Below are 140,351 nucleotides of genomic sequence, written 5' to 3'. Positions count from 1 at the left end.
AAAGTACTTGATAAGAAGAGGCTCAAGAGAGGACGACGTAAGCCGCCCATGACGAGTTTGTGTCGGTGGGCCGGGCATGTAGCAAGAATGTCGGACAGTAACCCGGTGAAAATTTATGATTTACATTCTTGAGGATGTTCGCTACACTGCCACGCGGGGTTGGTCATCATTGATCACGGTAAAAAAGGCACAGTTGAGTGTTTCAGTTTATGTAAAAGTTGCATTCTGTTTATTTCAATCATATTGTATTCGTGTCCATTGGCGTGGAATCAAACAAACTAATCTCAACTTGTGGATGATTTTTCTTCTGTCCCAAAAGAACATTGTACTCGTTATGATCTTTAATTCTGTCTACAGTGGGATGTGCCTCGAGGGAATCTTATATCATGTATAACATGTATAAGTAAAGTATGGTACAGGGTATGGTATAACACAAGTTTTGAAATATGATGAAATTTGTTCCATGTCGAATGAACGCTCGGCACTAATGCAAACCTTGTTTGCCATTTCTACGCAAAACTATTCAACTTTAACTCGGAATATTTTGTTTTAATTGATTCAATGCCGATCCTAAGATCAACTAGCACTACGGATCTTACAAGAGAGGAAAGGTGTTGCAATTGGAACTTAGTAGAGCATCATCACGGTTTATTTTTTTTAATCGGAAGTGAGTGTATTTCTAGCTAGTTGTTGCACTTGCAAATTTTCATCTAATTTGTATTCAGTTTTTCAGAATAGAATTCGAAGCGTTTGTTTGTTGTTATTTTCTATTTGTAACAATATATTTGTCTCGCTTTGGGTTTTACCGCAGGCCTTTCGTCGTAATTACGTGACTAAGAGACAATTTTGAGAAGACAAAAGCCGAAATTTCGCCTACGCTAATCACTAATAGTATAATAATGTTGTGGTTTTGGTAGTTTTATTTATTTGATGAAGGACTCAGCATCCGTCACAATAATTGGGTTTACTCATGTATATCACAAAGTTTTGGATTTAGTTGTTACTCTTCGTTCTAATTTAAATCTACGGATCTATCGTACGATTCACGTTGAGTCACCAACTGGCTCTTTCTGTATCCTACAATGGTACTACGCTCTATTCTATTCAATGCTAGGTTTCCAAACTAGGAAATAACTCGGCATGTTTTTACAGCGATGGATTTTACTATCCTCGATAGATAGGGTTCTAGATTGAAAAGTTAGGTTTTCGAGATTTGATTCGCGACAGGATTTCTAAATATGGGTGATATGTTCAGCCTGAGTATTATTTACTCTTCGACAGGCAACATTGAACTAGGAGTTGTTATTGCTTAATCATTTCCGTAGACAGACGTTGGCGGAAGTGCCCAGCAATCACACACAGCTGTTAACATGAAAATGGCCATTATTGTGAAAATGTAACGTACTACTCAATTGGTTTGAATATTTTTCTACAAGAAGAAGAAAATAATAATTCATTGATTATTGCGCTTTATGGAATTTGTGTGGAAACAAAGTTGATACACAAGATAAACTATTTTCACGGTGCTCGTAAAACTACTACGTTCATAAGAAGCCTACACAAGACTGCGCGGATTGGACTGGTTCATCAACAGAGAAATTAGGAGATGCATCGTGGCAGGCAATCGATTGTATTTTGAACTCCGCATCGAATAGAGTTCGACGCCGTACAAAATTGGATATCTACAAAATGCTAATTAGACCAGAAGTGCTCTACGGACAAGGTACTTGGACAATGTTCGTGGAGAACCAACAAGCACACGAAGTCTTCGGTAAAAAGTATTAAGGCGCAGATTTACAGGCCGGGCACGTAGCCAGAATGTTGGACAATAAAGAGCCACGCAGAATGGGTACGTTTGCGTACGTTTTGACACGTCAAACTGTCAAAACGCACGCAAACGTATCCATTGTGTTTGGCCCATAACCCGTTGGAAATGATTCTCGACCGTGATACAGTGGGCACAAGAAGACGAGGTGCGCAGCGATTAACGCGGGTCGATTGGGTAGCCGATTTGTGAACCCTCTGTCGGCTGCGTAGTAGGCGATGTGCACTGCACGGACTGCTTTATCTCTTTCTCACTGCAAAGAAATTAGAAAACAACAAGGCCAGTAAACGTCAAAATCTATGAGGAACGAAAGAGAAAGAGATGTTTCCGTGCAGTGCCCTATGGAATGAGTGGAATGCAGACGACTTTGACATATTGCAGAGTCCACTTCGGTCTTAGTCAGAATAAAATAATAATAATATCGTGGATGCTCGACATCAGCAGTGACCTACACTGGATTGTCTCCTTCAGACGCTTCCTGAGCTTCTCCGCTTGTGTCGTCTATAGCTCACGTTTGGGCGCACTTGTAGAGCTCTGGAGGCACTCCGGATGAATGGCCGAGCCGACACCAATGGGATCAAAGTAGATGTATTCCGATCAGATGACGGTGCCAGACTGAATGCCAGGCTGAATCACAATCCAATCAGCCAAGCTAGCGGCAATGAATACTGGCTAAAATTGGCTTGCCACGTGGATTACTTCAGCGTCTGTCAGCATCAAGAAAACTCCGGAGCTGATGGCAGCGCACCATTCGTCGTACATTACGTCTCTGATTTTCTAAACTACTTTATCGGCAACCCACTTCCAACCGTTACAGCCATGGGGCTTGGCGTAGAATCTGAGTTGCTTACGGTTGGCTGGCATTGGCACTCGAGCTCGTACCGGCGGAGGATGCAGAAGTTCGAGACCCATGCGGATTTTCGTCCGAACATGATCTCGGTTGCCGAGTTCTGGTCGGGTAGCGTCCGGTTAAGCGTGCTACGGTACGTCAGCAAGGAAATGTCCATTCTTGCTGTATGGATCCTCTTCCCTCTCGAATTTTCTTCACAGACCTTTTAAAATTGTCCATAAACCGATCCGCTGGACCATTTTTGATGCCGTTAGAGGCGTCGATATCGGCGAATCCGGTACTGGTTGTGGGATCCGCTCGGTGAATCCATTTTAATTTTAAAGGTGTCCAGCGTCCGGAAAAAACACGTCCGTTGTCCGCGAATTTAGTCTAAAGAATGAGCTAGCTGTGGATATGCAGCCTCTCCTTTCATATCATGAATACACCAATACTCGTGCTTCACGTATACACATTCAAATAGTGCTATCCAATATTTTCTTAAAGTAACGTTTCCGGTAAAGTTACACCCAAGGTTACACCGCTATAAATTCGGCCGGGAGGCCAGATAAACAGTTTTTTTTTTATCTTTATTAAGGTGTTAAATTGACAGTTTGAATAATTCAATAGAGCAAACGCTAAAAACAATAATGCTCCAATATGATTATTTTATAATCGTTTGTAAATATACATTAACCCTATACTGCCTACTACACTGGTGAACTGGGTACCGTTGTCACCGAATAATATTGTTGGCTTACCCAGTCGAGCAAACAATCCGCGGAGGATGTTGATGGCCACTGGCGATGCGATTCGGTTGGTTTGCACGATCTCTGGCCACTTCGAAAACGAGTCTACGACGCTGAGGTAGTACTCGCCTCCGATCAGACCTGTTGGCATTGGCCACGGCACTGATGGAGAGTGAGAAGTTGTTTTGGCCACATATGCACATTGTTGACATCCCTTCACGATATCAACATCCAAACTTGGCCAATAGACATAGCTCCAGGCAAGGGCCTTAATTCGCTGCATGTTGGGAGGACCACGATGAAGTTGCTCGAGACATCGTTTGCGGTTAGCGTGTCCTCTTGAGAGTCAAAACATTGACCGCATTAGACACTACTGACCTGACATCCTCTTCCAAATTGAGGCTCGCCATGACGTAATCCTCGTTGGGGTTGATATGCTGGTTGATCATCCGCGAGAGCAGGTCTGCATTGTCAAACTTGTGAGTCGGCACGTACTCGATGTTGAAATCGTATAGTAGCGAAGCGTTGGAGGCGATTGGCAGTATACCAGATTGGTGTACCAGAGGCGAGACCGGATGAAAGAATTCGCTTGAATTGATCAAACGCTGTCTGGCACTGTGGAGTCCATTGGAATTTCGCCTCAGGTGGCAGCTGCATAATTATCTCGATCTTGACGTAGCCCGTAACGACCGTAACGACCATCGATGACGTGACCTACGCACTTTACTTGCTGCTTACAAAATAAGCACTTTTCAGGACGGATTGTAAAGCCAAAATGTTGAATTCGTTTCAAACAAGCTCGTAGATTGCGATTATGTTCATCCTCCGTTCTTACGCCGATAATAACATAATCCAAATACCCGGGAGAGGACTCGTGCCGATGATTTGCTGAAACGCCCCAGGTACGATCTTGACACCAGGAGGCAGACGATCGTAGGAATAGAGGCTACGATGCGTGTTCATCAACTCACACTTGCTAGAAGGTATCGGACAAATAGGATGAAAACCTTACAATTAGTCAGCTTAGCGAAAATATCATCCGGAAGGGAAAGCGAACACTGGTTTGGCTGAAGTGCTGCATTCAACCCCGTGGAATAATCTCCGCAAATTCGAATGGAATCATTGGATTTACGGACGACAACGATTGGAGCAGCTCTGAATATATTACCGGGGTCGAATGATGTTCAGCTTCTCCAGGTCAACGAGCTCATGATCTACGGCGTCGGACGTTGCGGGACGAAAATTGTTTCCGGAAGCTGGTGATTGTTGCTGGTGATCAGTGTTGGTAAAATCACTCATAAATCTCAATCAACGAGCGCTCCCGTGGGAACGAAATCATCTGCGATTTTAAAGGAATGCATCACGCTTGAATTTTTCATGCTAAAACGCATCATTTCACTCATTTGCCAAAAAATCATGTTGGCTTAAAAACGCATTTGAAATCAATTTGGGGGAAATTTATTGCTTATACTTAGAAGAGTGTCTAATATTATATGCGACAAACGTCAATTCGCTGTTTTTAACAAACGAGAGCAAAAGAAAACCTACGATGATTCAAATGGATGATTCAACTCATCCATGAGTTTTTAGGAGCTGAGTTAGGTGCGTTTCAACTCACGCTTGATTTGAATCATCCATGAATTTTGAGATTTTGAGTTTTTACCAACACTGCTGGTGATGAGGCAAGATTTGAGGCAAGATTTCCTATTTTTTGCCAATTCCCGGCCAACCATTCGTCAAACTTCTTCGAAGTTATTTATCTAAAATTAAATAATTTTGCTGGTATTTCTTTACACTACATTATTCACAAAAATGATACAAATCTTAATGAATCGTTATCATAGTTCATATAAAGTATGATATCAACGCAATGATATATTTTGACAAAGTATTTGAAAGATGAACATCGCTACATCTTTACCATCAAATTAATCACAATAACGATATGAATATTCATGAAACGTTATCAGACTTCTGATAAAGTACGATCTCAACTTTATGATATATTTTGACAACGAATTTTACTGTCGAACATCGCTGCACCTTCATTACGTTTTAGCCCATCGATTCATATCGTTGGATACCAAAACACCGATGGATATTTTGCGGTTTGTTTACATCTCAAAAATTATGATTTAGAAATTTTCTAAAAATGAACGGATGTTGAATGAAACGACACTCGGATTTCAATTCTAAAAGCCGTAATATAGTTCCTATTTACTATCCAATTAACAGCAGCTGTCATTTTATGTACGCATTGAAGTAGGATGAATGTGAGAATGGTGTTAAGTGGGAAATAATCCCCCTATATGCAAGTAATATGCGAATGAAAATTTCAAGTCTTAGCATGTTGATGCAACTTAGCTGCTTACAATCATCATTTCATTGTGGGCTAGTGGTTAAGTTCTCTGGGCAAATTTATAACATCATCACTTCTTCAGGTTCGATTCCCGATTAAGCAAATAAATAATCAAAAAATGTAGAAGCAAACCTCTGAAGAATCTATTTTTGTTTTTGTTGGAAATTTTGACAGGTCGGTAAAGTAGAACTGTAAAAATAAATAACTTTTTGTTGGTATCAATTGATATCGATATTTTGGAAAAGATCGATAACAATTTTCCGTGTTTTAACTTTTGATTAATTTAAAATTCTCCATGAAATGGCATCGATCGCTATCGACGGTTGATATGAAAACCTTTAACGATCTATATGAAGAATTTTAAAGAAAATTGAAGAAATGGTTGGTCGGGTTCTCCCAGCTGATAATAGTGATGTCAGAAGCTGTGTCAAGCTGTAGCTGAATTTTCGATATGAAACCGGCCAACGAAGATGAATATGCGTCGCTGTTGCACACCACATATGTTAACCATCACCACTTTGGTTGATGGTTCCCGTTTCTTGTGTTTGCTTTCAGGTTTCCGGGACTTGGCACTATCGCAGTATCTTTCGCTTTGTTCAAATTGGCCGCAGTCGGAGGTTTGTGGTTTTATAACCAAATGCGGCACCGGAAAAACGCTTAGGTGACTGCTTCTCTTGATTGACGAACCGCTTGTCTTGACCATATGGCAGGGATTGAATCCTAGAGAGAAAGAACAAGTCTCTCACTTACCGTCTCTGTGTACATATACGATATGTAGCATACCGCGAGAGACTTTTTTCGCAAGCTGTCATGATAGAGAACTGATTCGGGATGCTGTACGCTGTGAATATCTCCCGAATGCGGTGGCCATAGTCGGTTCTATGGGCATACCGTGACATTTCAACGCAGAGTGCACGTGGCGTCAAAAAGACGCAGGTGTGCACCGGGAAAAGGCGGTAACGCAGCGTCACCACGCCGAAGCACACCAGTGTTATTTTAACGCTGCGTGCACGTGGCGTTGAAAAACCGCTACGTGGGCACCGGCCCTTAGACATGTATCGCGTCGACTGATCACCGATTTATTCGCTCCGCACAAGCTTTTCAGCTTGTCCCTTGTCTGCATGAAGGTGAACTCCTTTGCACATTTATGAAGAATGTAGCACACGTACCTCCGCTAAGTCGAGTTCGCGCATGAGCAGACGAACTTTTGCCTCGTCATCGAGCTTTGCAGCCTCATCCTTTTCGAAAAGGTCGCCGTATTGTGAGTATCAAGCTATTAATTGCTCGTTGGACAATTCCTTTACTGCTGATGTCGTTGGAAATCTTTTAGGATACGCTCCCAGGAACGTTGAGCAAGTGGATACGACTTCAGCTTTTATCGTCAATGAACCCTGAAGCTGAAGTCTGCGATGACGGATCAGTGTGGCCTTACTTTATTTGATCAGTGGCCACGGTGGCCACTGATCTGGTAGACCTGGTAGCAGATTGCAGATAGTGGTTTGTCCCACAGTTCAAAAATCTCGATCCAGGCCAAACTGTCGATGCAATTCGTGGTCACGTAGAAAGTTACCCCAACAAATAATTTAAGCCGAATAGGCTAGTTTTTTGTTTAGCTTAAGAAGACCATCTTTGGCTGTACAATCTTTTTTTTTGTCTCCAATGTTTGTTGGACCATTGTTGGTGACACTTCCGAGTTTGACTGGGCAGCGGCATTCACCGAGTACGTGAAAAACGATTCCCGATCTGGCAGTTAGTGTTGACAACCCCAGCTTCTTCTTGCATTGTTGCTTCGGTACGGTGGAAATGTCGGACACGCTGTCCAAATGGTCAAACCAAATGATGCGTTTTTTAGCGCATCTTTTGACGAATCCAGCGCAGTAATTCCGAAGTAGGATAAATGAATTATTGGCAGTGGCTGAATTTTCTACTCGCCGCCGTCACATCCAGGCGCTATAGTATATGCGCAAAACAGCCAGCAAGAGTTAACCGCCAGAAATTTGTATAGCGAAAGTCATCTAACGCGGGTTTTCTCAAAATAAGAAACTTTTCATGAAAAACTATTTGGTACCGATTATGCAGGAAGGTGTCCGCTACCATGCCTACCAAATATTTTTTTGATGAAAGTGCTTATTTTTGAGAAATCGAGCCTTAGATTCTATTCGCCATACTGATTTCAGAAAGTTAACTCCTAGTGTGCCGCTGTAAGCACGCTCAAAGCAGGCGATTCATTACCTTCATCTCGAGAAAAATCCATCTACGGTTTAAAAAGTTTACTAACTTTGTAATGGGTAGACAATAATACACCCACAGGTCATCATTACTGAACGTGGTAAAATAGAACAAAATTTAATTTAATCAATTCAATACTACAATTACCACAGTTTTCCATGTCTTGGTTGCTTGGCGGTGTGACTGCTCCAAACATCTGTCTACGTATAGATAAATGATTCGCATCTAGTTTTACCTGAAACCACTTGTTCTGTTTCGCAAAGAATGCTCTCATCATGTGTATGAGTAGTTTTGTTTAGTTTTTAAGAGAAGCCTAATTTGGGAGTAATATTTTCAATCGTTTTCAAGTAATTGGGGTTATGTTCGTAATACTACAAGTTATTGCTTAAAGGTTTTGCCGTTCTCCATCAGTGTTCTCACGTGTGAATCTCCACGCAAAATCAATCGTGTTCAACATGCTATGTATATGATTATCGATCATTAAAATTATGTTGGTCAATGCGTTTTTCTTCCCTAACATGATTTTTCTTCTGACAGTTGTAAAAGGAAACAGTTTGAATTTAATTTTGATTTCTAATCCATAATACTCACATGTCACATGTCCAAATTATGTATGAGGTATAGTATTTCTAAACGGAAGTTCATCGTACTTTGGAAATGTATAAGCAACGTGGAAAACTAGAAGGGTAGATATATTTAAACACATCAAAATAGGAATCAAAAACAAAACATTAAATACACCATTTTATAAACTTGTAAGATAGAAACATTTTGTGCGTTTTAATCCACTTTGGAAGTTTGAGAGTGTCGTTTTCAATAGGAATATTTATGACTGAGGCAAAAACAGAATTAAAGTTGAACGGTAGCGGATAAATGTCACTGGTAACATATACTTTGGGGAATGCAAAATAATTGAAAATATTTCTAAATTAGCAAGTAACCAGCCTTTTTCCGTGGCTTATCTTCGTAACGTCTGATGATTATTGCGGTACTTAAAAGATCGAGGCCTAATACTTTTCAATTATTTTCGAGATAACTCAGAGGTGTGTGTGAAACAACAGAATCTTCATCTTCATTCAACGCTTGCTCATTGGGCGCGCTGCGCGCTCTACAGTGTTTCGTCATTCCATTTGCTTAAATCTACTGTACATTAGTGAGTGGTGCTTTGCATAAAGCCTAGCTTGCATTTTTAGATAATTGTTCTAACTAATAGTTAAATCGTAATGTAATAGGAATCAACTAATTTTTTTTATCGGCGAGAATCAACTTTTTGAGTTTTAGTTTCTTAAAGAGAAATTCGCGGTTTACGTTCGATTCGCAACACATTTTTTTTTCTTGCTTTGCTAGTCTAGGTTTGGGAATGGTGCTTGTTTTCTTATTGTAAGTAGAACAGGACCAAGATTCGGAAAGAGCGATTCGACATTCATGCTTGGATCTGATGCCTTTGCCTGGAATGACTTTTATGGAACAGATGGGTGTTTTTACGAGAAGTATCGATTTATAGGTTTTTCAATCAATGGACTATGTGGCAAATGTAGATCTTTCCCCATCCACATCGATTTATAAGCCCATACTGTCTACAATTCACCGGCTATCAAGCCGATTTTCAAAGGCTCATAGCCAATAGGACCCTGACGCTGCAGAGCTTTTGAGTACCGCCGGACCTGCTAGGTGTACGGATTGAGACGGGTATGATAAAATATATATTCTCCAATAAACCAGCCCTTTTTTTCGCCGAGCTTTGCTTCGCTTTAGCTAAGAAACAACTAGATGTCTTCTAGTATGGATGGAATATGGTATCCGATGTCTGTAAAAATAGAATTCCTCGATTTGGTAAATCAAGCCTGGATCAGTAAAACTTTTCTCGACGTGTTGAGCCTTTACCACGTCACTCCGATCCCGCGTCTTCGCTGATCACTTGCCTATCTCGCGAACCTCCTGCGTATCAAAGGCAGTCGAGAGGTTGGCTAACGGTAGACTGCGTGAAAAGTTTTAAGCTGACGGAAGATTTGGTTTCCGCCAACAAACCTTTTGCCCGGGGTGTGGCGCCAGTTCATACTTCGCCGGGCTTGGAGACGTACTCCGAAGTGCCTTTGATTAAGAGAAACGCGCATTGATCTATCATACAAGGCACATCCTCACACAACCCTAATTCATCGAGCACAGTTGCTGATGAAGCAAGTGTGTAAGAGCCAGACAATACTAAATAATCATCATAATTAGTTGGCATTGTATAAACAATACATGAGAGGGAAAGAGAGTTAGTTCTGAAAATTAATTGTGAGAGTTCGACTATGTGCCCGGTGCTGAGAATTTGGCTTCATCAGTACCCACTAAGCTGCGACGTCTTTCGTAGCTTAGTAGGGAAAGCATCTGTCTAGCTTACTGGTTTCGTGGAATCAAACCCCACCGAAGGAAGTGGTTATCCTCCAACTAAATCTGTCACATGTAGTGCATATGCACGAATCGAATTTCAGACATAGTAACATTGGTCTAGTTTCTCTGGATACTCTGACTGCGAACATTCTAACTAGAGTCTGTCACCGAGGCCGGCGTTACATGACATCTGTTCTCCCGGCTGACGTTAAAGTCTGGATCAAAAAGATCGTCAGTCACGATTGGGAGAATCAATGGGCAGCTTTCAGGGCCATGCAGCCACAGAAAGACAAATGATTCACGGCCCTCTGAAATAACATGCCCAGTCTCATGTGATTTGCCAGTATCTAAAGTTTGACATTCCTCGGTCTAGCTACGAAATACCGATGAACATACGAGATGCCTTGGCTGACGATACTGCAAGTCTGTCAGTCCTCATTTGCTTCCTCAAAGATGAAGGGCTGTACCACCAGATCTAGATTCAGTTTGGGCCTCCCGGGCATCACAACCCGGGTGTAAGTTCCAGGTTTGACAAGGCTACCTGGACACTCCATCCCGGGTCGTCAGCCCGCTGCTCATCAACCATAATCTTAACAAGGTCAGCCGGGCCAACCGACCAACTCCTGTGTATCGGGAATACGAAAGCTGTCGCTCACAGATCGAGCCACGTGTCCTGCGATTTTTTTCTTTTATCTGACTGCTAACTGAATGTTGTGATCGCTTAACTTGACTATCTGATCATTTTATAGTGGAAATCCTCCGCTGGTCGGGTTTGTGAATCAATGTTACGCACTAAGTTTGGGTTTCCTGTAATTGCAGTGATTCAACTCCGGAGAATTAACTATTGAATTCCCGGGTATTCGTACAGCCATAGTTGGCCATCCGGTCAATGTTTGTCGGTAGGGAATTCCTACCGTGGGTGGGAGACAATCGTGATTGATGTCTTTTGTCACGTATTTCCGTCCAGCTTTTATTTTCCAACAAAATTTTAATGCTTTCAACGTGTGTAATTCTAGTTTTCTCGGTTAATTATTCTATTTTGCATTTTTTGGGTTACGGAAGGTCCCTAGGTTGGTCCTAATGGTCGCTGCTCTCAGCCGCTCCCCTGCCAGTTGTTCCTTAGCACTGGCGATATCATGAAGAACTGAATTCTCTTTTTTATTGTGTATTCAGTTGGAGCTACCTGGTAGCTTAGTTTGGTAAGGCAGAACCCGTCCTTACGTTCCCCCTACTAGGACACAGACCGAAAATGGACTAGCCTATGATGGCCACTTGAACATCGTGTCAGTAGTTATATTTTGTGCCGAAGTAGTTCTTAAAAGATGCAGTTTCACATTAACCTGTGTATCCACAACCCTAGACCAACATTTGAAAAGGGCGTAACAGCCAAAATTTATTCCTTCTGATTCTTTGTCCACATATATAGCTTTATATGTAGACGAAGAATCAGAAGGAATAAATTTTGGTTGTTACGCCCTTTTCAAATGTTGGTCTAGAACCTCTTTTGCACACCCAAATTTTGATGATGTTTTTGCTCTAACTCATTCATGTTTTGACCGATTTGTTTGAAATTTTCAGACACAAACCGGAAATTATTATAGCTCTAGAGGGTCGATCTATTGGACATGTTAGTTCAATGGTTCCGGATTTATACGGAATTCCAGAGGGGTCTATCGTGTGGTCATTTAGGACATTTTTGACTTTTTTCTTGGTTCTTCGTACAAACATTCTCTTTTCACACCCGTATTATGGAAAAAAAAACTTATTTGCGATGCCTCTGAACGAATTTAGAAGCATGATGGCCAGTTTTGGACACCCTGGCATTGAGATTAGTTTAATTTTATCTTCGGTATTGTTTTGTGAAAGATAAAATTAAACTAATCTCAGAGTTCTAGTATCAATTTTAACCCCTTTTGATTCATATGAAACATCCCGGGACACTCGGAACGGATTGCGGAGACCCTGTGGAAGTCTTGAATCCGGTTTTTGGAAGAAACATAGCATGCGGCATATTGAACTTCATGATTCTTAACGGAAAAAATGCAAGAGTATAATTGATAGATATTTAAACTTCCTCTGGGCATTTCCGAGAAAATCCGGAGTACAAAAGAAGTAGTTTTGAAGTTCGTTTTATGTCTTATGGTCAATATCACGAATGCTATCAGTTGTACGCAGATTTTGACTTTTCAAAATTAGATCGTGAAAAATACAATCATATGTTTGCCTCCAAATTTTTTTTTGCCTTGTTGGTCAGTTTTGGGCACCCGGAACTTGTTCAACTGAGCAGTCAGAGCCGTCAATGGACCATTTTATATTCATACTTCGCTTCCTGATTAAAAACTATGTAAAAAGAGCCGTTGAATTACTGGTTTTGGTGTTCAAACTAAAATGTCCCCTTCCACAGGTTCTCTGGGGCCAATCCGTAGGTCCAGGAAGCGGTCAGAGCCTTAAATGGACCATTTTATATTCATACTTCGCTTCCTGATCGAAAACCATGAAAAAAGAGCCGTCGAATGACTGGTTTTGGTACTGAAACTAAAATGTCCCCTTCCACAGTGTGTGGCAGTGAAACGGTACTAGCCGTTTACTTCATAAATCATATATTCAATTGCTTTGAAACCATCGAAGTAGGCCTAATATGAACCACAACTTAAAGTCACATCATCAGCAATCAAAGCAATCGGGGAATGTGTCGTCCATCACAATCAATTAGCAAACAGTGCGATTGAAGGTGTTCGAAGTGGCTCCCGCTTGCTAACAGTCAGGATGAACTCCACACACAGGTTCCCCGGTGCCAATCCGTAGGTCCAGGAAGCGGTCAGAGCCGTCAATGGATCATTTCATGTTCATACTTCGCTTCCTGATCAAAAACCATGAAAAAAGAGCCGTCGAATTACTGATTTCGGTGCTGAAACTTAAATGTCTCCATTCACAGGTTTCCCGGGGGCATCCCAGCGTCTCCAGGATCCATTTATTCAATTGGTTTTTTATTCTAGACACATTAGAAGCCTTCTGGAATAAAATTATAGTGGACGATCTATCAAAAAACAAGATTCAAATGATGTTGTGGCCTGACCCCTTTGATAAGTATCCATCGGAACCGATTATAAAGAAATAGTCATATCTCACTTGATTCTGGTCCGATTCCAAATCCCAATATGTATATGGTGCCTATATGAGCCCTACTTCATTTGTGGTTACTAATGTTATTCAATTTTTGAACCTACCTTCAAAAAACCCAGAATATCTCCCGAATGCGGTGGCCATAGTCGGTTCTATGGGCATACCGTGAAACTGCATTAATTTTTTAGTTCAGGCTTGCCTGAATTGTCAAAATCGGATGATAACTGACATAGTTACAACACATCTTCTTCATCTTCTTCTTTTTGGCATTACATCCCCACACTGGGACAGAGCCGCCTCGCAGCTTAGTGTTCATTAAGCACTTCCACAGTTATTAACTGCGAGGTTTCTAAGCCAGGTTACCATTTTTGCATCCGTATATCATGAGGCTAACACGATGATACCATTCATGCCCAGGGAAGTCGAGATAATTTCCAATCCGAAAATTGTCTAGACCGGCACCGGGAATCGAACCCAACCACCCTCAGCATGGTCTCGCTTTGTAGCCGCGCGTCTTACCGCACGGCTAAGGAGGGCCCCTACAACACATCTAATTTTACCCAAAATTTGCCTATCCTACTTATTTTGTCCATCCCCTGTATGAGAGGTTGTAGAGTTCTCTGCATCTTTCTAAAGTAGGTGTCCAACTAACCATCCTTCCCCTTCCTCAGCATTCGCATGCATTCGTGGCCAGGACAGATCTCGACCATTGGAGAGTGCATTGCTTTCACCTAAGAGATAATTATTAGTCGCAAATCAATATATGTGGTAACGGATGAAAGTGATTCTTCTCTCATACAATAATCCAGGCTTGTACCACCTACGAATTTGTACGAATTGCTCAATGCTAATGTTCAGTCAAGCGACGACCAAATGACCTATACGACAAAGTGCCATTTTTGACCGAATGACCTGTTCGGCGAAAGGACATTTCCGGCCATATGACTTGTTCGGCTAGAGGTCGTGTGCTGCCAAACGGCATTTTCGGTCGAATAGTTTGTTTCGACAAACCAGTTCCAGGGTCCCACAACTGAGAGGGTATCCACATTTCTCACATTTTACTCACTGCCAATATTGATTCCGTTTCTGAAACAGCCTCTTGCCCTCGAGAAACCATCGGCAGGTTCCAAAAAAGGAACCGCCCTAAACCAGACGACTTGTCTACAGCCGACGGCAGCCAATGTGGTTGGCACGGAAGGCCTCTCCCAGGTCCTCGATCCCAGTGTCGATGGTGGTAATGTAGAGGTTTTTGGAAGGAAATTTTGCTATAAACTATCCGCTGTCGCTACCGAAAACCAAGAGATCACGCATTCTTCGCTCCCCAATACCTCGTTTCGGTGATCGTCCACATTCCCATCCGTTCGACATGCCATATTTCTAGCATCCCAGCTACCACGAAATTGTTCCGCGGTATGGCCTGTACCGCTAAATGCCATATTTGGCTGAATGACTTTTTCAGCAAAACGAATCATTCTTTCAGCCGCATGACTTGTTTGGTTAAATGGCTTCATCGCCGAAACATCTTATTGGTCCATCGAAACATTCGGATAACTAGTTTTAAGCCTCATGACCGTTTCGGCAAAATGATTTGTGGCCCTTCATACAGTAATTCGAACCGTAGAACCGTATGCTGAGCAAGACTCAAGTCAGGATGGTGGATAACTACATACATACATACATACATAACCGTTTACGCTAAATGGAATTCGGCTACATGACTCTCGGTCTAACGTGTTATTCGGCCAAGTGGCATTCGGCCGAATGACATTCTGACAAACGATCCTCCTTATGTATTTCGTAAAAAAAATGAAGATTGATACGGCTAGGAGGTATCCAGATATATGGTTCCAGCTGGTGATCCGGAACCGATTTTTGGTGCCCAAAACTGACCATAGTTCAAAAGGGTCCATATACAACGTTCAATTTCAATCCTCCCATAGCGCGGACCATTGCTCATATAAAGTTTCAACAATTTGTTTGGGCCGTGGACATCGTTATGCTCCCCATCCCCCTAAGCTGTTAACGTGCCCAAAACTGACCAACAAGGTTAACAAAAAATCAGAGGCAATCATTTTTATGTTTTTCTCACGATCTGATTGTGAAAAATCGAAATATTACGAAATACTCTTACATAGGTAGTTCTGGGAAATGGATTGGAGATATTTACTGTCACAATATCGTGAATGTCCACTAAATCGATTGATAATCGGCCCAATTTATTTTACAATGTTCTGAAAACTAATATGCGAATATGTACATTATGTACATATATTTATTTATTTATTGTACATCGTCTTCAACATATAAATTGCACAGACTGATTGTTTGACTTTAACTAATTTGCTAACATTAAAGTCGAAAAACAACACACTTCGTTGAATAGTCTGCAGCATAAGTCTAATGGATTATTTTGACCGTAATGTGTGCGGTGGCCACGGATCCATAATAGTTGACGATTCCTGAGCTGACGAGACGGTGCATGAAATCGAACATTTTCCAGGATGTAACGGCAGTCGATGTTGCACGTTATGACGTCGAAAATAAACATCCTCTGAAGCATCACTCGACGGTCTGCCAATGGTTGCAAGTCAATCAAAGCACAACGATTTCGGTATGGAGGCAGGTTTGATGGATCGTTCCATGGAAAGCGGCGCAAGGCGTAGTTGATGAAGCATTTTTGTATTCTCTCGATGCGTTCAATGGCAATGATACGGAGCCCAGATTTGTACTCCATACTCTAGTATGCTCCGAATTAATGCACAATATAATGATTTGCGAGCATGGACATCACCGAATTGTGCTGTATTTCGCCGTAAGAATCCAAGCATAGCATTGGCCTTAGCGATGGTAACTGATAAATGTTCCGTAAAACGAAGCTTACTGTCGAGAACGATTCCAAGGTCTTTGATCGATGTAACCCTCTGAAGCGCTGTGTGATTCAGACAATAGTCATAGGTTATAGAAGAAGATCGGCAACGAGTGAATGTTATGGCTTTGCATTTAGTCGGGTTCATCTGCATACCATTGATCTTGCACCAGTTTGCAACATTTACAATATCAGTATGTAAAGCACAACAGTCTACGAGCGATTTTATGACACGGTATATTTTCAAATCGTCCGCATAAAGCTGTTTTCCGGAGCTCAGGTTGCTACACAGATCATTGACGAAAAGAATAAAGATGAGCGGACCTAGAATACTGCCCTGCGAGAGGATAAGTACGATTTTAACCACCGAATGATCCAAGTAGGTAAGCCAAGTCGGTCAAGTTTTTCTATCGCTAGTGCATGTGGCACCTTGTCAAACGCATTTGAAAAGTCAAAATAAATAGCGTCGAGCTGGCTACGGTTCTCCAATTCGTCTAGCACTGTATCAGTGAATGCCATTAGGTTGGATGTCGTCGAGCGCTTTTTCATAAACCCATGTTAATACTCGGAGATGATAGATTGTACTGCTGGGTATAACACTTCATGCAAAAGACTCCCAAAAACTTTGGTGAAACAGTTTATGATTGATATCGGACGGTAGTTCTCTACACTATGTATGTTACTGGATTTGTACACGGGAACGATCAAGGCAAGTTTCCAAGCTTCCGGGAAAACATTATCGCTTATAGATCGATTGAAAATTAAAGCAATGGGCATTGCCAGTGATGTGTCAAGCGAGCCGAGAGCTTCAAAAATATCTGCATTGCTAAAAGTGACCTGAGGAAGGCGGACGGAATACGACGGAAAACTTTCGATGTAGCTTTGATCCAATGCAGGAGGATTGTCGTCATGTACTGAGCGGAAGACGCTGGCAAACAAATTTGATGTTGCGTCAGGTGGTCGGGAGGACAGCGTACGATAAGTGACCTCAACAGGGATATTGTTCGACCCCTTCCGTTTTTTTTTAATGTAGGCCCAGAACGATGAAGGATCATTTTTCAAATTTGCTTGATGGCTTTCCATGTACTCACGGAACCGACAATGCTGCATACGAGTATATTCTTCTTCAGCTAACCGCAGATTAGCCGCGTTCACTTCAATCCTGTTCCAGAAGAACTTCTTCCTGCATTTCATCAGACAATTGCGAAGATTCCGGAGCTGTGGCGTCCACCAGGGTTGATTGTATGTACTTCTTAGATGGTCGGCAAATTTTGACCAGCTCGTTTTCTTGGATGATCTGTTCGATGGTGCGATAGAACACGGTAACAGAGTCGTCGATTGAGGCATAATTCATAACATGATTCCAGTCCAGGGCAGCAATTCGTGCATTGACGATTTGATAATCACACCTGTTGAAGTCGTAGTCAACGGCAGATATTGACACTGATCTTTCATCGCGAGAACGGATGTCAACGGTTAAAACTAATGGCTTGTGATGAGGATCAATTTTTAAACGAGCAGATGGCGACTCGAAGAGATCTATGATGCATGGATCGCTTACGAACACCAAGTCAAGAAGTTTGCCGTTCGCGTTCAGCAGATCATTGATCTGATGCAGACCGGATGATAACCACGACTCTGATAGGGCAAGCTCCTGCTCAGTTGACGCGTTGATAGGCAAGTATCCATTAATTTCATCATCGAAATGCCAGACTAGATTCGACAGATTGTAATCTCCGAGGCAAACAATGACGTCACAGGAATCGGCACGATTCAGGAGCTGGCTAATAGAATCCGCGTGTTTCGTGTAGATATCAGGGCAGCTGTTTGGGCGAATGTAGATGCAGCTAACGTAAAGCGAAAACTGAGGCAGAATAATGCGAACAGTGGTGGCTTGTTCTAGGCAATCACAATCGACGAGGTTCACCGAAATACACTGCAGTTCCGATTTGATAGCAATTAGTACGCTGCCACCTCTACGGAGATTACTAGCGTTACGATCGCAACGGTAAATAACATAGTTACTGGCAAATTCAGAGGAAGCGATATCACAGTGAAGCCATGTTTCTGTCAGAACAACAATGTCAATATCGCAATCGAGTAACGATAGAAGCAGAGTATTCGTTTTTGTTCTCAGACCACGAACGTTCTGATAGCACACTTTCAGTGGAAAAGAAGCGGGTTGATTCGGTTCCGATGAGGGAAATGACTGGAATCGAATTTGTGCTGGCTGTAATTGCTGGATCTGTGCTAATGTTGATGCTGGGTGTTGATGAACTTCTAAACCGTTCGATGTACCGGGGTCGGTTCTCTGGCCCGGCTTCCAACAATGTCGAACACTGGAGCTAGTTTCTACAAACACCCGAAATTCGAATTCAGAAGGCCAAACTGATGGGTCCAGCGCTTTTGATTTCCATTCTTGACTGACACCAACCTTGAAGGAGACGAACGATAACGTCGATAGTGGTCGCCCTTTTGGTATTAGCGATTTGACTACAACATCATCCACCTGCAAACATTGCTTGGCCAGATCGACAATGTCATCTTCGATTATGTGGAAGATATTGATTTGAAAAAATGTATTGGAGGTAACCACTTTCCCTTAGATGGGACTCGAACCCACGACCCTCAGACCCTAGGTTCATTAATAACAATAAGAGCGCTAATAAGAATAAGCAAATAGCTATGATTATGATGATTGCTGTCATAAATCCACAATAAGAATTAAATTAATTCAAGAAGCATGTAAATTGTTACTTGGGTAAGGACGAATTGCGCTTTATAAAGATAGTCGCGCCTGAATGTAGTAATGAAATACTGTAACTCAGGATCTCTATCTATCAATAACTATGTGTTGAGTTAAGACGGCACAAAGGTTATCTCAGTGACAAATTCGTTACTCAAATCACTAAAAGAAAAAGGGTATAATACAATACATAGTCCTAAAATCTGGACGCAGTGATCTTCACCTGATGAAAAAGAGAAAAAAAATCTCCTGACCCATTAAACTACTCCCTCCGTAAGCCAGCTCATCTTTTCATTAGGTAGATTTGTTCTGCCGTTAAATCTAGGTCTAATAAGATGTTGCATTAGCCCTGGTAAGTTCTAAGTAATCAGTATAATCAATCACACTAAGGTTAATTACCTCGAAAAACTTAAAAAAAAAAACATATAGCCTTTACGTTTACCTACTTTGTATACGAGAAAGGAAAAAACATGTCATGAGTTGCACCTCATTACCATCGCGATATTTATCCTTTAAGATTGTGAAAATTTTGATTGTGCACGAATCTGTCCACAAAACCCATTCCAAGAAAGAAGGCAATCATTCGCTCAAATCTCGCCCGCCGATTTCGTTCGGACGATGTCCCCAGAGTAAAATTGAGGGTGAAGCCGAGGCATACACGCCTAATGCTAACCGCCGTCGGCAAAAATCCGACTCATCCACCGAAACGCACCGTCATCGATGCTGCCGACGAGGTCGTCTCCATCGGCGTTGCCGTAGCGTGAAGCGGCAGTACGCAGCCGTACGAATCTGCCCAGCCAGCACCAGCCTACGTCGGGGCTGCTGCCGCTCGTTTCGTCGCTAGTTCTAGTAGTGCCATTGGTGACGCTGCCGGAAGCGACCGCACTGGAACCGGCAGCACACGTGCTAGTGGTGTTGATATTTTTGATAATGCTGCTGCTGCTGGTGCTGACGTTGACCAGGTAGCCAGGCGAGGAGTTGCAGCTGCAATCTGCTGAACCCTGTGGGACGGAGTATTCGGTACCAGCTGGTCATAGCTCCAGGTGGGAACCATTGATGGCGTCTATGTTCAGCGACGACGTCAGGTTGGATCGGGTGCATTCCGCGTTCTGCATCCACTCGATGTCCCGGATCGTGGCCTGCAAAATGAGAAAGAAATTTAACGATTTGCGATTTGCTTTTTTCCTAAAATTGACCAAGTCGACCCCCAACGAGCCAACTGATACCATTATTTATGCACCTGCTCAGTTAAATACGGTGGAGATTCCACACCTTTCGATGAGCTACGGCCGTGGCCCGGGTTACGGTGGAGACACATTTTTAATCATGACTAATGGACTAGAAAATAGGGTGTTCCGTCAACGTTAATGAGTTATTGCGATAATAAATAAGGTGGTGACATGTACCGGTGGGATAATCTTTTTCATGTCTACCGAAATCCGTCCACTTCAAGAGATACCAATAAATTATAGGGGATTTAAAGTAATTAATTTACAAGTAATTTATCTTATACTGTCCATATACTTGACAGTCAGCTTTAGGCCATTGATATGAAAAGTAGGCTTTGAAATAAAAACAACATAAATCAAAAAACAAATCGCCACCTACCAAACGCATAGTTTCTGGCGACATTTTTGGCGTGTAGAACATAATTGCATAAAATAAAGTGCGGTTTAATTGCAAATTGCGAAAAAGTAAGATACAGTCACTCTCAAAATTGAGCGTACACCATGGATTAGATGAATATATTCGAAAATTCCAAAGGAAAATTAATTGTTGGCTCGGATGTTTTTAATGCATTTCAATATTCATCCCTTCCTTCAATGTATGCGTACATAAAATGGTTGAATTTTTTTCTCTAAAGTTCATTTATTGGAAAATGATCTCAAATTACGCCTATTAGATGTTACAAAATTGAGCGAACAGCGATTTTTTTTCCATAAAATTTCTTATTATAAACACGATTAATGTATTTTAATATTGTTTTTTCATGATTATATTTATAATAATAAACATCCGCTACTTAAACATTCAATGTTTAGAAATAAAACCATGTTTTAATCAAAATGGCGAACAAGTAAGATGTATTAACAATGCTATTTAACAATTCAATGCTGCTGGGCAAAATAGATGCTTTAAGATATGGATTTCTCCGGCATCGTGTCTTATATATGATAGATTATTAAAATCGAGCGAGACATACGATAAATTTGGGAAAATTCAGTCGGTAAATGATGAAAACAGATGTAAACATACAGCGAAAACGACAAATTTTGGGAATGGCATATTTCAAATTAAGTATAACTTTATTTAAAAGTCAATGCATAGGTAGCTTATAAGCTCAGGATACTCATTGATAATAATATTAATAAAAGAGCAGAACACGGATACATTATAAGATGTCATTTTATATTTGAAGACTCAGTCACCGTAGGAACAAATTTGGTTGAATCATTTAAATTCATCAAGGTATCATTAAATAAGCTGTCGAACTTTTAAAAAAGTTTATTTTTTCTTTCCACATGGAAATCATCCAATTGTATCCCTTATGGTAACAGATCGTGGAGTTTAATCCAAATTTAATTATGAAATTACGATTTAAAGCTATCTTTTCAATATTCAATCAGAATTGCTCTACGGGGTTGAAAAGCTGTTTTTATGTTTAGTACCTTAACATGCACCTTGTACTTTTAGAATTTGACTGTTAATGATTGGATTCAATAATATTACTCTTAATGAAAGACCTGAGACAAAAATCAAGCTTTAAAACAAATTTCAGTTAAAGACATACTAAATTTGAATTATGTCATTCCTAACATTTGTCGTTTTCTCGGTATGTTTACATCTGTTTTAATCATTTACCGACTGAATTTTCCCAAATTTATCGTATGTCTCGTTCGATTTCGCTTATCTATCATATATAAGATACGATGCCGGTGAAATCCATATCTTAAAGCATCTATTTTCCCTAGCAGCATTGAATTGTTAAATAGCAATGTTCTTACCTCTCACTTGTTCGCCATTTTGACCAAAACATGGTTTAATTTCAAAACATTGAATGTTTAAGTAGCGGATGTTTATTATTATAAATATAATCATGGAAAAACAATATTAAAATACATTAATCATGTTTGTAATAAGAAATTTTATTTAAAAAAATCGCTGTACGCTCAATTTTGTAACATCTAATAGGCGTATTTTGAGATTATTTTCAAATAAATGAACTTTAGAGAAAAAATTTGAACCATTTTATGTACGCATACATTGAAGGAAGGGATGAATATTGAAATGCATTAAAAACAACCGAGCCAACAATTAAATTTCCTTTGGAATTTTCGAATATATTCATCTAATCCATGCTGTACGCTCAATTTTGAGAGTGACTGTAAGTGGAATACAAACCCAAGGCATGACTTCTCAAGGTTTGTATTTAATTATTTAGTGGTAATTTAGTGAACTAGTCTGCTACAATTTATATAGGGAGAAAGACGGCTTTGGCAGGTTTTGTTACATTATTGTCAGGGGGGTTTTTGTCGACCAAATTTTATTAAATTGGGTTGTTTAGCAAAGAAAAATATGAGCTTTTTATAGTTTAACATAAAGAGCATGCTTTGCTGATCTCCAACATATTTTTATTTTGTTTGTAAACCCTTTATTTACGTTTTTATACAGCAAACAATAAACCATTTTAATCGATAGAATGACACTAACATTCATAGAATGACAGTTGGCCCATGCAGCATAAGAACAAATTTTTAGTCCCATATAAATTTAAAATGCAAATTAAAAATAGTTCCGGTGCTCCAAAAAATCTAAAAAATTGGGATTAGGGTCAGTTTTTTATGCAGATGCAGAATATGTAAAAACATATATACCCCTAAACAACCCAATTCGGCCATAATATTCTTTGATATGCAAAGAATGTTTTGGCCAAATTTGAGCATAATCAGTCATAAAAAACTCCCATGACAATAATAGAACAAAACCTGCCAAAGCCGTCATTCCCCCTATTGAATTAAAAATTATTTTATCACATTTTTTGTTATTTATAATGCATAGCATTATGCACATCTAATGCACAACATATTTGTAAATGCACAACACTTTGAAAATAGATTCCTTCGTGCTCCTGTATGAATGATAAACGTTTCATTTGCATTCGTTTTCAATTTTCCGTACCCTTTTTCACAAACTAAGGTGCGCCCAAGTGTACAGTTTTGATGCCCCACGGTATCGCTTTCATGACCAAAAATGCATCAATTCAAGTGTACATGCATTGGTATATGATACTCGGCAACCCTTATCAAATAATCGTTATATAAGAAAGAAAAATCCGTCTTTAATATTGCATATTCTAATCGTATCTTCGGTCAGGCAAGTGATGTAATCCGAAACGGGAGCAAAACATTGCTACATTATCACAAGTAAACACTAGATCCTACATTTGTCACACGTTTTACCACTTACTGCAATCCGGAGTTTCCTCCATCGTCACGTTGGCGATGAAACTTCCGTTTCCCCCCGATATCCTTTCTATCTTGGCAGTATTGCGGCAGTGTGTCTAGCTCTCGATGTGGACGAACGCCCTCCTCCATGCATAAATATACGTCGAGGGCTGAGGGCTGACTCTTTTCTATATGCACGTATGTGAGTTTGTTCACTTCGCATAGTCCGTGTGGGTCCACCCACCCTGCGTCTACGAATCACTGGCAAATATCATAAATGCAAATCCTCTTACTGGGGTAAAGTCACGAAAGCAAACGGACTTTGTTGTAAGCTCGAGCGTCCACGAAAATCACATTACACACATCGACTACAAATTGTTCGCTCCATGATGCAGTAGAAGTTTGGTGAACGAATTCAAATACTTGCCAACAAACAAGTACATACTTTTGCGTAGTCAGACAACAAAGTAATTTAAAATGCACATAATATTAAACATAGTTTGAATAATGCATAATTTCGAGTTATCAACTGATAGCTCTGAATTTATAAGATTCAATAAAACAAATAAACGTGAACTTTATCATTATGTACGTATAATGAAAAACAAAAGTCGATGAAATTCCAATTTCACAACAATTTGGCATTTAATAGCAATTTGTATATTAAACAACTGCAATTTATTGTCTGATTTAGGTTTTTTATATTTTATGGGGCCCCTGTTGTGTTGCCATCACATATAACCTTTACCAGTCATCGCATCTCGTACCACCCATGGGCGGTATAATAACTGTCTACACCCACAAGAGTGTCCCTAACCTCAACCTTGGCCACACATATTCTAATTCCAGCACAGTTCTGCAAAGGTACGTACCTGGTGCATCGAGTACACGGCCATGACCACCAGCACGTGCATGATGTTGTGCGAGTTGAGATAGATGTCCACACTGCCGGGAAACCACTTTTCCGGTATGTGCATCGCACCAATCACGCCACCCACGGCCGAAACGGCGTCCTAAATGGAATAAAAGGAAATACGATAGGAGGTGAAAAGGAGAATCATTGTTGTGCAGCTTATAAGTCAGGAGGATTCTAATTAGGTTAGCGGCGATGAATGACGTCAAGAGGTCCACGTGAGCTGAGCATTATTTGTGAGTATTGTGAATGCGTTCAATTATTTCGCAAGATGGTTGGTATTAAGCCTCAAAGAAAAGCCAAACACAGCTTGAATTAAATACTTTGATTGAGGACACTCCTCACGGAATCCAGATTTCAAAGTACTCGCGTTTTCAAAGGCACACCACTTAATACGGAAGCAACGCACAACTGTCATTTTTATTATTTCAGCTGTGCTGCGTTGCAGCATGCGTTGAAATTTGGATTCCGTAAGGAGTGTCCTTAAGAATTATAAATAAACGCTCTGGAGATAATTTCAATTAAAAAGAATTATGTTTTCTTATGTTTTCGAATTTTAGAAGTTCTTCTGGAACCTAAGAGAGCCACATTACAGCACTTCCTGAAGATTGACTGAAAATATTTTTAAGACATTTCAGAGTAGCCTTTTTGGCTTGTTTCGGTTTGACCTATAACTCAAAATTGAAATAACCCGTTTGAGTGTACTGACACCTAGGCTGTTTAAGAGTCTGTTGAACCAGCCGAATAAACACGTGTGGTCCGCCTTGTTCAGTGCGTCTCAGTCGCCATCCAACGTGAATGTTAATCTGTTTGGGAATGTTCAGTTAGTAAACTCTAAGTAATGATTATGCAAACCTATACATGAGGATGAGTTTAGTGACGTGGTTTTCTACAAATATTTACTGTCATCAACATTAAGAGTTATGAAATCGCTGTCCACTGACCGGTAATCATCCCAACAAGTAACCGGAAAGAAATCCTTGGTTTCAGTATGCCGAACCCCCGCCGAACACAGAATTTTCATTCAAACAATAATCTTTACTAATAGGGAGCGGGACCATTTGGGCAGCACCCCTATTCCCGTCCGCAACGTTAATAACTCGACCACGTTCCAACCAAATAGCTTGATTGTTTGTACATTACTAGATATCGACAGAAACTAACCATGTTCGGGCCGATGGCACCCGAATGTGACGTCACATCTGGCATACTCAGTACATTTTTCAGACGTTTCACTCTGCTCGCCCACTGTGGGTGGTAATGTTTTGGTTATTTTTTCGACTAATACAGACATACAGTACTTTGCTGCATATGATCTCATAGCTGACGAATCAACCATTCGAAATTTCAGCAAATTTGACTTATTGCGCTTTTACTAAGGTAATTTAACCGTTGCAACATCGATACGTTGCTGGATCCAAAACTCAAGTTGCGGGTTGAAATGTTTTAAACTTGCGATGTTTGTCCCCAAATTATTCGAAATATACGCAAAAGTGCAATGGTTGTTGTGGGGAATAAAGTGAGTCTGAAAAATGCATTTGCATTTGTTGGTTACATTGATGGATAAAGTGGAACGTATTTCTTATTTCATGATAAAAATAATGAAATAAACTAAAATATTTAAAAATGACATTAATAGAAAAAATGTTAACGAATTTGAAATTCAATCGTAGTTGGCATTTGAAATGCCAGCATACTAAGAAGCTAATGAGAAGAAATTTGAAATTCAATCTCAGTAGGCTGACAGGAATTCTAGATGATTCGAACGGTGAAAATAAACGATCATTTAGTGTTATTTATTTGAGGCGTGAACATGCGAATTATCCTTCGGTGTTCCGCGCTTGTTTTCGTTGGTAAAAGGCAAATCGGAAGACGGATTTGCTTGGCTACGACAATGACGTAGTCGTTGCTCCCTACAAGGTAAGAAAGGTCAGCAGTAGAAAAAAAGCTGAATGAGGCAAAAAAATATGGTAAGCCTCCGACGCCACTAAGAGGTAACTAGACCAAAATCCGGGCCAAAATTATATTTCGGCGTTTTCATAGTAACAAACGATTTTCGAACATTTTTACAGGTGCAAATTCACCTACCAGTGATAAATTTCCTTTCTTAATATGTTCAAAAATTAAATTATCAACTGATACAGAAGCGACAGCTCTATGACAGTTCATTTTTTACTCACTTTTGTCCTTAATTCGCGTGGGAAACGTAAAAAATGAAAAATCTCGCGTAGCATTTGATAAGGGCCTATTACAGAAAGGTAAACATTATTCGATTCAAAACATTAGATTTTCACAAGTTTATTATATTTTTAGCAGCGAAAGCTACCCAGAACGTACATTCAATACTGATTACTCACGCATAACATCAGTTGCATCGGAAACTTTGAAATTGATTAAACAAAAGTCTGGCTATTGTTTTTGCACCCTTATGGGTCGTTCATAAACTTTTTGCTTAAATCATCTTCATCTTACAAAAACATAGGATCGATTATTTTAGGAGAGGAAATGTTTCCCCAAGCAACCAGAAGTTCAGATTTTACTTAAATTTACTCTTAACCGAACTAATTGGTTCACTATGGTCCACATCAAGTTCCAAGCATCCTTAACGGAACTTTAAAGTTCACTTTTACGCTCCCACCATACAGAAAATTACTTAAAATGAGAGCTGATTAAGCCAAAATAGCCCTTCTTATCCCAACTTCTGGTTGCTTGGGTCATTCTATTTCCTGTTTTGGTCCTATGTAGAAGGTTGCCTCAAGTGGTTACTTCACTCAAGACCAAGTAGACTGCTTATTCTAATTGTTTCTATTTAGCTTGAAGTGGCACTTGCCCTTTGCCGTTTTATCCCCTACCCCATATTATTGCTTTGCTTCAACTTGTCTACATAATATCAACTATGATGTATTTAAGTTATATCGTCAATGCAATCGCCAAATTCAATACAATTGATATTTTGATTTTTCATAAGATTGGTTAGTGGGAATGAGATGAAAGATAATGGAGCATGCGCCATGCTTTGTAGAGATTTAAATGAGCAGCAGATGCCCCAAACTAACATTATTATTTGAGCGTTAGGTTACAAAATTGTATTAAAAAGTTTTTTTTAATCGGCTCCGTAACGCCCTACAGCATTTGAGCCTACCAAATGCACGAATGAATAACAAAAAACAGAGTATGTTACTATTGTATTCAATCATGTCTATGTGTCAAATGCCTCGAAAACCAGAAAATAATATCTGCGGAAATTTTTTGCCTATATACTGTTGAAAACAATGGCGGAAAATATGAAAACAACCTATTTTGAAGTTACTCGCAAATTCGTTTGCGGACGAGTGCGGATGATCTTTAACCCGCAATAGAAAGACGAAAGCCTATATTTTCATATGTGTACAATCTCGTAGCGGAATACGGGGGAGTACTTCTACTTTTTTAATAATGAAGTTTGTTTAAAAATGTCAAAAACTCCATGTTATTTGTGTTTATGAAAAAATATCTCAATGTTAAATATAATTCATTTCAACTCATGGAGGTCCTAGGGCAGTCTAATAATGATTTTTTTTGTACTATAAACCTAACATTATATATGTTGTTTAGATTAGCCAGCAGTGGTAACTGATCTTTGTCTTACGGCACGCTAAAAACCATTAAATTAACATGATTTTTTATAGGTTGTCATTAATACTAATAAGGAACAAACGTAAAAATTTCAATGACAAATAATGGCGATAATATTGAAGAATATTCAGAAAATCAAGACAAAATTTGTAAACAAAGATTCAAACAACGATTTGACGAATCTGATAGCTCTCCCACGCAAACCAACACCAACACCACCAATAATCGTCGTTTGAATCTTTGTTTACAAAAGCAGATAAGTCGTTTTGAAAATTTTGTCTTGAAATGTAATACCATGCAAAAGTTCAAAAAACGAGAAAGGGTTTTTGGTCAGCCATTTGTTCTAGCTACTCCACCGTGTGACGTCAAAAATATTGCAAAAAAAATGATAAGCTATGATTGGTGAAGGGTAAAAAAAAAGGCAAACTCCAGACGAGATATTACAAAAAATAGTTGTAGCCTCAGTCTGAAAAACTGGCAAAAAATAAAAGGCAAAAAAATAATGGTAAGCCTAAGTTGGAAAAGAGAACGCCAAAAAAAAAAAGATAAGCCATGATATGCTAAGGGCGTATTGAGATTCTCACGTCCGAATGTGTGAGTGACGATAAAAGGAAAACAAACACTCCTAGATGGTGCTACTCAGCAAAGTTTGGGTAAAAATGAGTATATTTCCATATATTTTTTGACTCCTTCGCAACCATTGTGATGACTCGATCAATTTTGAGGTTATGAGCAGAAGGAAAACAAACATGTATTTACACATGTCGAATTGCACATCAGTGTGCGAGCGTTAAACGTCACTCATCTCTATAGAAAGAGAGATAGAACGCGAGTAAATAATATGGCAAGAAAAAATTAAGAAAAGCCTTGGATTGGATTTGTTTTGGATTTGGATTGGATTTGGATTGGATTGGATTTGGATTGGATTTGGATTTCATTGGATTTGGATTGGATTTAGATTGGATTTGTTTTGGATTTGAATTAGATTTGGATTGGACTTGGATTTCATTGGATTTGGATTGGATTTAGAATGGATTTGGATTGGATTTAGAATGGATTTGGATTGGATTTGGATTGGATTTTGATTGGATTTGGATTGGATTTGGATTGGATTTGGATTTGGATTGGATTTGGATTGGATTTGGATTGGATTTGGATTGGATTTAGATTGGATATGGATTGGATATAGATTGGATTTGGATTGGATTTGGATTGGATTTGTATTGGATTGGATTTGGATTAGACTCGGATTGGATTTGGATTTCATTGAATTTGGATTGGATTTGGATTGGATTTAGATTGGATATGGATTGAATATGGATTGGATTTGGATTGGATTTGGATTGGATTTAGATTGGATAAGGATTGAATATGGATTGGATTTGGATTGGATTTGGATTGGATTTGGATTGGATTTGGATTGGATTTGGATTTGATTTGGATTGGATTTGGATTGGATTTGGATTGGATTTGGATTGGATTTGGATTGGATTTGGATTGGATTTGGATTGGATTTGGATTGGATTTGGATTGGATTTGGATTGGATTTGGAATCATGGGCAGTTTTGCCCACACCTTTACTGCAGCACATCGGTTCAAAATGTAACGGCAAATGCTCCAAATCAAGACACGATTTTAAACGATTCTTAATCGTTGGCGAGTTTTTATCACTTGATAATTTTTGAAAATTTGATTTTTCCCATCCCTCTCTGGGATACCCACCAAGTACCAAGCTTCACTGGTGCTAGGACGTTGTATACAACAAACAGACGCTACAAGCTCCCTCCCTCCTGTAGAACTCAACATATGTGAGTCATTCATGAGAAATCCTGGTGCTGCATCGTCGCATGTCTCCAAAGGGTCTAAACCAATAGATCGTTTCATTTTCACAAACTCTAACCGACTAAACCTAACGTAAAAACCCTGATTCATTCGCCTTGCGGTGTTGGTGCCTTTCTCGTGCGCTATAAAGGGTAAATTACATGTAAGAAATGTTTAAATAGCACTTCTATGTGGATAGCATCAATATTAACATATGGCTAAACTTATTTCAAGAATTCACGTCGAACGCTACTTGATGCGAAAAATCGTATGAGTATTATTGTCAACGAGTTATTTTTACTGTTCAAGATTTAGTGTTAGTATTTTAATCATAACTTCTGATCTGGCCCAATTTCAATTGGAAACGAAATGACAATGGGCAAGACGTTTTTATTTCGCGTTCAAAAAAGAGTTTTGGGCATAACTTCGAAGCCATAAGTCCATTTTAGCCAGTTTTCAAATGGAAACAATGAGTCAGAATTTTCCTTTGTATACCACTTGTTGACAACAAATCGGCTAAGGCTAAACGGGCGAGACTATTTTGGCGTAAGAAAATGAGTTTTGGCCATTTCTTTTGATTCCAGAGTCCGATCTGGCCAATTTCTAATAGGCACCAATGAGAGAGAATTCCCCGCGAACGCAACGAATGGAAGCAAATCGGTTAAGGGTAAGTAATAAAACGAAATTTCGAATGCAACTTGTTGCGAGCAAATCGGTTAAGAATAAGTGCCAAAAAAATGAGTGACACTTTTTAGCCGATTTTTCTGTGAAAAAATGTCGCTTAACTTTTCAAAAGGACCTAAGCATTTTTTGTTTGTTTTTTTTTTTTTTAAATCTTTATTGAAGTGTTTTTTAACAGCATTTTTTGTTTATTTTCCCGAGGGTGGGGTCCTCCGGAAGTTCCTCCGGGAATTCCTCCGGAAGTTCCTCCGGGAATTCCTCCGGAAGTTCCTCCGGGAATTCCTCCGGAAGTTCCTCCGGGAATTCCTCCGGAAGTTCCTCCGGGAATTCCTCCGGAAGTTCCTCCGGGAATTCCTCCGGAAGTTCCTCCGGGAATCCCTCCGGAAGTTCCTCCGGGAATTCCTCCGGAAGTTCCTCCGGGAATCCCTCCGGAAGTTCCTCCGGGAATTCCTCCGGAAGTTCCTCCGGGAATTCCTCCGGAAGTTCCTCCGGGAATTCCTCCGGAAGTTCCTCCGGGAATTCCTCCGGAAGTTCCTCCGGGAATTCCTCCGGAAGTTCCTCCGGGAATTCCTCCGGAAGTTCCTCCAGGAAATCCTCCGGAAGTTCCTCCGGGAATTCCTCCGGGAATTCCTCCGGAAGTTCCTCCAAAAATTCCTACGGAAGTTCCTCCGCGAATTCCTCCGGAAGTTCCTCCGGAAGTTCCTCCGGGAATTCCTCCGGAAGTTCCTCCGGGAATTCCTCCGGAAGTTCCTCCGGGAATTCCTCCAAAAGGTCCTCCGTGCATTCCTCCGGCACTCCCTCCGGGAATTCCTCCGGAAGTTTCTCCGGGCATTCCTCCGGAAGTTCCTCCGGGAATTCCTCCGGAAGTTCCTCCGGGAATTCCTCCGGAAGTTCCTCCGGAAGTTCCTCCGGGAATTCCTCCGGAAGTTCCTCCGGGAATTCCTCCGGAAGTTCCTCCGGAAGTTCCTCCGGAAGTTCCTCCGGAAGTTCCTCCGGAAGTTCCTCCGGGAATTCCTCCGGAAGTTCCTCCGGGAATTCCTCCGGAAGTTCCTCCGGGAATTCCTCCGGAAGTTCCTCCGGGAATTCCTCCGGAAGTTCCTCCGGGAATTCCTCCGGTAGTTCCTCCGGAAGCTTTTCCGGGAATTCCTCCGGAAGTTCCTCCGGGAATTCCTCCGGAAGTTCCTCCGGGAATTCCTCCGGAAGTTCCTCCGCGAATTCCTCCGGAAGTTCCTCCGCGAATTCCTCCGGAAGTTCCTCCGGGAATTCCTCCGGAAGTTCCTCCGGGAATTCCTCCGGAAGTTCCTCCGGGAATTCCTCCGGAAGTTCCTCCGGGAATTCCTCCGGAAGTTCCTCCGAGAATTCCTCCGGAAGTTCCTCCGAATTCCTCCGGAAGTTCCTCCGAATTCCTCCGGAAGTTCCTCCGTGAATTTCTCCGGAAGTTCCTCCGGGAATTCCTCCGGAAGTTCCTCCGGGAATTCCTCCGGAAGTTCCTCCGGGAATTCCTCCGGAAGTTCCTCCGGAAATTCCTCCGGAAGTTCCTCCGGGAATTCCTCCGGAAGTTCCTCCGGGAATTCCTCCGGAAGTTCCTCCAAGAAATTCCTCCGGAAGTTCCTCCAAGGAATTCCTCCGGAAGTTCCTCCGGGAATTCCTCCGGAAGTTCCTCCGGGAATTCCTCCGGAAGTTCCTCCGGGAATTCCTCCGGAAGTTCCTCCGGGAATTCCTCCGGAAGTTCCTCCGGGAATTCCTCCGGAAGTTCCTCCGGGAATTCCTCCGGAAGTTCCTCCGGGAATTCCTCCGGAAGTTCCTCCGGAAGTTCCTCCGGGAATTCCTCCGGGAATTCCTCCGGAAGTTCCTCCGGGAATTCCTCCGGAAGTTCCTCCGGGAATTCCTCCGGAAGTTCCTCCGGGAATTCCTCCGGAAGTTCCTCCGGGAATTCCTCCGGAAGTTCCTCCGGGAATTCCTCCGGAAGTTCCTCCGGAATTCCTCCGGAAGTTCCTCCGGGAATTCCTCCGGAAGTTCCTCCGGGAATTCCTCCGGAAGTTCCTCCGGGAATTCCTCCGGAAGTTCCTCCGGGAATTCCTCCGGAAGTTCCTCCGGGAATTCCTCCGGAAGTTCCTCCGGGAATTCCTCCGGAAGTTTCCCCGGGAATTCCTTCGGCAGTTACTTCAGCAATTCTTCTTGAATTTCTTCCAGTAATTCTTTCAGAAGTTCCTACAGTAGTTCCATATGGTATTCAAAAAAAAGAATTACTCCAAAGATTTTCTCGTCTACTTTCCCAGAAGGAACTTAATCTGAATTCCTTTCCAACCTCACATGGAATTCCTCTAAAGTCACGTACCACCCACCTACCTTGGACATTGTTTCGGAAATTTCTCTGAGATTTCTTCGGGAAACTTATATGGAAATTCCGGGAATTCTTCTAAGATTTATCTCGAAAATTGCTTTAGGAATTCCTTACTTTCAGAAATCCCTCCAGAAATCGCTCCATAAATTCTTCCCGAAATTTCTCTAGCTTTCGTTTTGAATCCCCCAGAAATTCTCCAAGCTATTCTGCAGATGATTCCATTAGAACTGCACCGTCTAATATATTTTTTAGGAATTATGTTCGAAGGATTTTTTTGTTTGTAATTATAAAAGAAATTCCTGGTTTGAATACCTAAAGTTTTTTTTTGCATATATTCTTGAAAATGTTTCCAACGGACCATCGAGTGGATTTCTCAATGAACTTCCTAGCGGAACTCTAAAAAATCTGAAAGAGACGATCTTCTAGAATGAATTCCTAGAAGAGTATCTGAAAAATCAAAGAGAAATGATAAACTACCAACTTGCCAAATAAAGGAATTTCCAAAAGAAAATATTTTTGAATTTCCAGACAAATTTCAAATAAAATTTAAAAATAATTTCAGACTAAAATCCCAAAGAAATTCTGTTTAGAATTTCCGTCGGCATTCTAGGAGCAATCCTCTAATTTGCTGAAGAATTTTAAGTTGCTGCCCCACATCTTCTGAAGGTAAAAATCTCACACTTTTTTTTCTAATTTTCCAGGGAATATCCTTCGAATATCTGAAGTTGCTCTGAATTTTTGGCTGATTTTTTTTCGGAAAACAATTTATATGGATTTTTTAAATTATTCCGAGACATCACTCTGAGTTTCTGCGAAAAAAATGTTATTATTTTCCAAGGATCATTTTTCATCATTTTGTTTAAGGACAAACCTCCCGAAATTCGAAACTTAATTTACTCTCGATTTCAAGGGCACTCAATACAACTGTCATTTTTATTATTTCAGCTTTTCAGCATCGCTTGAGGGGCTTTTCATTAAGCATATTTTTGAATTTCAATAAAAAAAAAACAAGTATCTTAAATTTTCTTAAAAACCGCTACTATAATAAGATTCTTTGTCAAATTTCCACGGAACACAATCATAATTTCTAGATAATTCACAAAATCAGCAAACGAATGTTGCAACTTTTTTGGAAAATTTCTCAAAATTGCGTACTGTTACTGTTGCGTTCACATAAACCTTAAATGCTGCCCAGTCGTAAAGACAGAACCTCTAATACTTTCAGTAATCTATAGAGGTTTGACTTTTCCTATGTTCCTATAATGATATAAGTAACCCGTTATTACTACTCAGCAATGGTAATAATCTCTTCAAACTGAGCGCTTCTATAGAAACATCGATTAAGCTTTCATCGCTACTCACCAGCGCCACCTTCTGGACACTACAGACGAAACAAAACAGTAATTACAAAAGTCACGTAATGGCCATTCCTCGACAAGTCATTAAATATAGAAATCTGATAATTAGGCATTCCAGCGGCGACCGATGGTGGAGCGAGCTTTTCCGACGCTCGTTTGCTGCTTCCTTCGCTCATTTACGATACCAAACGTCCTACTTCGTCCTGAAACTTGCCACCTTTATTGGTTGTATCAGTTTCAATTCACGTCGCTCCATCGTACACGTGGATCAACGTATGATTGAAGATTAGCAGACGTATTTTTCCACGGTTGGAAAACAAAAAGGAAAATCGTCGGCCAAGTCGAAGCTGTCGACTAAGCATTGTGTCTATTTGTCTGTGCGATGGTCGTCAACGTACACCGACCACCATAAATTCGTAATGCCGTTTTCCACCCCTATAATGTATTATTTATTCGTCTGTATGTCTGATAATCGATTGCGATAGGCATCAGGCAATCCAGCAGGACGTCGGACGTCGACGTTTTGAAAATTGTTCTCGAAAACACATTATAAAATAATAGCTCCGCTCGGTGAAAGGATGCCGGAAGTGGGAACCGTTACGGGAGTTGGCACCGATTCCGGTGCAGCATTACCTGCAGAAATACGTGTGTCAGCGAGGAGGGATTCCCGCCGCCCAGCTTCGATATCCGCAGCAGTGTCAGCATGATTCGCATCATAAAGGGCAGCCCGAAGCAGAGCCGCCGTTGCCACGGAGAGGATGCCGTCATGGCCTGATGGAGAGGTGTGAAATGCGAGAAAGGAGGCAGGTTATTGCAAAGGTTACTCCGATGCCTATGTGCCTATGAACATCCATGATGCAGTAGGTGGCACTTACCTTGAACAGGCCCCAAATGCACAATAGCGAGTACGATATGATGAGAAGCCACTTGAGCGGCCAACTCAAGCAGAAGACCGTCGCCGTTACCATCGGGAGGGCACCTGGAATGTAGAAATCGCAATATGGTTAGAGGAAACTATTCTGAATCCGGCGAAGCAATGGAAGTAAGAAAGTAAATGCAGCTGGTTGATTTTTTATATTTTGGAATCCTGGAATTTATTACACATCATCTCTTTTACCTTTTACCTCGACAAAACATATTTATAGACGTGGTAGTTGAAATGATGATATACTGACACACTTAGGTGAATCTATTTTTTCATCTTGGCCCCGAAGGAGCAGTTTTATGTTGCATCGTTTGAATATGTAGGTGGCGCATGGTTCATCAGAAGTGGCTGTATTACGCTGGAAAAGTTATTTCCGTTATTCCTGGAAAGGTCATCTAGAGGATGCAACTGTTTTGTAAACTAACGCCATTATATAAATCGTTGGGAAAATAGACTGCCATCGGGGGTAACAATGGATTATTAAGCTGGGATAGTTTGAAGATCCGAAGTCAAAACCGCTTAATAAAGGTTCTTATTTTTTTTCTCTTTTTTCGTTCAACCGAGGTTGTACCGAAAGGCTATTATTTCACACCAAATACATTTTATAGAAGGCTCAGAGACTCGTGGTGTTATTCACCAATCATTCTTCTTCTTCTTATTGGCATTACATCCCCACACTGGGACAGAGCCGCCTCGCAGCTTAGTGTTCATTAAGCACTTCCACAGTTATTAACTGTGAGGTTTCTAAGCCAAGTTACCATTTTTGCATTCGTATATCATGAGGCTAACACGATGGTACTTTTATGCCCAGGGAAGTCGAGACAATTTCTAATCCGAAAATTGCCTAGACCGGCACCGGGAATCGAACCCAGCCACCCTCAGCATGGTCTTGCTTTGTAACCGCACGTCTTACCGCACGGCTAAGGAGGACCCCGTCACAAATCATACCATGCACCAATATGGTGTAGGGTGAATCCGCGTGAGATGCCACTCCTTTTTAAAACAAACTGTTAAATTGAAACTCTAATTATTGTTTTTTATAGTTTAGGGATCCAACTACATAGTGTACAAGTGCCTGCCTAGGATGTGCTGGGGTTTTACAGTAGAAGCATAAATACTAGAACGCTAGAGGCGCAGTAGTCAATCAAATCATTTTTCCAAGTTATGCTTCAACAAGCTTCATTTCGCCATAATGTATGAATCATGTTGTAGTGCATGCTTTGTATCACCACCAACATTGGTTTGACACTTGTAATACTGGTACTTCGGCTGCCAGATCGAAGTAACCTACATTTTAGTCACGCGAACAGTAACGACATTATTTGGTCGGGGTTCAGCCAAATCACACCAAGCGCCAACGAAAAATTACCGAATTTTCTGCTCAAACTTTCGTTCAGCAGATTTAATTGATCGCAAATCGCATCGAATATCCCTCAACCCCATAAAAGAGGATATCCTACTGCAAATGTATGATTAAATTGATATGAAACTATTTCCGTTGTCCTTGGTCGAACAAAATATCACAAGTCAGTCTAAAAGCCGCTTGGTGCGGTTTGGCTGAACCCCGACCGTTTAGCAATCTTATACTTTTGAATCGACTGGTTTGACAGTGGAGTCTGTTAAACTTCTATAAAAAGCTGCACGTCTTCGCAAGTAGGCTCCGCCAAAGTGTGGGACGCTAAACAGACCTGACACGACGGCCCTCCGACGAGACAGGAGGTTTGCGCAGGCCCAATAAGTTGCCTTTTGAACCAATCGTTACGAACAACCTAGGAGATAATAAGACTCGATACCTCGATACGAAGAATACAGCATAGGCGAGATGCGAGATGACTGCACCAGCGCACGAGGGCGAACAAGGAACGATACAAACTGGCGCGTAAGGGATAAAACTCGATTTTCGGAGGAAAAAGCGCCAGCAGGAAGAGACGGAACAACTGTTCCGCGCTAATAACGCACGAAAGTTATATGATAAGAACGGTTTCACGTAAGGGCCACTTGCCACAAGCCAATGTGAGCCATCCACCACGAGTTTGTATCGATGGTGACGAAATCAAGGCGTTTGGAAAATTCGTGTACTTATGGGCCAAACACAATTGATACGTTTGCGTGCGTTTTGACAGTTTTCCCATGGGAAAACTGTCAAAACGTACGCAAACGTATCAATTGTGTTTGGCCCATTAGGCTTACTGGTGACCTCCGATAACTCAACCAGCAGAGAAATTCAAAGACGCATCGTGGCAGGAAACCGTACGTACTTTGGAATCCGCAAGCCGCTCCGATCGAATAGAGTTCGTCGCCGTACCAAACTGACTATCTACAAAACTAATTTTAATTTTCGGATTGGCTTTCAGTTACGAGAGATAGCGTTGACAATTTTATTTCATCGTCGTCGTTTCGATCCGGGAAAGGGATTTTCTTCAGGGCTCGATGATAGTAAATTTGTTAACCACCGCTACTTTCTTACGGAGGTTTGTCTTATTCTGTTTCATGAGAAACGTTGCTGACCTCATCTTCTCTATATATAAAAATGAGTTTTCTTTTCCTTTGAGGCAATATAACTCACGAACAGATTGACCGATTTTGAAGATTTTCTCACTAATAGATTCGCCTTCGGATCAGCTGTGTTTATATATGTACACTGACTTCACAATCATGGGTCACGCACTTATATGAGTCATTTTCATTTGTCCTACATTCAAAATGGGGCCATATATGTAGGGTTAGTGTACTAAGAGTTGGTAAAGTTGAGTGGGAAATTGGAAAGATGTCAAAATACAACGTTTTTATGAGTTCTGAAAAGAGGGATTATGGGTCAAACACAATTGATACGTTTGCGTGCGTTTTGACAGTTTTCTCATGGGAAAACTGTCAAAACGCACGCAAACGTATCAATTGTGTTTGGCCCATTAGGCTCGAACTGAAATCAATCTAGAGTACGGCGCTGCAGTGAACAAAATGGTGGAATGAATAATCGTAACGTATTTAAAATTAACTTTCGAATTTATGGGGTTTGATTGGTATAGGTATTGATAATGTAAACGTCAACATCATACTATAAAGAATTATTAGCGATTTGTTTTCAAAACTTCTGAAAAAAAAAAACCAATAATTAAATGCATAATTATAATCGCTTTGTTTCTAACTATTAAACCCTTGTTTACTCAAGCAAATGTAGGGAATTTATAGATTTTAGAAATTATTTTTGCAATTTCTGATCATAATACCTGGTTTACAGTTCGTCTTTGAGCGATAAAACGGCCTACTTTTCTATACCAACGAAATGGGTGCTTTAATGACCTTTATGCAACTCAAATGAGATGCATAAAATCCATTATATCACTCATTTGGGTGCTATAATGAAAAACCAACAGAAGAGCAGTAGTTACATGACTACATTTTACTGAATTAGCTTGGGCAAGTCTTCAAATAGTTCCAATAGCGTCGCGTAATAAATTAAATAATTTGATGAATGACATGACATCAGAATTTTCCGGCCTCAGGGGTTTTGAACCACCACAGAAGCATATCTTTCCTTCTAAAACCTTCACATGCAAGATTTGGTTCCATTTGCTTGATTAATTCTCGAGTTATGAAGAAATTTCTGTTTCATTTGTATAGGAGCCCACCTTTCCAAAGCGGGGAAGGGTCTCGAACCATCTTAAGAACCTTCCCCGGCTCCAAAAACCTCTGCATACAATTTTTCACGCTGATCGGTTCAGTAGTTTCCGAGTCTATAAGGTTCAGAAAGACAGAAATTCATTTTTATGTAAGGTACCCCGGGGCAAGTGGGACCTAAAAAAACGCTAGTTCAGCAAAATTGTTAAAGCATACTTGGAAAACAAGGTATTTCAGAACATTAACCACGGATACATCATTATATGCTTCCATTGTTGAAGTGCAGAGGTGTTGGAAGCCATTTATTCAATTACAAAAATATTGGTAGTGCTAGAAATAAATTTACCGTCAGGACCCACTTACCCCTTCAAACGGGGCAAGTGGGACCTATTCTGTTTTCTACTGTCGAACGAAACTAATTTGAGGAATGTAGATATATTGTTCATATTATTTCTGAGCATTAGTATTTTAAGATCATGGATGGAGATTGATTGCATGTCGAACTTTATTTTTGCAACAAAAAAGGGATTACATATAATGTTAGCGTATATGAAAACAAAACAACAGCCGATTTATTGTTTAGTTGACTGTTGTCTTGTTTTCTATTATCTTATTTTTATACCAAAAGTTTTAGGTGGCAAGGATAAACAAATCTTTATTTACTTTTCGTATGAATAAATATTTCTCTATTAAGAACACAAATTATGACATAAATCAGTACTTCAGAAGAAACGTTTTTATTCAGGTGATGCGCAGTGTTTTAATTTGTAACAGAACAAAATTGCCAATTTGTGTGTTAAGCACTTTAAGCACTCTTAAAATTTGATGCGATGTTTGGAAATAACAGAACACAAGACAAATCCTGTTGACCTATTGTAGAATAAATAGATTGTTTGGACTGTAAACGGAAGAATATCGCATAGTTATAGCCATTGCTCTTCTTCATGCGGGAGATAATTTTCAGAACGTAAAATACACAGTTGGTAAATAACTGTACAATACTTTTTAACAACGAAATCAAACTGCATCTGATTCAGATCCGTATGATATATGAATGACGAAGTTATTTTTCACTAGACAACCATCTAAAAACAATTAAAATAGATTATCGAAAATGTTGTTCAAATATGTCCCACTTGCCCCATGTATGTTAAAAGTCAAGGGTAAATGAAAATTGCAGATTTTGGCTTTAATTAAAAAATTTAAATCGTTTTCGATGTCACACAATTATTTATTGGCTCAAAATATTCACATTCCACATCAATGATAAATTTAGAAACGGCTATTTAGTTTAAAATCCATTGAACTAAAATAAATGTAACAGATTTTTCCGGTAGTTAAAAGTCATGATCAAGCAATAGCATTAGTATGGTGCCTTAAATGGTTTTGATTCCAAATATTTTTGTGTCGGGTGAATTCGTTGATAGTTCTGCTCCAACTTCCTAGAACATTGTTACCATTAAAAACGTTCACCTATTCATCTGCAGTCATAGTACCCACTTACCCCGTATTCTCACTTGCCCCGGGGTACCTTATATAGATATTCTTCTGGAAATTATTTTTTGCGCAATATTTTAAAACATTTACATGTAATACGGCAAAATTTCCTAATTTAAAATGAATATCAGCACCATTGCTGAATGTGCATCATTCAATTGCCAATGCCTGCTGAATGAAAATTATTATTTTCTATTTATTTATTTTTTTGCTAAGGAATCAGAACTGTTTTTGTTGTGGATTATTAAACCAATCACTTTCCCTGGATGAGCAGATTAAATCTCTCTGGGCTAATTTTATTATTCTTCATCCACCACCACTACCCTCGCAGCCTCTAGCCGTGAACTCCGAGCGATGCGATGGGCGATTGCATCGATCGCAACCGACACCACTGCATCCGGCATAGAATGGCAAAAAAAGAGCCCTCTTCTTTCATGCACACTCGCAGCATCGGGAGCTCTCCCGCTGGCGACTGCAATCTGTGTAGGTAAAAAAATGCAAGAAAAAATGCGGGAGCGAAAAGCACGTCAGTAAGCGCTACTGTCACAAACTGTAATGACTCGCGCACGAAAGGCACTGCTTCTTTTATGCACAAAGTAAATCTTGCGGTGGATCCGAAGGCACGTGGCAATGCATTCTGATGTCCGTGTTAGGAATGCACGAGATTGATTATATAGGGGAACTGTACCGGTTTTGGTCATGTTCCTAATTTGACCAATTTTGCGAATAACTCCAAAAATAAAGCAATTCACGAGGGTTTTATTAGTTCCAACAAGAGATATATAGTTACGTTGTCATGAACGTGATAAAGTTTTTAAAAAATAATTCTAAGTTCGATTCACATTCACTATTTATTCGAGTTCGTTATACACTTGATGTTTTACAAATTTTAATTGTCTACACTTGGACGTGTTGTCCCTATCGAATGCCGCACTGAACTGATCGCCCTGACTGAAGCTACCTAGTTACCTGGCTATGGCCGCCTAACTGGAAACTGCTGCTTCAGCGGAATTCCTGGTTCGTCAATTGGGTCCCGGCTGATGCAACCTCGATGGCCGGATGTTTACTGCAACGTCAGCGTACCTGTGGCTAACCTTTGGTTGGTAACCAAATAGCTGACGTCTCCACGTGCCGGATGCAACGGTGACTTTCTGCTAGCGCGTACTTTGCTGACGTCTGTGCATACGCGATAGAGGCTGTTAGGATGCGTACATAACTTCCCCTTATTAGATTGAACCGTCTCGGTTCAACCCTAGATGCGAAGTATCTGCAACTTTGACTGCTGGAATGCGTATCGTCAGTTTCAGCTTAAGTTTACGAACTTCTCTTATGAGAAAAGTGAAGAAAACTATGACGAGGCATGTGATCAAAACTATGGCTCCAATGTTGAATGCTCTAGTCCTTTCGGTAACGGTTTCTAGATGTTCTAGCTTACGACGATTATGTACGTGTAGTTGTTCCAAATTATCGATGGGTTCTGCTAGTATTTCTGATTCATTGACGTTCACTAAATGAAGTGGGAGTATAACAGGTTTAGTTTCCCTTTGAAAGATTTGCTGTTGAAGTGCTTTCCGTTGAGAGTTACGAGGCAATCCTTGAATGATACGAGAAATGTTCCTGTCAGATTTCTCAGGCCAAAACCACAACTGTTCTGTATGAGGGTGGGTTTAACGGAGTTTTTATCAGTACTCCAAGATTTTCAACTGTTTTGAATTCCGAAATTGTTGGTGACTTTGTAAAGGTACATGTACCTGCGTTTCCTCGTAATATTGGATGAAGACATTTGTCGTTGGAGACGTTAAAGAGGTTTTGTAAATCGCAAATACTGCGTTTCTCGATGTTCGTACATGGATACATTACCAGATACGACTCGTTGTTGCCAATAATAGCACTTGTAGCGTTTAGCGCTATAACTTTGTTATGTATAGGAATAGTTTCCAGCTGAAGTTGTACATAATCTCCTCGTCTAAGCTTAGGAATTTTAATAAGGACTATTATGTCTGAGTTGTTATGAAAAGCTACCGGTTCCAAAAACTCGTAAGTTTGATCAAAGCTTTCAATCGTTATGCCTTGTGATTCTAGTAGTTGCGTTGCAAATTCCAGTTCTGAAGGTTGTAAGAACGTTTTCGATATTATACCCAGTTTCGACAATTGTATGGATTCGAAGATTGTTGCAAGCTGGTGTTGGATCATGTCGATGTTGAAGATGATGCTGTGTATATGTAGAATGTGTTTCCAGTCAATTGGCCGGTCTAAACTCAACCTAGCTTGTTTTATGATACTATCTATTTCTCTAGACTGCCTGTAAGCCTGTTTTGTTAAATTGTTTATTCTGTTTTCAAAAGCTCATTTATCCTGACCTGTTCATTGTTCTCTGTAACTAAAGCATTATTAGAGTGTTTTAAGGATTCTAATTGATTTTCAATTTTAAGCAAATCTTCGTTATCAAGGTTTCCAGTAATCATTTTTATAGTAGATCCAAGAAAGTTGAGAGATCGTTTTGTTCTTCTTCGTTTTACAGTAAGATTTTCAAGTATAAAGTTGGCTTGACTATGCTTTTGTTTCAAAATGTTGACTATTTCTTCAATATTTGGATTTTCTTCTAGATTTTTAATAATAGATTCGTATTGTTTTAAAATAATTCTGTATGAGTATAAATTGAACTTGTGAAATAATGTGTGGAAACCTTCTTTCAAGAAAACGGAATTAGTTCTGAAGGCAACTATGCCTGGATTTTGGTTTAGGTCGAGGATTTCCATATATGAGGAACTGGTGAGGTCACACAATAAAATTACAGTGTAACAATAGGTGATTATCATTTTGGGTGTCATCTTTAAGCTGTAAAGAAATATTGAAACAAAAAGAAAATAATGGGGCTATTAGTTTTCGTTTTAGTTTAGTTTTATGGATCTTTCTTCCGCTCTCGTCGATTATATTAGTTTCTCTGTTTTCTGTTACTTTGAGTTTCTGGTATCTCGGTTGATGTTTCAAATTGTTACGTTTCCTTTCGAAAACAGTGTCATTTAAAGAAAAATTCTCAGGTTCTTCTCTGTTTCTGTTGAGTTTTTCTAAATCTTTAAGCTTCTTTTGCGCATGTTGTTCCGAAAAGATCCTGTAAAATTCCTCTTTTTGTCTAATTCTTTCATCTAGATCCTCGGGTACGGGGTCTTCATTTTTAAAGCCAAAAAACAACTCTTTTGGGGTTAATTTCGTTTGGGAATGTATAGAGTCGTTGTAAATAGAGACTGCCAGATTTATTTTAGCCGTTTCTGACAAGTCTTTGGTTGAATCTCTAATACTCAAAATATTGTGCAATTCTCTTATTGTTCTGTGAACAATTTCAACTGTTCCGTTGGAGGAGGACTGCCCAACACTTGTATAATGATATTCGACATCGTTTTCTTCGAGGAAATCTCTGATTGTTGTGGAAGTAAATGAAGCTTCCTGATCCATGACGAGAAGGGAAGGTTTTCCAACATCAAATGTGAGAAGTGAGTTATAGCTTTTAGAATGTGTATAGCATTACGTGTCTTCAAAGGAATAGCCATTGTTAATCGTGAAAACTTATCGCATAGTGTTAGATAGTTCTTGTTGTTAATAATGAAAATATCCATATGTACAATTTGCAACGGCTTTGTAGGTGTTGCTGTTAGTTTAAATTGTTGTTTGTATGGTCTTCTTTCGTACTTAGCTGCTTGGCATAACCTGCAAATGTTAATAAATTTAGTAATTTTGGATTTCATGTTCGGGAAAAAGTATTTTCGGGATATGTGGGTTTTTGTCTCTGTAATTCCTCTGTGATTTGCGTTGTGTTGCCTTTGAATAATTAAGTCTTGCTCAAGTTCATCGGTGACGTCCTCTAGCAGTTGTTGAGTCCAAAATATTTTGAATGATTTCGCTCTGGAAAAATAATTCTTGTATATAGTTTGCAAATTACACAGTATCCTCTCACTACAATAAATTCCGGTAGTGCACTTATTAGTGGCGTATTCTTTTAAAATATTGATCAATGATGCAGGACCGAAATTTGTCTTTTTAATAATGATTCTATGGTAATTCCTGAATAAAGTGAAAGTCTCTTGGTTATCTTCATTTGCTTCTTCCAGAACGATTTGATTTCTAAAGTCGTTTAGAGGTCTCAATGTTGATGGTATAAAATCGTTGTCGTCAGTATCTGCAGAGTGTTGTGTAATGTCGTCGCTGGAAGATGAATTCACGTTTACTTCTATTTTCTCCTCTGGTCCAGGTTCAATTCGAGAAAGTGCGTCTGCATTTGTGTTCAATGTTCCTTTCTTGTACTTAATTTCAAATTCAAGTTCTTCTAGAGCAAGTTTCCAATGTAATAATCTTCGGTTCAAATCATTTTTTTGTCGGAGCCACACAAGTGGTTTGTGGTCCGTGCGTATTTCGAAGTGAGTGCCATAAATGTAGGGTCTAAAATGTTTTGTTGCCCAGACGATAGCCAACAGTTCTTTTTCAGTAGCAGAATAATTACATTCTGCTTCATTCAAAGTTCTTGACGCGTACGCAATTGGGTGTTCTTTCCCGTCTTCGAATTTTTGAGACAAAACGGCTCCGAGCGCGAAGTCGCTTGCGTCAGTTTCAAGGATAAATTTTCTATTGAAATCAGGGTATTTTAAAATGGGATCAGTTGTCAATAATCGTTTACAATCATTAAAACAACGGGTAAATTCTTCGTTGTGAATAATTTTCGCATCTTTCTTCAAACATTTGGTCAAAGGCTTCGTTAGCTTTGCGAAATCGCGAATGAATTTCCTGTAATATCCCAGTAAACCTAGGAAACCTTTGATTTGGGTAGTTGTCTTTGGAATCGGCCAACTAAGAATTTTTCAATTTTATTAGGATTGGGTCTAATGCCATCTTGAGTTATGATATGGCCTAAAATTCACATTCCTTCTGAAGGAATTCACACTTGTCAAGTTGGATTTTAAATTGGCTTGAGCAAGTCGCTGAAGAACTTTGTTTAAATTGTCAAGATGTTGCTGAAGTGAACTACCAAAAATTATGATGTCATCTAGGTAAACTAGACAACATTTTCCAATCAAATTTCCAAGAATATGATTCATTACGCGCTGGAAAGTTGCTGGCGCGTTTTTCAATCCAAAAGGCATGCGAATAAATTCGAAATGCCCTTGGTCCGTGCTGAAAGCGGTTTTTGGCCTGTCCTTTGGATGGACTTCAATCTGGTGAAATCCAGATTTTAGGTCCAACGTAGTGAAATATGTACTACGGCCAAGCCTATCAAGAATTTCTTCAATTCGTGGGATAGGGAATTTATCATCCACGGTTTTTTCATTTAGTTTGCGGTAATCTATGACAATGCGCCATTTCTTTTTACCGCTCGCATCAATCTTTTTTGGAACGATCCAAATTGGGGATGTCCAAGGCGAAATAGAATTCTGTATAATACCGTCTTCCAACATTTCATCTATCTGCTTTTCAACTTCTGCTTTGTGGACTTGAGGATATCTGTAAGTTTTTGTGTGGACTGGAATATCGTCCACTGTTCTGATCCTATGCTGAATTGTAGACGTGCAAGATAGTTTTTCAGAGTCCTTGTGAAGAATCGTAGAATATTTTGCAAGAGTTTTTAATAGTGCGGGTTTTTCTTCTGAATTTAGATGTTGACTCCTAATCATTTCTTCCAAATCAGGGTATGATGTATTAGACGAACGATGAAGATGATTTAAGTTCATATTGTTAATTTCTGCTACCTGTATAGTTTTAGCTGGATGTGTCCAGTAAAATGTAACCGCTTTACCAAAATTCCTAATCGGGGCGTTAACAAAGCCTTTTTCTGCGTGGTACAAACCTGATTGAATCACAGCATTATCAATTTTTATATCGTTAGGGAGGTAAACGTTGCCATTATCTTGAGAGACAGGGAGTTTAATTATTCTTGTTGAATTCTCGGTCAGCGTGATCTGCGGTGGGCCTAATTTTCTTATGTGCATATACACGGTGTTTTGGGGAAAAATTAATTGATGATTGCTCACGTCGATGAGTGCTTCGAAATCAGAAAGCGTTTCGTAACCGAGGATTCCGTCAAAGAATGTATGGAAATTTAAAAGATAGAAGGTGACTTTTTGTTTCAAGCCAAATAGTGTTGTAATAAACTTTTTATCGGTGGAGTTTTGCCCTGAAGTGTTTGAAATTCGAATTGGTTTACATTTTTCCTGTTTTAATTTTGGAATCAGACGCGGGGAGATGAAATTCTTATTTGAACCACTATCTACAAGTAACTTTACGTCTTTGCCGAAGAGTTTAATTATTACATAGGGTAAACCATTGATTGCATTTAAGTCAGCGTGTTGGAGTGAAGAGGAATTTGAAAATTTACACTAGAATCTTAAGCTTCTAATTCTTCTTCGGTGTCAGTGTTGTTAGTTTCCTCGTTATTATCCTGTTCAGCATCGTGATTGAATATTCTGTTAGAACGTAGCGAGGGATCAACTTCCATGGGAATAAATTTCTGCCTATCAGATGCACTTTTATGTCGCGTTGAGGATTGTGCTTCTGGATGTTTGTTAAATGACTTGTTGAAGGGTTTGGAGTTCCTATTGGAATGGGATTGTTGATCAAATACAGATTGTGTTTGTGTCTTAGTTTTTTCCGCGTTTTGGAACCTACACAAGAATGCATAGGCATCCTCTAAATCACTTGGCTGGGCGGTCTGAGCATAACCAAAGTATGGTTTACTAAGCCCGTTAATGAATGCTGCCAGACACTCTTGTTCTAAAAAGTGGTTTATTGCTTCCCAATGTGCCATGTATGTTTCGTTTTGTTTAGCTAAAGATTTCATGTTCACCATGATTTCTTTTGTGCGTTTGTAGTAAATATGCAAAGATTCGGTCATTTTCAATGACCAGAGCTGGGTCTGGTAAGTCGCAATGTTATTGCGGTCACCATATGCGCTTTGTAGAATTTCCGCTATCTCGTCAAAAGTAGTTGGGTTTCCATTTACGCATATCATATCTCGAGCTTTGCCCTCGACTTTGTTTATAACTGCCTGTTCGTAAACGGAAAATAAGTCCGCTGCTACGTGTGGTCGGCATAAGTTAAGAGCTCTCCTGGCTGTGTCTAGCCAGTGACTCAATTGTTTTTTATTCCCGTCGAATGATGGGATCATCCGAATGGGGTCAGAATTCTGAAGAAATCACTACGGCGTTCCTCCACAGCGGGGGCTTGCCTTTGTTGTTGTTGCAATTGTTGTTGCTGTTGTTGAAGGTTGATGTTCTCCGATTGGAGAGCACCAATTCTTTGCTCCAAACTTTGAATTTGATCAAAGAGGGCTTGAAAGTTAATGTTTTCCATATTTTCAGAGAATTTCAAAGCTCTTACTTTCGGAAAAGGATTAAATTTGGGCATAGAATTACACCAAAAAAATATATAGAAAAGGGAGGATTTACTCACGGTTCTTCGTCCTTGAAGGATTTAAATCCACCGCTTTAGTGCAGGATCCTAAACGGTTGACTCGAATCGCCTTCGTGTCGAGGGATGGCGTGTGTTGATTCTCGATGAATCTTCCTAGCCGGTCAGCCGCCGTTACGTGTTGAACTCTAGTTGGTTGTAAGTCACTGTTTTTCACAAAAAGTTCCACGTGTTGGGTTTTTCTGTTTTCACAGCACACTTTAACTTCACTCGTTAGGGTTTCTTCACTAAACCGTCGGACGAGCCGTACGACTGCGCCAGTTACGTTGTCATGAACGTGATAAAGTTTTTAAAAATAATTCTAAGTTCGATTCACATTCACTATTTATTCGAGTTCGTTATACACTTGATGTTTTACAAATTTTAATTGTCTACACTTGGACGTGTTGTCCCTATCGAATGCCGCACTGAACTGATCGCCCTGACTGAAGCTACCTAGTTACCTGGCTATGGCCGCCTAACTGGAAACTGCTGCTTCAGCGGAATTCCTGGTTCGTCAATTGGGTCCCGGCTGATGCAACCTCGATGGCCGGATGTTTACTGCAACGTCAGCGTACCTGTGGCTAACCTTTGGTTGGTAACCAAATAGCTGACGTCTCCACGTGCCGGATGCAACGGTGACTTTCTGCTAGCGCGTACTTTGCTGACGTCTGTGCATACGCGATAGAGGCTGTTAGGATGCGTACATAACTATATCTCTCCCGCTTCTACGCTGCTTTTAACTAATCAATTATTTTTGACAAATGTGTATTTTTAGGGTTGGCGAAATTAGGCACTAAGATGGCCAAAACCTGTGCCCTATGTAATTTTTATTGACTTTGACAAGAATTGAAATTTTCAATAGCTTACCATTAAAAATCTTAAGTTTCAATGAAGTTGGCAAATTGCTGAAGAGTGTCCGAGTCGATTATAATAATCTTAAAATATAAATCTTTAAAATCCATCGGAAGTTAAAGGCGCTAGTAACGTTCGAAATCTTCCCTTTCAGCGTAACGCTCTCGATTTCCAAAAATCTAAATGACACCCAGTATAGTAAAGAAAGACGTGGGTTTTCCGGGCTTCTGGATGGCTATCACCCTCACTTGCCTCCAATCATCTGGAACAATGTTGCACTCCAGAAACTGGTTGAACAGGCTCAATAAGCGCCTCTTCGCGACGTCTGGGAGTTTTTTAAGCAAATTGAACCTGATTCTATCCATCCCTGGAGCGGAATTGTTACATGAAAGGAGAGCAAGCGAGAATTCAATCATCGAAAAGGGGCGATCCATGTCATCCGTGTCAGCAAAAGCATCACGTAGCTCTTGTTTCACCGGCACCGAATCCGGACAAACTTTCTTTGCGAAGTCAAGTATCCACCGCGACGAGCTTTCACGATCTTCATTTACGGACGACGCGTTGCGCATTCTTCTCCCGACGGTCCACAGAGTTTTCATTGAAGTCTTGCGCGATAAACCTTCAACAAAAGTGCGCCAATATCCACGTTTCTTCACTTTGACCAGTTTCTTGAACTGGATCTCGAGCGCGATGTACCGTTTGTGAAGAACGATCGAACCGTGTTTCCGAAATTCTTTGAAAGCGGCGGATTTCTTGCGATAAAGTTATGTACACTCGACATCCCACCACGGACTGGGTGGTTTCCTACGAACCGAAGCTCCTGGCACTGGCCGGCTTTGTGCCTGAAGAGCACTGTCAAGGATTAACTGGGATAGAAACTCGTACTCTTCTCGCGGTGGAAGTGCTTCTATCGACATTACGCCATCAATGATGGCCTCCGCATATGTGCCCCAATCGATGTGCTTCGTGAGGTCATATGAGAGGTCGATAGAAACAGATTGATTACGTCCATTGGAAATCTAGACTTCGATCGGCAAATGATCACTACCATGGGGATTTTGGACCACCTTCCAAGTACAGTCCAACGATAATGAGCTCGAACAAATGGAAAGATCTAGACGGCTATCTCTTGCTGGAGGAGCCACTCGTGTAACTTCTCCTGTATTCAAAATTGACATATGTATTAAAGTCGTCGCAGAGGTCGTATATCATTGTTGAACGGTTGTCGTCGTACAGTTCCCCCCAGCCTGTTCCGTGGGAGTTAAAATCTCCCAAGAGCAACCGTGGCTCGGGCATAACCGAGCAGATGTGCGAGAGATCTCTACGAGATATCGCGGTTTTTGGAGGAAGATATATCGAGGCGATACTGAGGTCTTTTCCTCGAATAGTCACCTGACATGCGACAGCTTCGGTGCCAGACATCGGCGCAAGATCGACTCTATAGAAGGAGTGCTGTTTTTTTATCCCTAAAAGCACCCCTCCATATCGATTTGCCCGATTGCGGCGGATTATGTTGAAATCAGGAAATTGAAGGTTCACATCTGGTGTTAGCCATGTTTTACATAAAGCAAAAGCATCGCATTGTAATTTGTTAACTAAAAATTTAAAAATATCTAATTTTAGAAGAATACTTCGACAGTTCCACTGTAGAATCGAAATCGTATTACCCTTATTGACTAAGTTAGCCATCGAAGGATGCAAATGACTCGAGGAGGGGCATTTTTGAAGCCAGCTGCTTCAGGAGAGGAGTCAGAATAGGAAGAACAGTTTTGACCATGTTCTTCACGGGGTCGGAAGCATCAAAGAAGTTGAGGATGAGCTCCACGATGCCAGAAAGAGTGAACATTGTAGCGCTCGGGGGCTCTTCTGCTCGCTCTCTATGCTCTCTTTCTGGCTGAGAAAATTGGTGCATCTGGGATTTTAGATGTTCCCGGAAGCGGTGGAAACTCTCGATCATCCCGATGTGAAACCACAAAAGTTGAACGTTTTTGAGTATTTCCTCCCGCTTTGAATTTGACCATGTTGGATTGGGGCTCACTTTGAGGCTGTTTTCTAGGCTTTTTCGAGGGTCGCTGGCTCTTTTTTATTCTCTTCCTCGTTGAGCCATTGAAAACAAAGGGAACCCCATTTCCAACCTCGGAGTCGGAGCTACCTTGATCGTCCAAAGGAAGAGACGAGTAGATGGTGTCAGAAACGAGTGGAGGAGCGGCCTTCCTCAACATTTCGGCGTAACTTCGCCGAGAACGTTGCTGAAGAGACCGCTTCTGGTGGATTCGCTGCTGTATGTACGTTGGGCAAGCTTCAAGAGCATGTGGAGGGCTTTCGTTACAATAGACACATTTCGGTGCCGTCTTGCACGCGCCCTCCACATGCTTCTCTCCGCATGATGCACAGCGAGGTTTATTGCAGCAGTACTGAGCGGTGTGGCCCAGCTGCTTGCAATGAACACAGTTCATCACCTTCGGTACATACAGCCGAAGAGGCAGACGAAGTTCGCCAATCACTACGTAGTCAGGCAGTGCGGACCCGGAAAAGGTGACGCAGAAAGAGTCGGACGGGGAATAAATCCGCTTCTCTCCCTCCTGCGACACCGAATACATTTGTTTGCAATCCAGTATCGCAACAGGAGGCAAAGAAACGTTCTTGAAACGACCGAAACCTTGTTTCAAATCATCGCATGTCATACTTCCCTCCGTCACCACCCCCGCGATCTCACACACTGCTGACGGTAAATACACCTTATATTCGAGAGTGAAAAGCTCACAGGTGGCACTGACCGTGACACGGAGTTTACTGGACCCAACCATGTCAATGGTCGTGACAGACGAAAATCGCTTTTTCAGATCTTTGCTGATCTGGCTGATATTCAAACGTTTGCCTTTGGGTCGAAAGAAAACAACATACGGCCCACTAGAGTCGTGAGGGTAGACCTAGGGACGGGGGCGCGTAGAGAAAATTATAGCGTTGCTGGTGTCCATTTCGTTTTGGTTTGGAACACCCGAATGCAACGAAACATCTGACATGGAATACGAAGTACCCCCGCCAACTTCGCCTTCGCGCATTGCGGACACGAAATGCGCCGCTGCAGCGAGGCACAATCTATTTTAAAACTAAACAATTATTACAGGACAGAAAACACACACACACACACACACACACACACACACACACACACACACACACACACACACACACACACACACACACACACACACACACACACACACACACACACACACACACACACACACACACACACACACACACACACACACACACACACACACACACACACAAATTAATGAGAGGGGAAGACGAGTTAAAGAAAAAGGAAAAAAACTATTCCAATAAGATGGAGAAGAGAGGGGAACAACGAGAGGGAGCTCAAGTAAATACTTGCGTTCACACTGCTGTGTCGCCGGCTAACGGTTCTGGCAGCACACACTGACTGGATGGACAATCGCCGGGGCGGTGGTGCGGTCGAAGCGAACCTTGCTGTTGGTGTTCTTCCCGCAGACAACACTGCAACTGGGTGGATGGATGGTGGCAGGATGGCAGCGTCTGTGTTGGTGGAGACGCACGATGGATGATGACTGTCGGCGTGGGGCGATGATGCCTGCGCCTGCGATGGACGCCGAAGAAATTGCAAAACTTTGCGTTGTCTTGCAAAAGCAACGAAATGGCTACTTAACTGCTTCAGCTAAGCACCACTTCCACTCAAGCACTATGCTTCAAAACATTTTCGGAAAAAAACCCTCTACCTGTACTTCAGGAAAAAAACCAAAAGAGAAGCAGACCGTACGCGGACTTACAACCGTCTCGCTCGGATGCTCGACGTGGAATGATATGTGGATCCACTTATGGGCAGAAAATCGAAACTATGTCTTAAGAACAAATATTTGATTTACAAAACAAATGCTTAGATCAGACATGTTGTATGATGTGCCAATATGGACTAGTTTCTGCAATTCCAGAAAAAGGCACTTCAGAGGATTCAAAATTGAATTTTGAGTTTATTAGAATTTCACACTGCAACGCTCATTTAGTAGTCGCTAAGTTGGGCTTATTTAGTAGTCGCAAAGCTGCGAAGGCCGACGGAGGTTCTTCGTAACTTAGTTAATTAAATGCACCAGTAATGATGGTCATGGGTTCAGTCCCATATAAAGAAAGTGGTTACCCTCAAAACATTCATTTTTCATTTATTTAGTCCACATCTAAACAGATAACACAATTTGACGCCACAACGGTTCGAGGCCGCATCTCTCCATCCTCGAATACGCCCCACGCTCGCCAAGTCGTTTTGCACCTGGTCTGCCCATCTTGCTCGCTGCGCTCCACGCCGTCTCGTACCTGCCGGATCGGAAGCGAACACCATCTTTACAGGGTTGCTGTCCGGTATTCTTGCAACATGTCTTGCCTATCGTACCCTTCCGGCAAGGCACGGCAAATGCTGGGTAAAGCGTACCATTGGTACTTCGCGTACATGAAGAAATAAAATAGACCCCATCTCGCGGTCCTTGGCCTCTTACTCAGCAACTCCTATCCCTACCTCCCCGTGGTGCTGGCCGGGATACGAGCAACCTTAGGGAAGATCGGGTAATCAACCCCGGTGGGAACTATGGTCGTATGCTGACAGGGAAGGGGGGGTTGCTCCTCTCCGGAGCTCCTCTTATTGAGCGTCTGTTCTCCATGTCAGGATCGGCTCACAACAGCGTCTGTTCTCCATTTTAGGGTCGGCTGATCATCGTCCGAGTGCCAGCGAGGGACTCTAAGTGGAACTGTGCACCATGGTCCACCGGGAATAAGGAGGAATGGTTCTCCGGAAATTTAGGGGGTTTGGTGTCAGGCCCTGCAAGCCAGCCTTTAAAAAAAACATAAGCAACGAACAATCAACAAGAGAGTACCGTTAAAACATGTTTTAAATCAAAATCTTCAACATGATGTACATATTCACATCAGAGTTTTTCAGAACATTGTAAATTTGGTTAATTTTATTTTAAGTTGAAAAAATTGTAATTTTTACTTGGTCCAATTCAACAAGAGGAAAAATCCTAACTGACAGAAACAATTGAAATGTATTAATCAATAAAGAACTAAAAATTTATAATAGCAAATAAGGATAATAGTGTTAATCAAACACGGAACACCTAATCTAAGGGATGAATGCATGCAAAATATCATAAGCAAAAAAAAAATAATAAAAAGTTTAAAAATAGAAGTTTGTGCAACTAGTTGCAAAAAGATGATTTTTTCAGCACGAGTTGTACGTTTATCAAACGAGGCTTGCCGAGTTGGATAAATACTACGAGTGCTGAAAAAATCGAGTTTTGCAACGAGTTGCACACGCTATTTTTTGCAATGACGAAAAATGGGCTTTAATGTGATAAATCTGTACCAAAATATTACAATTGTATTTACTCCACATAATGAATCTTGCCAAAATGTCATGCTACTGCAGAAAACAAACATATTCCATGTTATCGTGCCACATTGTATGCTCGACAGACCATAAAGCGATAGATAAACCTGCTTTTAGATAATCTGATGTCATGTCCATTAAATTATTTGGTTGTATACTATTTCGCCGAAAACCATTTCGCGGAATTTTGTTTTCGCGGTTTTTTGCGGAATGTATCAACTCACCGAAACACGTTTCGCGGAATGCACCTTTTTTCCGAAAGACATTTCGCGGAATGTACCTTTTCACCGAAAGTCATTCCGCGGAATGCCATTTGGCGGAATTCAGTTAGAATAATTATCATTCAAATAATTACCGATTTCTGCTTAATTACATGAAATCCGGGCATTTTTCTGCATTTAGTGCAAATCCGAACCCAACCCGTTCCCGAGAATTTCGATTCGAACCCGACATAATTTAATTATTTTAGCCCGCACACAATTTTTCCCCGAAAAATTCAAAATTTTTTAGATATTTTTGGGTCTCTTAAAATTGAAAAAAAAATTTAAGCCCAAACAACAAACTAGCCTCACAATTAACAACACTGAATAAAATAATTTGTAGTACTTTATTTCTCAAACCCGTACCCGACCCGAACCCGATATTGTAGTTATTTTTCAAACCCGAACCCATCGGGTACGGGTTCGACTCGAGCGTATCTATACCGCCCGTTATAAGGCGAAAGGAGTTGCTTATGCTTTCTTTCAAAGAACACGCATTCCTGGTATAAGGCGAAGGGAAGTGTAACGCCTTCTTTAAATGGATGCATCTGCCCGGTATAAGGCGAAAGGAGTTAATAATGCCTTCTTTAAAAGGAGTATATAAGTATAAGGCGAAGGAAGGGGTAACGCCTTCTTTAAATGGATGCATCTGCGAAAGGAGTTGGTAATGCCTTCTTTAAAAGAATGTGTCTGCCCGGTATAAGGCGAAAGGAGTTAATAATGTCTTCTTTAAATGGATGCATCTACCCGGTATAAGGCGAAAGGAGTTGATAATGCATTTGTTAAAAGAATACATCTGCCCGGTATAAGGCGAAGACAGGGGTAACGCCTTATTTAAATGGATACATCTGTTCGGTATAAGGCGAAAGGAGTTGATAAGGCCTTCTCTAAAAGAATACGTCTGTCCGGTATAAGGCGAAGGGGTGGGTAACGTCTTCTTTAAATGGATGCATCTGCCCGGTATAAGGGGCAATTGAAATTTTTAAAACTACTTCTAAATATTCTGGGAGGCGTTCCTTAGCCGTGCGGGAAGATGCGTGACTGCAAAGCAAGCCTATGCCGAAGGATAGTCTCGTTTATCTCGTGTTAAACGAATGCAAAACAAAATGGTAAATTGGCTTAGAGACCTCGCAGGTAATAATGTCGGAATGCTGAATGAACAAAGGCTATTATTATTAATATTCCGCGAAATGGTGCATTCCGCGAAATGGTACATTCCGCCAAAAGTCATTCGGCGAAAAGGTACAATCCGCCAAACGTCGTACCGCGAAAAGTTACAAACCGCCAAATGTTATTCCGCGAAATGTTCAACCACGAAAATGAATTCCGCGAAATAGTTTTCGGTGAAATGTTATACAATCAATTATTTCATTAATTACGTGACACAGAGAATACACTGTTTGAACACTCTTCCAAGTTAATTGAACTAAATCTGGTCATATAACTATTGTTCTAATGCTGGCTTTTCATTATAACACCGAAATGAGTGCTATAATGGATATTATGCAACCCATTTGAGTTGCATAATGTTCATTAAAGCACCCATTGCATTGGTATGGAAAAGTAGGCCGTTTTATCACTCAAACGCCAACTGTAAACCAAGTATTATGATCAGGAATTGCAAAAAAGAATTTTAATGTTTAAATTTATATCATTGAAAACGTGGGGTTTGAAATTGAAAAATTGGGGTTATATCATTGAAAACGTGGGCTGACCATACAAAGTATTTATGACTGTGCGATTTCTTACCATTTTAAAAATGTGGTAAACCATCGTTTCCGCAATAATTTTCCTAAATTTTTGACAAAACTTATATGTAGGTATACAATTTCTACTTTCTCTTTCAACGCTTCAACTTCATCTTCAGTTCTTATCAATTTCACATCGATCATAAAGGAACAAAAGAACGCAATTGCCTGTATCAAGATCTCCCAAAAGTTGCTATCGGTCATTCTCAGCGCCGCGTCATCTTCGTCGACGGCTCCATATTTATTTATTGATGCTTTCCCTTCAACGAAGAAAGGGGCCATTTTGATGGATTGGCAAACAAAGGACATTGCCATCCCATTACGGCGGGGAAGAAAAGTCTGGCTGGCTTTTTGAGAAAAATGGGGACGTAAAAATGTCTTCGGATTTCTGTGGAAAGCTGGATCCGATGTGACCTTTTAGTGCGAGGCAACCGAGCTTAAATAACGTTCGATTGGATTTCCGCGTAGCGGCAAACAATGATGCTCGGTTGGAGGTGCTTCGACTAGAGTGGCTGTAAACCGTTCTTCTGAAGTAGAAGTTTCAAGTGATTTTATAAAGGGCACTGTTTATGAATTGTGTCTAAAAGTCAATAAATACAAACTGAACCAATGAAATATAATTTGTATCAAAACTCTTTTCTTTTAGATGGGAAGAATTATAATAAACTCTGATCCACTCTGATCCACAACTTTTTTCCATAGATTTGCAGGGTCTGATGAATGCTTGGAATCCAAACAATGAAGCCGTTTTCTGCATATTTTATCACCTTCTATGTAATCCCCTGCTCTACTGCGTGGACGCCAGCCAGCATTCAATCATCCGTGTTGATCTATCCAGATTCAAGTGGCACCGACCGACCGAGAAGAAAAGGAAATTCAACTCGTTCAACCGAAGCCGGTAGACAACGCTCGAGACAGTGGAGAATCCTAGAAATGTAACTTGTTCCGATTCGAATGCGCGGTGCTATAAAATGGTCCTGATAGACATTGGCATTCCCCGGGTGGAGGCATCGTCAACGACCGGTTCGGTTAGTTAGATGCGGTACAGTGTCCGGATGTGGAGAAATAATGTTATTTTATTATTTATTCAGACTAAGGCCAAAGTGGCCTGTGCGGTATATAAGAGTCTTCTCCATTCGGCTCGGTCCATGGCTACACGTCGCCAACCACGCAGTCTACGGAGGGTCCGCAAGTAATCTTCCACCTGATCGATCCACCTTGCCCGCTACGCACCTCGCCTTCTTGTGCCCGTCGGATCGTTGTCGAGAAGCATTTTCACCGGGTTACTGTCCGACATTCTGGCTACGTGCCCGGTCCATCGCAGTCGTCCAATTTTCGCGGTGTGAACGATGGATGGTTCTCCCAACAGCTGATTCAACTCGTGGTTCATTCGCCTCCTCCACGTACCGTCCGCCATCTGTACCCCACCACCACCCCACGCAACACTTTCCTTTCGAAAACTCCCGGTGCGCGTTGGTCCTCCACGAGCATCGTCCAGGTCTCGTGTCCGTAGAGAACTACCGGTCTAATAAGCGTTTTGTAGATAGTCAGTTTGCTACGGCGGCGACCTCTATTCGATCGGAGCGTCTTGCGGAGTCCAAAGTACGTACGATTTCCAGCCACTGTGCGTCTCCGAATTTCTCTGCTTGTATCATTTTCGGCAGTCTCCAGTGAGCCCAAGTACACAAATTCTTCTACCACCTCGATTTCGTCACCACCGATAGAAACTCGCGGTGGGTGGCTCACATTGTCTTCTCTTGAACCTCTTCCTATCATGTACATTGTCTTCGACGTGTTAATGATTAGTCCGATCCGCTTGGCTTCCCTCTTCAGTCTGATGTAGGCTTCCTCCATCTTCTCAAAGTTACGTGCCATAATATCTATGTCGTCGGCGAAGCCAAATAGTGTCGAAGCCACTCGTGTCAATCCCTGCTCTTCGTATTACCCCTTCCAAAGCGATGTTGAATAGCAGACACGAAAGACCATCACCTTGCCGTAACCCTCTGCGCGTTTTGAAGGGACTCGAGAATGCCCCTGAAACTCGAGCTACGCACATCACCCGATCCATCGTCGCTTTGATCAACCGTGTCAGTTTATCCGGAAATCCGTTTTCGTGCATTAGCTGCTATAGCTGGTCTCGATCGATTGTATCATATGCGGCTTTGAAGTCGATGAATAGATGATGTATGCGCACGTTGTATTCGCGACACTTCTGCAATACTTGGCGAATGGCGAACACCTGGTCTGTGGTGGAGCGTTCGCCCATAAAACCTGCCTGGTACTACCCCACGAACTCCCTTGCAAGAGAGAAATAATGTTATTTCTAGCTATTTGATAGGTGATCTTCCGTATCACCATTTTTTGAATGAAGTAACTTATATTGTATGTCATATGGAGACGCATGGTGGTGGTTTAAATCCCAAATAGATACTGCCTAAAATAGTTTTTTAGGTTGATCATGTTTCCAGGATGCTTTTCAATACTGCCTGTGCATGTGCTAAGACAAGATAAGATTGATCATGTTGTTTTGGGATTTTCATTTCTCCTTTCTGAATTTCGAGGGGAAACGCTTTTTGATTTCCAAGGAAAATTCTTTTGAATTTAAAGAGAATATATTTCTGATTTTTCCTGTGGATTTTTCTTAATTTTTTAGGGAAATTTGTTCTGTACGAAAACAAGCGTAACGCATACAATATATGAAAAACAAACCATAAAATTTAAAGGATATGGCCCTCCTTAGCCGTGCGGTAAGACGCGCGGCTACAAAGCAAGACCATGCTGAGGGTGGCTGGGTTCGATTCCCGGTGCCGGTCTAGACAATTTTCGAATTGGAAATTGTCTCGACTTTCCTGGGCATAAAAGTATCATCGTGTTAGCCTCATGATATACGAATGCAAAAATGGTAACATGGCTTAGAAACCTCGCAGTTAATAACTGTGGAAGTGCTTAATGAACACTAAGCTGCGAGGCGGCGGTGTGGGGATGTAATGCCAATAAGAAGAAGAAGAAGAAGACTCTCCATTATTCAGATGGTTTTTATCTTAAAAATTGTCTGACATGTATATTATTCCGTGAAATTTTCCAATTCCAAATAGATTCATACATCTAGCTTCTACAAGACTTTGAGGATTTTGAAAGACTTTATTTGTTTATTTCGTTATATATTATTTTATAATTCATCTGATCTGATCTTAATGAATAAAATGAAACACGAGTTCGGTGAAATCCATGTTGCATCAAAGTGTGTTGCCTTAAAAGTCTTCCTGATGCACGAAAGTCCAGCAAAGATAAAAGATGGGGGCAGGCGACGTCTCCGTTGAGTAATTTAACGATGAACGATGCTTGCTGAATCTTACACCGCCGATCGAGAGTTTCCAGACAAAAGTAGTTGGCATCCATCGGGATAAGCTGCTAGGTTCAATAGGTCACGTCATAATAGACTCCTCAAAGCAAGCCGCACAAACCGTTTTTGGACTCGCCTAATTCGCAAATTCCATGCCACGTCATTTGGATCCCAGATAATTGCGGCATTTTCCAGGATGGGTCGTACAAGCGAGCAATAAAGAGCTTTGAGGCAGTGCGGGTCTGTAAATTCTCTGGCGATTTTAGAGATGAAACTGAGCGGACGGTTTGCCTTGCTTATTGTTGAAGCATAATGCGAGTTAAAGGAAAGTTTTGTGTCCAATGTAACGTCAAGATCTTTTGCTTGATCAACTCTGCTTAGTAGAGTGTTTTCTATGCTATATTTAAAAATAATCGGGTTCTTCAAACGATGAAAAGTCATTACTGCACATTTACCGTAGCTAATCTTAAGCTAATTCATGCTACACCAGTTGACCAAAACATTGAAGAGACAAATGATAGCAGTCCTCGATGCAACGGACTACTACATACATCTTCAGATCATCAGCGTAAATAACCGGTGTAAGGTAGCCAAGTGAAGATGTCACGTCGTTGAAAAATATTACGAACAATAAGGGTTCCAGATTACTGCCTTGTGGTACACCCGAAGAACTATGGAACGGAGAAGATATACAGGTTCCATGTTTTCCATGTTCTAATCTATTAGAGGCACCTAACCATGAGAGTTTACTGAGCAGCATTTTAGGATCGATTTTATCGAAAGTCGCTTTCAGATCCGTATAAAATGACACCACCAACGAGCTGGGAACCGGCATCATAGTGCTGGGCAAGATGCGCCAACGCGTGATTGGATGGCTGCCAATCAACACAAGGATGTGCAAGCTGAAGATAAAAGCCCGTTTCCTCAACTATGGCATCATCAACGTGCACTGTCCACATGAAAGGAGACCCGACGCGACGACGAGAAAGAAGCGTTCTATGCACAGCTGGAGCAGACATACGATGGATGCCCACTGCGGGACGTCAAAATCGTCATCGGCGACATGAACGCTCAGGTAGGAAGGGAGGAAATGTGTAGACCGGTCAAAAGACCGGAGAGTCTGCACACCGTACCGAACGACAACGGCCAACGATGCATAAACTTTGCAGCCTCCCGCGGAATGGTAGTTCGAACCACTTTCTTCCCCCGCTAGAATATCCACAAGGCCACGTGGAAATCACCTAATCAAGAAACGGAAAACAAAATCGACCACGTTCCAATCGACGATAAATTCTTCTACGACATCTCAAACGTACGCACTTACCGCAGTGCGAATATTGAATCCGACCACTACCTCGTTGAAGTATGCCTACGCTCAAAACTCTCGACGCTGTGTAACACACATCGGAGTCGTCCGCCGCGGTTAAACATTGGGCGGCTACAAGAGGTTAGACTAGTCCAAGACTACGCGCTACAGCTAGGAGTGGCACTTCCAAAGGAAGAGCAGCTAGGCGTAGCGTCTCTAGAAGATGGCTGGGGCGAATATATCCGGAAGCACCGCTACCGCTGTAGGTACTAGGCACGGTGCCCCGGATCAGAGAAACGACTGGTATGACGGCGAATGTGAGCAGTTAGTAGAAGAGAAGAATGTGAAATGGACGAGATTGCTGCAACACCGCACGGGGGCGAACGAGGCACCAAACAAACGGGCGCGGAACAGATAAAACTCGATTTTTCGGAAGAAAAAGCACCAGCAGGAAGACCGAGAACGTGAAGAGACGGAGCAACTGTACCGCGCTAATAACGCACGAAAGTTCTATGAGAAATTAAACCGTTCACGTAAGGGCCACGTACCACAGCCCGATATGTGTAAGGACATAAACGGGAACCTTCTTACGAACGAGCGTGAGGTGATTCAAAGATGGCGGCAGCACTACGAAGAGTACCTGAATGGCGACGTGGCTCGATTCGTACGTTTTTGCATTCATTTCGAAAAAATGCGGCGTTATGTAGGGTAAATCACTACTTGGGCCTATGGACCCGGTTCCCGGCTCACTGCACAGAAAACTAATGATTTATACTGTTTGAAACCGTACCGTAGGTTCATGATTGATAATTTTTAAAAAGTCTCCCATTTATTTTTCACAATACTCAATATTTTTCAACCACTTGTTTTACTCCTAATTGATCCAATTGTAGAAAACAAAAATGTATATTTCAAAATTTCGCTCTCCGATGCCACACCACTGAGCCGGAGTGATTCTTTCCACTTTTACAAAACGGTATCATCAAATAAACACCTACCTGAAAATCGTCACAGTGCTCGATACAACCATTGCTTGAAGCTGTTAATCACCACACCATAATTCTAAACACACCCGCTTCAATTCTTCCTAATTTTTCGTTTCACTAGAACTTATTTAAACACATTAGAATACATTTTAAAATGTATCCTCAAACCGAACAAAAACATCACCTCGGCCCAAGAACTTCTTGCCGTACCGTACTGCCAAAACGCCCAGGAGTATGAAAATGATCCTTCATTGTTAATAGGAAAACTGTCTAATACGTTGATGCTATCATGTTATTTATAATTCTCTTGATTTCAAAAGGTGAAAAAAATATTGTTTTTAAGTATTTGTAAGAAATTTGGATGAGTAAATATATCTTCTCAACCAAATAAAAATGATTATGAATAATACCATCTGGCATCTTGTTGTCGTGGAACGTGCATATTTTTGTTCACGTCGCATTTTCTACCGTCCCGAGAGAGAAAGAGAGTAATAAGTTGAGAGATTGAGCGAAACTTTGCTTAGGCCGGGAACTGGTTTGGAAGTGGGCCGGAAATTAAATCGCTATGACTGAAATGAGTGCTACACCTCGTTAATTAAAATCAAATAAAAGTTTTTTTGAACGATATTTAGCACGGATAGTTATTTTTTAATTAGAAGTGAACCTCAATGCAGTATTATACAGCCCACAAAATTCAGGAAAAGTTGCTTCCTGTCATGAATATCAATTAAATAATGCGGTCGTATGCAAGTTAGGCCGGGAATGGGGTAAGAAACCCTATTTCGTTCGACTTCATTCAGTCGCAGTATAAGAGATAGCTGTCCTCGTGTTTAGTATGCCGTCCGCTGGAGAGACAACCTTCGGCGCATGGCGATTGTGACTACACAGAGAGAATAAGAGATAATTTCATCTGCGTGTAGGATGTTGCAAAGGCATCCTTCAGGGCATGAATTGGCAGTTAATTTATAAACAAGCAAATTGTGCTCAATGACTATAAAAAGTAATTTTATTTATTGAGCAGTTGCAATCTATTTAAACATTATGCCGATACGATATGTTTTGTAAATTGAGATATTGTTACGACACAAATTATAAGTTTTATGTTTATTCGAGTTTATGCCACATATCCAATTTTGAGCTAAATAATTTAAAGCTAAAGAAGTATTTGATAATAAATTACTTTGATGTTTCCATGTGTTTAAGATGAATGCACTTGGGTCATCTGTTGCGCGTTTTGACGTAGAACTACGTCTGTCTTTTCTATTGGGGTACACTTTAAGATAGCAAAAAATTGAAAAACGTCACGAAAATATGATAGACTTTGATCGTTAATATCTCAGCCGTTTGTCGATGGATTTTCGATTTTTTTGGACCATTCGATCAAGGAAGAGTCAACGCTTCATACCCGATGTATACTGAAGTCGTTTTTTACGCGGTATTTTTTAGACGAAGCGCTTTCAAGACAATTTTTTTTCACTCGATTTTCTGGATCTCCGCCTATTTTGGGATTTACGCAGTTTTTCTCGTTGTCTTAATTTACGCGGCCCATACCCTCCGCGTAAAAACCGACTCCAGTGTGCTACAATATTTATGTATGATAATATTTACTATTCCTATCAGTTTAGCAATCGGTTTCGGTAAATCAGTCAATCTCGTAAGTGCATCCTAAGCTTCTTCTTCCATAGTACTACATTCCATTTGGAACTTGGCCTGCTTTTCAACTTAGTAATCTATTACCATTTCCTTTGTTGTTAATTGAAAGCTTTCTATGCCAGCCATTGCATTAGTACTAGATACAAGTATGTATCAATGGACTTTTCGGTAATGAGTCAATTAGAATTTATTCTAACTTAGTGGCGGGTGCTGAAAAGTAGGCGAGTTGTAATGGACGATGACGTCACGTGCCAATTTTCAGTAAGAAGAAAACATCCGCTGCGGGCAATCTGCACAAAAAAATGAACCTCAACATGAACATCCGGTGAACTAAAATGCTCCGAGTTCACTGAAATATTCATCGGCCCGCAGCAGATGTTCAGACGAAGAATCGTGGAAAAAGAAGACGCTCGTGGTTAAGTCCATCGGCGAAAATTTATCAAATTGTGGAATCGATTGATAACAAACACACAATTATCATTTTAATGTAAATCTAACTAATACCAATTTAATGTCAACAATAAGGTCAATCGGATGTTTGGTATTGTGTTTTGGTGTTATGTAGGAAAGTAAGTTCAAAAGTAGCATTTACCAATACTTCGATTTGAGATACAACTATCGAACAATCCTTACTTTATACACCCAAAAAACAAATCTGACAATTATTGTATAAAATCTGGGCCAGGCATTGAAAAAAATCAGATCATGAGTAAAAATCGGCTAATTTCATGCCAACTTGATGCTCTAATGCGGCCTAATCGCTGATGCTTTCTAGATCGTTGAAATTTGGCGTTCGTTGATTCAATGTTTAAAGATCTTCATCGCTCACCAATGGGAGACAACTGAGCGAGGCAAATCACTTGCTAACCTAACAATGAGTGTTCTTGCAACAGGCTGTTAGAAAAATCTTTTCAGACATTAGGAAAATTGGATATGAGAATGGAACTCTGATACACTGCATGAGAGGCTTTGATACTTTCTCTCCTCCATCCCAGCAACTTGAAAGCAGAATGAATAAAGCAATACACCAGATGTGTTTTGTTTTTTTTTCTAGTAGAGCAAGCGTAGCTTCCCTGGATACCATACCAAGTTTGGCTTGGCGAACTCTGTTGCTCGTTGTTTACGCAGCAACGATTGCTCATAATCGTTGTTTAATATCCTTCTGAGCAAGGCTGTTCACTCACTAGCATAGGATTATACGACTGAATTAGATCAATGCTCGTCCGCTTCACTTACGCTTCCAATGCCTGATCTAGGCATATACAATTCGACAAGCTTTTTATACAAATATTGTATTAAAATACTATTGTATTAAAATACTATTAAAATACTATTAGAATAACTATTAAAATACAAATCTGTATTATTTCAATACAACAATTGTATTAAAATCTTCCGAAATTGTATATGCCCAATTATTATACACTTTCTGTAAGGTGCTTATGCAGAACTGTATAAAAATCTGCCATCCGCTGGTTGGGTGAGTGAGTTTTTATTTCAATTGATAATTTGGATATGTTGGTCTAAAAATTATATACATCACCAGGGTTCGCAATGCTCACTCAATCTCAGAGGTATACCCCGTTAGGCGTTAGTACGTTAGGCATAAGGACGTTAGGCATAATATTCGTTAGGCATATTGGACGTTAGGCATAAAATGACACAAAGAACAGCCTATGATATAACGAAGGCAGAATTATGCCAAACGTCCATTATGCCTATCGATCATTATGCCTAACGTCCGTTATGCCTAACGTCCATTATGCCTAACGTACTTATGCCTATCGTCCTTATACCTAACGTACTTATGCCTAACGTCGCGGACACCAATCTCAGGAGCTTATGATAAACAACACAATAAATAAACAAGATTCATCCTGGGCTTGAAAAATGTTTGCTTTGGTCTCATGGAACAGAAAAGTCGAAAACCTGTCATTACATACAGTTACGTGGTTCAGCGTCACTTTTGCGTACAACCGGATTGGGCTGCACCTTTGAGTTTTTAATTTTTCTCTACTATTTTTACGTAGGTTTTGGAATATACACGTTTTTACGCAGATATTCCCCATACATTTTCACGCGGTTTATCGAAATCGTCAAGAAATACGTGAAAACTGTAAAACCAGATTTTAGTTGAAGTCGTTTTTACTCGGATTTCGGGATAATTAAAGATTGAATATTGTCTGGAAACTATAAAAGTAGGTATACTAATGACATTCTTTCCTTCAAGATACAATAATAATACATTTATTCTCTTCCCGTTGAGAAATAATAACAAATATAATGAAAAACTTTCAGCAAGAAATGACTCTCGAACAACATTCGAAAGCTACGAAGGGGACGAGTGTTTTTCATTCGACTTGAGTCGTTTTCCAGTGTGCTATCGAGTATCCATAATGACAAAACATCTCGTTATTCTTGTACCTTCTCGAGCATACTCGAGCGATGAGTCGTTTTCGAGATCGAATCGAAAGCCGTAATGCCAAACATGTTCAACTCGATAGAATTTCGTTCGAATCGAAATGCGCAATGCCACCCCAGGTGTTCGCCGTACGTCAGGTATTGCAGAAATGCCGCGAATACGACGTGCCCATTTATCGACTTCATAGCCGCATATGATACAATCAATGGAGACCAGCTATGGCAGCTAATGCACGAAAACGGATTTCCGTATTGACTGATAAGGTTGATCAAGGCGACGATGGATCGGATGATGTGCGTAGTTCGAGTTTCAGAGGCATTCTCGAGTCCCTTCGAAACGCGCAGAGGGTTACGGATAGGTGATGGTTTTTAATGTCTGCTATTCAACATCGCTCTAGAGGAAGTAATACGAAGGGCAGAGATTGACATGAATGGTACAATTTTCACGAAGTCCGTCCAGTTATATGGTTTCACAAACGACGATGATGTTATGGCACGTAACTTTGAGAATATAGAGGGAGCCTACATCAGAGTGAAAAAGAAAGCTTAACGGGTTGTACTAGTCATCAACACGTCGAAGACGAAGTACGTGATAGCAAGAGGATCAAGAGAGAACAATGTAAGCCACCCACCACGTGTTTGTACCTCCGATAACGATGCCAGCAGAAAAATCCGGAGACGCATCACGGCAAGATCTCGTACGTACTTACTTTGGATTCCGCAAAACGCTCCGATCGAGTAGAGTTCGCCGCCGCTACAAAAGGCTTATTAGACCGGTAGTTCAACAACGATCCGACGGGATCAAGAAGGCGAAGTGCACTGCTAGCAAGGTGGGTCGATCAAGTGGAGGACGATTTGCGGACTTCGTGGTTGGCGACGTGCAGCCATGGACCGAGCTGAATGGAGAAGACTCTTATGCACTGCACAGACCACTTCGGCCTTAGTTTGAAAATAAATAAATAAATAAGAACATTTATAGAAATATGTACTGCATTCGTTCTTCTTCTTCTTATTCTTATTGGCATTACATCCCCACACTGGGGCAGAGCCGCCTCGCAGCTTAGTGTTCATTAAGCACTTCCACAGTTATTAACTGCGAGGTTTCTAAGCCAGGTTACCATTTCTGCATTCGTATATCATGAGGCTAGCACGATGATACTTTTATGCCCAGGGAAGTCGAGACAATTTCCAATTTCCAGACAGTAGATGTGGCAGATCAACAATCTCATTAGGTCAATTTCGAAAAATTGATAATAGCTGACGGTTATTTTGGGTATATACACATGTGAATTTGACTGAGAAATGCCTGAAATATTACCAAGTCAAATCCGGGTCTCCGAACACTTTAAGGACGAGCTTTGCGGAATACAATGTCGTTCCACCTCGCGTATTCAAGGGAACTACTTTCAATACTGTAGCTACGAACTGCTGTCATCTTTTTGTTCTACGCTTGCTGCGACGCAGGAAAGCTAAAATAAAAAGATTACAGTTATTCATTGCTTCTTTGTTGAGATTGGTGCCTCCGAAAATGCGAGGTAATTTTTTTTTTGATTCTGGGCAGTTTCACCTGAAGTGTGAGTTTTTTAGCACCGTGGGAAAATTATCAAGATTGCTTCGATGCTTCAACAAAATTTCTAGAAAAAAAATTCCTAGAAAACTCTTTTGTTTTCGTTTGAATTTCCGGGAGAAATTCTTCAGAACTTCCAGAGAAATTTCTTCTGAGTTTCCTCGGGAAATTCTTGTTAAATTCAATGAGAACTTCTAAAATTTTTGAGTTAATTGTGGTTTGTCACTTGCAATGTTATTACGTTCGCAACTGGTTCGGGGCTATGGATTTCCGTGTCGTATATTTGACTTCCAAAGTTTAAAAAATATTCCACCTTTTGCTCATTCAAGCTGCCACTGTGTTTGCGTGCCGGCTTCACACTACCGATCACACCACAGTTAATCGGATGTCGTTGAGAATAGCAACCCAAGTGGATGTCACCTTGCGGGGGCGATAGATAAACTAAGTGACATTGAAATTCCCAGTTTGGAATAATACATGACGCTGCCGCTGGCTGCCGACGCGGTGGAATTCAGTGCGATGGTCTCAAATTGAATTCCACTTCAAATCCTCTTCCCCCCACTTATTTGGCGGTGTTGGCTTTGCGATTGGATTACGGGGATGAGCTCTTCAAACATTGTTCGATGTTTTCCGTAACGGAGTGGATTCCGTTGTTTGAAGAGCTCAGCGCCGTTGTGCTGCCGGCGGCTCATTTTGGAAGCGCCGAGTTCGTCCTCGGCGCTTCCAGAGAACGGATTTCACCGCATTATAATCAGTCAGGATGCCGTAGGTGTTTGTGGCAAATATACTTACCGAAACTTTGGCTCATCCAAATTCCGAACATGTCGAGCTGCAGTAGCCGGTAGTAAGCGCTCTCGCCCAGCTCCAGATTCATGAAGAGGTGGTAGACGAAGCTACCGCACCACGGTGCAACAGAACCGACCAGATGGCACCACGAGAGAAAGCGGTACTCCTTCTCCCATGGCATCATTGCCGGAACTGTTGCCAGGATGTACACGATTGGAATGCCTGTGGGAAGGGGGAAGAAAAACGAGAGAAAGTTGTATAAGAAAGAAGCATAGGAAGCTATTATTGGTTGGAGTGCGGTAGGAAGAAGACAAAATAGAATGGAGCACAATTAGCTTGTGGTTCGTTACTAATTGAAAGCTTCCGCTGAAATCCTAAAAGGTCACGTGGGCTATTTCCTTGGCAATTCTGATTCTAAGCATTTTCGATCAGTCCAGTTATTAATTCGGTTAACTTATATTTGAAAAAACGCCATACTGGCTCATTTGGGTTGGTCAGGCCAATTAACTTGTTTGATTCTTTTATGAAATATTGACATGCTAGCGTTACAAAGCAATCTTGTACTGATTAGTGCAATCTAATATTTTTTGTCTTTTCTCATACATTAGTGTACATAAGGTTTATAGGAATACTTTGATATCGTACTATTGATAGGACGTTAAGAGTTATATGGTTGGGGTTTTGTACAATCAAACCAAATGAGATTTTCCTGGAAATTCATTCGGAATTTTCTCAAGAGACTTCTGTAAATATTTCCAGTTTGACAAATGTTTTGTGATGTTCCTATGCTACTTTCATGATGTACTTTATTTTTCGGTCAAAAACCTGCATGTTGCTTAATTTATTGATTGATGAACAAAATACTAATCAATCTCTTATTGTTACGTTAATAGCTTCTCATTCAGCATTTTTGCTATCAAACGTCCGGCCATTTAATCATAGTCTACAGATACTATCACTCCCTCCCGTATCATTAAAGCTGAATGACAAACTTTGTCAATGGAGAAATATGAGGAGAGCCCATTCAGCCCATCTTAACTCTTAGCAAGCCATTAGACGCAGGCAGTGCACAAAAAAAAAACTTGATAACCGAACATTCCTAGCCCAAGTGTGGGCGGTCTGCTGTAATAGCTTGCTGCCGGCCGGAAGCAGCTCTGGCAGAGGCTATCAGTTACGTAATATTCTCCATCATCATTGCCGTTATGGTAGTTGCTGAGATGGATCTTCCACAAATGGGGGCAGCTTGCTGCTTTGAGATGACTATAAACAGGGACACTTTCGGCCAAGGGATCCAAGAAGGCGGGAAGAAACATTCCCATAATGCGATTAAATGGACATTGTCGGTAATTTGCGGGATATTTATTATTTTTATGGCAAGTAAATAGCGAGGAAAACTTTCGATTTCAAAGCATACGGCTCGGTTGATTGATGGTGAGCTTACGAAGTGAAACTCGACCTGTATTTTAACGAATGGTCTAACATTTCAAAATGCTACTTAGATATTGAATGAAAACATTTCCGGAAAAAAATATACCTAATTAGGCAACAATGTATCAGTATTGGACATAACTCCAACGCAGAAAATGGAGAAGAAAATTGTAATAACACGACCACATCAATTTATTGATATCCCAAATGGCATCCTTTTATCTATTTTCTATTTTTCCCAAGATAACAAATCAGTCAAGCCGAACCCAATAAAGCATGACGTCAAAGACGGCCCCATTGAACCCGTGTCGTCCTGATTGGCGAACAAAACCTTCGGAGACAACAACGTTTTTGTTACGACACATTCCTTTATCCATCATCAGTCGAGCCCGCAGCTAGTGCGGGTTTCGTCGGAAGTGTGGTTCGATAATGTTGCCATAAAGGAACCCAAAAAATCGACCCGCCAAATCTATTTACTCGCAACCGCAACAAAAAAGGTTATCACTCTCTGCACTCAGGGCAAACTGTTCAAAAAAGGCACAGGACAGGTGCGTGTCTGTGCTTTGGTCCGATGGTCCGATGAGAAAACTAGTTGGGCTCAAGAACTAGTTGAATTTTTAACATCGCATAAGATGGTCATTGTTCATGGGTTGTTCAGTCCAGAGTAAATTCATGGAGGCGCATTATCCCGCATGGATAGTTTTACTGGTTATGTGTCGGAAATGAATCACTGAATTGTTCCTAATTTACGGAATTTCGGAATTGATTCCGAAAAATTACATGAAATAAATCAAAATGACCCAAAGTGGCCAAAAAATAAAAGATACACATTTATCAATCACATGCACCCATTATTACTTGATTTTTTCGCCTGGGTAAGATTTTCTTTATTCGACTCAAGACGTACCACAATAATAGTCGAAATCAGAATCGAATGGCGGAAAGTAATCCAAATTAGTTAAATGAAACAAATTGGACTAACCGAACAAATTAGCAGATGTGAGCAATGTACATAGCATAGCACCCTTTAGAAGTTTTAAATCAATTGATCAACTTTTGAATTGCCTTGTATATGTGTATTATGTGTGGTATGTAATTACGGACAAACTGGATATGGATGTTACTGAAAGATTTAGACTTTCTAAAACCGGGGACCTTCGCCTCCTCTGCGATATCTTACAATCCATAAGCGGGGCGAATATAAATATGACGATGCCTGTGAAAGACGCAACTGGTCAGTTACTGACGGACCCAACTGAACAGCTGAAACGCTGGTTCGATTACTTCATGGTGTAAAATATTTTGTATTTATTAACGATCAAATTTAGTCATATAAGGTACACCGGGGCAAGTTGAAACGGTTTTTTTTTTTTCAAAGTTGAAATTTGAAGTGCTGTAAAAAAATCACCCTTTGATATATTTTGAATCCGTTTGCGGTGTTGGCTAGTTCGGGCCAAAGATTATACATAAAAAATAAGCAACCTTAACAAACTTTTTTATAAATATTTTGTATATTTAAATTATTTTTTTGTATGCATCGTTTTAACTTGCCCCGCGTATCGGGGCAAGTTGAAACATTGCGTTAGACATGAGCTAATTCTGTCGTATTAATAACAAAATGTATGTACTCAGTGAGACTCAAGAAGCACGCGGTTGTAAAGGTGACTATAATACTGCCAGGATTCACATAAGAGTCCCATGTAAGTTTTTGACGATTTTGATTTTCTTTCAGAAATTAGCTTAAGATTGTCTCCTATTTAAGAAAAACTGATAAAGTAGTAGGCTTTGTTCTAGAAATTTGAAAACAAATCCCACTTTTGTTGTCTCATCTTGATATTTGCTCGCATAAAAATTACATTCCAGATTTTGATACGGCAAAACATTTGCAAACTGTTGCATATAAACAGTAAAGACGGATCCATAAAAAAATGAAAAACTATCCATAAATAACATCTGAATGTTCCATAAAACACTACCATAAATCTATAAAATAGTTCAGGAGATTCCATAAAGAATAATTTTTCGATCCATAACTAAGCTAAAATTTCTAGATTGCTTTGAGAATAGGTCGTATGTGCAAAAGAGAGTCTCTCTTTGCTTGCACTCTCTTTCGCTAATAGATAAGCTAATTTTGCATATTTTGCTACATTTTCACTCCAGCACGATAGACAAAGCTATTGTCTTTAGATATCTGCCAAGAAATCCGAAGTAAACTTTAGTATAGTTCTATAATAATCGAAAGAGAATGAAAGTCAAGAGAGCCTCTCTTTTGCACATACGACCTATTCACAAAGCAATCTAGATTTAGCAATTAATAGGGAATTATGTTTCATTAATATGGTCAAGAAAAACAATACAATTCTTTCAATTTTCCCATGAAATGATCCATAAATCTTTGGAGAATGATCCATAAAAAACTATATTTTGATCCATAAAACGCATTTTTTATCGTGATGATGATCCATAATTTCAGTAATATGATCCATAAATTTAGTCATATGATCCATAATTCTGGCCATTTGATCGATAACTTTGTTCAAATGATCCATAGTTCTGGTGATATGATCCATAAATTTTGATAAATGATCCATAGATTTTATAAAATATATGGATCTATTCTTATAGTTTCATTGGCCTTCTTTTTAAGCATTATGGACCACATTATCAAAATTATGGATCATATGACCAAAATTATGAATCATATTACTGAAATTATGGATCATCATCAGGATAAAAATTGCGCAAATTTGAAATTTTATGGATCAAAATATAGTTTTTATGGATCATAAAAGTATTCTTTATGGAATCTCCCGAACTAATTTATGGATTTATGGTAGCGTTTTATGGAACATTCACATATTTACGGATCGTTTTTCATTTTTTTATGGATCGTTTTTGAACATTGAACGGTGCAAAGTGAGGGCTGCCTTTTGATACTCTTTTACACAAAAAATAAACTGAAGTATGGTTCTTTTAATTGTCCCAAACTCTTCGATTGGAGAAATAGGCAGCTGGGGAAGTGAAAGGTGGAGTTAACGAAATGTTTACATACCCTATGTTTTATTTTTCTGAGAGTCAGTGCTCAGTAGATTAAGAATCTCAAAACTGCAGTTCAAACATGACCCCTTTTCATTCTAGTGGAGATTGTAGGAGGGTTGCGTTCGTGACGGAATGGTCGAAAATGTATTACATTTATTTTCAGAATTTTGCATGTTTTTATAAATTTATGTTTTCCGAATATATGTATTTATGGACCATGTTGAAGTTTGGAAAAAAATATTAATTTTAATTGAGAGGCTGACGTTTTGAATTGTTGTTTCAACTTGCCCCGCACCACGCATTTCTATTTGCCCCGATGAGTTGAACATGCGAAGCCATATCAAACAACCAAAATACAAAAATTCAAACAACTCTTTCATCGATTTTTCATAATCATAATGCTTATTCAACATTGAATGATTACCTATCGTGAAAATTTGATGTAAAAACTCTTCCAAACATCGTTTTGAGACTTGTTTCATTGGCACGTCAAATAGTTGGTTTGGATTTTGCAAAGGGCGAAAAATAAACAATGGTAGGAATTGGCTTTGAAAGCAGCAATCTTCCTGGAATGGCAGTCAGAAGGTGCGTTTAGGGGAGTAGTTTGTTGAAAAAAATAATCAGAGCATTCGGTCATTTCCTATCTAAGGGGGGCCAGTGCACAACGCACCCTCGAGGTTAGCTGCGTGTCCTTGCAGCATCGAACATCGTGACTCGCTTTTTTAGAAGAACACCATGGTATCGTGCCAGCGCATTGCCGGCTTTCGAGGTGGCCTTACCACGCCCTATGTCCTTGGACTCGGTCGACTTCGCGGATGCTTCCCTCTGCACGACTGGTATCAAGAATGATGATGCCGCGTGCACCCCAAATTGACCTCTCTGCGATAGGGTATATTCGCCAATACACAGAAGGACTTGCCGACGCGGTGCCTACGCCTGCCCCAGCCTTGACGAAGACCCCTATCCGTCCTCGGGCTCGGAACCCGCCCGGTTGACCAACGCCGCGAAAGCAACGATACCATGTTGTTCTTCGCGCGGCCACTTGTTCGATAAAAGAATCGAGTTCGACCACAGGTATGACCCATCCCAAGCAGCACGCGCAACATCTTTCAAATAGGTGTTTGTTCCTAATAAATTGCATTGAAGACACTGGCAATTGGCCCTGACGAAAGCGAGAGAACAAAATGGGGGCCGGCTGATGCTTTTTTATTTCACCCAGCAAGGGTTATAGGACGTCAATTTTAAAATGCTTATTAAAGCGTTAAAACACATTTTAGCCTAAAATTGTTCACTTTTTTGGGCTAGAAATTTAATTTACTTTCATATAGGTAACACGAAAGTTGAATTATTTTGATTAAAAAAACATGTGTAGATAAGGAGCCTAACATGTAGTTTTTCAAAATTCTAATCCTACGTATTAAAAAGTTTTCAACATATCACTGTTTACAAGAGTTCCAAATACGACGCGTTGTGTATAAGTCAGACCTTTAGTAAGTCACACCACAGTTGCCGTTACTCACTGAGAAACAAGAGGTGTTGCTTGGGATGAAGCCGACTCCGATCCCTTGTTCCACCTCTAGCCATCCTTGAGTCCACGCGCCACCTTCTGTATAGCTCCGAGACGATTTGGGCGATAGCCGATAAAACGGCGTTCCAGCCAACTTCATCTTTACACATCCTCCGAACTAGGTTGTCCGGGGTAGTATCCAGGCCACATGTGGCAAGCATGTGGTCACGCATTGCGCGAAAACGTGGGCACACGAACAACACGTGTTCCGCCGTTTCCTCTAAACTTGCGCACACCAAACACTCGGGCGAGGCCGAGCAAGCCAGCTGCGTTACCTGCACTGTGATTTTGCAGCACGCTTAAACGCCGGGCACTTCGAACCCCCCATGGGGTGCTTGCTGTTCACAGCTTTGCTGGAACATATCAAACAATTGGGAGGGTTCGTGCAGCATTGTGCCTTCTGTCCCTCCAATCCGCAATGTCGACAGAGCTTGCTTCTGTCAAGGCCTTTGCAGTCCCATTGCTTGTGCCCCGGTTCCAGGCACTTGAAGCAAACTTCGGGTTGCTCGTATATGTCCACAGGGCACACCGACCATCTCACCTTGATGCTCCCTAACTTGACTACCTTGGAGGCATCCGCTACAGATAGCCGAACCAATGCTACCTGTGTCCCTGCCGGACCTTTCCGTAGCCGAACGGCTGCGGTGGGCGTCTCCACTTCACACTGCCGCCGCAGTGCCGTGACGAGCTCTTCGACTTCGGTGATCTCGTCCAGGTCTTTAACCCTTAGATTCACCTCCGTCGTGAATGCCCTCACCTTGACCGTCTCGCCTAGGACTTCCCCTGCCAACTTCTTGTAGGCGGCGCCCTTTTGCGAGACGCCCCGTTTCAGCTCGAGGATCATCTCGCGCCGAGTTCACCGAGCTTGACGTCACTCCTCATCGCCTTCAAGACATCCGAGTACTTAGCCTCGTCCATCTTTATGACTAGGGTATCGCCGTTGGAGCGATTGGCGCCTACCCTAGACTTCTTGCTACCCTCATTCGCCTGGGCCGACTTTTCGGCCCTTGACGTCTTCGGTTTCCTCTTGTTCTTGACCAGGGTCCAGGAGGCGTAATCCTCCTCTATTTCCCTGGTCTGGGGCGGCTGAGAGCTCTCAGCCTGCCGTAACCCCTTACCACCGTCTTTCCTGGAGACTGTCTCCCCCGTTTTTGTGTCTGCTCCGTTGGAGCAGTCACCCCCGACGTACCCGCAAATACTTGAGCCTCAGTCTGGGTAGACTTTGGTACCACCGTCTTCGCTGGCACGCCTTCGGTCGATTCGACCTTGCCCGAGTCCGCGAATCCTTGGGCCTCAGTCTGGGTAGACCTCAACTCCACGGATTTCACGGGTTTACGCTTGGCCGTCCCGACCGCCCTCTCCTGCCTGGCGTCTAACATCGACTTTCGAAGTTTCAGCAAGCTCCTCCGTCGCCACCTCGAAGGCCGAAAGCCCATCACGTTTCCGGTTCATCGCCCCCACAAGTCATGGGCCGTCAATAACCTCTACCGGCATAGCCGAGATAAGGAGATAAGGATCTCAAAAGTAAAACATGAGTATCACTAGTGTCCAATCTACGAATTACACCGTAACAATGCTAATGCTAATGCTAATCATATAGCCTTTACGTATACTTAGTATACGAGAAAGGCAAAAAGAAGGAAAAAGAAAGAAGGAGTTTCTCATTTTTAATCAACTATCAAAACCTATCGAACATCTCAAAACAGATCGGTTCCAAAACTCGCGTACGACCACATACAGTTTAATTTTTTTTGAAACTTTATTTTAAAGAAAGCATCGGTTCTGATCAAGAAGAGAAAATATTATTTGTTTTTTTTTATTTCATTGTGCCAAATGACAATTATGTCAAATGTTTGTATGCCAATCGGGGTATAATCCTTGGGCCTTCCTTAGCCGTGCGGTAAAATGCGTGACTAGAAAGCAAGACCATGCTGATGGTGGCTGGGTTCAATTCCCGGTCCGGTTTAGGAAATTTTTGGGTTGCAAATTTTCTCAGTTTAAGTGGTTTTAGTGGTCCGGGTGTTTGGTTTTGTATAATGCATTCGGAAAGTATATCAAATCGTTCGCGATTAAACAGAATTTTAATATTTTTGTTCACCAATCTAATGTACATCTACAAAAAGTACCCTTTATAAATGTACTACTACCAGGAAATCATTTTTTTTAATGCGCATGCGAAACAAGCTACGAAAGAGAACCAACGACAAAGCTTTGTTTTTGTCGGAGATAATTATGACAAATAACCTAAAAACTTTGTCAGCAACAAAAAAGAAGACAATCTTGTTGCTAACTTTTCATCCCGTTATTTTGCATTATTTCCAGAGCAAATTTCGGTTTTATGTTATCATAGTTTCTGCTTTAATGGAAATATTTGAGAATCGAATAAGGATTACAAAATTAGCATCGTATTTTCCGCAGAGCATGCAAGGCAAATGATTCTTGTCATATTGTGTTCGGGTTCTGATAAAGGATTGTCGCTAGTAACAATCTCTCTTGATGACAAAGAGTATATTGTTAGGTGTTGCTCGAATATTGATTCCCTGACTACTACAAATCTCATATAAAACTTATAGGGTGGGTGTACCAATTGTCGCCATACATAAGAACAACTTTTTTTTTTTTCAAATAAGTAAAAGGCATGCGGAAAGGCAAACTCATTTTTTGCTTTATTGTATACTAAGTATTCGTAAAGGCTACAGCCAACCAGAGAATGCATGATGTTATAACAATCTTGCATGAATTCCATGCCCAGATTGCATTAAAAGCTAAGGCCCATGCACAGATTGCATTAAGTCAATATAGCAAGCTATTGCATTAGGTCTCTGGTGACAAGAATGAAATCAAGACAAGAAAATAATCCTTGCCATCATTATTTGCTTACAAAAAAATTGGCCGAAGGCGAGAATTTAACCTACACAGTTGACCTACAATTGTACGTAGTTAATTGATGCCGAGGACATTTTGGAGGTCGTTGATGCATATGCCTTTCGAGCTGTACTTCAGCACATTTAGCGAATTCTAGAATACTTCTGTGGGACACGGCGACAAATTTCACATGAATCATATATTCTTGGCGAACCGCACAGGATGCCCAGCATATTTTGTTGTGCGTATTACCTCTCTATTTATGGAAGAATTCGAGACCTGAACTCATGAATGTTTTGGATGAGTATGAATGTCCCCAATAGTATCCTCAACACATAAAAACTTCTTGCATACATAGGCGATCTTGCCCGATCTCACTCGTGTTTTATTTTCGATCTGTCAATTATTTTGTTGATTGCAGCATCGCAATCTAGATCGATTTCAGTTCGAGCTTGATGACTTTTTTCAACGCAGATAAAATCGTTACATGTTGATAAATTTTCGAACTTTTTCCGTCAAATTGATCAACACTTAGTATATATAAACAAAGCTGATCCAAAACGAACCAATCAGTAAGGAAATCTTGAAAGTCGGTCCCCCTTTCGTCAGTTAAGGAAAACCAAACTCACTTTTATACATAGAAGAAGATAGAAAGAAGATAGATGAGAAGAATATATGTCTACAGTTTTTGCTGATATCTTTTTTCCTTCACGTCTGACATGATTTGGTATTTTACGTGACAAGATTTAAAGAAAGCAGACCATACCTCGAAGATAAGGAATTGGCTCCAAATATCGGTAAATACGGTAATAAGATAAATGACACCAGCAGAGAAATTCGGAGACGCATAGTGGCTGGAAATCGTACGTACTTTGGACTCCGCAAGACGCTCCGATCGAATAGAGTTCGCCGCCGTGCCAAACTGACAATCTACAAAACGCTAATTAGACCGGTAGTCCTCTACGGACACGAGACCTGGACGATGCTCGTGGAGGACCAACGCGCACTTGGAGTTTTCGAAAGGAAAGTGCTGCGTACCATCTATGGTGGAGTGCAGATGGTGGACGGTACGTGGAGGAGGCGAATGAACCACGAATTGCATCAGCTGTTGGGAGAACCATCCATCGTTCACACCGCGAAAATCGGACGACTGCGATGGGCCGGGCACGTAGCCAGAATGTCGGACAGTAACCCGGTGAAAATGGTTCTCGACAACGATCCGACGGGCACAAGAAGGCGAGGTGCGCAGCGGGCAAGGTGGATCGATCAGGTGGAAGATGACTTGCGGACCCTCCGTAGACTGCGTGGTTGGCGACGTGTAGCCATGGACCGAGCCGAATGGAGAAGACTCTTATATACCGCACAGGCCACTTCGGCCTTAGTCTGATTAAATCTATATATATATAAATGAAATGGTCTGTGTTCGTATCCGGATAGCTCGAAAACGACTGAATGGATTGTCTTCTTTCCTTCAGCAAATATGTTCGTTATCGTTTCCGACGGGTTTATATGATATTTCCTCATGCAAAAATCACGAGTAAGGTTGAGTAAATCGTGAAAAACTAAAATTAAGAATCGTAAGGAAATTTCACCTAGCCAGTTCACAACAACATTTTCGCCTACTATGCAGGACAACGTCTGCCGGGTCAACTAGTAATAATAATAAAGATAACTGGGAAACGTTCGAAATCACTTCTGCTTCATATATTTATGTATCTACTTCATTTTGTGAAGCTAGAACTTGATTGCAGTGGATAACTGAAGAAATTTTGCCATAATTGCAAAAAATAACAAAAAACACACACAGACATATTCTAAGCTCATGAACGCGGGGAGGGGTCTAGTGAGCGGTACTTAGGTCAAAATGTATTCCTCCAAAAATTAGTTCTTCATCAATTGAAGAGCTAATAAAAGTGATTCAATAGAAGGCTCGGGTAAATATAGTTAACTAAAAGGCTCAGGTGCACTGGGAAAAGTGACCAGTAATGAATTATTTATTTGTTTCATTAACAATAATTCATCCTGAAATAACGCGTATTTTTCTATATCATTTCTGATAATAACCTTGGAGTTAATTCGCAGTTTTCACTCACCTATGACCGTAGGTGGCCACCAGGTTACATGAGAAATATACAAAAAGATACAAAGTAGGCCAATGAAATGGGCCTGAGATCGAACGCAAGGCCTCCTGTGTATGAGGCAGAAACGGTAATCATATGGCTATCAAGCATACTTTTCTGCACACATTGGTTTTCAAATCCCGAATTACTGTAAATGACGGCACTTTTAAATATCCTGCGATATCTAACAAAACTGGTTGATCCATATATCACCACCCAACGGATGTAATCCAAACTAAACAGTTTTTTATAATATTGGTTGGGTCTTATATCAACGATTCGGGGTTATATAATCAAACTGGTGGTCTCACATGTACTTCCACTACTCTACGGATGAATTTTAAACTTCACAATATTTCAACATATTGGTTTCCAATTCCCGAACAACTTTGTAGAAGACGGCAATTTTCTTAATCTCCCAGATCCCAAAATATTGAAGAACTGATATCTCATATGCAGTAGCACCTCCTTGCGGATGAATTTTAAATTATTCAGTTTTTCAACATATTGGTTTTTTAAATTTCACAGATCCCGAAATATCGAACTAAACTGATATCTTATTTACGCCACCTTGCGGATGAATTCTAAACTAATTAGTTTCTCAACATATTGATTTCCAATCCTCGAACAACAATACGGCAACTTTCTAATTCCCACAGATCCCGAGATATCTAACCAAACTAATAACTCATATACACTAGCGCCGCCTTACGGCTGAATTCTGAACTAAACAGTTTTTCAACATATTGGTTTCCAACCCTTGAACTTTGTAGAAGACGGAAATTTCCTAAATCCCTTAGATCCCGAGATATCGAACCAAACTGGCATTTTCATGTACACTAGCGCCGCTCAGTGGGAGAATTCTTAATCAATTTTTTTCTTGACTCATAAGACCGCATGGGATTATAGATGGATTTAGATTTTTTTCAGAGTTTTTAGAGTTTTTAGAATATTTATAAGAAACATTGCGCCATTTATTGAGAAGATGGACTATTTTCACCGGTGTTCCGTTGGTTTCGGATTTTCCGGAAGACCAGCAGAAAATCCATTGGACTGGAAAATGTCATCAATGAGAGCATATATCCCCTTTATCATTTTCCCGAAAAAATCACGTGGATTTCAATGTTTGGCAAGTATGATCAGCGACCTAAGAGTGTCTCAAACTCCAGTGTACAATAACATCGCGATGAGAAAGCAACAGACATTACCATCTACTATCAAAACGTAGGTGGTCTGAACACCAGCATCGACGACCACCGCCTCGCTGTTTCCAGTTCCTGCTACGCCGTTATAGTAATAACAGAGACATGGCTCGACTCCAGAACACTTTCCAGCCAAATGTTTGGTCACGATTACGAAGTATTTCGATGCGATCGGAATCAACACAACAGCAGGAAGTCTATTGGTGGTGGTGTCTTGATTGCCGTGCGTTCCGGAATCAAAGCAAAACCAGTTGAAAGCGATTCTTGGAGGAGTCTCGAACAAGTCTGGGTATCAATCGAGATTGGTGACCGTATACTGTTCCTGTGCTCGTTGTATATCCCTCCTGATCTGGTCCGTGACATACAACTCATCGATACTCACTGCCAGTCAGTCTTCGCCATCTTTGAAACGGCCACTCCGACTGACGAAGTGCTTGTCCTGGGCGATTTCAACCTGACTGGTGTCTCTTGGAAGCAGTCCCACGGCGGTTTCCTTTACCCTGATCCAGAACATTCGATCCTGCATGCTGGCGCTGTCAGCCTTTTGGATAACTACAGCTCAGCCGCTCTTAGCCAAATAAACGGCATTGTAAATGAAAACGGTCGCACTTTGGACCTATGCTTTGTAAGCAGCCAGGACAATGCACCGCACCGCTTGCGCACTGGTCAAAAATGCTGCTCATCACCCTCCACCACTTATCAGCATCGAATACAGTCATGTACACGACTTCATTGAACGTACTGTGCCCGTTTCATACGATTTTAAGAAAGCCGACCACTTAAGTATTACAGAAGCATTATCGAGTATCGATTGGGGAAACGTTCTCAATACGCATGATGTGGATGAAGCTGCTCTAGCCTTCTCACATGTCATGATGTACGTCATCGATAGGCACGTTCCAAAGAGAGTTCTGAATAACATTTCGCGACCTCCCTGGCAGACAAGCGGGTTACGAAAACAGAAGACAGTTAAGAGAGCTGCTCTGAGGAAATTTACCAAGTATCGGACACTACCACTGCGAGATCAGTACGTGAGGCTCAACCATGAATACCAGCGTGTCAGTCGTCAGAACTTTTTGCGTTACCAGCACAGAATTGAGCGTAAGTTCAAGCGGCGGCCAAAGTCTTTTTGGAGTTACATCAACAAACAGCGCAAAGAATCTGTTCTGCCATCTTCAATGCAGTACAACGGTGAAACAGCGTCTACCCCATCGGAGCTCTTTGGGCAATTCGCTGAAAAATTTGCCAGTGTCTTTAGCGATGAGCGTATTAGTGCTGACCAAGTTAGACTCGCAGCTAGCAACGTTCCATTAAGCAACCAAACATTAGGCGTGTTAGATGTCGACGTTCACGCTATATCTAGGGCCGCAACAAAACTCAAATCGTCCTATAATCCAGGACCAGACGGTATTCCGTCTGCTTTCCTCAAAAACAAATTTCTTGTTTGGTTGACCCTCTTCATCGTATTTTTCATTTGTCACTGTCTAGTGGAATATTTCCATCTTGCTGGAAAATCGCTCACATGTTCCCGGTTCACAAGAAAGGTAGCAAACGCAACGTAGACAATTACCGAGGAATCACCTCATTAAGCGCCGTTTCTAAGCTGTTCGAACTCGTTGTCATGGAACCACTACATTCGCACTGCAAGCAACATCTCAGCCCCGACCAACACGGCTTTACCACCGGTTGTTCTACCACTAGCAATTTTCTATGCCTTACTTCGTACATCACCAACAGCATGCTCAGAAGGATGCAAACCGATGTTATCTACACCGATCTGTCCGCCGCATTTGACAAGTTGAACGATAGCATGGCTGTTGCCAAACTCGACAGGTACGGCATCGGTAGTGATTTATTGTGCTGGTTCCGCTCATACTTGACTGGCCGACAACTGATGGTGACTTTAGATGACTGCGAATCGAATAGTTTCCAAGCAACATCTGGAATACCGCAAGGAAGCCATCTTGGGCCACTTATATTCCTACTCTACTTCATTGACGTCCATCTAGTCATCGAAAGCCCTCGACTGTCGTATGCTGACGATTTGAAAATGTTTCTCCAAATTAGTTCAACTACTGACTGTCTTAATTTACAACGGCAGATCACTCATTTTTCCAGCTGGTGTTCTCTCAACCGTATATACGGTCGTAAACCCAGCCAAGTGCTCCGTCATAACGTTCACTCGAAAGAAACAACCGATAATTTTCGACTATGTACAATCTACTTGACACGACACTCGAACGCACGAAGCACATCAAGGACCTTGGTGTAGTCCTGGACTCAGAGCTAACATTTAAGTAGCACATCTCGTACGCTGTCGATAAAGCTTCTAGGACATTGGGACTCATATTTAGGATTGCCAAAATTTTTTCCGACATTTATTGCTTGAAAGCCATCTACTGTTCTCTTGTGCGTTCTACCCTAGAGTACTGCTCTGCAGTTTGGAGCCCAGCGTACAACAATGGCGCCGAACGTATCGAATCGGTCCAACGTCGGTTCCTGCGATTTGCACTTCGGAAGTTGCCATGGAGGGATCTGTTTTGCCTACCGAGCTATGAGAGCCGATGCCAGTTGATCGATCTGGAGCTTCTTCGTGCTAGGAGAGATACCACCCAGGCGATGACGATCGCCGATATACTACAGGGACGAATCGACTGCGAAGGTATTCTGGAGCAGATAGATTTGAATGTTCGACCAAGGACACTCCGCATTAGCGGAATGCTTAGACCACCACTGCAAAGGACAAATTACGGACTACATGGGGCAATCGGTGGCTTGCAACGCGTATTCATCAGAGTTGCAACATTGTTTGACTTCCATTTATCGCGTAATATGTTACGTCGGAGGTTTTTGTCTTTTTAACACACCTAGATAGCAATTTTACTACTGTGACTTTTTGAATTGATTGTGATTACTAAATGTAAAAAAAATAAATATTTAAAATATTATTTTATAAATTTTGGGGGCCACACAGAGCCTGTTGATGTTGTAAACAAATAAACAAATTTGAATTGGCTCCATTATGACGGATTTCAGGACTGTTGTACTTTTTACAACACGCGAGTTCTCGTGTTATGAAAGTTGAAGCGAGTTGCGGAAGGTTAAGGGTTAAGCTTGCAAAAGGTTTCATTCGACGGGGAATCCTGTCCAACTGTTTCCTATTGAAAATTGACCAGATCGGACTATGGGATCAAAAGTCATGGCCACAATACGGTTTATATTAAAAATGCGCTAAAAAATTTTACTCAAGTTTTATTTTAGTTTATCTAATGCACGAGTAAGGCCCATCACCACTACGTGAATCAACCAGGGTTTTATATATAGGCAACGATGATCGGTTTGTTTGCTTTATGAAAGCTAGTAATCAAAAAAAATCTATTGAATCGCTTTCGTTGTTTAGACCAATTATCGTTTGTTTATATAATTTATTTTAATTTATTCTAATGAAAAATACTCTTCAATTCGATCGGTTCGCTGCATATTTCCATTGCAAACCAAATGGACCAAACAGTTTACACAAATTTGCCTACATGCCAAACAATAATTTATCATCGAAGAATCATCAATCGTCGTCGTTGTCGTCCCACGTTCACGTTGATATTCGATGGAAAATCATTTTTTTCAGTACGGAACAGAATGAGGGAAAAGCTGCGGACAAGCCGACCGGTGTGTGGCGAAAGGACGAACCTCCTATTATTATCGGCCGCAATCATAAAACATTCAGCCCGGCTGCTCGCAATCCAATGACCATTGCCTCAGGGCCTTTGTGTTTGACGTTTTGCTACGGTTGTTGGTTGGTGGGCGGGAGACAGCGAAAGTATCTAATACGATAGGACTCTTCGCCTACACCGCCGACGACGTCCTCAAGCTGGAAAATGGAAAATGATTTAATGAGTCTGTTTGTGGGTATTGTGGCTGTTGGCGCTGCTCATGAGTTCAGCACCGACCCGGTGCAATTACTGTTGTGTTGCTCTTGCTGCTCAGTCAGCTGAATTGGTATGCAATCAGAGCGTTCTTCAAGGTAGCAATTAGATCCGATACCCACGCAGCGTTTCTTTTTTTTCAATGCCGCATTGACGAAAGCGTGGTAAGAGATACCCAGAATTGAATGGGATGATGCAAGCGAACGCGTGTGCGTCTGAAGCCCACGTGGAAATATGACATCGAGGATCAGACCTGCGGTAGTGGTGGCGGTTGTCGACATTTCACAAGGTTTTCCAGGATGATTTATAAAAACCTTCAGATTGCCAAAGTAACATGGTCCACCTTTTATATTGACTCAAACTTGCCTTAAAACATTAAATGTATGTTTGTTTGAAGAGAAATAAAATAAAAGTTATGAGAGCAATATTGTCATTGCTCTTATGGAACTTAATTAATCACTTTGAAGCAAACCAAAAAAGCATTACCGCGATTTAAATCACAGATTCGGGTACACCAGTCACGTTAGCCATAACGTTCTAGAAAACGTGATTGGTTGAATCCCTGTGTTTTTGGCTGGTTCACGAATTCGTGAACGCTTTTTTGTGTGCCGTTTTTAACACTTTAATTGCGCTAAAATTTAATTGAAAAAAAGGCGGCGATACAATTTTACTCAGTCGGTGTATAGATGCATGTTAGCTTGTTCTGAAGTACAAGTAGCAAGATTCTGCAATTTAAATACAACAGATTTTTTTTCGCATGTTAGCAAAATAAACTTTCATTTGTCACACATATTGCTCGGTATGCTATAATACACTTTGGTGTACAAAAAGAATAAACATCAAACAACATATGAATATTGTAATGGACTCGCAAGAGCATATTTTCATTACTGAAATGCATCGTATAAAGAATCTCACTTATAGTTGCAAAACTGTTCTGTACAGAAGATGAATGCGTTACATCACTGGGCACACATTCTACTTCTAAATGAATTCCATTATCATGCTCCATACACACTCTTCATATACCACATGGTTTCAACATCCATAAATCTCTCTCATCACTATCTAGCCTAATAACTTACCATGTGTTAAAATATTAATCGTCTCGTTGTGCACGTAGAACAAACTGCTGAGACATCCTTTGACGCCCTGCAGCGGCCGGTAGCCGGTCAGGACGTACGGATTGAACTGCAGGTGCTGCGGCATATCCTTCCACTGCAGCAGGTCATCCGGTGGGGTGAGCAGTTTGTTCAGTTGCTTCATCAGCGGTGCCCGGCCCGGGCCGTCTTCGTCCTCTTCGTAGTCGTCCCGTTGGCACTGTTTCGTTGTGACCGGCCCCGTTGGCGTTGACGCTTGTGTCGTTGGGGGCGGTAACGAGGATGCCGTCGACGATGCACTTCGCACCGTTTCCGGCGAGGACGACAGCGAGGACGATGTCGACGACGATGGCAGCAGCAGCAGTGGACGACAGTGCCCACCGGTAGTCGTCGTCATGATGGAACTATTATTAGCTGTCGTAGAAGAAATAGGCACCACGGAAATGGGGGCAGTAGCCGATTCGAGCACCACCGGGGAGATCACACCCGCACACTCGGCCGGTTGCATTTTGTCCGGTTCCTCCAGCTTGGGGAATTATTGAGCCGCCACTATCGTGACCGACCGTAATGTACACAGAACGCGTTTCGTCGGGAAAGACTAAGCAGTGCTAAAATACGCATGGAAGTTGAGGGTATGCGATAATACATGCAATTTTTTTTAATGATTCACAAATCAGTTATGATTATGAAAATATATAAAATTTTCTGGGGGTTCAAGCCAGGATTTCTTATTATAATTGGGCCATCATTCTACTAAAACGCTATAAACAATTTACTATTTTATAATTTCCTTAATGCGAGTGAATTTAGTTTTGGATACCGGGAAGCATGTTCTTAACTCACAGACTAGCTATTGTTTTTTTTTGTATACATCTATTGACATAAAACAGATATTTTAATTGCAGGGCCAATTACAAATTCCTTTCATGAGTGCTTTTCAAGTGAAAATGGTCTAAAAGTTCACGATGTTTTCTTATGGTTGCCTGAGATAGGAATAAGCGTTTTGCTCGCTGCTCGACGTCCAGGATATTATATTTAACATTATTTGAAAGGCTGACAGCCTTGTGAATAAGGAAAAAAACAATAGGAAAGTCGCATGTAGAAAAAAAATTATTTTAAAATTTTCTACATTTATCGAAGGCTGATATCGAAGAATTATTATCCTCCAGAATCCTGAAGGGATTCCATTGGGAATCCTAACGGGATTCCATTGGGAATCCTAACGGGATTCCATTGGGAATCCTAACGGGATTCCATTGGGAATCCTAACGGGATTCCATTGGGAATCCTAACGGGATTCCATTGGGAATCCTAACGGGATTCCATTGGGAATCCTAACGGGATTCCATTCGGAATCCTAACGGGATTCCTTTCGGAATCCTAACGGGATTCCTTTCGGAATCCTAACGGGATTCCTTTCGGAATCCTAACGGGATTCCTTTCGGAATCCTAACGGGATTCCATTCGGAATCCTAACGGGATTCCATTCGGAATCCAAACGGGATTCCATTCGGAATCCAAACGGGATTCCATTCGGAATCCAAACGGGATTCCATTCGGAATCCAAACGGGATTCCATTCGGAATCCAAACGGGATTCCATTCGGAATCCTAACGGGATTCCATTCGGAATCCTAACGGGATTCCATTCGGAATCCTAACGGGATTCCATTCGGAATCCTAACGGGATTCCATTCGGAATCCTAACGGGATTCCATTCGGAATCCTAACGGGATTCCATTCGGATTCCATTCGGAATCCCAACTAGATTCCATTCGGAATCCCAACTAGATTCCATTCGGAATCCCAACGGGATTCCATTCGGAATCCCAGCGGGATTCCATTCGGAATCCTTACGGAACGCGTGAGGAATTCCATCCGGAACCCGTGAGGGATTCCATCCAAAACCCGTGAGGGAATTCATTCGGAACCCGTGAAGGATTCCATCCGGAACCATTGAGGGATTCCATCCGGAATCCGTTAGGGATTCCATCCGGAATTCGTTAGAGATACCATCTGGAATCCGTGAGAGATTCCATTCGGAATCCATGAGGGATTCCATCCGGAATCTGTAAGGGATTCCATCCGGAATCCGTGAGGGATTCCATCCGGAATCCGTGAGGGATTCCATCCGGAATCCGTGGGGGATTCCATCCGGAATTCGTGAGGGATTCCATCCGGAATCCGTGAGGGATTCCATCCGGAAACCGTGAGGGATTCCATCCGGAATCCGTGAGGGATTCCATCCGGAATCCGAACGGGATTCCATCCGGAATCCGAACGGGATTCCATCCAGAATCCGAACGGGATTCCATCCGGAATCCGAACGGGATTCCATCCGGAATCCGAACGGGATTCCATCCGGAATCCGAACGGGATTCCATCCGGAAGCCGAACGGGATTCCATTCGGAATCCGAACGCGATTCCATTCGGAATCCGTTAGGGATTCCATCCGGAATCCGTTAGGGATTCCATCCGGAATCCGTTAGGGATTCCATCCGGAATCCGTTAGGGATTCCATCCGGAATCCGTTAGGGATTCCATCCGGAATCCGTTAGGGATTCCATCCGGAATCCGTTAGGGATTCCATCCGGAATCCGTTAGGGATTCTATCCGGAATCCGTTAGGGATTCCATTCGGAATCCGTTAGGGATTCCATTCGGAATCCGTTAGGGATTCCTTCCGGAATCCGTTAGGGATTCCTTCCGGAATCCGTTAGGGATTCCATCCGGATTCCGTTAGGGATTCCATCCGGAATCCGTTAGGGATTCCATCCGGAATCCGTTAGGGATTCCATCCGGAATCCGTTAGGGATTCCATCCGGAATCCGTTAGGGATTCCATCCGGAATCCGTTAGGGATTCCATCCGGAATCCGTTAGGGATTCCATCCGGAATCCGTTAGGGATTCCATCCGGAATTCGTTAGTGATACCATCTGGAATCCGTGAGAGATTCCATCCGGAATCCGTGAGGGATTCCATCCGGAATCCGTTAGGGATTCCATCCGGAATCCATGAGGAATTCCATCCGGAATCCGTGAGGGATTCCATCCGGAATTCGTGAGGGATTCCATCCGGAATTCGTGAGGGATTCCATCCGGAATCCGTGAGGGATTCCATCCGGAATTCGTGAGGGATTCCATCCGGAATCCGTCAGGGATTCCATCCGGAATTCGTGAGGGATTCCATCCGGAATCCATGAGGGATTCCATCCGGAATTCGTGAGGGATTCCATCCGGAATCCGTTAGGGATTCCATCCGGAATCCGTTAGGGATTCCATCCGGAATCCGTTAGGGATTCCATCCGGAATCCGTTAGGGATTCCATCCGGAATCCGTTAGGGATACTATCCGGAATCCGTTGGGGATTCCATCCGGAATCCGTAGGGGATTCCATCCGGAATCCGTTAGGGATTCCATCCGGAATCCGTTAGGGATTCCATCCGGAATCCGTTAGGGATTCCATCCGGAATCCGTTAGGGATTCCATCCGGAATCCGTTAGGGATTCCATCCGGAATCCGTTAGGGATTCCAACCGGGATTCCATCCGGAATCCGTTAGGGATTCCATCCGGAATCCGTTAGGGATTCCATCCGGAATCCGTTAGGGATTCCATCCGGAATCCGTTAGGGATTCCATCCGGAATCCGTTAGGGATTCCATCCGGAATCCGTTAGGTATTCCACCCGGAATCCGTTAGGGATTCCATCCGGAATCCGTTAGGGATTCCATCCGGAATCCGTTGGGGATTCCATCCGGAATCCGTTGGGGATTCCATCCGGAATCCGTTGGGGATTCCATCCGGAATCCGTTGGGGATTCCATCCGGAATCCGTTGGGGATTCCATCCGGAATCCGTTGGGGATTCCATCCGGAATCCGTTGGGGATTCCATCCGGAATCCGTTGGGGATTCCATCCGGAATCCGTTAGGGATTTCATCCGGAATCCGTTAGGGATTCCATCCGGAATCCGTTAGGGATTCCATCCGGAATCCGTTAGGGATTCCATCCGGAATCCGTTAGGGATTCCATCCGGAATCCGTTAGGGATTCCATCCGGAATCCGTTAGGGATTCCATCCGGAATCCGTTAGGGATTCCATCCGGAATCCGTTGGGTTATTCCATTTGGAATCCGTTGGGTTATTCCATTTGGAATCCGTTAGGGATTCCATTTGGAATCCGTTAGGGATTCCATTTGGAATCCGTTAGGGATTCCATTTGGAATCCGTTAGGGATTCCATCCGGAATCCGTGAGGGGTTCCATCCGGAATACGTGAGGGATTCCATCCAGAATCCGTTAGGGATTCCATCCGGAATCCGTGAGGGATTCCGTCCGGAATCCGTGAGGGATTCCGTCCGGAATCAGTAAGGGATTCCGTCCGGAATCAGTAAGGGATTCCGTCCGGAATCCGTGAGGGATTCCGTCCGGAATTCTTGAGGGATTCCATCCGGAATCCGTTAGGGATTCCATCCGGAATCCGTTAGGGATTCCATCCGGAATCCGTTAGGGATTCCATCCGGAATCCGTTAGGGATTCCATCCGGAATCCGTTAGGGATTCCATCCGGAATCCGAACGGGATTCCATCCGGAATCCGTTAGGGATTCCATCCGGAATCCGAACGGGATTCCATCCGGAATCTGAACGGGATTCCATCCGGAATCCGAACGGGATTCCATCCGGAATCCGAACGGGATTCCATCCGGAATCCGAACGGGATTCCATCCGGAAGCCGAACGGGATTCCATTCGGAATCCGAACGCGATTCCATTCGGAATCCGTTAGGGATTCCATCCGGAATCCGTTAGGGATTCCATCCGGAATCCGTTAGGGATTCCATCCGGAATCCGTTAGGGATTCCATCCGGAATCCGTTAGGGATTCCATCCGGAATCCGTTAGGGATTCCATCCGGAATCCGTTAGGGATTCCATCCGTAATCCGTTAGGGACTCCATCCAGAATCCGTTAGGATTCCATCCGAATCCGTTAGGGATTCCATCCGTAATCCGTTAGGGACTCCATCCAGAATCCGTTAGGGATTCCATTCGAAATCCGTTAGGGATTACATCCGGAATCCGTTAGGGATTACATCCGGAATCCGTTAGGGATTCCATCCGGAATCCGTTAGAGATTCCATCCGGAATCCGTTAGGGATTCCATCCGGAATCCGTTAGGGATTCCATCCGGAATCCGTTAGGGATTCCATCCGGAATCCGTTAGGGATTCCATCCGGAATCCGTTAGGGATTCCATCCGGAATCCGTTAGGGATTCCATCCGGAATCCGTTAGGGATTCCATCCGGAATCCGTTAGGGATTCCATCCGGAATCCGTTAGGGATTCCATTCGGAATCCGTTAGGGATTCCATTCGGAATCCGTTAGGGATTCCATTCGGAATCCGTTAGGGATTCCATTCGGAATCCGTTAGGGATTCCTTCCGGAATCCGTTAGGGATTCCTTCCGGAATCCGTGAGGGATTCCATCCGGAATCCGTGAGGGATTCCATCCGGAATCCGTGAGGGATTCCATCCGGAATCCATGAGGGATTCCATCCGGAATCCATGAGGAATTCCATCCGGAATCCGTGAGGGATTCCATCCGGAATCCGTGAGGGATTCCATCCGGAATCCGTGAGGGATTCCATCCGGAATCCGTGAGGGATTCCATCCGGAATCCGTGAGGGATTCCATCCGGAATCCGTGAGGGATTCCATCCGGAATCCGTGAGGGATTCCATCCGGAATCCGAACGGGATTCCATCCGGAATCCGAACGGGATTCCATCCGGAATCCGAACGGGATTCCATTCGGAATCCGAACGCGATTCCATTCGGAAACCGTTAGGGATTCCATCCGGAATCCGTTAGGGATTCCATCCGGAATCCGTTAGGGATTCCATCAGGAATCCGTTAGGGATTCCATCCGGAATCCGTTAGGGATTCCATCCGGAATCCGTTAGGGATTCCATCCGGAATCCGTTAGGGATTCCATCCGGAATCCGTTAGGGATTCCATCCGGAATCCGTTAGGGATTCCATCCGGAATCCGTTAGGGATTCTATCCGGAATCCGTTAGGGATTCCATCCGGAATCCGTTAGGGATTCCATCCAGAATCCGTTAGGGATTCCATCCGGAATCCGTTAGGGATTCCATTCGGAATCCGTTAGGGATTCCATTCGGAATCCGTTAGGGATTCCATTCGGAATCCGTTAGGGATTCCTTCCGGAATCCGTGAGGGAATCCATCCGGAATTCGTTAGTGATACCATCTGGAATCCGTGAGAGATTCCATCCGGAATCCGTGAGGGATTCCATCCGGAATCCGTGAGGGATTCCATCCGGAATCCGTGAGGGATTCCATCCGGAATCCATGAGGAATTCCATCCGGAATCCGTGAGGGATTCCATCCGGAATTCGTGAGGGATTCCATCCGGAATCCGTGAGGGATTCCATCCGGAATTCGTGAGGGATTCCATCCGGAATCCGTGAGGGATTCCATCCGGAAACCGTGAGGGATTCCATCCGGAATCCGTGAGGGATTCCATCCGGAATCCGAACGGGATTCCATCCGGAATCCGAACGGGATTCCATCCGGAATCCGAACGGGATTCCATCCGGAATCCGAACGGGATTCCATTCGGAGTCCGAACGCGATTCCATTCGGAATCCGAACGCGATTCCATTCGGAATCCGTTAGGGATTCCATCCGGAATCCGTTAGGGATTCCATCCGGAATCCGTTAGGGATTCCATCCGGAATCCGTTAGGGATTCCATCCGGAATCCGTTAGGGATTCCATCCGGAATCCGTTAGGGATTCCATCCGGAATCCGTTAGGGATTCCATTCGGAATCCTTTAGGGATTCCATCCGGAATACGTGAGGGATTCCATCCGGAATCCGTGAGGGATTCCATCCGGAATCCGTGACGGATTCCATCCGGAATCCGTGAGGGATTCCATCCGGAATCCGTGTGAGATTGCATCCGGAATCCGTGAGGGATTCCATCCGGAATCCGAGAGGGATTCCATTCGGAATCCGTTGAAGATAATATTCGACATCCGTTAGGAATTGCATCCGGAATCCGTTAGGAATTGCATCCGGAATCCGTAAGGGATTCCATCCGGAATCCGTTAGGGATTCCATCCGGACTCCGTTTGGGATTCCATCTGGAATCCGTAAGGGATTCCATCCGAAATCCGTTAGGGATTCTATACGGAATCCGTTTGGGATTCCATCCGGAAATCGTTAGGGTTTCCATACGGAATCCGTTAGGGATTCTATTCGGAATCCGTTAGGGATTCCATTCGGAATCCGTTAGAGATTCTATTCGGAATCCGTTAGGGATTCCATTCGGAATCCGTTAGGGATTCCATTCGGAATCTGTTAGGGATTCCATTCGGAATCCGTTAGGGATTCCATTCGGAATCCATTAGGGACTCCATTCGGAATCCGTTAGGGATTCCATTCGGAATCCGTTAGGGATTCCATTCGGAATCCGTTAGGGATTCCATTCGGAATCCGTTAGGGATTCCATTCGGAATCCGTTAGGGATTCCATTCGGAATCCGTTAGGGATTCCATTCGGAATCCGTTAGGGATTCCATCTTGAATCCGTCAGGGATTCCATCCGGAATCCGTTAGGGATTCCATCCGGAATCCGTTAGGGATTTCATCCGGAATCCGTTAGGGATTCCATCCGGAATCCGTTAGGGTTTCCATCCGGAATCCGTTAGGGATTCCATCCGGAATCAGTTAGGGATTCCATCCGGAATCCGTTAGGGCTTCCATCCGGAATCCGTTAGGGATTCCATCCGGAATCCGTTAGGGATTCCATCCGGAATCCGTTAGGGATTACATCCGGAATGCGTTAGGGATTCCATCCGGAATCCGTTAGGAATTCCATCCGGAATCCGTTAAGGATTCCATCCGGAATCCGTTAGGGCTTCCATCCGGAATCCGTTAGGGACTCCATCCGGAATCCGTTAGGGATTCCATCCGGAATCCGTTAGGGATTCCATCCGGAATCCGTTAGGGATTACATCCGGAATGCGTTAGGGATTCCATCCGGAATCCGTTAGGGATTCCATCCGGAATCCGTTAGGGATTCCATCCGGAATCCGTTAGGGATTCCATCCGGAATCCGTTAGGGATTCCATCCGGAATCCGTTAGGGATTCCATCCGGAATCCGTTAGGGATTGCATCCTGAATCCGTTGGGAATTCCATCCGGAATCCGTTGGGAATTCCATTTGGATTCCGTAATCCCTATCCCGTAAGGGATTTATTTGAAATCCGTTAAGGATTTCATTCGGAATCCGTACAAGACTTCGTTCGGAATCCGTTAAGGATTCCATTCGTAATCTGTTAAGGATTCCATTCGGAATCCGTTAAGAATACAATTCGGAATCCGTTAAAGATTTCATTCGAAATTTTGTTAAGGTTTCCATTCGGAATACGTTAAGGATTCTATTCGGGTTCTGCCAAGGAATCCAAGGAATATACATATTTGGAAAATGTTTGAATGTTATCTGGAATCAAAAAACAATTCTTTATGGTATCTATTTAGGATTCCTTTATAAATCCGATAATTATCTTTCAATGAGTTCATCTGCTCATTGTTACATTCAGTCTGCTGAAGCTTCTATTATGAATTCGCGCAGTATTTCTTTGTTAGTTTACACATCGTCAACATAAAAATGTATGCACTTTGTGTCTGATTTTACCAATTGATGTGTATCAAAAATTTTCTTATTTAAAAAAAAAACGATTTCACTCAATTATCGCATACCCTTACACGAAACACGTGACGTCAGCTACCGTGCTTCTCCACCACCAACTGACTGGCTACCGAAGATAAACTACATGAGCAGTTCAAATCACGAGATGTTTCATTCGTTTACTTCATCACTCGCCCACCTGCGTAATGGGAAAATTCTCGCCCCACCCCGAAACCGTCCCTTCACACGCGCTCACTTGACTCACTTTTCTGCACGATTTTTTCCACCTTCCTCACAATTTCTTCGCGCTGCCTCGGAAGCAACAAAAACAGACTGCAATCGCGTAATCTTTACATAATCTGCTTCATCCTTTCTTCTGCCAAGCAAAACACTTCATCGTTCCATCCGAGCTGGATTGGTTGCGTCGAAAGGTTTCTCTGACTTTCGTTCCTCACTTGGCCCGCCCGGCACAAAACGGCGATTCAGTTCGCCCGTCGACGGCAAATCCCTGAGGCAACCAATCTGCTGCTGGACCTGTTGGGGATAGAAGAGAACACGGTTATTACCTCGATTATTAATTATATCACGACTGACACGACAATAGGGCGAGGTGAGTACAGCCACCCATCCCAGCAACCCTTGATTGCATTTTCCATCGGACCCAACGATAACAAAAGATTTTTTTTTATTCAACCTTTTCTTCCTCACCTGATTTCCCGAGAAAACTGACATACAGATACCGACGGTGATCTTTTCATTTCCTGCTCATAAACTGGGTGTATAAAATTAAAGAACCATCAACGGCGAGAGAAAATGCAATTTCGTTTTCTCTCTTTACATTTTTTTTTTTGAAAAGCTCCGGTTTACTTCGTCACCGGCAACATAGCGCAATCCGATGTTTATTATAAGCGATTTACTTTTGATCATCATCCTCTCGGTAATCCGGTAATTTGCGTGTAAACGGTTTTATGAGTTTGACTTTCTTCTTCCCTTCTTACATGACAAATATAGACCACCACCCTCCCGGGAATCAATATTGGTTATCTATTCGTGAAAATTGGGAGATGTTGGGCGAAAAAATTATACCGAAGGGCGCGATTTTTTCTTTCGTTTGAAACTGATAATTCGTGGCGTACAGGAGCTGACTATGCGTCTCTATCTTCGATTCAAAGTTTCTCAAGTTAACAAATTTTATTATCCTAAAATATATTTAAAATTAATACACAATTAGGCCGCAAACTGATTGTCTTGAAATTCACTTGTTTTTCGGTATTTTTCGAAATGTACGAGCAATGAGATCCACCGTGCTGAAACCAGCATGAACGATCGTTTTAAGTTCCAGCACAGTGCTTAGCAGTTGTTTGAGTCTCATCGTTTGGAATCCAAATTAATGTTATATTTAGGATCAATAGGAAATGTTCCCGAATAGAAAGCCAAATCATAATAAACGGTACTAAAATTTCCCCACACAAATCATCATTCCTTTCATGCAATTTTCATTCTCACTCACGAACAAACTGCACAATAAAATCTCACATATACCCACCTAATTATTTCCACACCAGAACAGATGAGAGCGCAGATAAAAATTTCATATATGAGATTTCGGAGCACCATCTGTGACACGTTTCTCTCACATCGTGATTTTCCGAAAATAAAGAAGGCAAACCGAGCAAATCGGATGACATCGGTCCACCACCCCCTGAGCCGGTTGAAAAAATATTGCAGTTTTGCTTTGTTTATGTTTTTTTTGTCGTTGATTGCCGATATTAAAGTCACCATCGAATTAGGACTCGCTAGGAAAATGAAGTCGGACACCTTCGTTCGCCTTCTTAAAGCTTAATGCATTTGGGTCATCAATTTACTTAAGGTTTATTTGCTCATTGGTTTTTTACAAAGAGATAAGTTAGCATTAATCTATTCTTACTATAAACGTTGTTTTTGTTTTAATATCATGCTCACAAAAAACAATCCAATAAAAACCAAAACGCTTGCTATGAACATGTGAATAAACTCTTTCGCAACAGACTTCGAGTCCGGGCGGTGGGCAATTCAAAACCTTAGCTCGTACACCTACGATCGAAGTAAAGCATGCATGCAACGCTCTTTTGTATTGTTTTGTGAATTTTCGCGCGAGCAAACCACCATCGGCCGGGAAACAGGATTTAACCAGACGAAGCGGGTAAGGTTGCGAACAGATATATGACAGCAGAGGGTTCCCTCAAACACACGCGACGCGATTCTATCGCCTGGCGACTGAGTTTCTTTTTCGCCGTTGGTACGGAGGCGTAAATGAATCATTGCCTTCGGCGATCCAACGATTGAATCGCGGCGACGAAATCGCTTAGGTCTGGGGGAGCCTTTATGCATTGGGTTCATGAGCAAAAACGCGGGAGGCGAAAAATAAAACGATTCTGTTTATTGATTTTAAACTTTTAAGTTACAGTAGAATAAACCGGTTTTCAATGTTTCAAGATGGAGACGCGTGGTATGTTAATAGATGTAAACGGCGTGTGAATAAAACTAGAATTTTCCAACATTTTTTAGAAGTTTTTGGTAACGATACAAGCACAACTAAGCGGAATGTGAAGGATTTTAGTAGTGCAAAACAGTGAGTTGAAGTCGAAGCTTCGAAGCGACATCTGAAAAATATTATCCAAGTAACACATATAAAGAGGTTGATAAGGTTTTTTAATACAAACTTATTTCATTTGAAGCAAAAGAAACTTCACTCACAGCGTTCCTTGACATTGAAGGAGCATTCGATAACACATCTCACAATTCAATGAAGAATGCTTTGTTGAAACGATTGTTGGCTGGAGAGAAATATCAGCTAGCCTTGGAAGCTCATCAACTAGTGTGAGAGCAGTAAACTGCCGTAATCTGAAAAAAGTGACGTATACGCCATTTCCAAAAAGTACTAATCAAGCTCTTTAACAGAAAAATGGAAATTAGGCATGTTATAATTTGGCGCATACGTCACTTTGTCTGATTACGGCAGTAAAAGGGTTTCCTTAAGGTCACTCCTGACGGAATCCAAGATTAAAAGTGCTCGCGTTTCCAGGGCCACACCACTCGATACGAAAGCAACGCACAACTGTCATTTTTATTATTTCACGCATGCTGCGACGCAGCAAAGCTAAATCAACAAAAATGACAGTTTTGCGCCGCCTCTGGATCGAGTGGTGTGCCCCCGAAAACGCGATCACCTATAATCTTGGATTCCGTCAGGAGTGACCTTAAGGAGGCGTTCGTGGATGATATAGGATTATTGGTAAGAAGAAATCATGACTGTGTTGTGTGGCCCTAAATGGCCGAAGCGAAATTATGAATAAAAAATATGAAAAACAAAGTCGAATCAAGTACGAGACACTGAAGACGACTTTGCAGTTGAGGTCGAAATACGTGTATGTAAAAGTAATAATGGAATTGTACTAAACTCGTCTTATGACAGGGAAAAACAATGCATAAAGTAGACCACTTCTACTTGAAAAAACAAAACAAATTGTTTAATCGACAAAACTTTTCGTTTAATCAAAATCGCATACCTTTTAATCTGCCACAATAACAATGTTCATTTGGCTCAGATTTTGACAGTTCTTGTTGCTCAGATGGACCAAGATGGTCAATTTCGCATACCTTTGAATGTAGGGTTTCTAGTTATTTCTGATTGAATGCCATTTTCCCTGAAGGAGCTGATTTGAAGCTTTCAAACTCAGTCAAGATGAGTAATCTGTAATTGACGCTTACTCCTTGAAGCAGCAGCAAAGCTACAAATGCTTCATGGATAAGTAAGGCGACGTTCGGTGAAAAGTGGGGAATAAAGCCAAAAATGATTCAATGGCGATTAAGAATCCAAGAATGTTATACGCCAAATGGTGGCCAAAACAAAAGGAAGAGTGGTTCAGATGAAGTTGGAGAACCTTGGATCAATTTATTCAATTAGAAGCAGAGAAGAGTGCTTTGAAGATCAAAATACATTCAAACTTTTTCTAAGGTGACCTAAAAGGACATTTTAGTATTCTAAACAAAATAAGTATCAACTGATCGATCACAAACAATGTTGACTGAATGAGGAAAAGATACAACTTTTATCGATTTTTTTCATTTAGTTGATCTTGAGCTAAGTATATTGACAAATCATGGACCAAATCTTCGCTTAGGATCAACTTTATTTTACACCGATGGTTCAAAGCTGAACAATCAAGTTGAAGCAGGCGTGACTGGACCAGGATTTAGGAATAAATATTTCTAGAATCCTCTTTCTAGAATCTCTTGTTTCGGACAGCAGAACGATCGCGCGATCTGCAAAAAAATTTTTGTGTTCTACATTGTGCAGCCGGTATTAATAAAGTTAATCAGTTCAGTGCGTGTTTTTTTTTCGGAGTAACTATCAAGCAAGCGCTGTGCAGTGCGGGTAGTTAAGATATCGAACAAGTTTTCGGGAAAATTCATAAATCACGCGTTGCTTTTCCGTTTTTGTATCATCATGAATATGGGGTCGTTCAAATGAAACAATTAGTAGCTTACCAAGGCGATCTCTAATATATTTCCTTCCCAACTAACATACTATTCCTTTCCAGTGCGCTAATGGAGATGCAGAGGAGGAGGTCTCTTGTAGCAATGAGTGTCGAACTAATTTTCGTTCCCTTATCCTAATTGACTGTGAGGACGTGGCCGGCATAGTTATTGGTTTTGAATTAAAACTCCGAAGCATGTACAGTAGGGTGGTTCAAATTAGTATGGGAAAAACTTTTTTTTTTCAATTTTTTGATGGGCCGCCCTCTTATTCGGATCTATTTGATGTCCTGATGCTCTGGACAAAATTTCAAATCGGTCAAAGTTTAGGCGGTGCTAAACTCGTTAGAAGTTTATATGCAAAAATGTATGCAGAAACATCCGAAAACAGTTATTTGCAGTTAGACGACACAATTTACGATGAAGAACTATGATACTCATTCAGGTCTTGAAAAATTTAATACAGAATGTTATGCTGAAAACCGCGACAAGATTAGTGTTTGCCTGGCAAAGTTATTACCATTTCTCTGAAGTGGGGTTCGAGTAAATTTCGTTTCTTTTACCTTTGAAAAGAAATAAATTCACCCATACATAACTCTAGTAAAATGCCAATATCTTTGCCTAATAAACTCTAATCTTCTCGCGGTTTTCAGCAGAACATTCTGGACTTAAGCCATCGATACGGTGGTGTGCGAAGAGTCCGGTAAATTTATTTATTTATTGCCAGACTAAGGCCGGAGTGACCAACCACGCAGTCTGCGGAGAGTCCGCAAATCGTCCTCCACCGGATCGATCCACCTTGCCCGGTTGCATCTCGCCTTCTTGTTTCTGTCGGATCGTTGTCGAGAAACATTTTCACAGGATTACTGTCCGACATTCTGGCTACGTGCCTGCCCCACCGCATTCTTTCGATTTTCGAGGTGTGAACGCGAAAGCTGATGCAACTCGTGGTTCATTCGCCTCCTCCACGTACCGTCCGCCATCTGCACTCCACCATAGATGGTACACAGCACTTTCCTTTCGAAAACTCCAAGTGCGCGTTGGTCCTCCACTAGCATCGTCCAGGTCTCGTGTCCGTAGAGGACTACCGGTCTAATGAGCGTTTTGTAGGTTGTCAGTTTGGTACGGCGGCGAACTCTATTCGATCGGAGAGTCTTGCGGAGTCCAAAGTACGTACGATTTCCAGCCACTATGCGTCTCCGAATTTCTTTGCTGGTATCATTTTCGGCAGTCACCAGTGAGCCCAAGTATACAAATTCTTCTACCACCTCGATTTCGTCACCACCGATGCAAACTCGCGGTGAGTTGCTCACATTGTCTTTTCTTGAACCTCTTCCTATCATGTACTTCGTCTTCGACGTGTTGATGACTAGTCCGATCCGCTTAGCTTCCCTCTTCAGTCTGATGTAGGATTCCTCCATCTTCTCATAGTTACGTGCCATAATATCTATGTCGTCGGCGAAGCCAAATAGCTGGCCGGACTTATTGAAAATTGTACCACTCGTGTTAATCCTTGTTCTTCGTATTACCCCTTCCAACGCGATGTTGAATAGCAGACACGAAATAACATCGCCTTGCCGTAATCCTCTGCAGGTTTCGAAGGGACTCGAGAATGCCCCTGAAACTCAAACTACGCACATCACCCGATCCATCGTCGCTTTGATCAACCGTATCAGTTTATCCGGAAAGCCGTGTTCGTGTATTAGCTGCCATAGCTGGTCCCGATCGATTGTATCATATGCGGCTTTGAAGTCGATGAATACATGATGTGTGGGCACGTTGTATTCGCGGCATTTCTGCAGTACTTGGCGAATGGCGAACACCTGGTCCGTGGTGTTTTTCAGCCGGCCAATCTCCTCCCGGATTTCCTGGAGATCCGGAGCATGTAAAATTATGTCCTGCGCGCGTTCTCCCAGGTCCATCACCATACCGCCATCTTCGTCTGCCACATCGCCATTCAGGTGCTCTTCGTAGTGCTGCCGCCACCTTTGGATCACCTAACGCTCGTTCGTAAGAAGGTTTCCGTTTATGTACTTACACATATCAGGCTGTGGCGCGTGGCCCTCACGTAAACGGTTCAACTACCCATAGAACTTTCGTGCGTTATTAGCGCGGTACAGTTGCTCCGTCTCTTCACGGTCTCGATCTTCCTGCTGGCGCTTTTTCTTCCGCAAAATCGAGTTTTGTCTGTTCCGCGCCCGTTTATATCGTGCCTCGTTCGCCCTCGTGCGTTGTTGCAGCAATCTCGCCCATGGTGCATTCTTCTCTTCTACTAACTGCTCACATTCGCCGTCATACCAGTCGTTTCTCTGATCCGGGGGCACCGCGCCAAGTGCAGCGGTAGCTGTGCTACCAATGGCGGATCGAATATCTCTCCAGCCATCTTCAAGAGACGCTGCGCCTAGCTGCTCTTCCGTTGGGAGTGCCACTTCCAGCTGCTGCGCGTATTCTTGGGCTAGTCTACCGTCTTGTAGCCGCCCAATGTTAAGCCGCGGCGTCCGACTTCGACGCGTGTTGTACACCGTCAAGAGTTTTTAGCGCAGGCATACTGCAACGAGGTAGTGGTCGGATTCAATATTCGCACTGCGGTGCGGACGTTCTTGATGTCGGAGAAGAATTTACCGTCGATTAGAACGTGGTCGATTTGGTTTTCCGTTTCTTGGTTAGGTGATTTACATGTGGCCTTGTGGATATTTTTGCGGGGAAAGAAGGTGCTTCGGACTACCATTCCGCGGAACGCTGCGAAGTTAAGGCATCGTTGGCCGTTGTCATTCGATACGGTGTGCAGACTATCCGGTCCGATGACCGGTCTATACATTTCCTCCCTTCCTACCTGTGCGTTCATGTCACCGATGACGATTTTGACGTCCCGCAGTGGGCATCCATCGTACGTCTGCTCCAGCTGCGCATAGAACGCTTCTTTCTCATCGTCGGGTCTCCCTTCGTGTTTTTTTTTTTTTTTTTACAAGGGAGAATGCATTTACACACTAACCCAGTACACGTGCATTGTAGTTGCTGGAGTGTCGGACTCGACCATACCGGTAATACCGACTAAACTCCCTTGGGCTCCACCATCGTTTCCCCCAGGAACTACCTCCCAGTACTACTTCTGGGGGATGGCAGTACTAAACGTACTCGCTCGTTCTCGCTCACACAGGCACCCGTCCCGTGCGATACTGACTTGGGTGCTCGCTCTATCGCACCCTCAAACATACCCTACATACTCTGTTGCACCTCTGTCATGCCGTGCGGGTCTAACTTGTGTGCCCACCCAAACCCTTGATTCATGCTCATACACTCCATGCTTGCACACACGCTAACGCTCCTATGGGTCTGACTTGTGTGCCCACCCTTCTCATGCCGTGCGGGACTAACTTTTGTGCCCACCCTTCTCATGCCGTGTGGGACTAATTCTATGCCCACCTTTATCGTACCATGTGAGACTGCTCACCTCTTTCGTTCAGTTCGCGCTGACACATACTACTCGAGTCATTCGACCTAACACTCCCTCTGGCATCCCTTGTGGGACTCTTCGCTTAGGTTCCCACTTCTGACATACCATGTGAGTCTGACTCACCTCATTCATGCCATATGAGACTAGCTCAACACGACTCAACTCATTCCTTTCGTACCATGTGAGACTGACTTGGATGCTCCCCCACACTCCTCTGCCACGCCGCGTGGTATCAGTAGTCGTAGGAACCAACATTCCTGCGCTACTCCCAGCGCGGCGTGTGCAGTCCATACATACACCTATTCATTCACCCTTCTGCCATGCTTCGAGGTGACGATCTCGGTTGCCACCCGCTGCGCTATTACCTCTGCATGGGCAGACCATTCACACACTTCTTCGCGTTCGGCACTTTCGCTCTAACTTACCAATCACAAGTTAGTCATGCTTGTCGATTGTTGCTCGGCGCGCCAGATTCTCTGCAAGCTGCAGGCAATCTGAGTGGTTGCAGTCGAGACTGCGTTCCACTTCTCCACCGCTTGACACATCCTTTGGATAAGATTATCCGGAGTTGTGTCCCGGCCGCAAACGTCTAGCATTGCTCTTCTTTCGACGTCGAAACGAGGACATACGAACAGTATGTGCTCTGCAGTTTCGTCAACACCTGGGCAGTCAGGGCAGACGGAGACCTCCGCCTGACAGGAATTGTGTCAGATGGAAGTGAACCTCCCCATGGGGTCTCCCCACCCAGCTTGATATGTTAGGAATCAGCCGGTGGGTCCACCTACCTTTCGAGGAGTTATCCCACTCGCGCTGCCATCTGGCAACCGAAGTCACCCTGGTACGCTCGCGGGCTCCTCTGGTGCCACGTAGGTCAAAACACTCCTCGTCCTCCCGGATGACCAGCCCGACTGGCATCATACTCGCTATCACGCAGGATGCGTCGCGCGATACCGTGCGGTAGGCCGATATCACCCTGAGACACATCAAGCGGTAGGTGCTCTCCAGTTTCTGCAGGTAACTGGTTACCCCCAGTGCTTTTGCCCAGGACGGGCCGCCGTACCTAAGAATAGATGCGGCAACGCCTGCCAGTAGCCTACGTCTACTGGCGCACACCTTGGAGCTGTTGGACATCATCCTCGATAATGCCGCCACAGCAGTCGAAGCCTTCTTGCACGCATATTCGACATGGCTACCGAAGGTAAGCTTGTCGTCTATGATGACCCCAAGAATCTTCAGACTCCGCTTTGAAGTGATCGCGACGTCTCCCACGTGTACAACTGCATGTTGTGCCGACTTACGGTTGCTGACGATAACCACCTCCGTCTTATGTTGAGCGAGCTCAAGGCCTCTCGCACTCATCCAGTCCGCCACAGTGCTGATCGCGTGTTCTGCGGTTAGCTCTACTTCGGGGATTGACCTCTAGGGTTACATCGTCAGCAAAGCCGACGATCTTCACACCAGGAGGGAACTTTAGCTTCAGAACCCCGTCATACATCAGGTTCCATAGTACCGGACCCAGGATTGACCCTTGCGGGACTCCTGCGGTAATAGGAACACTTTTCTGACCGGCATCGGTCTCGTATAGCAACACACGGTTCTGGAAGTAGCATTCCAAGATCCGGTACAGTCCCACCGGCAGGCTAAGCCGGTGTAACGAGAGCGCGATGGCATCCCAGCTTGCGCTGTTGAATGCGTTCTTCACGTCCAGTGTCACCAACGCACAGTATCGAATTCCTCGCCTTTTCCGTTGGATCGCTACCTCTGCAGTCTTGAGGACTGAATGGATAGCGTCCACCGTGGACTTACCCTTCCGAAAACCAAACTGGTTACTCGACAGGCCATCCGTACCCTCTGCGTACGGGGTGAGCCTGTTGAGGATGATCCTCTCGAGCAGTTTACCCGTCGTGTCGATCAGGCAAATTGGTCTGTACGCCGATGGGTCACCCGGAGGCTTCCCGGCCTTCGGCAGCAGTACCAACTTCTGCCTTTTCCATCTCTCAGGGAAACAACACTCATCCAGGCATCTCTGCATAGCTAGCCTGAACATGTTCGGGTTCGCTATGATCGCTGCCTTAAGTGCACTGTTTGGAACTCCATCGGGGCCTGGAGCTTTGTTCATCGCAAGGGTGTTAGCCACTGCGAGTAACGCATCTTACCCAGCACTATAAAGCCGGTTCCCATCTCGTTGGTGGTGCTACAGCTTTGGTAGAAGGTAGCTGTTCGATGCCCGTTTTTCCACACTTTCTGTTTTGTCCAGCAAATCTCCTGCAGCGCCACGACGTCGAAGTTGCGAGGATGTAATTCATCGTAGATCATCCTGTCGTAACCTGCGAAACCTAGCGACTTGCAGTTCCATGTTCCAAGCTTCCAATCGTAATCCTTTATTCGTCGCCTAGGTCTTTGCCGATTATATCGAGTCGCATTATCTCTTATATTGTTCGTAATTATTGGTTTTCCAGGCGGCTTATTGGGCCTGCGCAAACCTCCTGTCTCGTCGTAGGGCCGTCGTGTCAGGGCTGTTTAGCGTCCCACCTAACACCAGGACTTGGACTTGTGTGCTTTGAGCGGCACACGGTCGCTTTGGTGGGGTCTACTTGCGGATACATGCAGCTTTTTATAGAAATTTAACAGGGCCCACTGTCAAACCCCACCACATCCTACGCAAGCTCCACAACTCGCAGATGGCCTGGGGAGGGATCGTCAAGCCCTTGGACATAGTCCCTGCTGCTCGTGATTTGAGATTACTTACTTACTTATGAATCCTGTACACCTCCGGTGGTGCAAAGGGTCAGCTTGAAAGATCTTCATCGTGAGCGTTGCCCAGCTATCGCTTTAACCTGTTGCCAGGTTAGATTTCGGTCGACTTCTTTTATTTATTTTATTGAGGCTTCGCCGCCAAGAGCCTCTGGGTCTGCCTCTGCTGCGATGTCCCGGTTCCAGTCTAATGCTTGTTTACAGATTTCGTTTCCGCCCCTACGTAGAGTGTGGCCAACCCAGCCCCACTTCGGCCTCTGGTGACAACGACGATGGAGCTCGTTATTTGAGAACCAGTTGTGAGACCACCAGACCCGAATTAAGGCTTGTTCGCGACAAAATCTGGACACATAACTTTAAGAATAAAAATAAACTGCTATTGGTTTAATTCGGTACGTTTTTCACTTCAAATGGCTTCATTCCTTATCGATGCTTCGATGTATGCACGAAACTTGGTGACATTTAAATTTTCTAAGAAATAATACGTGCCGAATGATCTGGCATCCTCAGTAGAATTTGTTTCGAGCTCGTATCCTTCTGGTGGCTCATAACATCCGTTTTTGTTCCACTCTCTGACGTTTTAGATATTGTCGAACAAGCATCGACAAATTTTAAAACGCTTTGAGAAGTGTTCATATGAAAACAAAATGTTTTTAGTCATTTTCTGGATCGAGAGACCCGAATTTCAATTGCGACTGCACACAATTCTTTCCGAACCTGCAATTCCTTCGACGTCATTATTCACTACGTACTTGTACCACTCATAAGAAATATATTTTCAGAAAGTACAGACATAGATTCATCAATCTACGAAATATTTCACTCGTTGATGAGCTATTTCAAAAGTTATACGTGTTTAAAGGTGTCCAGATTTTGTCGCGTACAAGCCTTATATACCGCAGGCATCTGTTGATGAACACCTGCAGCCGTTAAGTGTTCTCCACTGATACACATCATGTTTCGCTAGCGTATAACAGCACAGATTGCACGTTAGAGTTGAAAATTCGTATTTTGTTGCGTTCACTTATCTGCCTCTTTTTCCAGATATTTCTTAAACTCGCAAAGGCAGCCCTTGCTTTCTTGATCCGTGCGCCTATGTCGATCTTGGTACCGCCGTCTGACACCATTTAGCTACCAAGATATTGGAAGCTTTCAACATTCTCCACTGGTTGCCCGGCTACTGTTAAACTGGAAGGAGTCACCGTGTTTACATCCAACGATTTGGTTTTGTTGACGTTGACTAAACCTGCCGAGGAGGAGCGCTCGGCAAGGTCGTTGAGCTTACTCTGCATATCAGAGCGCCGTTGCGCGAGGAGTGCAACGTCATCAGCCAATTCGAAGTCGTTTAGGTGCTCCATGGTTATAGGCTGCCATAACAGCCCGCGGTTTGGTTCACGGTCAATCGCATCTACCAGATTCTCATCGATTACGATGAGGAACAGTAACGGTGATAGAATACACCTTGCCTCACACCAGCTACGACGCGGATAGGGTCGGACAGGACCCCATTGTGCAGCACTCTACTAGGCCTCGTACCGTGCTTCGATGAGGCCGATGATTTTCTCAGGAACCCCCTTGCGTCTCAGGGCGCTCCACATATTCTCGTGATTGAGACGGTCGAAAGCTTTTTCGTAGTCAATGAATACCAAGTAAAGGGACTGTTGGAATTCGTTGACCTGCTCCAGCATGATGCGGAGCGTGACAATATGGTCCACAGAGGATCTTGCGGTACGGAATCCGACTTGCTGCCGCCGGAGAGTCGCATCGATCTTCTCCTGACTCCGGGCTTGGATAATTTTGCATATAACTTTGAGAATGGTACACAGCAACTTAGTGCCTCGCCAGTTATCGCATACAGTCAGGTCACCTTTTTTGGGCACCTTCACTAAGATACCTTGCATTCAGTCGACCGGGAAAGTTGCGATTTCTCATATATTACGAAATAATCGATGCAGTAGTTGAGCGGATGTCATGGGGTCAGCTTTCAGCATCTCGGCTGATATGCGATCGACCTCTGGGGCTTTATTCGATTTCATGCTTTGGATAGTTGTTTGAATCTTTAGCAGTGATGGAGCTTCGGTATTGACGCGTGTTATATGTCGGATTCTAGGCAGATCCTGCCGAGGTGGTGAAAAGTTGTTCGAAGTGCTCGAACCATCGTTTCATCTGGTCAGTTGGGTCGGTCAATAACTGATCATTCGCGTCTTTCACAGACATCGTTGCATTCATCTTCGCCCCACTTAAGCGTCGTGAGATATCGTAGAGGAGGCGAATGTCCCCGGTTGCGGCGGCTCTCTTCTTCGTCGGCCAGAGGGCACTCTTGATGGCGGTCCATTCGTCTTCCACGCTGCCACCTTCCGGAATATCTGCAGCACCCGTCTCACCGTGGCATCTTCCAGTCGGCGTGTGTTGAATCGTTGTCCAACTCTTTCCTCCCGCCGACGAATCCGGGCAATGCGCAAACGTATTTCGCCGATGAGGAGGTGATGATCAGACGCGATATCGGCACTACGATTATTCAGTACATCAAGAAGGCTCCATTTTCGGCTGATGCAGATGTGGTCGATTTGATTTCCTGTAAAGCCGTCACGGGAGACCAATGTGACCTTGTGAACCGGTCGATGAGGGAAGAGCGATCCCCCGATCACCATGTCGTTATTACCACAAAATTCTGCGAACAGCTCTCCGTTTTCGCTCATTTCTCCGAGACCATGGCGCTCATGGTTCGAGTTGTCGGATCCGATCTTCGCATTGAAGTCGCTCAAACAGAACTTGATATCACCCTTTGGAATTCTATCTACGACGGCATTAAGTTGGCTGTAGAAATTCATTTTGTCTTGCAGATCGGCAGCATCGGTTGGCGCATAACATTGGATTATAGTAAGGTTTCGGACCCGTGTTCTCAATCTGGCAACGATTACCTTTCACTTGTAGGTTCCCACTTCATAAGCACAGAGTGTATCTGAGCGCTTAGTAGGAAGCCAACTCCGCGATGCCGGGGAGCGTGTTCATCTCGTAAACCAGAGTATGGCAGAACTTGTCCCGACGGCGTTCTGTGTTCTCCAAAGTTTGGCTAACGGATTTCACTCAGTACCAGGATATCAAGCTTCATGCGGCGTGCCTCATTGGCAAGTTGTGCCAATTTACCCTGCTGGGCTAGGGTTGAAACTTTTCATGTTCCTATTCGTGTCCGTTGTTCCGCGCTAAGGGTCATCGCCGTACAATCAGTCCGTATTTTTCATTATCGGATTCTCGAACAAATTGATGTTTCGGGAACAGAAGGTTGTTGGCCCAAGGTTCTCTATCCACCGGGATGGGGCTGCCATCTTAGGTATAGCTTCCGGGGAATAACATTTCATACTCAGCCGCTAGATGCCAGAACAGACGCTGTTGGAGCCGCACCTCCTTGATGGACAGACGCTCGATCAGTCGGGTCAAATTTGTTTAAAGTCCCACCCAACACCAGGACTAGGCTAGCGTGCTTTGAGCGGCACACGGTCGCTTTGATAAGGCCTGCTTGGTGACACATGCAGCTTTTTATAGAGGTTCAACAGACCCCACTGTCGAACCCCACCACATCCTAGGCAGACCCCACAGGACGCACCCTCTCACTCTAGCTGATGTCAGAAGGACAACAGTGCCCAGGCTACACTACCAGCTAAGTACGCAACCCTTAGCTGGTGGTCAATTGTCATCGGAAGACCCGTGGAAGCGTGAGTATTGGAACTTGTGAGGACCAGAGCTATGCGTGGGTGACTTATGCACTTCATACCTGGGCAAGTTCCAGTTCGAATGTAAAAGTATTCAAGGTTAATATTAAGTAATTTACTGGTACTTCAGGCATATAATTTTTTATAATTGATTATTTTGTTTCGCTTGAACGAAATTATTCGCTGATTGAAAAAAGGACTCAGCACAATACTCATTAATTTTAAACATTGATAGGAGTCTAAATTTCATCTCATTATATCTTTACAAAGCTCATTTATGTTCAACCGTGTTATTCAACACCGCTTTCAAAAAGGGTAAACCGGAAGGAGAAGTTGTGCTGTTTCATGTGGGCGAACGCAACCAAGCGATATGAGAATATTTACGTTCTGCGAAAGCCAAATATAGGAACAATAACAACCCTCACTCTGATTGTTTGACGTTCTCGGTTTCATACATCAGCATGAAGAAGAATTTGCTGTCATATTTTTGGTAGCTAACAATGGTGAACAATAGTATACGGTAAATATCTAGGATATGATGTGACAAATTTAATTGTGATTGTCTAGATGTTTTTTATTAATGTCAGCAACGTATATCAGTGCTGACAAATTGATTGAATTCTGTCGAATTCATTTATTCTAATTTTGATACTTGTTTGTTCTTTTTCATATTTAATAAAAGAGTAGAATGAAATAGTAGAGAGTTGCTTTCTCGTTGTAATAATATGTATGAAAGCAAAAAAAAAAAACGTATAATGTATTTGATCAAGCATGAAAACATTACACTTGAGAATCATTAATTGCTTTTTAATAACATGCATAAAATAATTTAACGCTATACTAACAACTTTTTGCTATTATGACCACAGGAATCTTTGCTGAAACTCTTCAAAATTTACAAACAGCGATAGAATAAATATAAGTCTAACAGTCGATTTTCAATTATGTGCCGTTGTATCATGTTCTTGGTCAATGTATACCTACGGTATATGCCCCCAAACTTCGAATCAAACACAAAAACCATATAAAAGGCGCACGGTCGGCGTAGACAACTACACACCCCACGTGCGGATTAATGGCATAATCAATATCCGGTTATTTATAATTTCTCCGATTGCCCTTTCACCCAACGACGACGAGGAGTAGTCATGCGAAGCGGTAACGGACTGAAAACATCATTGTACGTGAATATAATATTTATTTTGAATGTTCCGTGCTTTCTGATCTCTTTAGCATTTTTTTTCAGAAAATTATTTAACATTTCTCCAAGAACTGCTTTCAAAAATCTCAGTTGTGCAGCATTTGCGCTGTCCATAGGGCGCTACCATTGCTTGGGTATTTTATTACGTCAGCTCAACCGATTCTTGCCATGATTATTATTGCAAAAAGCTACTCTAATTCCAGTGACATTATGTGGTTTTATGTCTCTGTTCTTTCCGAAATCTTGAGCCTTTCCAATTGAATCGCCACCATCATCGCAAACAACCGCGACCGTATTCGTCGTCGTTCCGAAGCATGGCTTCCTTCCTGTGCCTGCTTGTTTAGTCCGCAGCGCCTACTGAGATGATTGATGGTAATAATTTCCTTTTCTGCCACCAGGGCCTGTGCCGCCACGGACGGACCGGATTTTCGATATTGTATTCACCGTGCATGCAATCTCGTGCGAGGGAAAAAACAAAATGACTCGGCAAAAAGCACCGGGCCCGCTATTTAGCCAGCTGGAACGCCGCCCGGAGGAATCCAATGAAGCGCTTTTCCTGTCACTCTCATGTTCGATGTTACAAAATCGCTAAGCTTGAACTTGAATCCGATCCGGGGGCATACTTTCGGTCCTGTGAGCTGGGCTGAGGGAGCGTGGATCGGTTTAGTTGGACTGGCTCGCGGAAATTGAAGCCAAATTGAAACGGCACCCGCCCGCGCTCTCGATCACCATCATCGGTGCCCACATGTGACCGACACCAACGGCAATTGCCAACAGTCGCTGACTGTTTGTGAAGTATCGTTTAGTATAAGCACTAGGTACATTGTACGTGTGCTTCGCCACGGTATGTTGCTTCGATGCTAGCTTGAGGAAGGCACAATCCAATTAGAAGCATGAAGCGTGGTGGCAGAATTAGTTTCACCGGAAGGCGACTAGATAGCAGGAAATAGGCTTCCAGAAGCACGTGATATCTACGGGAAAAAATGTATAAAGTGGATGTATCTACCAGAGTTTGGAAGCAGAAAGCAAACAAAATCTACTACCTACGTTAAGTCACAATCAAAACAATAATCTACTTTTCGAAGCTATTTCCCTTTGTCCAAGTTTTCTTCTGAAAGAAAGAGGTGGAGACGCATGGTGCGACAACATGATACCATAATACACTATTTGGATGTCACTCCTAATAACAGGACTCGCGTGATTATGGATCACTAATGCATTGGCGCCTGTTTTGTTTGTGCTTTTTAGCTGGTGATGAACTTCGTATAGCAGTGCGAGTCCTTGAAGGCAAAAACGTTCAAAATGCAGACCTAAAATTGAACATTACTGAGCTTTGGGCAACTTTTCGCACAGAATTTTGGAACCTCTGGACGTAATACTTCTGGGTTTACCAACGGAATTCATTTGGCATTCTGAACGAAATTCTTTTGGGATTTTGCATGGAATCCTTCTGGGCTTCCGAATAGAATCCTGTTGGGCTTTTGATCAAAATCAATTTAGGATTCCGAACGGAATACTTTTGGTCTTTCGAAAGGTATTATTTTGTACTTTCGATTGGAGCTCTCTGGACTGTGTGGCAGTGAAATAGCACTTGCTGTTTACTATATTAGTAAATTGAATGGCTTTGAAACCATCGAAGTAGGCCTGATACCAATAATCGAATAAACTATAATCGAAGCAGTCGTTGCACGTGGATGTCAGTCACACGTGCTGCACCATCGTAGGTAAAATGTTTTCTTGGAGACTCTTGCTTGTATATTAACGGAACAAACTCTACATTTGTGCGATCCTGCCAGATTGAAATCATTAAAATCATACATTTATTTAGAATCTGGTTTTAAACAAGCGGGAGTGCCCAAGGACAAATTGTATCGTGTACCATCCTTTGTTTGTACTACGCGGGTGAAAAAAAGGGAAAATTAAGAGCTCGAAAAAAAACACTATCATTATCGGGGGAGGTATCTTTTGGAAATTCCCGTTATGAAGAAATAGGTATATTTCAGAATACATAAATGGTGAGTACATATATGTGAGCTTTACAATTGCCTTTCAGTTTGGCAATTGTGTTCTCTGCTGGCATTGACGTGCGAAGGGCGTTTGCAATGTTCATACGCTTGCCATGCTTTGCTTTTTGGTTCGATTAACTTGTGAATATACCCTTATTCACTTTGTGGTATTTTCAGACCCATATTTCGACTCGACATCACGACCGCTTAGTCAAAACTTTTCCTAAACTAAGATATCATCAAATATCAGTGGAATACTAATGAAAATAAATTCTGTCCAAGAAAAAAAATCGGCTTGCTAATTTTAGTTATGAGCGCGAGTGGTGCTCCCATAAAGTGCTCAGTGTCGCTATTTTTGTAATGAGCGTGTGTGGTGCTCGCATAAAGTGCTCAGTTTCGCTAGTTTTGTAAAGAGCGCAAGTGGTGCTCGCAAAAAGTGCTCAGTGCAACTCAGTGTTGCTATCTTTTCAAATGAGCGCGAGTGGTGCTCGCATAAAGTGCTCAGTTTCGCTAGTTTTGTAATGAGCGCGTGTGGTGCTCGCATAAAATGCTCAGTGTCGCTAGTTTTGTAATGAGCGCGAGTGGTGCTCGCTTAAAGTGCTCAGTGCAACTCAGTGTTGCTATTTTTTTCAAATGAGCGCGAGTGGTGCTCGCATAAAGTGCTCAGTGTAACTCAGTTTTGCTATTTGTTTTAAATGAGCGCGAGTGGTGCTCGCATAAAGTGCTCAGTGTCGCTATTTTTGTAATGAGCGCGAGTGGTGCTCGCAAAAAGTGCTCAGTGCAACTCAGTGTTGCTATTTTTTCAAATGAGCGCGAGTGGTGCTCGCATAAAGTGCTCAGTGTCGAATGAGCGCGAGTGATGCTCGCATAATGCTCAGTGGAAAACATGTGAAAAGCAGCGATATATCTGAAAATATAATTGCAATATTTACTATATAAAACGACATGGAGTGTAGCAAAGCGTCTGAAATAAAATGACTTCGCATACTAATATGATATCCAGCACCGCCTTGGAAGGTTCTTAAGATGGTTCGAGACCCCTCCCCTCTTTGAAAAGGGTGGCTTCCATACAAATGAACCAGAAAATTCTGCATAACTCGAGAACTAATCAAAGAATAAATCAATTTTGGATGAAACGAAGTTCGTCGGGTCTGCTAGTTAATAATAAAAATAATTGATACCAATAATCGAATAAACTATAATCGAAGCAGTCGTTGCACGTGGATGTCAGTCACACGTGCTGCACCATCGTAGGTAAAAGGTTTTCTTGGAGACTCCCGCTTGTATATTAACGGAACAAACTCCACAGACTTCGGAACGCAATCTTTGTTTGCTTCAGGGTCAGGGTCAGGTGATTCCAACTAGAATTCTTATAGGGATTCCGAGCGGATGCCTGGGATTTCCCACGGAAGCCCGAAAAGGATTTTGTTCGGAAGCGCAAGAGTAATCGGTTCGAAAACCCAAAAGAATTCTTTTCGAAAGCCAAAAAAAGTTCCGCTCGGAAGAACAAAAGATTTCCGTTCTTAAATCAAAAAGAAATCCGTTCCGTTTTCTGGGTTTCCGAACGGATATATTAGGGCCTGCGAAAAAAATCCTTCTATGCTTGTTTTGATTCTTTTGGTTTTGCGAACCAAATCCTTTGGGGCTTCCGAATGAAATCGTCTTGGGCTTCCAAACAAAGATTGGATTTGAATTTGATTTGGATTGGATTTTATTTGATTTGGAGTTTGATTAAAATGGATTTAAATTTGGATTGGATTCGATTGGTGTTGGATTTGTTTTGGATTTGGATTAGATTTGGATTGGGTATGGGTTGGATTTGGAGTGGATTTGCATTGGATTTGGATTGGATTTGTATTTGATTTGGATTGGATTGGATTTGGATTTGGATAAAATTTGCCTTCGATTTTGATTGGAATTGAATCGGATTTGCTTTCGATATTGGTTGGATTTGGATTGGATTGGGATTGGATTCAGATTGATTTGAATTGGATTTGAATTGGATTTGGATCGGATTTGGAGTGAATTTAGGTTCGATTTGGAGTGGATTTGAACTGGATTTGGATTTTTTTTGTCATGATTTGGAATGGTTATGAATTGGATTTGGATTGGACTTGGATTTGATTTGGATTGGATTGCATTTGGGTTGGATTTGGATTAGACTTGCATTGGATTTGGAGTAGATTTGTATTTGATGTAGATTGGACTTCAGGTATCAGAACGTCGGCTCCAGGGGCACGTTCACCTCAATTCGGAAGATTTGTGCCATTTGTGAAGATTGGATTTGGATTGGTTTGGATTGGATTTGGATTAAATTAGTATTGGATTGGATTTAGATTGGATTTGGATTACATTTGAATAGGAGTTGGATTGGATTGCATTTTGATTGGATTTGGATAAGATTTGAATTAGATTTGGATTGAATTTAGAGTGAATTTGGATTTAATTTGGATCGAATTTGGATTGGATTTGGATTAGATTTGGATTGAATTTGGATTGGATTTGGACAAGATTTGGTTTTGAATTGGAGTTGGATTGGATTTGGATTTGATTTGGATTAGATTTGGATTGGATTTGGATTGGATTGGATTTGGAATAGATTTGAATTGGAGTTTGATTGGGTTTGGATTGGTTTTGGATTAGATTTGAATAGGAGTTGGATTGGATTTGAATTGCCTTTTGATTGGATTTGGATTGGATTTGAATTGCCTTTTGATTGGATTTGGATTGGATTTAGATTAAATTTGATTTGGATCAAATTTGGATTGGATTCGGATTGGATTTGTATTTAGATTGGATTTAGATAGAATTTGGGTTGGATTTGGATTGGATTTGGATTGGATTTGGATTGGATTTGGATTGGATTTGGATTGGATTTGGATTGGATTTGGATTGGATTGGATTTGGATTGGATTTGGATTGGATTTGGATTGGATTTGGATTGGATTTGGATTTGGATTTGGATTGGATTTGGATTTGGATTTGGATTGGATTTGGATTGGATTTGGATTGGATTTGGATTGTATTTGGATTGGATTTGGATTGGATTTGGATTGTATTTGGATTGGATATGGATTGTATTTGGATTGGATTTGGATTGTATTTGGATTGGATCTGGATTGTTTTTGGATTGTATTTGGATTGTATTTGGATTGCTTTTAGATTGGATTTGTATTGGATTTGGATTGGATTTGAATTGAATTTTGATTGGATTTGGATTGGATTTGGATTAAATTTGTATTGGATTGGATTTAGATTGGATTTGGATTGGATTTGGATTAAATTTGTATTGGATTGGATTTAGATTGGATTTGGATTGGATTTGAATAAGATTTGAATTAGATTTGGATTGAATTTATATTGGATTTGGAATGAATTTGGATTTAATTTGGATCGAATTTGGATTGGATTTGGATTGGATTTATATTAAGATTGGATTTGGGTTGGATTTGGATTGGATTTGGACAGGATTTGGTTTTGAATTGGAGTTGGATTGGATTTGGATTTGATTTGGATTAGATTTGGATTGAATTTGGATTGGATTTGGAGTGAATTTGGATTGGATTTGGAATAGATTTGAATTGGAGTTTGATTGGGTTTGGATTGGTTTTGGATTAGATTTGAATAGGAGTTGGATTGGATTTGAATTGCCTTTTGATTGGATTTGGATTGGATTTAGATTGGATTTGGAGTAAATTTGGATTTGATTTGGATCAAATTTGGATTGGATTTGGATTGGATTTGTATTTAGATTGGATTTAGATTGGATTTGGATTGGATTTGGATTGGATTTGGATTGGATTTGGATTTGGATTTGGATTGGATTTGGATTGGATTTGGATTGGATTTGGGTTGGATTTGGATTGGATTTGGATTTGGATTGAATTTGGATTGGATTTGGATTGGCTTTGGATTGGATTTGGATTTGGATTGGATTTGGATTTCGATTTGGATTGGATTTGGATTGGATTGGATTTGGATTGTATTTGGATTGGATTTGGATTGTATTTGGATTGGATTTGGATTGGATTTTGATTGTATTTGGATTGTATTTGGATGGCTTTTCGATTGGATTTGTATTGGATTTGGATTGGATTTGAATTGAATTTGGATTGGATTTGGATTGGATTTGTATTGGATTTAGATTGGATTTGGATTGGATTTGGATTGGATTTCAATTATATTTGGATTTGATTTGGATTGAATTTGGATTTGGATTGGATTTGGATTGGATTTGGATTTGATTTGGAATGGATTTGGATTGCATTTGAATTGCATTTGGATTGGATTTGGATTTGGATTGGATTTGGATTGGATTTGGATTGGATTTGGATTGGATTTGGATTGGATTTGGATTTGGATTGGATTTGGATTGGATTTGGATTGGATTTGGATTGGATTTGGATTGAATTTGAATTGAATTTGGATTGGATTCTATTTGGATTGCTTTTAGATTGGATTTGGATTGGATTTGTAATGAATTTGGATTGGATTTGGATCGAATTTGGATTGGATTTGGATTGGATTTATATTAAGATTGGATTTGGGTTGGATTTGGATTGGATTTGGACAGGATTTGGTTTTGAATTGGAGTTGGATTGGATTTGGATTTGATTTGGATTAGATTTGGATTGAATTTGGATTGGATTTGGAGTGAATTTGGATTGGATTTGGAATAGATTTGAATTGGAGTTTGATTGGGTTTGGATTGGTTTTGGATTAGATTTGAATAGGGTTGGATTGGTTTGAATTGCCTTTTGATTGGATTTGGATTGGATTTAGATTGGGTTTGGAGTGAATTTGGATTTGATTTGGATCAAATTTGGATTGGATTTGGATTGGATTTGTATTTAGATTGGATTTAGATTGGATTTGGATTGGATTTGGATTGGATTTGGATTTGGATTTGGATTGGATTTGGATTGGATTTGGATTGGATTTGGATTGGATTTTGATTGGATTTGGATTTGGATTGAATTTGGATTGGATTTGGATTTCGATTTGGATTGGATTTCGATTGGATTTGGATTGTATTTGGATTGGATTTGGATTGTATTTGGATTGGATTTGGATTGGATTTTGATTGTATTTGGATTGTATTTGGATGGCTTTTCGATTGGATTTGTATTGGATTTGGATTGGATTTGAATTGAATTTGGATTGGATTTGGATTGGATTTGGATTGGATTTGTATTGGATTTAGATTGGATTTGGATTGGATTTGGATTGGATTTGGATTGGATTTGGATTGGATTTCAATTATATTTGGATTTGATTTGGATTGAATTTGGATTTGGATTGGATTTGGATTTGATTTGGAATGGATTTGGATTGCATTTGAATTGCATTTGGATTGCATTTGGATTGGATTTGGATTTGGATTGGATTTGGATTGGATTTGGATTGGATTTGGATTGGATTTGGATTGGATATGGATTGGATTTGGATTGGATTTGGATTTGGATTGGATTTGGATTGGATTTGGATTGGATTTGGATTGAATTTGAATTGAATTTGGATTGGATTCTATTTGGATTGCTTTTAGATTGGATTTGGATTGGATTTGGATTGGATTTGGATTGCATTTGAATTGCATTTGGATTGGTTGGTTTGGATTGGTTTGGATTGGTTTGGATTGGTTTGAATTGGTTTGGATTGGTTTGGTTTGGATTGTATTTGGATTGGTTTGGATTGGTTTTGGATTGGTTTGGATTGGTTTGGTTGAATTTGGATTGGATTCTGTTTGGATTGCTTTTAGATTGGTTGGATTGGTTTGGATTGGTTTGGTTTGGTTTGGATTGGTTTGGATTGGTTTGGATTGGTTTGGATTGGTTTGGATTGGTTTGGATTGGTTTGGATTGGTTTGGATTGGTTTGGATTGGATTTGGATTGGATTTGGATTGGATTTGGATTGGATTTGGATTGGATTTGGATTGGATTTGGATTGGATTTGGATTGGATTTGGATTGGATTTGGATTGGATTTGGATTGGATTTGGATTGTATTTGGATTGGATTTTGATTGGTTTTGGATTGGATTTGGATTGGATTTGAATTGAACTTGGATTGGATTTGGATTGGATTTGGATTGGATTTCGATTGGATTTGGATTGGATTTGGATCGTATTTGGATTGGTTTTGGATTGGATTTGGATTGGATTTGAATTTGATTTTATTTGATTTGGAGTTTGATTAAATTGGATTTAAATTTGGATTGGATTCGATTGGTGTTGGATTTGTTTTGGATTTGGATTAGATTTGGATTGGGTATGGGTTGGATTTGGAGTGGATTTGTATTTTATATTATTTGGATTGGATTTTGATTCGGTTTGGTTTGTATTTGGATAAAATTTGCCTTCGATTTTGATTGGATTTGAATCGGATTTGCTTTCGATATTGGTTGGATTTGGATTGGATTGGGATTGGGTTTGGATTGGTTGTAGATTAAATTTGGATTTGGATTGGATTGGATTTGGATTTGGATTGGATTTGGATTTGATTCGGATTGGATTTGGATTGGATTTGGATTGGATTTGGATTGGATTTGGATTGGATTTGGATTGGATTTGGATTGGATTTGGATTGGATTTGGATTGGATTTGGATTGGATTGGATTTGGATTGGATTTGGATTGGATTTGGATTGGATTTGGATTGGATTTGGATTGGATTTGGATTGGTGTTGAATAGGATTGGATTTGGGTTGGATTTGCATTGGATTTGATTGGGTTTAAATTGAATTGAATTACTTTCGGGAAAAATGTTTCTAAATTTCCGGATTATAGATTGCGAAATGTATTTCATTTTGTTTTGTTTATGTTAAATCATTCCCAATCATCGAATTCCTTGGCATTTGTTGATACACATGAATCGTTTTCACACAATAAAGCCTTTAAAAATTATTCATTTACATTGCTTGACTATATCCAACAAAGTGTCAGAGATATCAAGAAAACTACCAACAAGACACACTTCCAGAGTTCCAGATCTTAATAGAATCTCACTAGAAAGGAGAATGTTCGAATTTAAATGAGGGAAACAACAATTTCCAATTTGCCACGAAAAGCTCATATTTTATATACAAGTACTATCTAACTTCCGAAACTGGCACACGTGGTACAATATCCTTTGCCATAACACTATATTACTATATCATCATGTATTCCTTACGACTAGAACCTTCCGATGCCCAAAAATATCCTTCAGCTTGTCACATTACGTATGGAGAACCAATGCCTCCTTTCCTTTTAGAATCCGTCCTTTCCGCCGAGACTCCCGTTCTAACCATAGAATCGAGATGCTAATGCTAACCGCTCTGCAATAATCCCCCGCACGTAATCAAAAGTCATCACCAACACACTCAAATCTGTTTCCACCAGCGATTTTTCTCTCAGAACCAGACCAATACAGCTTCTTCTGGGACACGTGCGCGATTTTCATCTCACTTCGAACGTGCGACCGCGTGCGAATATCTCCCAAAACCAGTGCTCGCCGCTCTCTTGCTCTCCCATCATAACACCGCACTACGGTCGTCAGTCCATCAGGACTCCCATCATCATTCCATCGAACTCGAGAGCTTTTCACATCCCCTTGGGTCGCCATCCACCCATCCTTGCGCTTGTATGAGTGGCTGTACTCCACACTCCCCCTGGATGTGGATGATGGTGCAGAGTATGTGTGTGCATGTGGTCCAAAAAATTTTCACTTTTGCCTACCAACCAGCTTTGCGGAAGAAGATTTTTTTTCCGGTCACAATTTCAGCTTCTAAGGACGGCAGACGACTTTCGCTTGAATCTTTAAATCACTGCACACGCGACACACCACGCACTCATTGAACCGAAATTCGTTTTAAGCAGAAGAAATTAGCAGAACCGTCCCAGAAAAGAAGCCCCGCCGGAAGAACTCTTGAATCAAATGGGAACCCGAACGAATCCCTAGCGTTGCCCTTTTGGCCAAAAGGGCTGACACTGCTATGCAGTATTCGATTCACGAATACATTTATGCAGTTTTCGACTAGTTACTATCAATGGTTGCGGTTTGGAAAATTCAGCAGCCCCACTGAGGCTATTAGCAGCGTTAAATTTGGTACCGCGCGGTTCGATCCGTGTTTCGCACTGCTCGGCGGACGGGGTTGAACTGAATGAGCGAGCACTCGAACGGATAGCGTACCAACGGCAACAGCAGCAGCAGTAGGCCATCATAAACCACCCGCACGGACGGGCGCGGGCAGCTCGAAGCGAGGAGGGGGAAAACTCCGGGAGGAAAGTTTGCGTGAGCGAATTTTCCGATCCCCTTTAGGTGTATTGGGGAGAATCGTACCGAGCGAACCTTGCACAGCGTTCATTTTACTTGGACAAAAATTGACTTTGAGATACTTCAAGTTATAATAACATCGCGTCTGTAATGGTTTGTGGTTTGATTTGGTTTGACAATGAACAAATTTTATTTAACAAGTAACGTCATATTAACCTAAAGTTACCAGACGTCCCGGATTATGGGGGACAGTCCCGGATTCAACCTACCTGTCCCGCATTGCCAAGCGTCCTGGAAAACGTCCCGGATTCTATGATGATTCTGTTAAGTTTGGAAAATCTGTGAAATCCGTAGAAATCTAGAAAATTCGTAACCGGTTCGAACAATTATAAGAAAAAATGATCAACAAAAGTTAAGTTGATTTCTTAGACTCTGGATTACGCAGACATATTAGGCAACTAAAGCATTTGAATAACCTGGATAGTCTAGATAATGTGGAAATATAAGGAATTTGTATGATCTATGGAAACAAACATATCTAAAAAGTTCAAGTCATGACAATCACTTGAGTTAGCTCCAAAAACTAGAAAATTGAATACCCCCTGAATGTGGAATGGTTTAGAGGTGTGCGCCGGTCCAAAAATCGTCGGCCGCGGCGTTTGTCAGAATTTTGGCCGGCGTATGGTATGGCTAAAATAAGCGCAACCCAGTGCTATTTTTGTTGGTGTTCTAGGTTCTAATCCCATTGCGGCTTTATTTTTTCATAAGCGCACACTGAAACTTATCGTGAAAAACGAATTAGGCGTAAGAATGATGAAATGATAAAAAAAAACAAATTTATCCACCAGTGGTGATTATGCCTTTCTCGATTCAATGTGTTGAATTCGAATTAGTATGGTAAACGCAGCGTAAATTGCCTACATTTTGGCGGTTAAAAGCTTTGATGCGATTATATCACGCTACTTTAGAATTACTCAACTATGAGAGTAATGGCTTGTGCTACGGCTAAATCGGCTAAATTGATTAATGACTTAAAATGTGCATGTAAACAGCGTATTTGTTACAAGAAAAATAGAAATATTATTCAAACCAAATGAGTTATTAGCAAACAAAAACAATAGTGTCCAACTAGGAAAGTTTCTCCATCGAATGGAACTAGTTGCACTCGAATCGGTCAGATCCTTCTATATGAAACGTGTTTAACAAAAAAAATTCCCGGGGCTACACACATCCACACACACATACACAGACGGACATTTACTCAGTTTTTCGAGCTGAGTCGATTAGTATATAACACTATGGGTCTCCGAGCCTCCTATCAAAATTTGACTTTTGGAGTGAAATTATAGCCTTCTGGTACAACTTTGTTGTACGAGAAAGGCAAAAATCATCAAGTAGGCACATTTTCGTTTATTTTTTAAGCCTGCTTTAAAGAAAAAAGAGCGAGTGAAATGTTTCTCGCCACAGACCGCCAACAAAAAAAATCTTTTTCGACTCGAAAATCGCTTGTTTTTGACTCACCGATAACGAAAAGTACTTCTTCTTCTTCTTCTTATTGGCAGTACATCCCCACACTGGGACAGAGCCGCCTCGCAGCTTAGGGGCAAGCCAGAGTAAACGCGACGTGCGATGCGACGCGACGCGACAGTGCAATTTGACAGCCTGTTGAAAATGATTGTTATTCTTTTACGTGAGTCGCGTCGCGTCGCATCGCTCTTTGTACTTTGTCTTCGACGTGTTGATGACTAGTCCGATCCTGAGAGAGAGAAGCCAGCTCACTGACAGATCGTTTATTTACTATGTCTTCTTCTTCTTTATTTGTGTGGAAACCGTGGAAACTCAACAAATCAAGGCAACATTTCATAACGTCGGAAGCAACATTTATCACTCCAATAAAAACCTGTTCAAATTAACTGATTTTAATGGTTATGAACTTTCTAACGTGGAACAAAACCTATTTTTCATAATACGGGATTATTCACATGGATAATTACGGGTTCAATTCACTGTAGCAGATATAAGAAAAGTTGCGAACAGAAATTGCCAAAAAAATAATTTTGGTTACAACCATTTGAACTTGCATCGCAGTGTTTACTTTTTCGGTTCGCAGTGACTGGATCGCGGTGACATTAGGATGAACGTAAATAAAGCGAGCTGTCTTCTCTCTCTCAGGTCCGATCCGCTTAGCTTCCCTCTTCAGTCTGATGTAGGCTTCCTCCATCTTCTCAAAGTTACGTGCCATAATATCTATGTCGTCGGCGAAGCCAAATAGCTGGACAGACTTATTGAAAATTGTACCACTCGTGTTAATCCCTGCTCTTCGTATTACCCCTGCCAAAGCGATGTTGAATAGCAGACACGAAAGACCATACCTTGCCGTAACCCTCTGCGGGTTTCGAAGGGACTCGAGAATGCCCCTGAAACTCGAACTACGCCCATCACCCGATCCATCGTCGCTTTGATCAACCGTGTCAGTTTATCCGGAGATCCTGTGCATTAGCTGCCATAGCTGGTCCCGATCGATTGTATCATATGCGGCTTTGAAGTCGATGAATAGATGATGTGTGGGCACGTTGTATTCGCGGCATTTCTGCAGTACTTGGCGAATGGCGAACACCTGGTCCGTGGTGGAGCGTTCGCCCATAAAACCCGCCTGGTACTGCCCCACGAACTCCCTTGCAGTTGGTGCTAGTCGACGGCATAAAATTTGGGAGAGTACCTTGTAGGCGGCGTTCAGCAATGTGATTGCGCGGTAGTTGCTACAATCCAGCTTATCGCCCTTGTTGTAGATGGGACACACGACTCCTTCCATCCACTCCTGCGGCAAAACTTCCTCCTCCCAAATCTTGGTAATGACCCAGTGCAGCGCTCTAGCCAGTGCCTCACCACCGTGTTTAAATAGCTCTCCTGCACAGAAAGAAAAATCATTGATAGAATCAAAAAAACCATTGGTTAAAATAAAAAGTTGCGTTGGTTCTTTTTCGTAGAGAGTTGCGTATGATTAAAATAAAAGTACAACAACTTTTGCGTCAACGATGGTTCAAAAGTGACATGCCACTCTGAAATTAAAAGTTTCAACTTTTTAAACAAAACTGTAAAACTGTCAGATCCAAATGGTTACACTGTGAAAGAAAAAGTGATTGTTTTAGATAAAACTGAAGGGTTAATCCAATCATGAACTTTTAAAAGACCGCAAGTCAAAAATGAATCAAGACATAAAATCATGTTCCTTTTGACTTATTTGCAACTTTTTAAATGAAAATTTTATTTATATTATTCAAAAAGATGGAGACATGCATTTTAGAATGAGAACTATTGACTTTTAAAACAAAAACTATTGCCGTTGTGAGCATCCAAACACCTGTTTGCCGTTTTCTCTGCGCTGAAGTCAGTACTGCGATTCTTCCTGATGCTGGAATGCGGATGCCTCTGAGCGAAAAACATGATATTTCAGCAACAGCCTGTAAGCGTAGAACTACTTTAGAATAACGTAATAAATGCACATTCATAAAATTTTCTCACCGATTTAATTCAAGGTGTGACCACAACATGGTGATGAAAGTGCGCCAGTGCTACCTTTGCACCAAACATTTTGCGGAAACGGTCATGGCGTGATTCTGAAACAAGCAAATCAATTATTGGTCTGCCGAAGGTAATTGGTCGTGATTACAGAGTACTCACCTTTACCTCGAGGAGGCCAACAGAATGTTCACTCTGGCAGCTATCTGCTGCTGCTATCGCAACTCAAAATTTAAATTTTCTTAAATCGTGCGTGGAATCCGTGGAATCGAATGATCATAAAAACAAAACAATGACAAATTGCGATAACCTTGTTCGCTGTCATCGAGTCCATTCGACAGACTTGATATTGACAGTTCAATATTTTTTATGGTAAAAGGGGGAACTTTTAAATCTACACTCAAGAAAAACGAAAGGCACTTTTAAATTAAAGTTACCACAGTTAATGTAAACAATGTTACTTTTATTTTAACAAAAAATATACGCTTTTCAAATGGAAAGTACGAAATATTTGGTTCCACAATATTTGTTTTTTCTGTGTGGTAGTTGGTCAACCCCAGGGGCTTTGTTGTTCTTCAGCCGGCCAATCTCCTCCTGGATTTCCTGGAGAATCGGAGCCGGTAGAATTATGTCCTGCGCGCGTTCTGACAGGTCCATCTTCTTACCGCCATCTTCGTTTGCCACATCGCCATTCAGGTGTTCTTCGTAGTGTTGCCGCCACCTTTGGATCACCTCATGCTAGTTGGTAAGAAGGTTCCCGTTTATGTCCTTACACATATCGGGCTGTGGCACGTGGCCCTTACGTGAACGGTTTAACTTCTCATAGAACTTTCGTGCGTTATTAGCACGGTACAGTCGCTCCGTCTCTTCATGGTCTCGATTTTCCTGCTGACGCTTTTTCCTCCGGAAAATCGAGTTTTGTCTATTTCGCGCCCGTTTATATCGTGCCTCGTTCGCCCTCGTGCGGTGTTTAAGCAATCTCGCCCACGCTGCATTCTTCTCTTCTACTAACTGCTCACATTCGCCGTCATACAAGTCGTTTCTCTGATCCGGGGGCACCGTGCCAAGTGCAGCGGTTGCTGTGCTACCAATGGCGGATCGAATATTTTTCCAGCCATCTTCAAGAGACGCTGCGCCTAGCTGCTCTTCCATTGGGAGTGCCACTTCCAGCTTCTGCGCGTATTCTTCGGCTAGTCTACCGTCTTGTAGCCGCCCCATTTTAAGCCGAGGCGTTCGACTTCGACGCGTGTTGTACACCGTCGAGAGTTTTGAGCGCAAGCATACTGCAATGTCGGTCGGATTGAATATTCGCACTGCGGTAAGTGCGGACGTTCGTGATGTCGGAGAAGGATGTACCGTCGATTAGAACGTGGTCGATTTGGTTTTCCGTTTCTTGGTTAGGTGATCTCCATGTGGCCTTGTGGATATTTTTGCGGGGAAAGAAGGTGCTTCGGACTACCATTCCGCGGGAGGCTGCGAAGTTTATGCATCGTTGGCCGTTGTCATTTGATACGGTGTGCAGACTATCCGGTCCGATGACCGGTCTATACATTTCCTTTCTTCCTACCTGCGCGTTCATGTCACCGATGACGATTTTGACGTCCCGCGGTGGGCATCCATCGTATGTCTGCTCCAGCTGTGCGTAGAACGCTTCTTTCTCGTCGTCGGGTCTCCCTTCGCGTTGGCGCATCTTACCCAGCACTATGAAGCCGGTTTACATCTCGTTGGTGGTGCCACAGCTTTGGTAGAAGGTAGCCGCCCGATGCCCGCTTTTCCACACTTTCTGTCCTATCCAACAAATCTCCTGCAGCGCCACGACGTCGAAGTTGCGGGGATGTAATTCATCGTAGATCATCCTGTCGCAACCTGCGAAACCTAGCGACTTGCAGTTCCATGTTCCAAGCTTCCAATCGTGATCCTTTATTCGGAGGGCCGTCGTGTCAGGGCTGTTTAGCGTCCCACCGTCCCAAAGGGCTTGTGCGCTTTGAGCGGCACACGGTCGCTTTGGTGGAGCCTACTTGTGGATACATGCAGCTTTTTATAGAGGTTTAACAGGGCCCACTGTCAAACCCCACCACATCCTAGGCAGGCGCCATATATAGCAGCATGATATACACAAAAATGGTAATTTGCCTCGCAGATAATAACTGTGGAAGTGGTTAATGAATACTGCAATGTCGCAGTGGGATGTGTAATGCTAATAAGAAGAAATAAGAAGAAGAAGAAGGCATTCTGAAAAGAATCCTTTTGAAGTTCTAAATATAATCCTTTTAGGAGTTCGAATGGAATTATTGTGAGATTGCGAATAGAGTTCTTCCAATATCCAGAATCTTTCTGGGATTCCGAATGAAATCCTTATAAGATTCGAAAGGAATCCTTTTCATGTTTCTTATGGAATCCTTTTGGGATTTCGAATGAAATCTTTTTTCGATTGGGATCCTTTTGGGATTCAGAATGAAATCCTTTTGAAACTTCGTATGGAATATTCTTGAGATTCCGAATGAATCCCTTTTTGAAATCCGTTTCCTTTTGCGATTTCAAGTAGAATTCTTTTGGAATTCCGAATGGATTTATTATGAGATCTGAATGAAATCCTTCTGAGATATCAAATGAAATCATCTTGAGATACCGAAAGGGATCTATTTGAGATTTGGGTTTCCGAGTAATTCACACTTGAAATAAATCGGAGATTTCTGTGAAATTTCACCGAAATTTCAACAGCAGAACTGTTCGGTGAATAATTTTACAGATTTTCGATGGTTTTGACAGTTTAACAAAGGAAAAATCGCAGAAAATTTGGTGAAATAATTACCGAAGAAATCTGCTGTTGAGATTTCGGTGAGTTGAAGCAAAATTCACCGAAATGATTTAAGTGAGTATGATATTCCGAATGGAATCCGTCGAGAACACAGAACGCCGTCAGGACAAGTTCTGATATACTCTGGTTTACGAGGTAAACACGCTCCCCGGCATCGCGGAGTTGGCTTCCTACTAAGCGTTCAGGCACACTCTGCATGTAGTGGGGTTTGACAGTGGGCTCTGTTAAGCTTATATAAAAAGCTACATGTATCCCCATGCAGCCTTCGCCAAAGCGACCGTGTGCCGCACAAAGCGCACAAGTCCTGGTGTTAGGTGGAACACTAACACGCAGGCCCAATAGGCCACCTACATAAGAGATAATACGAATCGATATAATCGGCAAAGACCTAGGCGATGTAAAAAGGATCACGATAGCAAGCTTGTAATATGGAACTGCATATCGCTAGATTTTGCAGGTTGCGGCAGGATAATCGTTGATGAATAACATCCCCGCAACTTCGACGTGATGGAGCTGCAAGAGATTTGCTGGACAGGACAGAAAGTGTGAAAAAGCCAGCATCGAAACCAAAGCCGTGGCACCACCAACGAACTGGTAACCGGCTTAATAGTGCTGGGTAAGATGCGCCAACACGTGATTGGGAGGCAGCCAATTTACGCAAGGCTGTGCAAGCGCAAAATAAAAGGCCTTTTTTCAACTATAGCTTCAACGATCGAATAGATTTCGCCAAACTCGTACCAAACTGATGATCTATAAAAGGCTCATTAGGCCGGTAGTCCTCTACGGACACGAGATCTGGACGATGGTCGTGGAGGTCCAACGCGAAGTTTTCGAAAGGAAAATTCTGCGTATCATCTATGGTGGACTTCAGATGGTGGTACTTGGTACTTTTTTTTTTTTTTTTTTTTTTTACAAGGGAGAATGCATTTACACACTAACCCAGTACACGTGCATTGTAGTTGCCAAACTACCACACGGAAGTGTACTGGAGTGTCGGACTCGACCATACCGGTAATACCGACTAAACTCCCTTGGGCTCTACCATCGTTTCCCCCAGGAACTACCTCTCAGTACTACTTCTGGGGGATGGCAGTACTAAACGTACTCGCTCGTTCTCGCTCACACAGGCACCCGTCCCGTGCGAGACTGACTTGGGTGCTCGCTCTATCGCACCCTCAAACACACCCTACATACTCTGTTGCACCTCTGTCATGCCGTGCGGGTCTAACTTGTGTGCCCACCCTTCTCATGCCATGTGGGTCTAACTTGTATGCCCACCCAAACCCTTGATTCATGCTCATACACTCCATGCTTGCACACACGTTAACGCTCCTATGGGTCTGACTTGTGTGCCCACCCTTCTCATGCCGTGCGGGACTAACTTTTGTGCCCACCCTTCTCATGCCGTGTAGGACTAATTCTATGCCCACCTTTATCGTACCATGTGAGACTGCTCACCTCTTTCATTCAGTTCGCGCTGACACATACTACTCGAGTCATTCGACCTAACACTCCCTCTGGCATCCCTTGTGGGACTCTTCGCTTAGGTTCCCACTTCTGACATACCATGTGAGTCTGACTCACCTCATTCATGCCATATGAGACTAGCTCAACACGACTCAACTCATTCCTTTCGTACCATGTGAGACTGACTTGGATGCTCCCTCACACTCCTCTGCCACGCCACGGGGTATCAGTAGTCGTAGGAACCAACATTCCTGCGCTACTCCCAGCGCGGCGTGTGCAGTCCATACATACACCTATTCATTCACCCTTCTGCCATGCTTCGAGGTGACGATCTCGGTTGCCACCCGCTGCGCCATTACCTCTGCATGGGCAGACCATTCACACACTTCTTCGCGTTCGGCACTTTCGCTCTAACTTACCAATCACAAGTTAGTCATGCTTGTCGATTGTTGCTCGGCGCGCCAGATTCTCTGCAAGCTGCAGGCAATCTGAGTGGTTGCAGTCGAGACTGCGTTCCACTTCTCCACCGCTTGACACATCCTTTGGATAAGATTATCCGGAGTTGTGTCCCGGCCGCAAACGTCTAGCATTGCTCTTCTTTCGACGTCGAAACGAGGACATACGAACAGTATGTGCTCTGCAGTTTCGTCAACACCTGGGCAGTCAGGGCAGACGGGGACCTCCGCGTGTCCAAACCTGTGGTGGTACTGTCGGAAACAGCCATGGCCTGACAGGAATTGTGTCAGATGGAAGTGAACCTCCCCATGGGGTCTCCCCACCCAGCTTGATATGTTAGGAATCAGCCGGTGGGTCCACCTACCTTTCGAGGAGTTATCCCACTCGCGCTGCCATCTGGCAACCGAAGTCACCCTGGTACGCTCGCGGGCTCCTCTGGTGCCACGTAGGTCAAAACACTCCAAGAATCTTCAGACTCCGCTTTGAAGTGATCGCGACGTCTCCCACGTGTACAACTGCATGTTGTGCCGACTTACGGTTGCTGACGATAACCACCTCCGTCTTATGTTGAGCGAGCTCAAGGCCTCTCGCACTCATCCAGTCCGCCACAGTGCTGATCGCGTGTTCTGCGGTTAGCTCTACTTCGGGGATTGACTCCCCGTAGACCTCTAGGGTTACATCGTCAGCAAAGCCGACGATCTTCACACCAGGAGGGAACTTTAGCTTTAGTACTTGGTACTTGGAGAAGACGAATGAACCACGAGTTGCATCAGCTGTTGGAAGAACCATTGTGCGGTGCACAACGTCACGAATGAGACGGAAACGGACCCAACAATGTGCGGTGCACAACGTCAAAAACGGAAACGGGAAACGGGCTCTTCCTTCCGGGGGTGCAGTCAAAAATTTGCTACTGGCTAACACTCAACAGGCCAGAGAACAACATGTAATCCATGTGCAAGGCGAACCGATATCCACGAAAGATTACCGGAAGGGTCTTATAATGGATCGGCTCGCTGGGATACAATGTTGTTTCTTGTTGAGGCTCCAGCAGCGGGGATCTTGACTGAGGAAAGCAACAGATTGTCCGTGTGCAGTCGAAACGGTGTCCACATTAGATTACCACTGGTGAGGTCTAATGTGGATCGTATCGAACGGACAATTCTTGACTGTTTGATTCCTCCAACGATGCTCCGATGAGCGGCAGAACGGGTGGACTGTATGGTAGTGGATCAGCAGCAGCAATCGGTTCTCTTGCAGCAGCGGCGCAGTAGAAACTGGATCTGGATGGTGGTCTGGTAGCAGAATAAAACTCCGGGTTCGCTTTTCCTCTCGATGTATATTCGTTGACAGTCAAATACAAAATTCAAAAACTGCACGAAAGTGCCTGGTTATTTATAGTTAAATTGTTTGAATGTGTGTGTGTGTCAGATGGACATTAAACTAATCTCCAAGCTCCACCCATTACCATGGCAACGCCAATACAACAAAACCTAACTGTTCCTGGTGGGCAAAGCTTGCTTTGTTAATTGCAAGATTGAATTCAAATTTATTTTTTGTTTTCGATTTAAGGGAAAGGTACTATTTTAATGTACATCTATAGACTAAACTAATGATAGGTTCGAATCAATTATCGCAAATTTCATACATATAGATAACACACAAAAGTATAAACAAAAATTACACGTTCGGAACCGAACATTCTCCCCCCGGGCTGATATGTGGATCTGCAGGTGCGAGAGCTTTATCGTTTTCTTCAATTGGGAGAGGTGCTAGTCTTGAGACTGAGCGACGGTATACCCCGGTAGATGTTTTTACGTCTACCACCCTTATAACTGAATCATTGCCAGGATACACCTTCAAAATCGTACCCAATTTCCATGACTGCGGGGGAAGATTATCTTCTTTAATTAGAACAATAAGCCCGGGAACCACATTTGACGATCCTTTGACCCATTTAGAGCGAGCTTGCAATGTGTTCAAGTATTCATTCGACCAACGTTTCCAAAATTGTTCACGGAGAGACTGGAGATACTTCCAACGAGTCAAATGATTCACAGGAGTTCCTTCAAATGTGGGTTCAGGAACAGCAACAAGCTCTCTGCCGATAAGAAAATGGCCAGGGGTTAAGGCAGACGGTTCATGGGGATCTACAGAATTGGCAAAAAGGGGACGCGAATTTAGTACTGCTTCTATTTGGGTGAGCACAGTGTAAAATTCTTCGTAGCTGAGACAGGCATTGGACAAAACCTTTTTTAAATGGGTTTTCGTACTCTTCACCCCAGCCTCCCATAAACCCCCAAAATTCGGCGAACGAGGTGGGATGAACTTCCAAACAATTTCACGGGCACAACAGAAGTCATTTATTTTTCCCTTGGCATGATCATCGCGGAACATTAAATAAAGCTGATGGAGGTCTGACTTTGCACCAGCAAAATTTGTGCCATGGTCGGAATGGATCCCGGATAAAAATCTACAGTTCCTTGTATGGTATGATCCATTGGAATTCAATTGGTTGTATGGTAAATAATACAATCTATTGTACTTTTATTGTAGATTTTTCACGGTTGTAAAAATCCTTTATTGTACTTACTTTAAAAGTACAATACATTTAAATGTGACCGATACATTCTATAATATTTTAGTTGTTCGCTTATGTTTTATATTGCTCATTCAAAAATTAAACAAATTATAAAAGTATTCCATCTCGGTGATCAGATAATCCGTTTTAAAGAAAATAAAAATATAATTTAAGAATATTTCATTGATTCATTATGTTGATGGAATAACAATTGAAAACAATAAAATAACAATAACTTTCATTGTTACATGAAAATTGTACCGATTTTCAAATATATGTTTTAATTGCAGGTCTTGAAATATTCATGTTCTGATCAATTTAAATTTAAAAATTCAAAGGAACAAAATCTTTCACTTTTAATTTTACTTGGAGAATGACTTGATTTAGATGAGCGTGCACAATTTTGTTTGTGATTAGTGAGAAGACGAAGTAAACGAAGTGTTCCTTTTATAATCGTCTATCCGGTACAAAGTTAGTACGCTTTTTATATCGAAGTTGGATTTTTCTCCAGATACAGATCCAGATCCAGATACAGATTTTCTCCCAACTTCGGAAGTAGTGCGCTGGATTCGCCTAAAGATGCGCTAAACAACACATCAATTAGTTTGACAGATAAAATTTCGGAAGAAAGTTAGGTTCGGAAGTCCCGACTTCCGAATTCTAAGTTGATGCTACGCCGACAATAAATACTGATTCTGCGAGCAAGCAACGGCCGATCATTTCCCGCTGTACCGTGGTGAGTATCTATCAAGGTATCTATATTAGTGTTATCATCATGATACCGGATCATTTTGATGTGGGATATATCTTTCAATACGTGATGATTCAATATCGTTCGGCGACTATCATCGAGCTATATCACCAACGGGATACAATAAAAAATTGAACAGGTAACTTTTGTTTTTCTTCTCGGCTTATACTTTTTGTAAGAAACCTGACATGATCTTATAATTTACGTCTTCCACAGGAAAAAAATGCGAGCAGCATTAGTTGCAGCGGCTTCAGTGAGTATAGCCGGTTGCATCATTGGCGTCTGAAATCTACGTTTATGAATCCCGGTCTGAATAGCAGTTAACGCACTTAACAATACCACTAATAATTTTAATTTTAATTCGAACACAAATTGAACTAAAATCAAATTGAAATTAAATTAAAGCTGAATTGAATTTAATTAAAACTGAAGTAGAATTATCTTAAAAATATATTAAAAATGAAACAAAATTTAAATTTACTGATTACAAATAAAATTTAAAACAAAATTGAAATAGTACCAATAAAATAAATTGTACATCATTAAATTGAATTGTATTTTTATTGTAATATTGAAGTCGAGATTGAGGTGAAATTTATTTAAAATCCCATTGTATTTCTACTGTAAAACAATAAAAAAATTTAAGAAAAAACATTTGAAACACATTGTTTTCTATTGTTTTGGCCTTCGAAATCATCCCATTGAAGAACCGTTAAATCAATTGTTTTGCTCTGAATTTCGCATGAAAATTTTTCGATTTTTTTATTGTAAAGATACATAACAACCCCCCTTTTTTATTGTAAAAGTCCCATTTACCATTCATTTAATCGTGGAAAACAATTGTCTCTGATGTGATTTAGTTGTTAAAATTCCATTACATTCAATGGTAATTTCTATGTTTTACATGGTGATGTAACAGTAAAATTTATAATATTCTAATCATATTTTTTATCCGGGATTTCATCTACTAAACCGCGACGACTAACGAATCTTTGCAGGGCTGCTACAAAGGCCGCGGACGATAAATCGGATACTAATTCTAAATGTATGGCCTTGGTTACGAAACATATAAAAATACAAATATAGGCCTTTACTCGTACGAACTTTCGAAAACCGACCTTTATAAATACCGGTCCGGCAAAATCCACGCCGGTACGAGAAAACGGTGCAGCTGGAACTACGCGAGCTTCGGGTAAACGTCCCATTACGGGTTGCAGACAACGAGGGTTCGATCGGAAGCAGGTGACGCACTTTCTCAACACCTTGCGAATGGTTGATTTGGCGTTAATCAACCAAAATTTTTGACGCATGAGCGACATTAGTCCGGATGGTCCTAGGTGGAGATTTTCCAAATGCATATCACGTATCAGCATTTCAGAGACATGACTTTTGTTCGGTAGCAAGATTTGGTGTCGAGCATCATACGACAAGCGAGAGTTTTCTAATCTTCCTCCTACTCTCAACAATCCATCCACCAACACAGGATCTAGTGCTGCTAAACGACGGCTGGGCTTTCCCGAGGAAATTAAGTCAAATTCATCGGACAATTCAAGGCGTTGACACAATCCAACAATAGCAATCAGCGATTTGCGCAATTCAGATACTGTCAAATGGTTATGACATACTCGATCTGCGCGATTGAGTCTGCAGTTGTTCGCAAAACGTAAAACATAACCAACAACTCTCTGTAGTTTTCGGAATGAACCAAAGGTTTCGAGAAAAGGAACGTCTTGTAGAACAACTGGAACACAGGTAGTCGGTAACGTCGGAATCATGTTCGGTACTTCTGACTCTGGTAACGAGTCTGGAACGGCGACATCATATTGGTATAGGTTCAAAAAGGGTGGTCCGTACCACCACAGACTATTCATCGCTAGATTCTGAGGCAACTGCCCTCTAGACACCACATCTGCCGGGTTGTCTTCGGAACGGACATACGACCAAACGCAATCATTGGTGGATGAATTGATCTCCGTCACACGGTTGCGGACAAAAACATCGAGTTGGCTGGCGGGCTTTTGTAACCAAGCGAGTACAATTTGGCTGTCAGACCATAAACAGATACGCTGAATGTCAATCTTCAACGATAATACACACTTGGGAACCAATCTGGACAGCAACAAGGCGGCACACAACTCCATTTTGGGAATTGTCAATGGCTTGAGAGGGGCAATTCTTGACTTGCTGCAGAGTAGCGAAACTTTAACATCAGTGCTAGAAACAACTCTTACGTAAATAACTGCTCCATAAGCACGACTAGAAGCGTCGGCAAAACCATGTATTTCGATACATTCGGCGTCCACCAATCCAACGAAGCGGGGAATTTTTATCATTTCAACGTACTTCAGGGATTGTCTGAACGTAAGCCAAGACTGTAGAATATCACCTTCCAAGCGGTCGTCCCATCCTACTTCATCCTTCCATAAACGTTGCATGATCTCCATCGCTAGGACGATCACGGGAGCAACCATTCCTAACGGATCAAACAACCGAGCGATTTCAGAGAGTACGATACGTTTGGTTGGCGAAGTCACGAGTTGGAATGTCAATCCACATTGGAAGCGGAAGGAATCGGCATCAGGATCCCACAGTAGGCCTAAAGTTTTAATAACTTTGTTGACATCAGAATTTTCAAATTCCAAATACTTCTCGCGGTCTTCCTCATCGACGGTGTCTAGAATGGTTGCATCGCTTGCACACCATTTATGAACTGGGAAACCTCCTGACTTCATCAAATTCGTCAAGTCAGAACGAAGCTGCACGGCTTGTTCGATGGTATCCGCTCCTGTTACCACGTCATCTACGTAGATATCTTCTTCTATGGTCTTCGATGCTATTGGGAATCGTTGGGATTCGTCTCGGGCAAGCTGTAGCAGTGTTCGAGTAGCCAGATACGGGGCGCTGGCTGTCCCGTAGGTCACGGTTGTCAATTCGAGTGTCTGAAGCGGGTCATTGGGATTATTCCTCCAAAAAATTCGCTGTAGACTGGAATGATTCTCATCAACACGAATCCTTCTATACATTTTGGAAATATCGGCTGTTATCGCGAAGCGATGTTTACGGAATCGGAGAATTATGGAAAATAGGTCATCCTGAACAGTAGGGCCGACCATCAGAACATTATTTAGAGATGGACCTGTTGTTCGTGCCGAGGCGTCAAAAACAACTCTCAAACGGGTGGAGGAACTGCTTGGCTTTAGGACTGCGTGATGGGGCAAGTAGTGAACCAACTTTCCAGGGGGGTCGTCCAAATCGGAAACTTGCTTACAATGGGACAAATCCTTGTATTCATTAATGAAGTCTGTGTACGCATTCTTCAACTCAGCATTTTTGGATAATCGTTGCTCTAGCATGTGAAAACGTTTCAAAGCTAACGTTCGGTTAGTTCCTAGCTCGCTTACTGATTCCTTCAACGGTAGTTGGACAGTGTAGGTTCCATCCAGGTTACGAAAGGTAGTGGAATTAAAGATTTGCTCACAATCCTGCTCCTCCTTGGACACGGCATCGACAGACTCAACAGCCTCAACAGACCAAAACTTCTCCATACATTCTGATAATGGCCGTAGACTGGCTGTATAGCAATGCTGATTATCATCCACATCCTCAGCACCACCAGCAACAACCCACCCCAGTCTGGTTTCCTTAAGAATGGGTAGCCTGTTGCCTAGCAACAACTGTCCGGGCAACATCAAATGGAAGAACAGTTTAACTCCAATCAATAATTGGAATTCACCTGGAATATGGAAGGTAGGATCAGCAAGCAACAAACCAGAGGGAATTTTCCATGATCGAGGATCCATTTTTTGACCAGGGAGGGTACCTGTCACCACATCGGTGACCAAACACTCGATTTGAGCTTGGTAGTTCATACAACGGGAACGGAATGTAAGTGTTGTTTTCTTATCAAGTACCGATCTTTTACCGGCTGCTCCAAATACTTGCACATGGGTGGGTAACTGGCTGATCCCCAAGCCTTCCACAAAGGAACGGGAAACTAGATGTGGTTGGGAACCACAATCGAGGAATGCGCGACAAGGGTGGGTATTTCCATGGCAGTCAAGGACATCAACCATGGCCGTGAGCAAAAGCGTGCCATCGGAACGAGAAACCTTATGTACGGGATTGGACAAGGACGAAACACTTTCAACTGTGGGCGGAACATGAGTACTTCCAATAATTTGGGTGGGTTCAGGTTTGAATCTTGGAGATTCGACAACGGGCTTTGGATTTGGTTTGGCAAACTTGGGCTCATGAAGTAGTGTATTGTGTCTGTTTTGACACTCCTGGCAAGATTTTGTCGAAGGGCATTTTGAGGCAATATGGCCTTTCCTCAGGCAATTGAAACAAATATTAAGCTCTCTTACCTTGATTCTACGCTGGGGTACCGTCAGGGATAGAAACTTGTCGCACTTGAAATTGGGGTGGCTCGCACTGCAGATCTCACACATTGTCTCACTATTAGTTACCGGTGTAACCATAGCAAACGATCTCGCCGGTGGGGACTTCGGAATGGATTTCAGGCTGGACTCCTTAGCTGACGTCGGTCTCGGATGGCTTGCTTCACAACGCTCCAACAACGAACATCGCTCCTTCAAATATTGCACGGTATCTTCGTATGTCGGGATTTCCTTATGAGGAATGATGGCTTCCCACTGCTTCCTCGTCTCGGGATCGAACGCATCGGACAGAACGACGACGACAAACCTTTCAGAAACGCCTTCCAAATCCTGCTTCAAAAGCTTCAATCCCTCGACGTGGCGGGTTACTTCGTTCAGCAGCTCCCTCAGCTGCTTGGAACATCGCTTGTTCATCCGCTTTAGGCTCAGCAACCCATGGATGTGAGCATCGACTGCCTTCCTCTCGTCTTCAAAAATGTCAAGCAGCAGCGCCCAGGCGTGGGTGAAGTTGCCTTCACTAAGTGTTTTCGGGTCGAGAATCTTGGCAGCTGAGCCTCCCGCTAATGCTCTCTCAAGGTGGTGTAGCTTCACTGCGTTGGAATCCTTCGATCGGGCCATGATATCCGAAAATATTTGTTTGAATCGTGGCCAGTTTTCCGGCTTCCCATCAAAGGAGGGGATGGGAAGCGGAAGCGGTTGCTGCTGAACAACAATCAGCGACTGCTGAGCACCTGAAGGTTGGACGGGAGTGACTTGCGGGGTTGCGGATTCAATTAAAGCTTCCACCATCGTTGAGGTTTCCATATGATGGTTCTCAAACTGGATGTACGTTGCGTCATTGTCGTCTAGCTTCTCCGGTGATAGCATTGCGGTGATTTGGTGATGAAAATTGAGGTACTCCTGGAAGTGAGACTCCAAATTCCTCACATACACCCTCAGCTGGGCGAGGGTAAATTGAACGACACCGGCTTCTTCGACACCTTCAACTGCTTTCCGGATCCTGGTCACCTTGGCCTTCGCTTGGCCACGGAGGTGCACACTCCGCCATTTTGTCGTTAGCACTTTTCTGGGGCGTGTGCTTCAACGACATTGATGCACCACACACTCACTTCACTACTTTACTGTCTCTATCTATCTTCGCCCCAAGCGGGAACTCACACAACTATACTGTCTTGGCCGAAACTTGTTCGGACGTGTTTCAATTTTTCACTTCACTCGCGCGGACTGTACTTTTCGGAACGCGAACGATGCCGATCGGATGGTCGGCTCACGACGGAAATACTACCAGAGCCAAAATGGGGAATTCCTACTGCAGCTGCAAGGCACTGATGCTGCTATCCGGGTCGATTTGGACCAAACAATGTGCGGTGCACAACGTCACGAATGAGACGGAAACGGACCCAACAATGTGCGGTGCACAACGTCAAAAACGGAAACGGGAAACGGACTCTTCCTTCCGGGGGTGCAGTCAAAAATTTGCTACTGGCTAACACTCAACAGGCCAGAGAACAACATGTAATCCATGTGCAAGGCGAACCGATATCCACGAAAGATTACCGGAAGGGTCTTATAATGGATCGGCTCGCTGGGATACAATGTTGTTTCTTGTTGAGGCTCCAGCAGCGGGGATCTTGACTGAGGAAAGCAACAGATTGTCCGTGTGCAGTCGAAACGGTGTCCACATTAGATTACCACTGGTGAGGTCTAATGTGGATCGTATCGAACGGACAATTCTTGACTGTTTGATTCCTCCAACGATGCTCCGATGAGCGGCAGAACGGGTGGACTGTATGGTAGTGGATCAGCAGCAGCAATCGGTTCTCTTGCAGCAGCGGCGCAGTAGAAACTGGATCTGGATGGTGGTCTGGTAGCAGAATAAAACTCCGGGTTCGCTTTTCCTCTCGATGTATATTCGTTGACAGTCAAATACAAAATTCAAAAACTGCACGAAAGTGCCTGGTTATTTATAGTTAAATTGTTTGAATGTGTGTGTGTGTCAGATGGACATTAAACTAATCTCGAAGCTCCACCCATTACCATGGCAACGCCAATACAACAAAACCTAACTGTTCCTGGTGGGCAGAGCTTGCTTTGTTAATTGCAAGATTGAATTCAAATTTATTTTTTGTTTTCGATTTAAGGGAAAGGTACTATTTTAATGTACATCTATAGACTAAACTAATGATAGGTTCGAATCAATTATCGCAAATTTCATACATATAGATAACACACAAAAGTATAAACAAAAATTACACGTTCGGAACCGAACAACCATCCATCGTTCACATCGCGAAAATCGGAAAACTGCGGTGGGCCGGGCACGTAGCCAGAATGTCGGATAGTAATCCGGTGAACATGGTTCTCGACAACGATCCGACGGGCACAAGAAGACAAGGTGCGCAGCGAACAAAGTGGATCGATCAGGTGGAGGAAGATTTGAACCGAGCCGAATGGAGAAGACTTTTATGTACTGCGGAGGCCACTCCGGCCTTGGTCTGAGCGATAAATAAATAATCATCAACGTGCACTAGCACTGAACACACAAAGGGAGGAAGAAAATGTACATTTGGCACGGTGCGCCCGAATCAGAGAAACGACTGATATAATGGCGAATAGGAGCAGTTAGTGGAAGAGACGAATGCAGCATGGGCGAGATTTCTGTAACACCGCACGAGAACGATCGAGGCATGATACAAACGGGCGTGGAACAGACCAAACTCGATTTTTCGATGGAAAAAGTGCCAGCAAGAAGTAAGAAGACCGTGAAGAGATGGAGCAACTATACCATACCGCGCTAATACCATACGTAAGTTCTATGAGAAGTTGAATCATTCACGCAACGGCCACGTGCCACAGCCTGACATGTGTAAGGACACGAACGGAAATCTTCTTACGGACGAGCGTGAGGTGTATCAAAGGTTGCGGCAGCACTAAGAAGAGTACCTAAATGCAGAGTGTATGTAATTGAGTGGCGACATGTGCCGCATTTGACAGGTCTCCTGCTCGTTTGGAACGCGATTTTGTATTGGAATGACAGATGAATTTTGTTCCAATTCTGACAGTGTCGCCACTCTTAATTACATACACTCTGCCTAAATGGTGATGTGGCAGACGTGCAGCCATTGGCCGATTTGAATGGCGAAAACTTTTATGTACTGCACTCACTCCGGTCTTGCAGTCTGCAGTCCTGCAGTCCAAGTCTGAGTAAATAAAATGAAAAAAAAAAATTCGAAGGGATTACCTTCAAAATTCAAAAAACGAATAATTCAGCTCCTAATTCTCGAACGATTTGGAATCCTTAAACGGTTCTCTTCCAAATCTCGAACGATTCCTTTCAAATTTCTCAATTGTCTTCCCCAAAAGATTTCCTTCCAAATTTCAGACTTCGACTCTGTGAACGATTAGCTTCAAAACTACAAAACGATTCCCTTCGGAATACTCGAACGATTCCCTGCTAAATCTTCGAACTATTTCCTCAAACAAATTACTTTCAGAATCCTTGAACAATTTCTTTCAAAATCCCCTAGCGATTAAATTATAAATCCCCGAACGATTCCCTTAGGAATCTCAAAATATTTCCCTTTGGAATCCCTAAACTATACCATTCGGAATCCGCTATCGATTCCCTTCAAAATCCTAAACTACTCCCATCAGAATCCTTGACAATTCCATCCTAAATTTCGAACGATTCCCTGCGAGCTTCCCGCACAATTCGCTTCGCAATTTTCAAAATTTCAGAATTCCTTTCGGAATCCTCGAAAAAAATCCATTCAAACCCCCTGAACGCGTCTCTTTTGAATCCCGAATGGTTCGTTTCGAAATACCAGAATGAATCCTCAATTGATTCTCTTAGAAATCCCTAAACAATCCCCTTGCAATCTGTTGGAATATCAGGTAGTGTGCGGCGCTTCGCTGCAGATCGAAGATGGATAAGAAGCGGGCGCCGGTTAGTTGTAGGGTAACCGTACCCTTAGTGGAGGTAGCACCAATAGTGGAGGTAGTGGGGTTTTAATGAGATTTATCATATTTTTACACTTTACGATGGTTTTAGTTGATGCGTCGTGCTTTGAATATCCTGTTAAATGCAACTTATCTTAAGATTTCGCTTGAAAAACTATTGAAAACAATGAGTTTCCTTAACAAAATCGACTCCCTTGCACCTATAGTGGTGCAACTGTACCAATAGTGGCGAGTCTCATAAGAAACCAATGGATAGCACCACTATAGGAACCAAAATTAATTTTTACCACCACTAAAGGAACAGTGTACCCATAGTGGTGCAAGCAATATTTGGTAATTGTTGATGTTAAACGACATCTATCTCATTTTTGTTAACAAATTTATTAGTTTATCTATTGGCTAAGATATTAAAGCTGAAGGTTTCCCATAATTATCAATTTTTAAAAAATATTTTCTTTTGTGGATCTACTA

General features: G+C 42.2%; 1 protein-coding gene and 1 long non-coding RNA gene across 5 annotated transcripts; both read right to left on the bottom strand.

Annotated features, from left to right (window-relative positions):
* Positions 1-19,572: 19,572 nt before the first annotated feature.
* On the bottom strand, positions 19,573-119,900 carry LOC134207797 (progestin and adipoQ receptor family member 4). 4 transcript variants are annotated; one of them, XM_062683714.1, is made up of 8 exons: positions 119,401-119,900; positions 94,306-94,574; positions 85,321-85,943; positions 68,098-68,313; positions 35,152-35,255; positions 34,910-35,047; positions 24,417-24,557; positions 19,573-20,238 (listed from the first exon to the last, which is right to left on the bottom strand). In XM_062683714.1, exons 3-8 carry the CDS (start codon positions 85,841-85,843, stop codon positions 20,131-20,133), a joined length of 1,230 nt encoding a protein of 409 aa, XP_062539698.1. In that variant the 5' UTR covers positions 85,844-85,943; positions 94,306-94,574; positions 119,401-119,900; the 3' UTR covers positions 19,573-20,130. The 4 variants fall into 4 exon arrangements, with proteins under 4 accessions (XP_062539698.1, XP_062539699.1, XP_062539697.1 ...); XM_062683715.1 differs by lacking the exon at positions 119,401-119,900 and adding an exon at positions 94,749-94,797; XM_062683713.1 differs by lacking the exons at positions 94,306-94,574; positions 119,401-119,900 and adding an exon at positions 94,112-94,229.
* A 3,270-nt stretch (positions 119,901-123,170) lies between these two features.
* Positions 123,171-123,716, bottom strand: LOC134216350 (uncharacterized). The gene is made up of 3 exons (XR_009980629.1): positions 123,616-123,716; positions 123,457-123,551; positions 123,171-123,395 (listed from the first exon to the last, which is right to left on the bottom strand). It is a non-coding gene; the product is annotated as an uncharacterized LOC134216350 (long non-coding RNA).
* Positions 123,717-140,351: the final 16,635 nt, after the last annotated feature.

Source organism: Armigeres subalbatus, chromosome 1 (genome assembly GCF_024139115.2).
Source record: "Armigeres subalbatus isolate Guangzhou_Male chromosome 1, GZ_Asu_2, whole genome shotgun sequence".
NCBI lineage: Eukaryota > Metazoa > Arthropoda > Insecta > Diptera > Culicidae > Armigeres > Armigeres subalbatus.
This window is presented reverse-complemented; position numbering and strand designations above follow the sequence as displayed.

Excerpts from the sequence above, each read along its gene's own strand:
- LOC134207797 (XM_062683714.1), bottom strand. The coding sequence starts at position 85,843 with ATGCAACCGGCCGAGTGTGCGGGTGTGATCTCCCCGGTGGTGCTCGAA. Across the intron at positions 35,048-35,151 it reads GCATTTGGGGCCTGTTCAAG|GCCATGACGGCATCCTCTCC; the intron begins GTAAGTGCCACC and ends CCTCTCCATCAG. Across the intron at positions 24,558-34,909 it reads TGACACACGTATTTCTGCAG|GACGCCGTTTCGGCCGTGGG; the intron begins GTAATGCTGCAC and ends TATTCCATTTAG.